Raw genomic sequence first — 144,179 nt, forward strand, 5'->3', positions numbered from 1 at the left:
CGCAAAGCTCGATGCGCTCTATTGAGTAGGAGGAAGTCTTTCGGAACCTCCGGAATCATGGTTTGCAGAAGGCCCTCCAGAAAAGTCGGGAGGCTCTCCATAGCGACGCTCTCCGGAATGTTACGGATCCGAACATTGTTCCGGCGATTCCGGTTGTCCAAATCTTCTAAGTGATCCTCTTGCTGGGCTATTTCCGCCCGGATCTCAGCTAACTCCTGTTCGACCACCACCTGGTACTGGCAGACTTCATCGACTTTACGTTCCAGGGAATCCGTGCGAGTGCCGAGATCAGCTAGTTCAGTTCTGAATTCAGTCAGGATCGATCTCATTTCCGTTTGGATAGTCTTAGTGACGATTGCCACTACATCTTGGGTCGTAAGACCTGATTTTGATGAAGGATCGTCATCGGCATCCGACTGGGGATCCACAGAGGGGGAGCCCCGTGGCGTAACTCCTGCTTTCTCCCATGCTCGGAGAATACTAGGCTTAGCTTGAGCAGGTGTTTTGCGGTTCTTTTGTGACATGGCGCAATGATAAAAGCTGAAAGATGTCCAGTATTATTGTCGGCTCAATTAAGCTGTTGACGCAGTCACGGGACAGGTTGGGATCAGCTTCCCGAGATTTTATGAGTATTATGAGGCGTGAGAACCTGATCACGCCCTGGTCGCGGAATGATTTAGTATAAAGCAGAGATCATATGATCCTCATGTTGTAGCGGGTGAAATAAGTAGTAATCAAGTGTGCGGCATCATCAGGATTGCCAAGCGAGGTAGGTAGATCCCATTAGTATCCATCCCGGCAGCCAGGTGGGAGAAAAAGGGGAGGGGCACGCTCGTCTGGTCACGGTCCAGCCAGTGACCAGTCGCAACGCGGCAGGACCCGATTAAGGGACTTATGCGCTACTGAGCGCAGATCTTGAGGTCTGCAGAGCCCCCCAACACTGTATCCCCCGGTGGTAGGTGCCGCAGGCAGGTGTTACTGCAGCCGGGGAAGGTCGCAGGCAGCGTGTGCGGTCAGAAAGGGTCACAGGGGAGATAGCGCACTGGCACCCTAGCAGGGTAGGAGGTAGGCAGGAGGCACCGCAGGAGGATGAGGATGAGGGCTCTAGAGCGGGGTCCCAGTGTGGGACAGCTGCAGCTACTTACAGTTTTCTGTGCCCCAAGATGGCCGCCTGTAGGAGCCTAGGCTGGGGCCAGCACAGAGAACAGATGCGGCTGCAGGGGGCAGAGAGAGAGCCCACCCGCTCCAGGCCGTGCCCGATGGTCCAAGGCAGGAGGGAGAAGACTTGTGAAAAAGTCCCGGCAGCCAGCGAGACAACGGCAGCCTCCGGTCCAGTCCCGGCTTCAGAGCCCGTCCCCGGGGAGACCTCCAACCCGAGGTCCCGGCTTTAGGTCCGGACGGAGGCCTCAGATACTAAGAGGGAGCCGCTGCTGTCCGGGTAAGTAGGGAGCCGCTCCGTCTCCCCGCGCCGCCCAGCGAGCTGTGCACAGCCGTGCACGGAGTCTGAGGCGGAGGTGCTGCGGTGATGGTCTCCCGGGCACTCGGGGGAAGCCTGCAGGGAGGGAATCCGTCGGCCGCCCGGAGCCGCCGCTAGGCCCGCGATCCTCACGAAGCCACTGGTCCACTGAGGAGACAGCCCCGGGCGCCTCTTCCCAGCGCGTCTCAGGGGCCGGCGTCTTGGGAGTCCACAAGATGAAGGGACACCGCGGCGTCCGGTCCGGGGGAGAGAGTGCCACTACTGTCCCCTGCTTTATACTGGGGGGAAGGCCACAACCCGCAGAGACCCTTAAAAGGGTCCCCCGGCTCCGTAGCCACAGTCCCCCAGTCAGTGACAGTGAGGGGTAATCCCTAGGGCTAATGGGGGTGGTGGAGAGTCCCAATGGCACAGTAAACGGGCACTAAATATAGCTTTTTAGCAGGAGCTCTTAGCCAAGACGTCCATCCTCTTGCTGACCAAGCCACGCCCCCCCGTGAGGAAATGTTTTCAGTAATGCTGTGAGGTAAAAATGTCCAGTGGTGTAATGTTTTTGGTAATGCTGTGAGGTAGAAATGGTGGGGAAATGTTTTCGGTAATGCAGTGCGGTAAACATGGCCGGTGGTGTAATGTTTTTGGTAATGTTGTGAGGTAGAAATGGTAAGGAAATGTTTTCGGTAATGCTGTGAGGTAAAAATGTCCGGTGGTGTAATGTTTTTGGTAATGTTGTGAAGTAGAAATGGTGAGGAAATGTTTTCGGTAATGCTGTGAGGTAAAAATGTCCGGTGGTGTAATGTTTTTGGTAATGTTGTGAAGTAGAAATGGTGAGGAAATGTTTTCGGTAATGCTGTGAGGTAAAAATGTCCGGTGGTGTAATGTTTTTGGTAACGTTGTGAGGTAGAAATGGTGGGGAAATGTTTTCGGTAATGCAGTGAGGTAAAAGTAGCCATTGGTGTAATGTTTTTAGTAATGTTGTGAGGTAGAAATGGTGAGGAAATGTTTTCGGTAATGCTGTGAGATAAAAATGTCCGGTGGTGTAATGTTTTTGGTAATGCTGTGAGGTAAAAATGGTGTGGAAATTTTTTCGGTAATGCAGTGAGGTAGAAATGGTCGGTGGTGTAATGCTTTTGGTAATGTTCAGAGGTAAAAGTGGTCGGTGGTGTCATGTTTTTGGTAAGGCTGTGGGGTAGAAATGGTCGGTAATGTAATATTTTTTGGAAATGTTCAACGGTAAAAATGGTCTGTGGTGTAATGTTTTAGGTAATGCTGCGACGTAGAAATAGTGGAGAATGTTTTCGGTAATGATGTAAGGTAAAAATGGTTGGGGGTGTGGGATGCGTTCAATTTGCCAGCTGTCAGGATCCCGGTGGTCAGGATACCGACGCCAGAATCCCGACAGCTGACAATGCCGCCAGCCAGAATACCGGCAAAACAGGAATATTCCCACTTGTGGGTGTCCACGACACCGAGCCCGCAGCGTGGCGAGCACAGCAAGCACGCAAGGGGACTCTTTGTGCTCGCATTCTGACGGGCAGGGTGCCGCTGTCGGGATATGGACAGCCAGGGGCGGATTGGAAACAAAAAGCGGCCCTGGAAAAATTTATACTAGTGGCCCCACATGGGCAGCAACAGCGGTGTTAAGGTGTGTACACACGGTGAGATCCTTGCTATGTTCGATTTTTACTTGCGATTTCCCTTAAACTCCCCAGAGCCCAGATAGGACAGATTTTGACTAACTTTTCTTGAGATATGGACTATGTGTGCTTACGATTTTGGCTTATGTGAGATTTTGGCTTATGTGAGATGTCATTGACATGTGAGATGAACTAGATAGTACACCGATCTAGCAAGGATTGACTTGCCTGCACAGTCTATCTTTTCTTGCGATGCCGACCTGGCGGGGCCGCGCATCGGGATCGCAAGGTGACTTTCACCTTGCGATTTGCACTAACTTTTCTTGCGATTTTGACTATATAGTCAAAATCTCAAGAAAAAATCTCACCGTGTGTACACACCCTAAGGTCTAGCCATGGGCCATGGCAGCAGCACACTCCCCCCAAGACTTTCCAGATAGTGGGCATGTCCAGCATCAAGGGGGAAGTTAAAATAAAATAAAATTAAATATTATAAGCACATTATATGATACACCTTCAGAATTTAGGAAACTATATAATTCTTTAGAAAGATATCTTTTCTTGCTTATTACACCAACCTTATTCCAATCACTATTCACTCAATCTTATATGTCAGCCAAGCAGGCAGAGCATACACTAGATCATCTGCAATCACAGGCTAAGTGGTAAAGTAATTTTCATATATGCAAATTATTTTGCATCTTATTCATTATGTCTATAAAAATGACCACATGTCCTTAAACAAAATAGGCCCCACGGGTGTGTCGGCCCACCGGGAATCTTCCCTGTAAACCCTATGGCCAATCCGCCTCTGTGGACAGCCGGCATCCCGCCCACCAGTAAATCATAGATTTCGATGGTGTAATGTTTTTGTGTGAAGTGAATGATGGGAAAATATTTATGATAATACTGGGAGGTAAAAATGTCAGGGAAATGTTTTTGGTAATGATGTGAGCTAAAACTGGAGGGGAACTGTAATCGGACGTTAATAGTGGTATTATTCTGGAAATTCTGGCCATCAAATCATCATATGTAATAGCTGCTGATTTGGAGACTGTGAAGCCATGATGTCTGCAATGTGCTGCAGGTTATGTACTATTCCAGTGTGTCTGCAGTGAGTTTTATTTATTTTTTTCTTACGTTTTCTTTAAACTGTGCCTCCCCAGTCAAGTTTAAACAGCTGTCTGCCAGCCTTAAAAATAAATACATAAAAATCAATTAACATGTTAAAAAATAGAAATTAAAACTAAATGTCTGTATAAAATTTTAAATGGAAAAAAGGATCCAATGTTTTAGTTAATTAAACAAAGCATTATTTTCCTCTCCTGGACCCAGGCTTCACTCTCCTGAGATGATGACAACAGCAGCAGATGATAGATGATTGCAAGGGTATATATGCACCACTGTAATATTTCTTAAATATTCTTCCTGATTTTTTATGGCTTTTGAGACACAATCCAGCCATACATGCTATCCTGGAATGTCTGGGAGAGTCCTGAACCTCAGGTGGCTCTCCTGTAAGCACAGAAAAGTCTCCCAGAGGCCGCACACTGTAATATGGGTGACTTGATGCAGCAATTTACGTTGAATTACATCATCATGGCAACCCTCACGCTTCACAAAGCTGATAATAGCTGTAGTGTACAGCGCTGGCCAGGGACACAATGACGCAAACGCATGGTCATGCTACCCCTGCACTGCCCGCTTGGGCATGCCATGCCCCTGCATTACCAACCTGGCTGCCCCTTCCTAGAGGCTAGTATGAAACAAGCACGTCCCCTTCACGCAAATGTTGGAGGTAAGATGATGGCAGGGAAAAGTTTTTGGTAATGTTGTGAGGTAAAAAATGGCAGGAAATGTTTTTAATAATGCTATAATGTAAGAATGGCGGGTACATGTTTTTGGTAGTGCCAGGAGATAGAAATGCCAGGGATATATTTTTAGAATGCTGTGAGGTACAAAACGGGCAATATTTGTAATCATGTTGTGACATAGAATAGTGAGAATGTAAACTCTCGCGAGCAGGGCCCTCTTTCCCATGCTTACCGACTTTTCAGCTGCTTTCTCTGGGAGAGAGCAGCCAGGTCGGATCAGCAGGGGGTGGGGACGGGTAGTGATGAGGAGAGGGGGCGAAGCAAAGGCGGGACGGGAATGTGGCAGAGGCGGGATGGGGGCGTGGCAGAGGTGGGGTGTGGCTGAGGTATCGTGTCACTTAAGCCACGCCCCCACCGCATAATGCCGCTATTACAGGCATTATACTGTAGGGGGCGTGGCTATGATGACGCGATTCAACAAGAATCGCGTCATCGGCTGCCCGGACCGCCCACTTTACTCACTAAGTGGGCGGCCGGGCAGGGGTGAGCGCAGGAATCGGGAGACTTGCCTGTTTTTCCGGGGGGTCGGGAGGGTCACCCGATTTTCGGGAGCCTCCCGGCCATTCCAGGAGAGTAGGCAAGTATGCTCTTTCCTCATGTGCTATTCTTTCTCTTACTTAAACTATCTTCTATTTCATACTCCCTTCAACGGCGCCAAATCCCTCGGTTTTCTGCCACCCTGATACTTATGTCAGTGTCATCTGCTGATGCAGAATAGTTTATACACCCTGTCCTATATTGTCTTGAACTGTAAAGGCGCATACACACGGTGAAATATTGTCTATGCCTGATTTTGACTGTACGATTTCCCTTGAACTCCTCCAGCGCCCAGAAGCACCGATATTGGGGGTCATTCCGAGTTGTTCGCTCTTTGCCGATTTTCGCTATACTGCGATTAGTCGCTTACTGCGCATGCGCAAGGTTCGCAGAGCGCATGCGCTTAGTTATTTAACTCAAAAGTTAGGTATTTTACTCACGGCATAACAAAGCTTTTTCATCGCTGTGCTGATCGTAGTGTGATTGACAGGAAGTGGGTGTTTCTGGGCGGAAACTGCCCGTTTTATGGGAGTGTGCGGAAAAACGCAGGCGTTTGAGTTGCAAAACGCAGGAGTGGCTGGAGAAACGGGGGAGTGGTTGGGCAAACGCTGGGTGTGTTTGTGACGTCAAACCAGGAACGAAAAGGACTGAGCTGGTCGCAATGGCTGAGTAAGTCTGGAGCTACTCAGAAACTGCTAAGAAATTTCTATTCGCAATTCTGCTAATCTTTCGTTCGCAATTCTGCTAAGCTAAAATACACTCCCAGAGGGCGGCGGCTTAGCGTGTGCAATGCTGCTAAAAGCAGCTAGCGAGCGAACAACTCGGAATGACCCCCATTGTCTATACACACAGTGCGATTTTGACTATGGCATATTTTGTACTAGATAGTCAAGATTGACTTGCCTGCACAGTCTATTTTTTTCTTGTGATACCGATCCCACAGGAGCGCGCATCGGTATCACAAGCTGTGTACACACAGTGCGATTTGCACTAACTTTCCTTATGATTTTGACTATATAGTCAAAATTGTAAGGTTACATTGCACCATATGTATGCGCCTTAAGTCGCAGTTTTCTTGTTTTTTCTTACTTGTTTATGTACTCTGTAATTGGGCGCTGTGGATCCCTTGTGGCGCCATATAAATAAATGATAATAATAATAATAATGTTTTTGGTAATCCTGCAAGATAAAAAAATGTCAGGGAATATTTTTTGGTAATGTTGTGAGGTAAAAAATGGTGGGGATTTTTATTTTACTTTTAATTTGTAATGCTGGCAGGTGACAATGGCCCTCATTCCGAGTTGTTCGCTCGGTAATTTTCTTCGCATCGCAGCGATTTTCCGCTAATTGCGCATGCGCAATGTTCGCACTGCGACTGCGCCAAGTAAATTTGCTAAGAAGTTTGGTATTTTACTCACGGCATTACGAGGTTTTTTCTTCGTTCTGGTGATCGTTGTGTGATTGACAGGAAGTGGGTGTTTCTGGGCGGAAACTGGCCGTTTTATGGGAGTGTGTGAAAAAACGCTACCGTTTCTGGGAAAAACGCGGGAGTGTCTGGAGAAACGGGGGAGTGTCTGGGCGAACGCTGGGTGTGTTTGTGACGTCAAACCAGGAACGACAAGCACTAAACTGATCGCATGGAAGAGTAAGTCTCGAGCTACTCAGAAACTGCACAGATAAATCTTTTCGCAATATTGCGAATCTTTCGTTTGCAATTTTGCTAAGCTAAGATTCACTCCCAGTAGGCGGCGGCTTAGCGTGTGCAATGCTGCTAAAAGCAGCTTGTGAGCGAACAACTCGGAATGAGGGCCAATGTCAGTAAAATACATTTAGTAGACTGCTGTGAGGTAAAAAATGGCAGGAGAACTTTTTACTCATGCTGTAAGTAATATAAGAATACTGTGAATAGCAACACTGACGTGATTTTTTTTCCAATTAATGCTGGTAAGTAAAAAACAGTGTCACATCTTTGGTGATATATGAGGCAAATACATCTAGAAAATGTTTTTGATAATGGGAGGTAACAAAATAGTGGGAATATTTTTTATGCTTGGAGGTAAAAATGGATGGCAACATTTTTTAGAAATCTCTGACGTACAAAACGTTGTGAAAATGTTTTTTTAGTATTGCTGTAACGTAAGAGTGGCGATGAACCTTAGACTGTAAGCTCTCAGAAACAGGGGCCTCTTCCTTCATGTGCTTTTTCCTTCCCTCTCTTACAACATCCTCTTCTTCACACTGCCAACAATAGCACCAAACCTCTGGGTTTGACCGTTCCGCTGCTTATTTGGGTATTATGACCGCTGCTGAAGCAAAGTTTATAAACCTCTCCATGTTCTGCAATGTGTTGTAATGTAAATCACTTTTGTTCTTGTTTTGTTCATACTGTTGTAATCTGTGGTTAAAAAGTAAACACACATGCTCTATGTTAAACATATATGTATATGTAAAGTAAATGTAGCAATATATATGTACACTGTGCTTTATTTGTAATTGCATTGGTGACAGTGGAATATAGTGCCAGTTAGGACATGTACTTAACAGACAACTGTAGAGAGAGGCGGAGTGATACAGAGGAAAGTGATTTGTCCTGTCAGAAAATATAAGAGCGGCAGGTGACTGAGACAGAGAAGTCTGAGGTACCCATGAGCAACTAGACCGCTCAGAGGACAAATCCTACTGAAGAACCCATTCTATTGGACTGGAAATACATCTTTAATGCAGTCAGCATTTAATGTATATGCATATATCTAGGGACTATACTCATAATACTGACTGCTATGTGCACTGGGAGAACAAAATTATTGTAACGTGTTATATGATTGTATATCTAGTTGTGCCAAGTGTTGAGCACCTAGGGCCATGGGATTCTAGATGTGGGTATGATTAAAAGCCCCATATCGGCAATGCTCTTGGTGCCCCGTGCTGGCAGTAAGGGGTTGGGGGAGAGACAACTGTGTGCATTGTTTGTAATTGAAGTAGTTTGCACCTGTTTACTATCACTATACAATGTTCTTTATACCGTGGCGGAAGAGGACGTGCTGACTACTGAATAAACTCTCCTCTTTGATGAGCAGCCTTGTGGCTATATATAAATAAAGGATAGTAGGATACTATTGTTATTTGTATTATTAGCAACTTTTTTTTTGTTTGTAATGTTCTGAGCTAAAAATGCATTTATTTCTTTTGGGGGGGGGGGCAATTTTATAAGTAGTGCTGGTGTAATGTTAATGTTGTGAAGTGAAAAATAAAGTAAAATGTTTCTGATAATGCTGGGAAGTAAAAATGACATGGAACTGTAATAGGAGGATAGAAACATAGAATGTGACGGCAGATAAGAACCACTTGGCCCATCTAGTCTGCCCCTTTTTTTATCCTTTAGCCAATCTCAACCCTTTTTGAACCTTAATTCTTTAAGGATAATAGTGGTGTAATAATTCTGTCCATTTTGTCCTTCAAATCATTGTATGTAATAGATGGCGATTTGGAGGCTGCGAACCCAGGCTGTCTGCGATGTGCATTGAGTTTTAAAACCGCACATCGACAACTGCTTTGCCAAGAGGCGGAACTACCATTGGTGCAGCAGGTGCATTGCTCCGGGGCCCCTGAGGACTTAAGGGCCTCATACACTACAACTATATGTCTGAGGCTGAAGTCGGATGCAATTTCCCTTGAACTCCCCTGGGACCTTCCCGGGAGTGATTCCATACGATAAGGGAATTTTGTGCTGTTTTTGCATAAGATATATTGTATGCGATTGATGAAGCCGCTATAAATCGCATGTGATATATCGTACGGCATACAATTGTACCATGAGATATATCTGATGGGCTGGATAGAGGGCTAGGGGGACTGGGAGTGTCCTGAGAATGCCAGTTCTAACTTCCCTGTGATACATCGCATGCGATATATCACATGCACAAAAAAACGTCCTTTCTCTATCGTCCTAGTGGATGCTGGGGTTCCTGAAAGGACCATGGGGAATAGCGGCTCCGCAGGAGACAGGGCACAAAAAGTAAAGCTTTAGGATCAGGTGGTGTGCACTGGCTCCTCCCCCTATGACCCTCCTCCAAGCCTCAGTTAGATTTTTGTGCCCGGCCGAGAAGGGTGCAATCTAGGTGGCTCTCCTAAAGAGCTGCTTAGAAAAGTTTAGCTTAGGTTTTTTATTTTACAGTGAGTCCTGCTGGCAACAGGATCACTGCAACGAGGGACTTAGGGGAGAAGAAGTGAACTCACCTGCGTGCAGGATGGATTGGCTTCTTGGCTACTGGACATTAGCTCCAGAGGGACGATCACAGGTACAGCCTGGATGGTCACCGGAGCCTCGCCGCCGGCCCCCTTGCAGATGCTGAAACGAGAAGAGGTCCAGAATCGGCGGCAGAAGACTCCTCAGTCTTCTTAAGGTAGCGCACAGCACTGCAGCTGTGCGCCATTTTCCTCTCAGCACACTTCACACGGCAGTCACTGAGGGTGCAGGGCGCTGGGAGGGGGGCGCCCTGGGAGGCAAATGAAAACCTTTTTTGGCTAAAAATACCTCACATATAGCCTCCGGGGGCTATATGGAGATATTTAACCCCTGCCAGAATCCGTTAAGAGCGGGAGACGAGGCCGCCGAAAAAGGGGCGGGGCCTATCTCCTCAGCACACAGCGCCATTTTCCCTCACAGAAAGGCTGGAGGGAAGGCTCCCAGGCTCTCCCCTGCACTGCACTACAGAAACAGGGTTAAAACAGAGAGGGGGGGCACTAATTTGGCGTTAGAAATATATAAAAAAGATGCTATAAGGGAAAACACTTATATAAGGTTGTCCCTATATAATTATAGCGTTTTTGGTGTGTGCTGGCAAACTCTCCCTCTGTCTCTCCAAAGGGCTAGTGGGTCCTGTCCTCTATCAGAGCATTCCCTGTGTGTGTGCTGTGTGTCGGTACGTGTGTGTCGACATGTATGAGGACGATGTTGGTGAGGAGGCGGAGCAATTGCCTGTAATGGTGATGTCACTCTCTAGGGAGTCGACACCGGAATGGATGGCTTATTTAGGGAATTACGTGATAATGTCAACACGCGCCAAGGTCGGTTGACGACATGAGACGGCCGACAAACAATTAGTTCCGGTCCAGACGTCTCAAAAACACCGTCAAGGGTTTTAAAACGCCCGTTTACTTTAGTCGGTCGACACAGACACAGACAGGGACACTGAATCCAGTGTCGACGGTGAATAAACAAACGTATTCCTTATTAGGGCCACACGTTAAGGGCAATGAAGGAGGTGTTACATATTTCTGATACTACAAGTACCACAAAAAAGGGTATTATGTGGGATGTGAAAAAACTACCGTAGTTTTTCCTGAATCAGATAAATTAAATGAAGTGTGTGATGATGCGTGGGTTCCCCCCGATAGAAAATATGGGCGGTATACCCTTTCCCGCCAGAAGTTAGGGCGCGTTGGGAAACACCCCTTAGGGTGGATAAGGCGCTCACACGCTTATCAAGGCTGGAAAAATATCATAAAAAGTATATACACACATACTGGTGTTATACTGCGACCAGCGATCGCCTCAGCCTGGATGTGCAGAGCTGGGGTGGCTTGGTCGGATTCCCTGACTAAAAATATTGATACCCTTGACAGGGACAGTATTTTATTGACTATAGAGCATTTAAAGGATGTATTTCTATATATGCGAGATGCACAGAGGGATATTTGCACTCTGGCATCAAGAGTAAGTGCGATGTCCATATCTGCCAGAAGATGTTTATGGACACGACAGTGGTCAGGTGATGCAGATTCCAAACGGCACAAAGGTGTATTGCCGTATAAAGGAAGAGGAGTTATTTGGGGTCGGTCCATCGGACCTGGTGGCCACGGCAACTGCTGGAAAATCCACCGTTTTTACCCTAAGTCACATCTCTGCAGAAAAAGACACCGTCTTTTCAGCTTCAGTCCTTTCGTCCCTATAAGAGTCATATCTGCCCAGGGATAGAGGAAAGGGAAGAAGACTGCAGCAGGCAGCCCATTCCCAGGAACAGAAGCGTTCCACCGCTTCTGACAAGCTCTCAGCATGACGCTGAGACCGTACAGGACCCCTGGATCCTACAAGTAGTATCCCAGGGGTACAGTTTGGAATGTCGAGACGTTCCCCTGCGCAGGCTCCTGAAGGCTGCTTTACCAAGGTCTCCCTCCGACAAGGAGGCAGTATGGGAAAAAAAATAAAAAATAAATTCACGAGCTGTATTCCCAGCAGGTGATAATTAAATTACCCCTCCTACAACAAGAAAAGGGGTATTATTCCACACTATATTGTGGTACTGAAGCCAGAAGGCTAGGTGAGACCTATTCTAAATCTAAAAAAATTTGAACACTTACAAAGGTTCAAATCAAGATGGAGTCACTCAGAGCAGTGATAACGAACCGGGAAGAAGGGGACTATCTGGTGTCCCGAGACATCAGGGATGCTTACCTCCATGTCCCAAATTTGCCCTTATCACTAAGGGTACCTCAGGTTCGTGGTACAGAACTGTCACTATCAGTTTCAGACGCTGCCGTTTGGATTGTCTACGGCACCCCGGGTCTTTACCAAGGTAATGGCCGAAATGATGGTTCTTCTTCGAAGAAAAGGCGTCTTAATTATCCCTTACTTGGACGATCTCCTGATAAGGGCAAAGTCCAGGGAACAGTTGGAGGTCGGAGTAGCACTATCTCGGATACTGTTACAACAGCAGGGGTGGATTCTAAAGATTCCAAAATCGCAGCTGATCCCGACAACAAGTCTCCTGTGCTTAGGGATGATTCTGGACACAGTCCAGAAAAAGGTGTTTCTCCCGGAAGAGAAAGCCAGGGAGTTATCCGAGCTAGTCAGGAACCTCCTAAAATCAGTGCATCATTGCACAAGGGCCATGGTAAAAAAAAAAAAAAAAATGGTGACTTCCTTCGAAGCAATTCCAGTCGGCAGATTTCATGCAAGAACTTTTCAGTGGGATCTGCTGGACAAATGGTCCGGATCGCATCTTCAGATGCATCAGCGGATAACCCTATATCCAAGGACAAGGGTGTCCCTCCTGTGGTGGTTACAGAGTGCTCATCTTCTAGAGGGCCGCAGATTCGGCATTCAGTTTTGGATGGTGGTGACCACGGAGGCCAGCCCGAGAGGCTGGGGAGCAGTCACACAAGAAAAAAAATTTCCAGGGAGTGTGATCAAGTCTGGAGATTTTTCTCCACATAAATATAGCTAAGGGTAAATTTATAATGCTCTAAGCTTAGCAAGACCTCTGCTTCAAGGTCAGCCGGTATTGATCCAGTGGGATAAAACATCACGGCAGTCGCCCACGTAAATAGACAGGGCGGCACAAGAAGCAGGAGGGCAGTGGCACTGCAAGGACTTTTCGCTGGGCGGAAAATCATGTGATAGCACTGTCAGCAGTGTTTCATTCCGGGAATGGAAACTGGGAAGCAGACTTCCTCAGTAGGCACGACCTCCACCCGGCAGAGTGGGAACTTCATGGGGAAGTTTTCCACATAATTGTAAACCGTTGGGAATTACCAAAGGTGGACATGATGGCGTCCCGTCTGAACAAAAAACGGGACAGGTATTGCGCCAGGTTAAGAGACCCTCAGGCAATAGCTGTGGACGTTCTGGTAACACCGTGGGTGTACCAGTCGGTGTATGTGTTCCATCCTCTGCTTTTCATACCTAAGGTACTGAGAATTATAAGACGTAGAGGAGTAAGAACTATACTCATGGCTCCGGATTGGCCAAGAAGGACTTGGTACCCGGAACTTCAAGAGATGCTCACAGAGGACTTATGGCTTCTGCCGCTAAGAAGGGACTTGTTTCAGCAAGTACCATGTCTGTTCCAAGACTTACCGCAGCTGCGTTTGACGGCATGGCGGTGGAACGCCGGATCCTAAGGGAAAAGGCATTCAGGAAGAGGTCATTCCTACCCTGGTCAAAGCCAGAAAGGAGGTGACCGCACAACATTATCACCACATGTGGCGAAAATATGTTGCGTGGTGTGAGGCCAGGAAGGCCCCACGAAGAAATTTCAACTCGGTCGATTCCTGCATTTCTTGCAAACAGGAGTGTCTATGGGCCTCAAATTGGGGTCCATTAAGGTTCAAATTTCGGCCCTGTCGATTTTTCTTCCAGAAAGAATTGGCTTCAGTTCCTGAAGTCCAGAAGTTTGTCAAGGGAGTATTGCATATACAACCCCCTTTTGTGCCTCCAGTGGCACTGTGGGATCTCAACGTAGTTCTGGGATTCCTCAAATCACATTGGTTTAAAACCAGTCAAATCTGTGGATTTGAAGCATCTCACATGAAAAGTGAACATGCTCTTGGACCTGGCCTGGACCAGGCGAGTATCAAATTGGTGGTTTTTTTCTCAAAAAAGCCCATATCTGTTTGTCCATTCGGACAGGGCAGAGCTGCGGACTCGTCCTCAGTTCTCTCCCTAAGGTGGTGTCAGTGTTTCACCTGAACCAGCTTATTGTGGTGTCTTGCGCCTACTAGGGACTTGGAGGACTCCAAGTTGCTAGATGTGGTCAGGGCCCTGAAAATATAGGTTCCAGGACGGCTGGAGTCAGGAAAACTGACTTGCTGTTATCCTGTATGCACCCAACAAACTGGGTGCTCTTGCTTTTAAGCAGACTTTTGCTAGTTGGATGTGTAATACAATTCAGCTTGCACATTCTGTGGCAGGCCTGCCACAGCCAAAATATGTAAATGCCCATTCCACAAGGAAGGTGGGCTCATCTTGGGCGGCTGCCCGAGGGGTCTCGGCTTTACAACTTTGCCGAGCGGCTATTTAGTCAGGGGCAAACACGTTTGTAAAATCCTACAAATTTGATACCCTGGCTAAGGAGGACCTGGAGTTCTCTCATTCGGTGCTGCAGAGTCATCCGCACTCTCCCGCCCGTTTGGGAGCTTTGGTATAATCCCCATGGTCCTTTCAGGAACCCCAGCATCCACTAGGACGATAGAGAAAATAAGAATTTACTTACCGATAATTCTATTTCTCGGAGTCCGTAGTGGATGCTGGGCGCCCATCCCAAGTGCGGATTATCTGCATTACTTGTACATAGTTACAAAAATCGGGTTATTATTGTTGTGAGCCATCTTTTCAGAGGCTCCGCTGTTATCATACTGTTAACTGGGTTCAGATCACAGGTTGTACAGTGTGATTGGTGTGGCTGGTATGAGTCTTACCCGGGATTCATAAATCCTTCCTTATTGTGTACGCTCGTCCGGGCACAGTATCTAACTGAGGCTTGGAGGAGGGTCATAGGGGGAGGAGCCAGTGCACACCACCTGATCCTAAAGCGTTACTTTTTGTGCCCTGTCTCCTGCTGAGCCGCTATTCCCCATGGTCCTTTCAGGAACCCCAGCATCCACTACGGACTCCGAGAAATAGAATTATCGGTAAGTAAATTCTTATTTTTTTTTTCATCCGATTCCATCCAATTGCGATATATCATTAGTGCAGCACCAACGACCTAGGGGCTCCAATCCGATGCTCACGGGGCCGCGCATTGGATCAGATTGGATGTAAAACACATATAATTTGACACTTTTCATAAGATATATGAGCTCGAAAGGTCGAAATCGCATGAAATCATGCAAAATCCCCCCCCCCCCTCCCCCCCGCAGACCATTTTGAGCAATATCTGATGAATGGCCCAGCTCAGAGAGCAGAGTGGGCCCCACTGTCTGAGGGACTGGCCCCTTACCTTAGGGAGGTAGGGCTGACCTTGTGTGTGCCTGACTGAGTACTGCCACCTATCAGCGAAGATTATCACAGTCACAACCTGCCTCTAATTAACAGATAGTTGTACATTTTTTTTTCTGACTCACTGCTACCTGTGAATTAAAGGCAGCCACAACTTGTGTGGCACTGTCAGAGCCTGCCTGACCAAGTGTCAAACTGAGGAAAGCACAAAGGGCTTGTACCCTTGTCACCCGCTGTTCTCTCCGTCACCCTCTGCCTCCACCTGCATTACGCCATTACCCTGGCTCTGCCTCTATGTCAACCTCTGCCTCCCACTGCCTTTCGCTGTAAACCTCTGCCTATCCCTGTCACCTACCGCCGTGTGGCATATAGTGAACTTAGTTTGGGGTGGAGGAGGGGGGCCCAAAATATATTTTTGCACCTGGAACCCCCCCCCACTCACAAGTTCCGACACTGGCTTTGCCTATTCTGGAGTATTAGCAGAGTGTTTAAAAATATATATGTTTTTAAAACACTCTGCTAATACTCCAGAATAGGCAAAGCCAGTGGCATTTGCATTAAGTCGCAGATGCGCAGCTGCCAGAAGACGCTGCCTCAGCCGCACCTAATGTAACTTTGTATAGCGAGAAATCTTTTCACTCCAATGGATATATAAATGGATTAATGGAGGAATAAAATTAGCCAGTGTAATTTAATGTGGATTTTTGGGGGGCAGACCCAAACCAGAAATCCCCCAATAAATTGCTTATTTTGGGGTGCCGTGAACCCGTTAACAGATAATTGACCCCCGAAAACAGTTCATTTACCGGGTGAGAAAAAGGTTCTCTAATTGAACAGCCCCGGCATTAAAGTCCAAAACTCAAAACCCTTTTTCACACCTGTTAAATTTATGGGTATAATTGAAATCCCCCCTAAGTTATTTTTAGCATAAAAAACTGTAACAAGTTATTAAAGTATCTTTCATCTATACACAATAGATCACGTAGAACACCTGACCCATCGTGACGTCATCTATTCACCATTTCTAATTTTCGCAGCTCAGGGAGAGCGACTGTAAAATGTCAGCATGGAAGTTAATCTACATTGAAAACAAACAATTATGTTCCGTCTCCATTTATCTTAGGGGATCAATGCCTGTATTAATCACTTATAGGTCAGCCATATCTGAGGGTCCCAGTGCAATACACAACATTTAAGTAAAACATTAAAAAAACAAAACAAAAAAACAAGTATTGTAATTGTATGAATTATTCAATTTGCCAATAATATTTTGAGATTTATTTTGAAGTTTCTTGTTATCCCGACACCAATGGAGCTTACAATCTAATGGATAATGGCAGGAGGCGAATATTAACTGCTGAAGGACAGACATGCAGATCTAGGTCTGGTGGCTGTGCTCATTAAGTGTAGTTCTATGTCTCTTGGCTAATTAGGTTGAAGGTTAATATCCTACGTCAGAGCAGGTTCCCTGTGTCTGATCGCCTGCTGTGTATAAAGGACATTGTGTCAGCGTTATATGTACATTACCTGCTGAGGTGCAGAACAGGGCGGGGTCACACCTCACAATGGGGGTCATTCCGACCTGATTGTACGCCAGCTATTTTTTGCAGCGCTGCGATCAGGTCAAAACGCTGCAAAACTGCGCATGTGTATGCACCGCAATGCGCAGACGCGTCGTATGGGTACAAGGGGATCGTTGCTGGGCGATGGATTTAACAAAGAATCCATTCGCACAGCCGATTGCAAGGAGATTGACAGGAAGAGGGCGTTTGTGGGTGTCAACTGACCGTTTTCAGGGAGTGGTAGGAAAAATGCAGGCGTGTCCAAGCGTTTGCAGGGCGGGTGTCTGACGTCACATCCGGGCCCGAACAGGCTGCAGTGATCGCAGCGGCTGAGTAAGTTCTGGGCAACTCAGAAACTGCACAGAACTTTTTTGTACCGCTCGGCTGCACATGCGACCGCATACTTGCCAAGTGAAAATACACTCCCCTATAGGCGGCGACTATCTGATCGCTGTGCTGCAAAAAATAGCAAGCGATCAACTCGGAATGACCCCCAATAAGCATCTGTCATCTCCTGTAAATAAATCCAAAAATAAAATAGCATTTAAAGTAAAAGCTGAATTATTTATTTATTTATTTACAGATACTTATACAGCGCCAGCATATACCGATGCGCTTTACAATTGGGAATAAAACAGTAATGAGAAGAGACAGAAAGGTAAATACACGAACACTTTTAAATAATAAAAAGACCTCCCTGATGATTTCTTATTGACTATTAGTGTTTCTGTCACCATAGACAGCGCTGTAGGGTCCCACCATGGTGGATGGTAGGTTGCAGGGTCCCCGACCCACCTGCCACATAACGTCCCAAGTCTGTATATTTCTCCTTGTGCCAATAATAACTATTTCGCTGCAGTTCATGATCACACTGCAGAGGGCGCTTGTGAGGCAGAAGGAGCCCATCCCTAAAAAATATATATATATATTTCTCTATCGTCCTAGTGGATGCTGGGGTTCCTGAAAGGACCATGGGGAATAGCGGCTCCGCAGGAGACAGGGCACAAAAAGTAAAGCTTTACGATCAGGTGGTGTGTACTGGCTCCTCCCCTATGACCCTCCTCCAAGCCTCAGTTAGATTTTTGTGCCCGGCCGAGAAGGGTGCAATCTAGGTGGCTCTCCTAAAGAGCTGCTTAGAAAAGTTTAGCTTAGGTTTTTTATTTTACAGTGAGTCCTGCTGGCAACAGGATCACTGCAACGAGGGACTTAGGGGAGAAGAAGTGAACTCACCTGCGTGCAGGATGGATTGGCTTCTTGGCTACTGGACATCAGCTCCAGAGGGACGATCACAGGTACAGCCTGGATGGTCACCGGAGCCTTGCCGCCGGCCCCCTTGCAGATGCTGAAGTAAGAAGAGGTCCAGAATCGGCGGCAGAAGACTCCTCAGTCTTCTAAAGGTAGCGCACAGCACTGCAGCTGTGCGCCATTTTCCTCTCAGCACACTTCACACGGCAGTCACTGAGGGTGCAGGGCGCTGGGAGGGGGGCGCCCTGGGAGGCAAATGAAAACCTATTTTGGCTAAAAATACCTCACATATAGCCTCCGGAGGCTATATGGAGATATTTAACCCCTGCCAGAATCCGTTAAGAGCGGGAGACGAGGCCGCCGAAAAAGGGGCAGGGCCTATCTCCTCAGCACACAGCGCCATTTTCCCTCACAGAAAGGCTGGAGGGAAGGCTCCCAGGCTCTCCCCTGCACTGCACTACAGAAACAGGGTTAAAACAGAGAGGGGGGTCACTAATTTGGCGTTAGAAATATATAAAAAAGATGCTATAAGGGAAAACACTTATATAAGGTTGTCCCTATATAATTATAGCGTTTTTGGTGTGTGCTGGCAAACTCTCCCTCTGTCTCTCCAAAGGGCTAGTGGGTCCTGTCCTCTATCAGAGCATTCCCTGTGTGTGTGCTGTGTGTCGGTACGTGTGTGTCGACATGTATGAGGACGATGTTGGTGAGGAGGCGGAGCAATTGCCTGTAATGGTGATGTCACTCTCTAGGGAGTCGACACCGGAATGGATGGCTTATTTAGGGAATTACGTGATAATGTCAACACGCTGCAAGGTCGGTTGACGACATGAGACGGCCGACAAACAATTAGTACCCGTCCAGACGTCTCAAAAACACCGTCAGGGGTTTTAAAACGCCCGTTTACTTTAGTCGGTCGACACAGACACAGACAGGGACACTGAATCCAGTGTCGACGGTGAATAAACAAACGTATTCCTTATTAGGGCCACACGTTAAAGGCAATGAAGGAGGTGTTACATATTTCTGATACTACAAGTACCACAAAAGAGGGTATTATGTGGGATGTGAAAAAACTACCGTAGTTTTTCCTGAATCAAATAAATTAAATAAAGTGTGTGATGATGCGTGGGTTCCCCCCGATAGAAAATTATGGGCGGTATACCCTTTCCCGCCAGAAGTTAGGGCGCGTTGGGAAACACCCCTTAGGGTGGATAAGGCGCTCACACGCTTATCAAAACAAGTGGCGGTACCGTCTATAGATAGGGCCGTCCTCAAGGACCAGCTGACAGGAGGCTGGAAAATATCATAAAAAGTATATACACACATACTGGTGTTATACTGCGACCAGCGATCGCCTCAGCCTGGATGTGCAGAGCTGGGGTGGCTTGGTCGGATTCCCTGACTAAAAATATTGATACCCTTGACAGGGACAGTATTTTATTGACTATAGAGCATTTAAAGGATGCATTTCTATATATGCGAGATGCACAGAGGGATATTTGCACTCTGGCATCAAGAGTAAATGCGATGTCCATATCTGCCAGAAGATGTTATGGACACGACAGTGGTCAGGTGATGCAGATTCCAAACGGCACAAAGGTGTATTGCCGTATAAAGGAAGAGGAGTTATTTGGGGTCGGTCCATCGGACCTGGTGGCCACGGCAACTGCTGGAAAATCCACCGTTTTTACCCTAAGTCACATCTCTGCAGAAAAAGACACCGTCTTTTCAGCCTCAGTCCTTTCGTCCCTATAAGATCATATCTGCCCAGGGATAGAGGAAAGGGAAGAAGACTGCAGCAGGCAGCCCATTCCCAGGAACAGAAGCGTTCCACCGCTTCTGACAAGTTCTCAGCATGGCGCTGAGACTGTACAGGACCCCTGGATCCTACAAGTAGTATCCCAGGGGCACAGATTGGAATGTCGAGACGTTTCCCCTTCGCAGGCTCCTGAAGTCTGCTTTACCAAGGTCTCCCTCCGACAAGGAGGCAGTATGGGAAAAAATTCACAAGCTGTATTCCCAGCAGGTGATAATTAAATTACCCCTCCTACTACAAGAAAAGGGGTATTATTCCACACTATATTGTGGTACTGAAGCCAGAAGGCTAGGTGAGACTTATTCTAAAAAAAAAATAAAAAAATTTTTGAACACTTACAAAGGTTCAAATCAAGATGGAGTCACTCAGAGCAGTGATAACGAACCAGGAAGAAGGGGACTATATAGTGTCCCGGGACATCAGGGATGCTTACCTCTATGTCCCAAATTTGCCCTTCTCACTAAGGGTACCTCAGGTTCGTGGTGCAGAACTGTCACTATCAGTTTCAGACGCTGCCGTTTGGATTGTCCACGGCACCCCGGGTCTTTACCAAGGTAATGGCCGAAATGATGATTCTTCTTCGAAGAAAAGGCGTCTTAATTATCCCTTACTTGGACGATCTCCTGATAAGGGCATAGTCCAGGGAACAGTTGGAGGTCGGAGTAGCACTATCTCGGATACTGCTACAACAGCACGGGTGGATTCTAAATATTCCAAAATCGCAGCTGATCCCGACGACACGTCTGCTGTGCCTAGGGATGATTCTGGACACAGTCCAGAAAAAGGTGTTTCTCCCGGAAGAGAAAGCCAGGGAGTTATCCGAGCTAGTCAGGAACCTCCTAAAAACAGTGCATCATTGCACAAGGGTCCTGGTAAAAATGGTGGCTTCCTACGAAGCAATTCCATTCGGCAGATTTCACGCAAGAACTTTTCAGTGGGATCTGCTGGACAAATGGTCCGGATCGCATCTTCAGATGCATCAGCGGATAACCCTATATCCAAGGACAAGGGTGTCTCTCCTGTGGTGGTTATAGAGTGCTCATCTTCTAGAGGGCCGCAGATTCGGCATTCAGGATTGGATGCTGGTGACCACGGAGCCCAGCCCGAGAGGCTGGGGAGCAGTCACACAAGGAAAAAATTTCCAGGGAGTGTGATCAAGTCTGGAGACTTTTCTCCACATAAATATACTGGAGCTAAGGGTAAATTTATAATGCTCTAAGCTTAGCAAGACCTCTGCTTCAAGGTCAGCCGGTATTGATCCAGTGGGAAAAACATCACGGCAGTCGCCCACGTAAACAGACAGGGCGACACTAGAAGCAGGAGGGCAATGGCAAAAACTGCAAGGACTTTTCGCTGGGCGGAAAATCATGTGATAGCACTGTCAGCAGTGTTTCATCCCGGGAATGGAAACTGGGAAGCAGACTTCCTCAGCAGGCACGACGTCCACCCGGGAGAGTGGAAACTTCATCGGGAAGTTTTTTCCACATGATTGTAAACCGTTGGGAAATACCAAAGGTGGACATGATGGCGTCCCGTCTGAACAAAAAACGGGACAGGTATTGCGCCAGGTCAAGAGACCCTCAGGCAATAGCTGTGGACGTTCTGGTAACACCGTGGGTGTACCAGTCGGTGTATGTGTTCCCTCCTCTGCTTCTCATACCTAAGGTGCTGAGAATTATAAGACGTAGAGGAGTAAGAACTATACTCATGGCTCCGGATTGGCCAAGAAGGACTTGGTACCCGGAACTTCAAGAGATGCTTACAGAGGTCTTATGGCCTCTGCCGCTAAGAAGGGACTTGCTTCAGCAAGTACCATGTCTGTTCCAAGACTTACCGCAGCTGCGTTTGTCGGCATGGCGGTGGAACGCCGGATCCTAAGGGAAAAAGGCATTCCGGAAGAGGTCATTCCTACCCTGGTCAAAGCCAGAAAGGAGGTGACCGCACAACATTATCACCACATGTGGCGAAAATATGTTGCGTGGTGTGAGGCCAGGAAGGCCCCACAAAGAAATTTCAACTCGGTCGTTTCCTGCATTTCCTGCAAACAGGAGTGTCTATGGGCCTCAAATTGGGGTCCATTAAGGTTCAAATTTCGGCCCTGTCGATTTTCTTCCAGAAAGAATTGGCTTCAGTTCCTGAAGTCCAGAAGTTTGTCAAGGGAGTATTGCATATACAACCCCCTTTTGTGCCTCCAGTGGCACTGTGGGATCTCAACGTAGTTCTGGGATTCCTCAAATCACATTGGTTTAAAACCAGTCAAATCTGTGGATTTGAAGCATCTCACATGAAAAGTGACCATGCTCTTGGCCCTGGCCTGGACCAGGCGAGTGTCAAATTGGTGGTTTTTTCTCAAAAAAGCCCATATCTGTTTGTCCATTCGGACAGGGCAGAGCTGCGGACTCGTCCCCAGTTCTCTCCCTAAGGTGGTGTCAGTGTTTCACCTGAACCAGCTTATTGTGGTGCCTTGCACCTACTAGGGACTTGGAGGACTCCAAGTTGCTAGATGTTGTCAGGGCCCTGAAAATATGTTCCAGGACGGCTGGAGTCAGGAAAACTGACTTGCTGTTATCCTGTATGCACCCAACAAACTGGGTGCTCTTGCTTCTAAGCAGACTATTGCTAGTTGGATGTGTAATACAATTCAGCTTGCACATTCTGGCCAAAATATGTAAATGCCCATTCCACAAGGAAGGTGGGCTCATCTTGGGCGGCTGCCCGAGGGGTCTCGGCTTTACAACTTTGCCGAGCGGTTATTTAGTCAGGGGCAAACACGTTTGTAAAATCCTACAAATTTGATACCCTGGCTAAGGAGGACCTGGAGTTCTCTCATTCGGTGCTGCAGAGTCATCCGCACTCTCCCGCCCGTTTGGGAGCTTTGGTATTATCCCCATGGTCCTTTCAGGAACCCCAGCATCCACTAGGACGATAGAGAAAATAAGAATTTACTTACCGATAATTCTATTTCTCGGAGTCCGTAGTGGATGCTGGGCGCCCATCCCAAGTGCGGATTGTCTGCAATACTTGTACATAGTTACAAAAATCGGGTTATTATTGTTGTGAGCCATCTTTTCAGAGGCTCCGCTGTTATCATACTGTTAACTGGGTTCAGATCACAGGTTGTACAGTGTGATTGGTGTGGCTGGTATGAGTCTTACCCGGGATTCAAAATCCTTCCTTATTGTGTACGCTCGTCCGGGCACAGTACCTAACTGAGGCTTGGAGGAGGGTCATAGGGGAGGAGCCAGTACACACCACCTGATCGTAAAGCTTTACTTTTTGTGCCCTGTCTCCTGCGGAGCCGCTATTCCCCATGGTCCTTTCAGGAACCCCAGCATCCACTACGGACTCCGAGAAATAGAATTATCGGTAAGTAAATTCTTATTATATATATATATATATATATGTACCTGACATGTAGCTGCAGCAGCTGTAGCAGCATACAGTTACCTGAGCAGGTGTGGGTGGGCACCACGCATGTCTGTGGTATCTCCCCTCTCTGGGACATTGGTGGGGGGGGACAAAAATAGATAATGGTGGCAAAAAAAACGGTCCTGCCTCCTGTCTTTATTATGGTATGTAACTTCATAAAGCATGTTGAACTGGCTGCATCCAGACATTGGCGCTGGAAGAGGTCACTTTGCTGCATTAAAGACTCTCGTCAGTTTAACATGGATTCAGCTCAGCTGTGCTGTCCTGTGCATTGGATATATGACTCGTCGTGCAGGACAGGACACCTGGGGACATTTTAACATGAACGGATTGCGTGACGGACGCATATGTGAGTGTCTGTTTATCTATCTATCTATCTATCTATCTATCTATCTATCTATCTATCTATCTATCTATCTATCTATCTATCTATCTATAGTGTGTGTGTATCCGGCTAATTCTGAACCACAGGGAATGCTTTTTATGTTGCTTGAGGGATATCTGGAATGTCAGCAATGCGGACAGACCATTCCACGCTTCACCGGCTCTTGTGAGGCAGCTCGGCCCACACTGCTTAGTGGTGACGCTGCTCCCTGTTCTGGTGCAGATGTTGACCTGGGGCCCTTTGTGCTGGAGGTGTGTAAACAACTGGGGTGGGACAATGCTTATATGTCACATCACACCCTTCCACCAGTCTGATTATTTACCTCTCTACACAGTGATGCCTATCCAGGCGTGCAGGTTTATTGGTAGACCAGCAGCGGAGATAGGTATAGTGGCACTGGGAACAGCTGACGCTTGTAACACAGCGGTAACAGGTACTCACTGCGAGGAGCTAGGTGCTGTACATCTGTACAGGGCTTGACACAGTACTGGCACATGGGCACAGGGCTACGCATGTGCAGTAGTGCTCCTGGTGGCCATCTTGGCAACCATGGCTGTCCAGCTGGCGGGTGCAATACAATAGAGGGAGACAGTGCTGGCGCGCAGTCCTCTGCAACACCTGGAACATGGCAATGATTATACAATGTCACTCCTAGCGCAGAGTACAATGAAGTTAGGCCGCTAGGTAAAGAAATACATACTTCTTTCTTCCTTTTAATACATTTGCCACCCACCAGGACAATACAGACAGGGCAATTTCTAATATACTGCCCGTGGGCCTCAACTCCTCCTCTAATGTCAGGATGCAGACTGTGCACTATATAGGGGTATACTCAATAAGAGTCGGATCCATTCCAACATGCATTTGTCGGAATGGATCCGACAAGCCCTATTCAATGAGTGGCCAAATCCGACTGTCGGATTTGGCTGTTCCCTGTGCCCCATCCGAGCTGCAGCTGTCAGCAGCTCACCATGTGTGAGATCACAGGGAGCTGCTTGAGGTAGCCGCAACAGGAGCCGCTGGAGTGAGCCACAGCGGGAGCCGTGGATGTAGCCGCAACTGGAGCCGCAGCGGGATCCGCAGCGGGAGCCGTGGATGGAGCCGCAACTGAAGCCGCTGGAGTGAGCCGCAACGGGAGCCGCAGCTGGAGCCGCTGGAGTGAGCCGCATCGGGAGCCGTGGATGGAGCCGCAGCTGGAGCCGTGAAGGGAGCCGCAGCGGGAGCCGTGGATGGAGCAGCAGCGGGAGCAGCTGGAGGGAGCTGCAGCTGGAGCAGTGAAGAGAGCTGCAGCGGGAGCCGAGCAGGGAGCAGCTGGAGGGAGACGTGTAGCCCAGTGCCAGTCAGGGAGCGCTGCCGGGAGAGAGGAGCCTGGTTGGGGGGGCGCCAGTCATAGGTACCTGCCCGCCGGTAACCACTCTCTCTCCCTCTTTCGCCCCGCTCCACCATCTTATCTCCTCAATCCGATTATTTTAAGTTGGATTAAGATTGTCGGAAACGGGGCCAAAACCTGTCAGATTTGGCCGCGTTTCCGACAAAAGCACGTGGGTCCACGGCTATTCCGCCGATCCACGTGTTTTCTGACAAGTCGGGAATTCCCGACTTGTCGGAAAAAAACAGCCCTTATTGAATAGGTCGGAATCCCTTCCGACCTAAATCAGTCGGAAGCTGCCGTCTTTCCGTTAAGTCGGCAGCTTCCGACTCTTATTGAATACACCCAATAGTGTTACTCTATTAGAATGTCAGTTACCCGGTACAGCAGGAACAAGGATGAACATGGTTGCTTGGCTTGTTTCTATAGAAACTACACCAAGATCCGCCCTCCTGCCCATCAAATTTAGCGGTTGTATTAGCATGTATGGGCCCAGGCACTATAGTATCCATGTTGTCTGCAGGTTATGTCCTCTTTATTGGTTGGCCAAGGTTCTTAGGCATGGGCCCCTACCGCTGCATCCCTCCCCTGGTTGGCCCCTCACGCCTCAGTCTGACACTGGTGGTGTAATCAATTTGGCAAAATGATGGTAAAATGTTGATGACAATGCTGGGAAGTGAAAATGTCAGGGACTTTATTTTTATTATTTTCATAATGCTGTGAGCTAAAAATAGTGGGAAGTGTGATGAGAGGCGTTTTTTTAAAACCACAATTGTCTTTCTTTTTCTTTTCTTTAAAGTGTGTCTCCTCCCAGCCAGCAGTTCCATAGCAACTCCCCCCCCCCCAAATAGCCCCTCCCCCAACCCCTTCCCGGCCTTGGGCTAACTAACAATAGCCGTTTCTTAAAAGATAAATTAATAAAAGTCAATGAACATGTTACAACATAGAAATAAAACTGATTATTTTAATATACATTTAAATGGGAAAATGTTTTCTTTCATTAAACAAGACATTTTTCCCTCTGCCGCACCCAGGCTACTGAGATGGTATTAGCAATAAGATGATTGCAGGGGTACCCATGCACCACCGTGGAGATATTGCCATGGGCAGCTAGTGACAGCAGTCACTGGCCATAGTGATTAGTGATTAAGGGGGACATTTACTAAGCAGTGACAAGAGCGGAGAAGTGAACCAGTGGAGAAGTTGCCCATGGCAACCAATCAGCACTGAAGTAACATCTATAATTTGCATACTATACAATTATACAGAGCTGCTGGTTGGTTGATGGGGCCACTTCTCCACTGGCTCACTTCTCCGCTCTTATCACTGCTTAGTAAATGTCCCCCTTAGAGCTTTTCTCCATGATATATAGGCCCCTAAATCTCTTCCACTTTATCTAATGCTGGCTGAGAGTTTGTTTGCTGCTACACAGCAATTATTACACATTCGTTATCTGCAGACGTATCTTTAAGTACACATTGGCCCAGCAGTATTTCACAATGAGCAAATAAACTCTCATCTTTTATGGGTTTGAGACACAATCTAGTCATACTCATACTTCTCTGCTATCCCAAATCTCCGCTGACTCTCCTTCATGCCTCCCAACTTTGAACGTTCCTGAAGAGGGACATAAGAGCAAAATTAGGGATGCGGACTCATGGCTAAGGGGCATGACCTCGCGGGAAGTGCATCGATCGAGAGCCCCGTCCCCATTTTCATCACTGAGAGGACATGCTACATGCAAGCACATGAGAGAGGGTTTCCCAACACCCCCCTCCCCATGGGACACTGTGACCCCTCGGGTGGGACAGTGGGACAGACCCTGAAAAACTGGACTTCCTGCCAAAAGTGGGACAGTTAGGAGGAATGGTCCTGGATTCCTGGAGAAGCAGGCAAGTCTCCCAAAGACCGCACCCGCACACTGTACAGGAAACTTTGGGTGTCGGGCTCTGACAACATCAAGCCCCACGGGGCTAAAATGATGTGAGTTGTTTCTTTTTATCCCCTCCGCGCGGACACGCGAATGTGAGTGTTTATCTCTCCATCCTGCTCGCTTCACTAGGGTGCAGGTAGGGTGCGGGAGATCTGCCTGCTCCACCAGGGGTGTGGGGGGTTAACCCAAAACTCGGAAGCCTCCCACAACTTCTAGGAGAGTAGGCAAGTATGTTGTGGTCTGGGTGGCTTAATGAAGCAATTTGCGTTGAATCACAACATCATACCCTCCAACATTTTACACATAAAAATCGGTACAAATTAGAAAATGGGGCGTGGCCACAGGAAAGGGGGTGTGGCCACGTCACTTTTCCTATACTTTCAATGGAAGTTTGGAGAGCCAAAAATCGGTACAGACCATAAAAAAAAGGTACTGTCCCTGTTAAAAAGGTACAGTTGGAGGATATGCAACACAATGCCCCATCACACACATACACAGACACACACACTTCACAATGCTGTTAAAAGCATACTTGCCCACCCTCCCGGAATGGCCGGGAGGCTCCAGAAAATCGAGTGGCGCTCCCGCCCCCCCCCCCCCCCCCAGAAGAGTGGGCAAGTCTCCCAGCCGAGCGCCCACCACCCGCAACCCCCCCCGTGTCCCCTAGCAAACCCCCAGCAGCGCAGTCCAAAGTGGGCGATCTGGGGGTCAGATTACGCGATTCGTCGAGTGATCCTGGCCCCGACCCCTGCCTTGCAATGCCAATATTATCGGCATTGCTAGACAGGGGGCAGGGCCACAATGACAGGATTGTGTGGCCACACCCCCAATCCCGTACCTAGACGTCATCCTGCATAATCACCACGCCCCTGCTGCTCCGACCTGGCTTCCTCCTCCCGGAGGGGGCAGCCGGATTGTCGGTAAGTATGGTTAAAAGCCCCCTGCATCACTGACCTGGCTGCCCCTTTCCGGGGGTAGTGTGAATCAAGCTTTTCTTCTTCACATTATTGTTGGGAGGGTGAAGGTAAAATGGTAGTGAAATGTTTTTGGTAACGTTGTGAGGCAAAAAAATGTCAGGGAAATATTTTTAGAAGGCTGTGAGTTACAAAATGGTGGGAAATAATTTTATTCATGCTGTGATGTACAGATGTTGCCACGCTCATTGTGGCTACATCTGAGCACGATTGCGCCTTGTGTACGTCTGGGGCGTGCATTTGTCTCAGATGTGTATGCGCCCCATTCGCATGAATGGGAGCGGTAAATGACGCAGTGCAGCTAGGCGTGGGTGTTTACCGCAGATGTAGCCACGATGAGCGTGACTACATCTGTAAGTATAAGTATGGCATGTAAATGGGGTTGTTTTGGTAATGCTGGGAGGTAAATATTACAGGGGCATTTTTTTTTGTAACAGTGAGAGGTTAAAAATAAATGGCGATGACATTTTTTGTTTGTTTTAATATTATGAGGTAATAATTGCCGGAAAATACAGCAGGGAAATGTTTTTGTTCATATTATGAGGTAAATATTGCAGTGAAATTTTTTTGATAATGTTGTGAGGTAAAAAAAATGGCAGGGCAATGTTTTTAGAAATCTGTGAGTTACAAAATGATGGGAAAATCTTCTTTAATCATGCTGTAATGTAAGTATGGCAGGTAAATGTTTTTGGTAATGCTGGGAGGCAAAAATTACAGGGGCATTTTTTTGTAACAGTGAGAGGTAAAATGGTGATGCCATTTTTATTTCCCCCCCCTAATATTATGAGGTAAAAAAAATGCAGGTAAATACAGCAGGGAAATGTTTTTATTAATATTATGAGGTAAATATTGCAGGGAAATGTTTTTGGTAATGTTGGGCCTGATACAGAGTTGTACGCTATAGCTTTCACATCTGTGATCGAACAATTTGTGTGCGTTAATATGCGAATGCCTGCCTACAGACTCCACGTCTGAAGTGTGCAAAGGACTGTGCACTTTCCCTATCTGCGTTGTGTGCACGTCCACTGGGGCTTCTAAACACACCACCATCGATGCAACATCGATTGCACATTGACTCCTTGAGTAATGGTGCGTAGACACTGGCCGATATATCTGCCGTTCTACTGAACGGCTGATATAACGCAGGTCCGTCGGCCAGTGTGTAGAGCGATATGTCTGTGTACGCCGTAGTATCTAACGCTATTTCTCTGACGTCCTAGTGGATGCTGGGTACTCCGTAAGGACCATGGGTATAGACGGTCTCCGCAGGAGACTGGGCACTCTTAAAAGAAAGATTAGGTACTATATCTGGTGTGCACTGGCTCCTCCCTCTATGCCCCTCCTCCAGACCTCAGTTAGTATCTGTGCCCGGCCAGAGCTGGATGCACCCTAGGGGCTCTCCTGAGCTTCCTAGAAAAGAAAGTATTTGTTAGGTTTTTTATTTTCAGTGAGATCTGCTGGCAACAGACTCACTGCTACGTGGGACTGAGGGGAGAGAAGCGAACCTACCTGCTTGCAGCTAGCTTGGGCTTCTAAGGCTACTGGACACCATTAGCTCCAGAGGGATTGAACACAGGCCCAGTCCTCGGTCGTCCGGTCCCGGAGCCGCGCCGCCGTCCCCCTTGCAGAGCCAGAAGAACGAAGAGAAGTTGAAAATCGGCGGCTGAAGACTCCGGTCTTCATTAAGGTAGCGCACAGCACTGCAGCTGTGCGCCATTGCTCCCTTAGCACACCACACCACACACTCCGGTCACTGATGGGTGCAGGGCGCTGGGGGGAAGCGCCCTGGGCAGCAATTAGATTACCTTACTTGGCGGAAAGCACATAATACAGTCTGATAAACTGTATATGTGCATTAACCCCCGCCATTAAAGTACATAAAAGGACAGAAGCCCGCCGCTGAGGGGGCCGGGCCTTCTTCCTCAGCACACTGGCGCCATTTTCTCTTCACAGCTCAGCTGGAAGGAAGCTCCCCAGGCTCTCCCCTGCAGTATCCTGGTACACAAAGGGTAAAAAAGAGAGGGGGGGCACATAAATTTAGGCGCAAAACTGTGTATATAAGCTGCTATAGGGGAAAAATCACTCAGTATAGTGTACATCCCTGTATTATATAGCGCTGTGGTGTGTGCTGGCATACTCTCTCTCTGTCTCTCCAAAGGGCCTGGTGGGGGAACTGTCTTCAAATAGAGCATCCCCTGTGTGTGTGGTGTGTCGGTACGCGTGTGTCGACATGTCTGAGGTAAAAGGCTCCTCTAAGGAGGTGATAGAGCGGATATGTGTGTGGGAGGGTGTCTCCGTCGACAACGCCGACACCTGTTTGGATATGTGTAAGTGCTGAGGTAAAATTATTGCACAAAAGGTTAGGGAACAGAAAGGAAATCTACCCTGGTCTGTCCCTATGTCACAGAGTCCTTCAGAGTCTCTCTATGTTCACTATCCAAAATAACAAAGTATCGACACAGAGTTAACTCCACTGTCGACTACGATAATGCAAAGTTACAGCCAAGAGGGCTAAAAGATATTCAATATATGATTATTGGAATAAAAGATGATTTGCATATCACTGATGACTCATCTGTCCCTGACACGAGAGTACACATGTTAAGGGGAAGAATGCAGAGGTAAATTTCCCTCCTCTCATGAGGAAAAAGAGCGGGAATCTCCAGACAAGAGACGGCAGCTTCCCACAAGAGAATTCTCAGGCTGTATCCTTTCCCCACTAGGGCCAGGATGTGTTGAGAATCTTCCCCTTGGGTGTCCTGTTTGCACTAGCTATTCTCAGGGATCCTGCAGATAGTGTGCACATTCTAGTATACTACCCAGACCGGCGATTGTGTCGGCATGGGTTTATAGCGCTGTGGCAGCGTGGACAGGTACCTTATCAGCAGAGATTGAGACCCTAGTATGCATATAAATATTTTAAGATGCTGTCTTAAGTGATAGATATATAATTATAAAGCATGCCCAAAGGGACATGAGTATACTGGGTCCTAGAGACAAAAGCTATGTTGATTTCTGCTTGACGTGTCCTGTAGAATATACATTGGACAGATGATGCCGACTTAAGAGGCATATGGAAGGCTGAGGATTGTGTGGAGAAAGGTTCTCGGGCCTGGTCTCCACAGCTATAGCTGGTAATTCTGATATTTTGCCTTATATTCCTGCACAGCCTAGGAAAGCACGACATTATTAAATGCAGCTTTTCGAATAAAGAAACAAGAAAGTCTGAGGTGCGTCCTTTCTTGTCAGAGCCGGGGGCAGAGGAAAGAAGCTGTACAACACAGCTAGTCCCCAGGAACAGAAGTCCTCCCCGGCCTCTACAAAAATCCACCGAATGTCGCTGGGGCTCCACAGGCGGAGCTAGGCCCGGTGGGGACACGCCTTCGTAAGTTCAGCCACAAGTGGGTTCACTCCCTGTTAGATCCCTGGGCAATAGAAATTGTATCGCAGGGATACAGGCTGGACTGTGAGAAGATGCCCCCTCACCGAGGACCCGGCGGGCTTTCCCCCAAGAGAGGGAGCCAGTGTTAACTGCAATTCGTAAATTGTATCTTCAACAGGTGGTGGTCAAGAGTCCCCTCCTTCAACAAGAGGGTGTTATTATTCGACCATGTTATAATCCCGAAACCAGACGGTTCGGTTAGACCCTTATTGTATTAAAATCCCTGAACATATACCTGAAAAGGTTCAGGTTCAAGATGGAATCGCTAAGAGCGGTCAGTGCAAGCCTGAAATTAATCGGGACATAAGGGATGCATACCTTCGTGTCCCCATTTATCCACCTCATCAGGCGTACCTCAGAATTGCGGTACGGGATTGTCATTACCAATTTCACCAAGGTAATGGCTGATATGATGGTGCTCCTGCGGAAGCAAGGTGTCACTATTATCACATACTTGGATGATCTCCTCATAAAAGCGAGATCAAGAGAGCAGTTGCTGGACAGCGTATCACCTTCTCTGGAAGTGAAACGGCAACACGACTGGATTCTATATATTCCGAAGTCGCAGTTGGTTCCTACAGCTCATCTGCCTCGCCTAGGCATGATCCTAGACACAGACCAGAAGAGGGTTTATCTTCCGATAGAGAGAGCTCAGGAGCTCATGACACTGGTCAAGAATCCATTGAAAACCAAAACAGGTGTCAGTGCATCACTGCACTCGAGTCCTGGGAAGGATGATGGCATCATACGAGGCCATCCCCTTCGGCTGGTTCCATGCAAGGATAATGGAACTTACTGGACAAGTGGTCCGGATCACATCTTCAGATGCATCGGTTAATCACCCTATCCCCCAGGGCCAGGGTGTCTCTCCTGTGGTGGCTGCGGAGTGCTCACCTTCTCGAGGGCCGCAGATTCGGCATTCAGGACTGGGTCCTGGTGACCATGGATGCAAGCCTCCGAGGGTGGGGGGCAGTTACACAGGGAAGAAAATTCCAAGGTTTGTGGTCAAGCCAACAGACTTGCCTTCACATCAATATCCTGGAACTAAGGGCCATATACAACGCCCTAAGTCAAGCGGAGTTCCTGCTTCGCAACCAACCGGTTCTGATCCAGTCAGACCGCAGGGGCTCATGTAAACCGCCAGGGTGGCACAAGGAGCAGGGAGGCGAGGGTAGAAGCCACCAGAATTCTTCGCTGGGCGGAGAATCAAGTAAGTTCAGCAGTGTTCATTCCGGGAGTGGACACGACCTCCACCCGGGAAGGTGGTGACTTCATCAGGAAGTCTTCACGCAGTTTTGCAAATTGATGGAAACTGCCTCAGGTGGACTACATGGCGTCCCACCTCAATAAAAAGATAAAAAAGGTTTTACGCTGGGTCAAGTGACTCTCAGGCGATAGCTGTGGTCGCACTAGTAACACCGTGGGTGTTCCAGTCGGTCTATATATTCCCTCCTCTTCCTCTCAGACCCAAGGGCTGAGAATTGTAATAAACGGAGGAGTGTGAACAATATTCTTTGCTCCGGATTGGCCAAGAAGGACTCGGTACCCGGAACTGCAAGAAATGCTCTCAGAGGACCCATGGCCTCTGCCTCTCAGTCAGGACATGTTGCAACAGGGACCCTGTGTGATCCAAGACTTACCGCGGCTGCGTTGGACGGCATGGCGGTTGAACGCCGGATCCTAGCGGAAAAGGGCATTCCGGATGCAGTTATTCCTACGCTGATAAAGGCTAGGAAAGACGTGACAGCAAGACTTTTTTCACTGTATATGGCGAAAATAGGTTGCTTGGTGTGTGGCCGGGAAGGCCCTACAGAGGAATTCCAGGGGGGTCGATTCCTGCACTTCCTACAGTCAGGAGTGACTATGGGCCTAAAATTAGGATCCATAAAGGCCAAGATTTTGGCCCTATCCCTTTTTCTCTCAAAAAGAACTGGCTTCACTGCCTGAAGTTCGGACGTTGTTACAGGGGTGCTGCATATTCAGCCCCTTTTGTGCCTCCAGTGGCACCTTGGGATCTTAACGTGTGTTGGATTCCTAAAATCCCACTGGTTTGAGCCACTTAAGACCGTGGAGCTAAAATATCTGACGTGGAAAGTGGTCATGCTTTTGGCCTTAGCTTGGACTAGGCGTGTGTCAGAATTGGCGGCTTTGTCATGTAAAAGCCCATATCTGATCTTCCATATGGAAAGGGCAGAATGGAGGACTCGTCCCCAATTTCTCCCTAAGGTGGTATCATCGTTTCATTTGAACCAACCTATTGTGGTGCCTGCGGCTACTAGGGACTTGGAGGATTCCAAGTTGCTGGACGTAGTCCGGGCCCTGAAACTTTATGTTTCCAGGACGGCTAGAGTCAGAAAAACTGACTCGCTATTTATCCTGCATGCACCCAACAAGCTGGGTGCTCCTGCTTCAAAGCAGACTATTGCTCGCTGGATCTGTAGCACGATTCAGCTTGCACATTCTGCGGCTGGACTGCCGCATCCTAAATTAGTAAAAGCCCATTCCACGAGGAAGGTGGGCTCTTCTTGGGCGGCTGCCCGAGGGGTCTCGGCTTTACAACTTTGCTGAGCTGCTACCTGGTCGGGTTCAAACACTTTTGCAAAATTCTACAAGTTTGATACCCTGGCTGAGGAGGACCTAGAGTTCTCTCATTCGGTGCTGCAGAGTCATCCGCACTCTCCCGCCCGTTTGGGAGCTTTGGTATAATCCCCATGGTCCTTACGGAGTCCCCAGCATCCACTAGGACGTTAGAGAAAATAAGATTTTACTCACCGGTAATTCTATTTCTCGTAGTCCGTAGTGGATGCTGGGCGCCCATCCCAAGTGCGGACTTTCTGCAATACATGTATATAGTTATTGCTTAACTATAGGGTTATTGTATGAGCCATCTGTTGAGAGAGGCTCAGTTATTGTTCATACTGTTAACTGGGTATAGTATCACGAGTTATACGGTGTGATTGGTGTGGCTGGTATGAGTCTTACCCTGGATTCCAAATCCTCTCCTAGTAATGTCAGCTCTTCCGGGCACAGTTTCCCTAACTGAGGTCTGGAGGAGGGGCATAGAGGGAGGAGCCAGTGCACACCAGATATAGTACCTAATCTTTCTTTGAAGAGTGCCCAGTCTCCTGCGGAGCCCGTCTATACCCCATGGTCCTTACGGAGTACCCAGCATCCACTACGGACTACGAGAAATAGATTTACCGGTGAGTAAAATCTTATTATTGGCACATCGTGCTGTGTGCGCGGGCGGTACACTTGCTGCAGTAGCCGCGGTGATTGACAGCACAACTGGGCGGGCGCATGTAAATGCCCGCCCAGTTGGTGACATCAGTCCCGACGTATCGGGCAGTGTGTATGCACAGGAGTGTCATCAGCATAGAGGAGGTATTGGAAGTTAAAAGAACTAATGAGTTCACCTAAAGATGGCGTATTAGAGAGAAAAGGAGAGGACCAAGAACAGAACCTTGTGGGACACCAACAGTTAGTGGAAGTGTGGGGGGGGGGGGGGGGTAGCATCATGAGAGGAGACAGAGAAGGAACGATATGGCTGATATACTGTTCCAATTCACGTCGTAACGATATATCGGGCAGTATACCATCTAAGACTTTTTGCTCTTGTTTTGTTTATACTGTTTCTGTTTACATACCCTGTAGGGTGCTGTGGACTCCATAGGGCGCCATACATATAAAGGATATTGGGCTTAATTCAGCTTTTGACGCTAATCTCTAAAAATGACTATAAAGCTATTTCTGCACATCAGCGCATGCGCGTACACGTACACACGTACGCACATGCACAAAGTCTTAAACTGCATTCTCTTCTGAACGCAGTTTAAGACCTGAAGGGGGCGGGAACGGGGCCGCATTTTGTGGGCGTCGATGCTCCATTTAGGGGCGCGGTTCGACGTGACACGCAGCCGCTGCAACCCTAAATATGGCGACCCTCCGATTTTCTTTTGTTTACCTTGTTTCATAAATGACAACTCACACTACGGACTCACAGTGCTTATATTTATGAACGCAGTGGGGCACAGCCTGGCCCTGAACACAAACAAGTGTTTTTTTTTTTTTTTATATATATATATATATATATATATATATATATTCATTAGTGTTTTTTTTTACACACCACTGCGAATCACTGCACTTATCTAATTATAGTAATGGTGGCATGCACCAGTGTGTACCAATAAAGTAAAATAATGCTGCACTGCGGGCAGTGTAAAATAAGCACAAGTGTATACTGTGCGCCTAGAGTTAATGCTGCCCCTGTATTAAGGGGAGTACTGACGGGGGAGATATGTGCCGAGCGATCTTAACACAGACCGCTCAGCACACATCTCTCCCCCCGCTCAGCACAGCGTGATGTGCTGAGCGAGGGGGGTGCTCACTTTACACAGCGGTGAAGTGAGCGACTCGCTAGATTGAGCCTGGATGCAGGCTCAATTTAGCACCGGTGATGGCGATGCGCGGGGCCGCGCATCACTGTCGCTGGGGGGCATACACACGACAGATCCCTGTTTAAAATCTAAGCAATCTAGTCAGACTGCTTAGATTTTAAACACGGATCTCTCCGTGTGTACCCCCTATAGCAGGGGTGGGGAACCTCCGGCCCGCGGGCCGTATACGGCCCGCGAAGCCGTTTGGTCCGGCCCACCAGGTTGTGTCAGTGAGACACGCTGCCGCTCAGTCGGGCGGCAGCGTGTCTCAGCTGTCAGAACAGGGAGGAGAGCGCGGCTGTAGAATGGGACCAGCGGCGTGTAGTACTTCAAACCAGCCGCCGGTCCGTGAGCCAATCAGAGCTCGCGGACCGGCAGCCAATCAGGAGCCGCGGCTGCCGGTCCGCGAGCTCTGATTGGCTCTCGAACCGGCGTCTGATTTGAAGTACTACACGCCGCCGCTTTCACCCGACAGCCTCGCTCTCCTCCGTCGCGTCCACGGTAAGCAGCACGGAGGGGAGAGGGGAGGGCATTTGTATACCTGGCACTGTGGGGGCTGTATACCTGGCACTGTGGTGGGTATTTGTATACCTGGCACTGTGGGGGCTGTATACCTGGCACTGTGGGGGGTATTTGTATACCTGGCACTGTGGGGGGCATTTGTATACCTGGCACTGTGGGGGAATCTGTATACCTGGCACTGTGGGGGAATCTGTATACCTGGCACTGTGGGGGGTATTTGTATACCTGGCACTGTGGGGGGCATTTGTATACCTGGCACTGTGGGGGAATCTGTATACCTGGCACTGTGGGGGCTGTATACCTGGCACTGTGGGGGGTATTTGTATACCTGGCACTGTGGGGGGCATTTGTATACCTGGCACTGTGAGGGGCATTTGTATACCTGGCACTGTGGGGGGTATTTGTATACCTGGCACTGTGAGGGGCATTTGTATACCTGGCACTGTGGGGGCATCTGTATACCTGGCACTGTGGGGGCATCTGTATACCTGGCACTGTGGGGGGTATTTGTATACCTGGCACTGTGGGGGGCATTTGTATACCTGGCACTGTGAGGGGCATTTGTATACCTGGCACTGTGGGGGGTATTTGTATACCTGGCACTGTGAGGGGCATTTGTATACCTGGCACTGTGGGGGCATCTGTATACCTGGCACTGTGGGGGCATCTGTATACCTGGCACTGTGAGGGGCATCTGTATACCTGGCACTGTGAGGGGCATTTGTATACCTGGCACTGTGGGGGCAATTGTGGATCTGGCACCGCACTATTGGGGGCATATGTGTATCACGTCCCATTTTAACTGGCCACACCCATTTTTTTGGCGCGTGCGCGCCTCCGGCGCGCACACACAGTAACTCTAAAGGGGCAGACCTACTGGGGGGCAGGGTCATTTTTTAAGTTGAAAATTTTTGTATGGCCCCCGAAGGATTTTATAAATATCCAAATGGCCCTCCGTAGAAAAAAGGTTCCCCACCCCTGCCCTATAGGAAAACGTCTGGTTTGCACTGCAGGCAGTGACAACAACAAAAACCAACCAAAACACCAGTGTTTACTGTGTACTAAGAGTTAATGCTGCCCTTGTATTAGGATGACGCCTAAGCTGCACTGCGGGCAGTGACAAAAAAAAACAACAACACCAGTGTGCACTGTGCACAAAGGGTTCATGCTGCAGTTAAGTTACAGCACCAGTGTGACACACTTTGCCAAAATGCAAGTAATATATAAATGTTTCTTCCTGCACTATAACAAACAAAAAATAATGTTTTCCATCTAGTTGGGCCAGTATATTAGTTAATGAGAAATATGTGGGTGGCTGTCACACAGTGACTCCTCACTTTAATCTTTTAAAGCTTCCTTCCCTCTGACTGTCCTGTGTGAATGGTGCACGAATCACCGCGGGGGTGGGGTGGGGGGGACTTATATCAAATCAAAACCATGCGAGATCTGACGCCGAAAATATATCAGAAACCAGAAGTTCATGTGGGCTCAGTTCTCAGAGAACCGAGACTGCTCATCTCTAATAGCAACCAATCTGATTTTAGCTATCATTTCTCATACGTCCTAGAGGATACTGGGGTCCACTTCAGTACCATGGGGTATAGACGGTTCCGCAGGAGCCATGGGCACTCTAAGACTTTTCAAGGGGTGTGAACTGGCTCCTCCCTCTATGCCCCTCCTCCATAAAATGTGCCCAGGCAGACTGGATGCACTCCAGAGGAGCTCTACTGAGTTTCTCTGAAAGACTTATGTTAGGTTTTTATTTTCAGTGAGAACTAAAGGCATTTTGGGGCATTCAACAAATATCCCCGAATTGGAGAACTAGGGATTTAGATATAAGATTATCAAGAAGTGAGATGCGATGGATTCATACACTTAAAACCTTGACCCCCAATGGTCTTAATGGGGACTTTGAATTGAAACATTTTCTAAACTAAATAATGTCCTTATATATACCATCTACTTTATTTGTACTGGATTTTACTGGATTTGTATTGTCATTTTATTTTTGTTTATATCTCTCTATGTAAAAGAAACTGTGGTGGCACTTGACCTGGAAACAAAAACCTGATAAAGTTATTATGGTCGTGAAGGTGCTGAACCGCACGTGGAACACATGACGGCGGACGGCACTTCCTGTTTCCGGACAGATGCAACTTCCGCTCTAGACGCTACCTCCGGCAAACGTCATTGCCGCTGAATATCTTCCCGCGCAAATCGCGGGAGGAAGTCGCTGACAGAGGGGGAGGTTACCCATTAAAGATTCCTTTAAATAGAGAACCAGTCAGTTAGGACAGCGTGCTTCTGAGGAAGGACCAATGAAGGTCCGAAATATGTTAAGCTGCTGAACAACAAAGCGGGACCAGAACCATTAGGAGACATCTTTTCTGATACAGCATATGGATTGATCCGGACTTTATCCTCTGCTATTAACATCAGTCAGGACAGATTGTTATTTCTGTTGGTCTGCTGGATACCCATTGTTGGTAGATATGCGACTTTTATTGTTTTATCTTGTGAGTGCATTTTATTAAATATTGTTATTCCTTTTAAAAAAGGTTTTGCACTATTATTTGTTCTGTTTTATTTGGAGGATATTTGGTATATCCAACTATCTTCAATCAAGTACAAACTGAATTTTGGTTAAGAAGAAATGAGCCCTTGGGGACTACTCACCAATTGGTGAGAGATACGCCTTTATATCATCTGTGGAATGTGAGTGTGAACCCCCCACTCAAATCAGTCATTTGAGCATTCACTAGGTTTTAGGAGTCACATATACTGTTTTTATGATCAATAATATGTTTCCCTCAGATTGACCGTTTGTATTTGTCTAGATTAATGCGGCTAGTCTTCTATTAGTTTGCCCTCCCCGTCCCTTCCATTCCTGTTAATTCCGAGCTAATGCAGTTCAAGTAGGTTGGTTTAGTATCCCCCCCCCCACACACACACACGCACACACACACACACACACACACACACACACACACACACACACACACACACACACTCACACATCTACACCTACGCCTTCTCCCCTATTTTCTAATTTCATGTTTTGTTTTTTAACCTGTTCAGCCTAACCAGTTTAACTCGCCTATTTTATACAATCTCACAGTTACATGTGTTTTCATTGTGGTATTCCTAACACAGTATGCATTACCGTTTAATACTATGAGACCGATCAGTTTCTCCTAGTTAACCTACTGTACGTATCACTATATCCGCTCTGACGTTGCAACCCTTTTGTCATAAAATGCAATAATGTAACATGGTTCGGTTGCCTATGTAATATTTCTTACATTTACATTCACTTTAATCCACCAAACGCACTCTGTCTTTCCATTATTTGGTGCATTGCAGCGGAATATAGCCTGCTTGAAGGGGCCTATATGGCTCTTTTAAGCTCCATCGCCTTTGTTCCATGGTTCTTGTATGCTGCCATATCGACCCCTTTCCTGTTTGATTCATAAATGTTGGCAATTGGCTGGCTGTATTTAACACAAAGTTTAGGTTAAGTTCCCTTTTGTTTTTCAGGGAAGTAGACTGCAGACCAGCAGCTGCTTCCCAGTTTGTTTGGTTTGGAAAATGTAGAAATAGTAGTGGTGAAGCTGAGCATCAGACAATGCCAATATACTGGGTAGCTGATATATTTCTCAAGTAGATTTCGTTTTTCCTTGTTCTGCTTTTTTGTTACCATCTATCTGATCAGCTTGTAACAACATGGTCTCTGAGACTACTGTACTTATATCACAATGTTACAAATGTTATACTGTACCTATTGTATGCAATATCTGTAATTGATGCTTGTGCTTCAATAAAAAGATGTTAAAAAAAAAAAAAAATGGAATAGATTTCTCCCACTTCAGGAGTTGGACGGCAGATCCATGTCGACTTCTTTTTTTAGGAGGGGGCATTCAAGTACAAACTGAATTTTGGTTAAGAAGAATTTAACCCTTGGGGACTACTCACCAATTGGTGAGAGATACGCCTTTATATCATCTGTGGAATGTGAGTGTGAACCCCCCACTCAAATCTCTGAATTAAATGTGTTAAACATCATTGCACTATTTGTTGTTCTCTCCTTCTCTTTGAGTCTTGGTGTGGAAATTAACGGAGAGCACTCTATATATGTGAGAAGGAGTGGAGAAGCTACCATCATTCAAGCAAATTATCTTGTTTGAGGGAAGTCTTTTGTCAATTTTGTGTGACACTGACACCTATACATGTAATCCCGCACAGCGCCTATTGGAGTACATTTTTTCTGTATTTTGCATCTTGTTTTAGGAAATTTGTGTGTTTTTCCTGTGTGCACTCCTTGGCTGTTAGTGTGGGCCTAAGTGCGCCTATTCACCTATCACTCTTTATTGATAAGTTCACTGATAAGATTACACAGAATCATTTACTGCAGGCTGTAGTACTATACAGTGACCCAGCAGCACCATGCATCCAAACACAAGAACACTCAGCAATTCATAATACCCACGTATGTTCAGTAGCATAGCTGGGCGCCAATGCATCCTGGGAGGACAAGTGATAAAGCAGTGATAAGGGGTCTGGGACTCCAGGTCGACACAAATTAGGTCGACACAGCTTAGGCCGCCGCCAATTGGTCGACACCTTGTGTCGACACTATAAGTAGTCGACACAGACAAACGGTCAACATGAAAAAAGGTCGACGTGAGTTTTTTTGACTGTTTTCGGTGTTGTTTACTTCATAAAAAGTGATGGGGAACCCCAACTAGTGCACCGTGTCCCGCTCGCATGGCTCGCTTTGCTCCGCTACAGCTGCGCTCAGCACAGGTTACCGTTCCCAATTGTAGTCCACGTGCATCGTAAAGTATGAAAAAGTGAAAAAAAGGAAAAAACTCATGTTGACCTTTTGTCCACATCTACATATATCTGGTGTCGGCCTAATTGGTGTGGACTTGGAGTCCGTATACCGTGATAAGTGCAAGGTGATAACGCACCAGCCAGTCAGCTCCTGTCAATTTACATATTGGAGCTGATTGGCCGGTGCGTTATCACTGCTTTATCCCTTCTCCAGGCTTAGTACATCTTCCCCTATGTACCTTCTGCACAAATGCCTGACCATCATTTTCTAAGCTGTCCTACTGCAATTATTATCCTCCTACAGACTGCATTGGACATGGCTGCCGGTCACCCGCACGGCATAGTGTAACAGGGCGTAATATTTCCTATCAACATTTGCAGGCGCTTCTACCACGGTGTCAATGTCAGCGCACAAATTAGGAAGTGAAAATAGGAAAGAGGAAGCACAAAATGCGTGTGACCTGAGGAGATGTGACCACCAAATAGCACTACGTTCCCCACACATAGACCAATGTATACGCCCATTTACTACATAAAATCATCACATACACAATAAAATATTTACAACAGATTGAAAGCATAGACCTATACTTAGGGGGACATTTACTAAGCAGTGATAAGAGCGGAGAGGTGAGCCAGGGGAGACAGCACTGAAGTAACATCTATCATTTGCATACTATAAAATGATACAGAGCTGCTGACTGGTTGAAGGGGCCACTTCTTCACTGGCTCACTTATCCGCTCTTATCACTGCTTAGTAAATGTCCCCCTTAGTGCCTAGAATACTAAACAGGAGATTTTGGGGTCCATTCAATGGGCCGCGGGCCAATCAGAGCCTGGGGGGTGGGGCTTGGCTGGAGCTTCAGGGGGCGGAGCAATGCTCCATTTCCCGGCATCTTTGAAAACCAATAAATAAATCAGTGTTCCTGTATCATCGGTGCCGGGAAACCATCTGGTCCTCCCCTATCAATGGTAAAAGTATTCTACATCGTGCATAGACCATCAATGTTTTTTTGGGGGTTGTTTTTTAAATGGTCGATGACCATCCCTAAATCAGACCCAATACGGGGAGTACTTACGTCTGACTGGGGTGGTTACTGAATCGGCCCTATGTTTGCAAATCACAGTTTCTTGAAAACGTCTGTTACTCCATCATCCTGGTAAAGGTTTCTGGACGCGACGTGGGCTGGGAGAGAGAGTGACCACCAGACGCTCTGAGCTCACAGCTGCTGGGAAAGATCTCCCGGATACAGGTGGCGGACAGTCCTTTGTATTGCACCATTGTACCCTTGTATGCAGAGGCTGTGCTTCCCATGTTCAGATGCATACAGTACAGTTTCCTAGGACAACAAACACTGGTTATCTGTACGCCTGGTGTGTGTGTATTCGGGGACAATGCCTGTGTTTGGTTAGCTATCACTAGTGGGGACACTCTATCTTACACTGCTATGTGTATAGCGCTATGCGGGACTTGGGATAAAATAAGCTTTTCATATAGAATTCTATTTATTCAGAGACCAAACACAACCCACCGAAATCCAGGCCGAGGCCTCCACAGCAGACTGATTTTAGTTTGTTAATCACTAGATCAGTGGCTCCCAAACTCGGTCCTCAGGTCCCCCAACAGTTCATGTTTTCAAGGTCTCTTGACAGAATCGCAAGTGTGATAACCAGCTCCAACGGTGGATCTTTTTAAATGTGTCAGTGAGTAATGAGTACACCTGTGCTCCTGCTGGGTGACCTGGGAAATGTGTCAGTGAGTAATGAGTACACCTGTGCTCCTGCTGGGTGACCTGGGAAATGTGTCAGTGAGTAATGAGTACACCTGTGCTCCTGCTGGGTGACCTGGGAAATGTGTCAGTGAGTAATGAGTACACCTGTGCTCCTGCTAGGTGACCTGGGAAATATGTCAGCGAGTAATGAGTACACCTGTGCTCCTGCTAGGTGACCTGGGAAATGTGTCAGTGAGTAATGAGTACACCTGTGCTCCTGCTGGGTGACCTGGGAAATGTGTCAGTGAGTAATGAGTACACCTGTGCACCTGCTGGGTGACCTGGGAAATTTGTCAGTGAGTAATGAGTACACCTGTGCTCCTGTTGGGTGACCTGGGAAATGTGTCAGTGAGTAATGAGTACACCTGTGCTCCTGCTAGGTGACCTGGGAAATGTGTCAGTGAGTAATGAGTACATCTGTGCTCCTGTTGGGTGACCTGGGAAATGTGTCAGTGAGTAATGAGTACACCTGTGCTCCTGCTGGGTGACCTGGGAAATGTGTCAATGAGTAATGAGTACACCTGTGCTCCTGTTGGGTGACCTGGGAATGTGTCAGTGAGTAATGAGTACACTTGTGCACCTGCTAGGTGACCTGGGAAATGTGTCAGTGAGTAATGAGTACACCTGTGCTCCTGTTGGGTGACCTGGGAAATGTGTCAGTGAGTAATGAGTACACCTGTGCTCCTGCTAGGTGACCTGGTAAATGTGTCAGTGAGTATTGAGTACACCTGTGCTCCTGTTGGGTGACCTGGGAAATGTGTCAGTGAGTAATGAGTACACCTGTGCTCCTGCTGGGTGACCTGGGAAATGTGTCAGTGAGTAATGAGTACACCTGTGCCGCTGCTGGATGACCTGGGAAATGTGTCAGTGAGTAATGAGTACACCTGTGCTCCTGCTGGGTGACCTGGGAAATATGTCAGTGAGTAATGAGTACACCTGTGCTCCTGCTAGGTGACCTGGGAAATGTGTCAGTGAGTAATGAGTACACCTGTGCTCCTGTTGGGTGACCTGGGAAATGTGTCAGTGAGTAATGAGTACACCTGTGCTCCTGCTGGGTGACCTGGGAAATATGTCAGTGAGTAATGAGTACACCTGTGCTCCTGCTAGGTGACCTGGGAAATGTGTCAGTGAGTAATGAGTACACCTGTGCTCCTGTTGGGTGACCTGGGAAATGTGTCAGTGAGTAATGAGCACACCTGTGCACCTGCTGGGTGACCTGGGAAATGTGTCAGTGAGTAATGAGTACACCTGTGCTCCTGCTGGGTGACCTGGTAAATGTGTCAGTGCGTAATGAGTACACCTGTGCACCTGCTGGGTGACCTGGGAAATGTGTCAGTGAGTAATGAGTACACCTGTGCTCCTGCTAGGTGATCTGAGAAATGTGTCAGTGAGTAATGAGTACACCTGTGCTCCTGCTGGGTGACCTGGGAAATGTGTCAGTGAGTAATGAGTACACCTGTGCTCCTGCTGGATGACCTGGGAGATGTGTCAGTGAGTAATGAGTACACCTGTGCTCCTGGTGGGTGACCTGGGAAGTGTGTCAATGAGTAATGAAAACACCTGTGCTCCTGCTGGGTGACCTGGGAAATGTGTCAGTGAGTAATGAATACACCTGTGCTCCTGGTGGGTGACCTGGGAAGTGTGTCAATGAGTAATGAATACACCTGTGCTCCTGCTGGGTGACCTGGGAAGTGTATCAATGAGTAATGAATACACCTGTGCTCCTGCTGGGTGACCTGGGAAATGTGGACGAGTTTGGGAACCACCGCACTAGATGGTTGGTAATAAGAAAGTAAGGAAGGGTGAATTGGGACTAGCGATAGAGCTGAGAACTGACATCACAGCTACAGCCACCATTCTGAAACACGGAGAGAGGTATCAATAACATCATAGCACCTCGTAACCCTTCATGCAACGCACAGTCTGTGGGGGAAATAAAAAGAAGAAATAACAATGGGTCTGTTTATAAGTGACAGTAAATATTTGTGTGGCAGCATGAAGTAATAATATTACCACAGACTTTCCTTATCCATAAATAACACAATGGTTTCATCACTGGTCTTGCAGATGGCTGAGAGAAACGAGCCTAACATCACCAAGATGGTCTCTCTCAAGGCACCATAAAGCAGCATCCTTATCAGGGCCGGTGCGAGGGTCCTAGGTACCCAAGGCAAAACGTAACATGACCACCCCTAATTCACCAATACACTCTTCCAATGCATCTACATACAACCACGTTACATGTTTACCCATCAATGCTGCACCCCCAGTAGCAAGTCTGCGATGGTCACATGTTGGGAGTGCTGGTCACATAATAGGTTGCAACAATCTCAAAAAGGAAATCCAGCACCTCCAATCTGAAGCCTTCGCTGGAGGCCCGTATCATCAACTGCTACAGATATGGTGACGTTATGCAGTCTGCGTCTTTTACACACCCCATGTCCTTGACTTTGATACTTTTTTCTTCATGCCTCTGGTGTTTTAACAATTTTTCACTCAGGTTTTGATAAAGGATTTGTTATGCTTCAAATTGGAGGTGCTGGTTTTCATCTTTGAGATTATATATATACATATATATATATATATATATATCATATATATATATCATATATACAGTATACTGTATATGTATATATATTTAGAAAATCGTGTTGATATGCATTAAATAGATGGTTTTAATCTAATTCAATCATAAAAAATTGAAATTTCTGAGCAGTTTCTGTAAAAAAAATGAAACATAGCCGGTTAAGTGGTTAATACATTCACTCCCAGCACCCATTAACCCTGCTCTCACAGCACTTATCAACCTCCCCCCTACTCAGCGCCTATTAATCTATTTACTATCAGCACCCATTAACCCCACTCTTACAGCACCAATTAACCCCGTAACATAACACTTATTATTAATCTATTCACTCTCAGGACCCATTAACCTCCCCACACCCAGCACCCATCAATCCATTCACCTGCAGCACTCATTGCCCCGCCCCCCAACCACCACCCATTCATCCATGCACCCAATAACCCTCTACCCAGCACCAATTAACCCAATCACACACCAAGAAGCCATAATAAGGTCCCCTTGCCTACCTGGCTACTTTCCTACTTGTTCTTCTTCCTGTACACAGGGATAGACATTGATGTTCATAGGTTTCAGTGGCATAACTTCATTCCAGTTGCACTGAGGCAAGATAGATTTGTGTGAACACCCCAGTCTCCAACCCCCCCCCCCCCCCTCTCTCCCCAACAGGATTGAATTTTAGCCGTTCACAGGTTTTTACACAGGGCAGGAATCACTGCATGAAGATTGTGCGTACCTTCCATTGTCAGGTGTCTCCGTGTCACTTCTTGCCAGTTGTGAGCAGGACACCATCTTCATCTCCGTCAGAAGAAGAGGAGGAGGAGGAGCAGGGTAAGGGGTGAAGTGGGCAGGAGTGGAAGAATAAAGAGGGAGGTGGAAGAAAGTGGAGGATAAGAGGAACAGGGGTTTTTATAGGTTCTTTACATTTTTTTGTATGAAAGTCTCATTATAATGGCCTATCTGTGCTAAATCGTGGTTATGGAGTCTGGATTCTTTATTGTTTATTTTCTATGTGTTTGCATATTCTGATGGATATCAGAAATCCCCACTGTTCCCCGCTTTACTTCCTCAAGTTTGTCTCGTTGTCTCCCTCTGGTCTCTTGGCACTGGCGTTAGGGCTGTGTCGTTTACGATATATATTTTTGCTGACATTCCATATAACGTGGTTAAAATCGTATCATGTCTAGCCAAACTTGTGGTCCACTAAAGGTGGGAGGGTGTAATTCTCTCGCTAAACGTAATAAACGTAATAAATTGGTAATATATCTACGTAGTTAGCAAGTACTTATCATCAGTGGTACATTTCTCTGTTATTAATCTCTAGGTTCATACTTTGTAATATATATGCCCCTAAGGCATACTTGCCTACCTTACCGGAATGGCCAGGAGGCTCCAAAAAATCAGGAGGCCCTCCCAGCCTAAGAGACAAGTCTCCCGCTTTTCTTGCTAGCCCCCCGCACCCCACCTTGGCCACCCACAGCAGGGAACAAGTGGGTGGTCCGAGGGAATCTGATGACGTGATTTGTGCTGAATCGCTTAATCGTAACTCCACCCCCCGCTATACAGTGCTTGTTTATTCAGCATAGTATAGCGGGGGCGGAGCCACGATGATGTGATCATGATGCCACACCCCCGGACTGCTTCGGGACAGCCCACCTAGGAGTGCTCATACCTAGCTTGCTACATCTTTTATTTTCTGTCAGTTATGATCCGATTATATCTTCAATGACTACCTTACTTCATAATTAGATGTCTCTCCTTCTATCCATGTCTGGACGGATGGCTGTGGTCAAAAGTACAGCCATACTTACCTACTTCTGACTCCTCCTCTCTGGGAGAAGCCAGGAAGAGAGGCACTGCAGGGAACTTTGGGGCGGTTCCTGGCTCTGACATCACCAAGTCCCACCCCCACCTCATGAAACCAGTGCAATTTGCAGGTCCTCAGGCGGGGCTAAAATGACGCAAATTGCGTTATTTGAGGCCCCCCCCCCCCATGGACTCGGGAATGCTGGAGATTATCTCTCCATTCTGCCCGCTTTACTAGGGTACGGGCAGGATATGGGAGATCTGCCTGCTCTCCCGGGAGTGCGGGGGGCTACCCCAATAGTCAAGGGGCTCCCACAACTTCCAGGAGGCTAGGCAAGTATGAGTATAGTCCTTCTGAAATTGTCCTACCTTTTACAGATGCTTCCTATAGGTCTACGATAGAGTGATTTCAAAAAGTTTTCCTCATTGTTTTCTAAATTTATATGGGCTGGTAAGAGGCATCGGATAGCTTACTCCAAAGTACAACTTTCTAGAAAGGATGGTGGATTTGGGGTTCCTGATTTAGGGTCTTGGGTCTTTCCACCCAGGACGCCTTCTGTAGACACATCTCCGATTGGTTTGCCCAATCATCGGTATTTATTATTGGACTTTAGAGGAGGTTCTATGGTTTCCATATGCCCCCCAAGTGCTTTTTTACATACGCCTAAATGTACGGCCGCAACGATAGTGCACGAATACCTGACTTCCACACGCAGAGGTACGGGACGCCGTCCTCTGCAACTATATGAATCTAATTACTAAAGACAGATTTTTAAAGCCCACACAGTCCGGTCAGGACTAGAGACATTTCCACTGGAAAATCTATATTTGACTTTTAAAGCAACACAGCCAGATTTAATCATTACATTTATATATTTTTTTCCAGCCCATTGGCCTTTGTGTCAGAACACACACGCCAAGAACCTAAAGGATTTAATCACCAATTTGAGTGATTAAAGGACTGAGTTAAACAGGTGCTCCCCGTGGAGCACACATTGTGATTACCACCTTTTTCATGTTCAACAATATTTATCTGCACTGTTTCATTATATTGAGTGTCATATTTGATACATATGAAAGTAAAACACACCTTTATATAAGTATCCATTTGCATCATTTCACGAGTACTCAAACTGTAGGGGATGAGCGCAGTCAGGTGAAAACCAGATATCCATTCTGTAGACACATCTCCGATTGGTTTGCCCAATCATCGGTATTTATTATTGGACTTTAGAGGAGGTTCTATGGTTTCCATATGCCCCCCAAGTGCTTTTTTACATACGCCTAAATGTTCATTGCCTCCTAGTGCTTCTACTAATATCCTTTTTTAAGATGTAACAAGAAGCTTAAACGCAACTTTCTCAGTTCTCCTTACACAACGTTTTGGGGTGACCCTTGCTTTACGTCGGGATTAGATAATACTAATTTTACCTATTTGAAAGTAGTGGGGATTTCTGCCATATGTGATATCTTGGACCCAGGGGGAGTAATGCTTAATTTCAAATCCATGCAGGAAATACTTCCTATACCAAATGGGCATTTCGATATGTCTTTACAGGGTTGCGATTGACGTGCCGGCGGTCAGAATACAGACCGCGGCACCCTGATAGTTACAATCCTGATAGGGGAAGGTTTTCTAACCCCCCCCCCCCCCCATTTACCCCCTAAACCTAACCCCCCCCCCCCCTTCCTGCAGTTTACATTCGGCTAAATGACAGGAAACTCATCTGAAATGTCTTAATAGAGCTCCTGTTTCTCCTGCTGAGAGGCGTCATATGGTAGCGGAGGAGACGGGGTCCTGTCCTACGTGCAGAATTACGGATGCTTCTTTTCTACACTGCTTAAAAAACAATATAAAAAACTTATATTGTGCAAATGGATCTCGGAGTCATCCCCCAGTGTCTGCGTTAGAAAACGCTCTCCTTTATGTATTATATATATTGACCGACACTCTACATTGACTGATATTTAAAAAAGGAGTCGGCAGATTTGATAAAAAAAAAAAATGGGGTACTTCTATTTCTCTTCTAGATGACAGCGCTCAGTCACAGATCTACAAGGCGGGTGAAACTACCGATTGGTTTCACTTACGTCGTCTGGAGACAGAGGGATAACATTATTTGTGTACTTGGTTCAGATATATGATATGTTGGCTAATATGACAACACCTGAATACGTCACGCTCGCCTTGTGTGTCTTGTGTACCTCCTGGATACTATATTCCTCATCTGTTATCCTATATCCCCCTCTTGTCCCTTGTTTTCTTTCTTTCATTTACTATTTGTGATACGTTTCATTCGATACATGTAACCACCGTCTTTTCTGTTCTACTATATTGGAAACCTCAATAAATAATTTATACAAAAAAATAAAAAAATGAGAAGGCGGACTTAGGAGCTGATGATGTGGGGTCCTGTGTGCAAGTGCCTCTTTCCAATCGTCCACCCTCCGCTCGGACTCATGAACACAACGCCAGCACGCAACCCTGAAGACAAAGGAGTAGGCTGGAACCCCTCACTTGCAGATTCACTTGCCCTAAGCAAGGGTACCGCTTGTCCCAGAGATAACATGGTACTATGGAATGTCATCAGGATCCCAGTGGTCAGGAGTCTGACAGAGGAGTCCCAATGCTTGCGGATCCCGACGGTGAGAACTAGGTTCAGGGTTAGTTTGAGGGTTAGAGTTAGGCTGCAGGAGGGGACGCTTAGGGCTAGGCTGCTGAAGTGGACAGTTAGGGTTAGGGTGCCATAGAGAACGATTAGGGTACGGCTGAGGGAAAAGTGGGGGTTGGAGTTATAAGTATGGGGAATGTGATGTGGGTTACTACAAAAATGTCAATTTAAGGGTTTGGAGCAGTTTTTCACAAAAACTGCTCCAAAGCCTTTAATACATTCAGGTGATACCAAAATAATGTGAAAAGGGTGTGGAATCAGAAAACACCCTTTTTCACATTATTTTAATAAAAATAATGGTAATAAATAGGCCCCTTAGAGCTTCGAATAGAAATCACATCACCCAGCAATTTTAAAACGGATCTCAAATCCACTTGTAGTAAATGAGCTATTTAGACTAGTAACACTTTAGTCTGTTTTGTGGGGATGTTGGTTCATCTATTATGGACGATTTTAAATGGAATCCAAATCGTTGCAATGTCACTATGACATCAGATCCAGGACACCACCATTTGGGAGCGGCGAGGGTGGCGTTGGACAAAATGGTGGGTTATAAGGTCCGTTTTGCAGTGTTTGTGGCCCCTGCAGTGGAGTAACCTTAGGGTAACACGGATGGCCAATGCCTGCCCACTTGCGATCCGATGCTGCCTCTTCAGACACAGCAGCAGATCATAGAAGTTGCCAGTGGGCGTTTTTCTACTTAAGACACCTCCTGCGACATTTGCATAATATCTCTGCGTACAAAGACGGAGCAACTGTGTGATTACCGTCCACCTATGAACCAGCCCCTTATACCGTTATCACCTGCCTGCTGCCAAAAACAGCACTGGCCCTTCTGGGTTTGGCCACCCCGCTGCTTATTTGGGTCTTATGGCTGCTGCAGTAATGACTATGGCCCTCATTCCGAGTCGTTCGCTCGGTATTTTTCATCGCATCGCAGTGAAATTCCGCTTAGTGCGCATGCGCAATATTCGCACTGCGACTGCGCCAAGTATCTTTGCTATGAAGAAAGTATTTTTACTCACGGCTTTTTCATCGCTCCGGCGATCGTAATGTGATTGACAGGAAATGGGTGTTACTGGGCGGAAACACGGCGTTTTATGGGCGTGTGGCTGAAAACGCTACCGTTTCCGGAAAAAACGCAGGAGTGGCCGGAGAAACGGGGGAGTGGTTGGGCGAACGCTGGGTGTGTTTGTGACGTCAAACCAGGAACGACAAGCACTGAACTGATCGCACAGGCAGAGTAAGTGTGGAGCTACTCTAAAACTGCTAAGTAGTTTGTGATCGCAATATTGCGAATACATCGGTCGCAATTTTAAGATGCTAAGATACACTCCCAGTAGGCGGCGGCTTAGCGTGTGTAACTCTGCTAAATTCGCCTTGCGACCGATCAACTCGGAATGAGGGCCTATATACTGTACCTTACGTACACTGCTTCATGTTGTCGCTGGCAAAGGGCTTATTAGGCGTTAATAAATAGACATATTTGTGCACTTGTAGGTGGGTGTAAGCAGGCCCAAATTTTACCCCAGATTCTTATCCTCTTGGAAAGTATTCAGGAACCATAGGGCGGTGCTATCAGAGTTTCCCAGGACGATTGCATTGTTACTAGGGATTACGTAACATATACTGGCAGAGTAATGTGAGATTTATAATCCGTTCCAAAAACAAAACAGGAGAAGAGAGACTGGGACTATGGAAGGCCACGGCGGGGTGACTGGTTGCCACGTCTTGTGGGCTAATTTTTTCCATATTCAGGCAGCCAAGCCTCACACTGACTCTGCACTGACTGGGAGGGGGCTGAGGCTAAGCCCTGCTAACTGGCCTGCCGGACACACCTCCTACTCACTGATCCAGGGACTCTTGTGTTGTGGCTCACACACAGCTGGCTGCTGGAGTACAGGGAGCCCTGGATAAGGAGATAGGCCACCAGTCCTGGCCGGGGACAGAGGTCGCAGGGTGAGTATATGCAGGTGTATGTGCATGTTACTGATTGCCCTGTCAGGCACAGACGTGTGTAATCTGAGTGATCCTGAGAAACCTGTCCGGCAGGACGCGGTACAGGCTTTCTGCCCTGTGGAACATCCTACATTGATGCGACATCCCCACCTGTCCTGGGGTATCTCTCTCTTGCCCTTACTTGCTTCATAGGGGGGAAAGTATATTGTGTATTATATATATATATATATATATATATATATAGTGCCAGCATATTACACTGTGTTTTACAATTGGGAACAATACAATAGTATAGCACCGCTGGGTATCAACAGACAGACATACACCTATGTGTGTGTGTGTGTGTGGGGGGGCACTATTGTAATCAGTTTTGCGTTGCGGTGCATGGACTGCAACCCAGCTGGAAGCGCTGGGTTTTCATACATCGAGTTGGGGCCCTTTTAGGTGAGTGCTGCAAAAAAAAGTAGCGCCAAGTCTTCAAAGACTAACATGAAGTATTATTGCAATTTTTTGGTATTTATTTTTTTAATCAATAGATACAGCAGTCCTGTACTGTACTGTACTGAGGGGCTGGGGGCTTTTTGTGAGGCTGAATGGAATGAGGGGAGAAGATATAACACAGGAAGTGAGGCATAAATTGCCTTTAAATGAGACATCCTACAGCTAACAAGCTACAGATGGTTTTCTAGGTGTTAAGTCCTCTCTTTATACTGATAGGTTTGTAGGATTTTATAGTGGACCTTAAAAAAATCTTTATATACAGTATATATATATATATATATATATATATATATATATCGAGAGAGAGATGTGAAATGTGCTGTCTCGCCTTTCCTTAGCAGTCAGTGCGAAAAATCTTTGCCGGTTGCTCAGTGCCCACATATTTTGGGGAACTACAACCCAAACAACGATTTGTCATGTTAGCAGCAATGTACAGCACAGACCTGCTGAGTAGTATCTGGGCAGCTTCCAGCCTCTAAAAGCTGAGAGGATACAATCAGTGTAAGCCGGAGTATAACACCTATTAATCTCCGTCACCTACTGTATATAACTATCTCTTATCTGGATGTCCTACGTTTTGTCTCTAGTTGCTCTGTAGGACCCATAGAACACAACTATCCGCATGTTTGCATTAATAACGCCATCTGGGGGTTTATCTTCAACAAAACTCTGCCCCCTAGAGGGGAAGTTATCATGAAAAATGTATTATTGGTTGAGGGCTCATCAGTGAGATGCTGTACAGTATGTAATATGAGCTCTCCCTCCAGGTATCACAAATATCCCGTGCATGAAATAAATGCCTGGTAATAAGAGGTGTGTCAAGCTCTCTGTTCATACCTAGAAAGAGACAAATATGCAGGTTGTGTTGCCTTTCAGTGGAGAATTTGTGGGTTCTGATGCAATCGGTGGGTTAGGGTTGCTTTGCTTATTTCTCTCCTGTAATATGTGTACGTTACTTACATTTCATAGCACTGTTAAGTAAACATAGGCCAGTTTTCCACATTCCGGAGGAGATCTGGACCCAGGACCCTGGAGAGTGCAGCTGTGCCGTCTGCAAACAATATATTACTTTCTATTAGAGGGGGCGTCTTATGTCATAACACTTGTGGAGGGGGGATTGTGCATGGAGTCAGTAGCTGAGATGATATTGGCCCGATATGTCGTTTCCAGACAACTAGGCGATATCGCTAGCCTCGCCATGCTAGGTAATGAAGGAAGGAGCGAGGAGTGTGCATGGAGTCAGTAGCTGAGATGATATTGGCCCGATATGTCGTTTCCAGACAACTAGGCGATATCGCTAGCCTCGCCATGCTAGGTAATGAAGGATGGAGCGAGGAGTGTGCATGGAGTCAGTAGCAGAGACGATATTGGCCCGATATGTCGTTTCCAGACAACTAGGCGATATCGCTAGCCTCGCCATGCTAGGTAATGAAGGATGGAGCGAGGAGTGTGCATGGAGTCAGTAGCCGAGATGATATTGGCCCGATATGTCGTTTCCAGACAACTAGGCGATATCGCTAGCCTCGCCATGCTAGGTAATGAAGGATGGAGCGAGGAGTGTGCATGGAGTCAGTAGCTGAGATGATATTGGCCCGATATGTCGTTTCCAGACAACTAGGCGATATCGCTAGCCTCGCCATGCTAGGTAATGAAGGATGGAGCGAGGAGTGTGCATGGAGTCAGTAGCTGAGATGATATTGGCCCGATATGTCGTTTCCAGACAACTAGGCGATATCGCTAGCCTCGCCATGCTAGGTAATGAAGGACGGAGCGAGGAGTGTGCATGGAGTCAGTAGCAGAGACGATATTGGCCCGATATGTCGTTTCCAGACAACTAGGCGATATCGCTAGCCTCGCCATGCTAGGTAATGAAGGATGGAGCGAGGAGTGTGCATGGAGTCAGTAGCAGAGACGATATTGGCCCGATATGTCGTTTCCAGACAACTAGGCGATATCGCTAGCCTCGCCATGCTAGGTAATGAAGGATGGAGCGAGGAGTGTGCATGGAGTCAGTAGCTGAGATGATATTGGCCCGATATGTCGTTTCCAGACAACTAGGCGATATCGCTAGCCTCGCCATGCTAGGTAATGAAGGATGGAGCGAGGAGTGTGCATGGAGTCAGTAGCAGAGACGATATTGGCCCGATATGTCGTTTCCAGACAACTAGGCGATATCGCTAGCCTCGCCATGCTAGGTAATGAAGGATGGAGCGAGGAGTGTGCATGGAGTCAGTAGCTGAGATGATATTGGCCCGATATGTCGTTTCCAGACAACTAGGCGATATCGCTAGCCTCGCCATGCTAGGTAATGAAGGATGGAGCGAAGAGTGTGCATGGAGTCAGTAGCAGAGACGATATTGGCCCGATATGTCGTTTCCAGACAACTAGGCGATATCGCTAGCCTCGCCATGCTAGGTAATGAAGGATGGAGCGAGGAGTGTGCATGGAGTCAGTAGCTGAGATGATATTGGCCCGATATGTCGTTTCCAGACAACTAGGCGATATCGCTAGCCTCGCCATGCTAGGTAATGAAGGATGGAGCGAGGAGTGTGCATGGAGTCAATAGCAGAGACGATATTGGCCCGATATGTCGTTTCCAGACAACTAGGCATATCGCTAGCCTCGCCATGCTAGGTAATGAAGGATGGAGCGAGCGAGGGAACGTTCTCTCCTTCATAACATCGGGCTGATGTGTACCCAGGATCCGATGGGCCAACATATCGGCTGGGTATACATCTCCCAGTGTGTGCCCAGTTTAAGCTCCTGTAGGATAGGGGTCTGACCTGCTGTATTATTAAATACTCTGAAACGAGTGGACAGCATGCTGGGACTTGTAGTTCCAGGGTGACACGTGTTTCCTAAGTGTGATTTGCAGTTTCTTGGCCTTGGGTGTTTCGGATAGCATTCCTCCCTGTCTATATGTATGCGGGTTGTTGTGTTGGGGCCAACAACAAATGTGATGTGATTGTCATTTGTGCGGAAGAACTGGCCCTTCAGGTTTTGTCTGTGCTCGCACATTCTCGCAGTGTGGCACTTGTACTGTCCCGCAGCGAGACAGGGATTATAGCTATAGGTGCAGGATTGGGGGGGGGGGGTCTTATGTCACACAGCCTGGAGGTCGGGTGTGAGCATAATGGTGTCACAGGACAAGCAGAAAACCTGATTATCACCATGCAAAGCATTAGCGTAGGCTTAGGCTTGGCGGACGCCACCAACTAGATTTAACAGCATTATCTGCCCCTAAAAAACCAACATCGATCCTAATCCGACTTTTATTGTTATTGGGTCGGGTCAGTTCCAGACACACACAAACTGATATATGAAGCTACGGGCCTGGCCCATTATTCAGTGTATAGGAAACAGGGAGCACCAAATTGTCCATTTCAAGGCAGGATCAGAGGGGTCTGCTGTAGTTCCAAATAGGGGCACATATGCACTCTGCTGGGGAAGCATGCTGGAATTTACTAGGCCTGGTGTCTCCCAGTTTCCAGTAAATTAAATAGCATGTTTATAGTCAGGGGTGCAAACGCTCATGCCAGCAGGTGCTGTACCTGTGATAGTGCCCGCTACACTCCAGCCAGTGTCAGTGATTGCAGGAAGGTGCAGTGTGACCCGAGTCTGTGAGTAAGGGCAGGAATGGGAGACAGTGATTGCAGGAAGGTGCAGTGTGACCCGAGTCTGTGAGTAAGGGCAGGAATGGGAGACAGTGATTGCAGGAAGGTGCAGTGCGACCCGAGTCTGTGAGTAAGGGCAGGAATGGCAGACAGTGATTGCAGGAAGGTGCAGTGTGACCCGAGTCTGTGGGTAAGGGCAGGAATGGGAGACAGTGATTGCAGGAAGGTGCAGTGTGACCCGAGTCTGTGGGTAAGGGCAGGAATGGGAGACAGTGATTGCAGGAAGGTGCAGTGTGACCCCAGTCTGTGGGTAAGGGCAGGAATGGAAGACAGTGATTACAGGAAGGTGCAGTGTGACCCGAGTCTGTGGGTAAGGGCAGGAATGGGAGACAGTGATTGCAGGAAGGTGCAGTGTGACCCGAGTCTGTGAGTAAGGGCAGGAATGGGAGACAGTGATTGCAGGAAGGTGCAGTGTGACCCGAGTCTGTGAGTAAGGGCAGCAATGGGAGACAGTGACTGCAGGAAGGTGCAGTGTGACCCGAGTCTGTATGTAACGACAGGAATGGGAGACAGTGATTGCAGGAAGGTACAGTGTGACCCGAGTCTGTGAGTAAGGGCAGGAATGGGAGACAGTGATTGCAGGAAGGTGCAGTGTGACCTGAGTCTGTGAGTAAGGGCAGGAATGGGAGACAGTGATTGCAGGACGGTGCAGTGTGACCCAAGTCTGTCGGTAAGGGCAGGAATGGAAGACAGTGATTGCAGGAAGGTGCAGTGTGACCCGAGTCTGTGAGTAAGGGCAGGAATGGGAGACAGTGATTGCAGGAAGGTGCAGTGTGACCCGAGTCTGTGAGTAAGGGCAGGAATGGAAGACAGTGATTGCAGGAAGGTGCAGTGTGACCCAAGTCTGTGTGTCAGGGCAGGAATGGAAGACAGTGATTACAGGAAGGTGCAGTGTGACCTGAGACTGTGAGTAAGGGCAGGAATGGAAGACAGTGATTACAGGAAGGTGCAGTGTGACCCGAGTCTGTGAGTAAGGGCAGGAACAGGAGACAGTGATTGCAGGAAGGTGCAGTGTGACCCGAGTCTGTGTGTAATGGCAGGAATTGGAGACAGTGATTGCAGGAAGGTGCAGTGTGACCCGAGTCTGTGGGTAAGGGCAGGAATGGAAGACAGTGATTGCAGGAAGGTGCAGTGTGACCCGAGTCTGTGAGTAAGGGCAGGAATGGAAGACAGTGATTGCAGGAAGGTGCAGTGTGACCCGAGTCTGTGAGTAAGGGCAGGAATGGGAGACAGTTATTGCAGGAAGGCGCAGTGTGACCTGAGTCTGTGAGTAAGGGCAGGAATGGGAGACAGTGATTGCAGGAAGGTGCAGTGTGACCCGAGTCTGTGAGTAAGGGCAGGAACAGGAAACAGTGATTGAAGGAAGGTGCAGTGTGACCCGAGTCTGTGAGTAAGGGCAGGAATGGGAGACAGCGATTGCAGGAAGGTGCAGTGTGACCCGAGTCTGTGTGTCAGGGCAGGAATGGGAGACAGTGATTGCAGGAAGGTGCAGTGTGACCAGAGTCTGTGAGTAAGGGCAGGAATGGGAGACAGTGATTGCAGGAAGGTGCAGTGTGACCCGAGTCTGTGAGTAAGGGCAGGAACAGGAGACAGTGATTGAAGGAAGGTGTAGTGTGACCCGAGTCTGTGAATAAGGGCAGGAATGGGAGACAGTGATTGCAGGAAGGTGCAGTGTGACCCGAGTCTGTGAGTAAGGGCAGGAATGGGAGACAGTGATTGCAGGAAGGTGCAGTGTGACCCGAGGCTGTGAGTAAGGGCAGGAATGGGAGACAGTGATTGCAGGAAGGTGCAGTGTGACCCGAGTCTGTGTGTAAGGGCAGGAATTGGAGACAGTGATTGCAGGAAGGTGCAGTGTAACCCGAGTCTGTGGGTAAGGGCAGGAATGGGAGACAGTGATTGCAGGAAGGTGCAGTGTGACCCGAGTCTGTGAGTAAGGGCAGGAATGGGAGACAGTGATTGCAGGAAGGTGCAGTGTGACCCGAGTCTGTGAGTAAGGGCAGGAATGGGAGACAGTGATTGCAGGAAGGTGCAGTGTGACCCGAGGCTGTGAGTAAGGGCAGGAATGGGAAACAAGGATTGCAGGAAGGTGCAGTGTGACCCGAGTCTGTGAGTAAGGGCAGGAATGGGAGACAGTGATTGCAGGAAGGTGCAGTGTGACCCGAGTCTGTGAGTAAGGGCAGGAATGGGAGACAGTGATTGCAGGAAGGTGCAGTGTGACCCGAGTCTGTGAGTAAGGGCAGGAATGGGAGACAGTGATTGCAGGAAGGTGCAGTGTGACCCGAGGCTGTGAGTAAGGGCAGGAATGGAAGACAGTGATTGCAGGAAGGTGCAGTGTGACCCGAGTCTGTGAGTAAGGGCAGGAATGGGAGACAGTTATTGCAGGAAGGTGCAGTGTGACCCGAGTCTGTGGGTAAGGGCAGGAATGGGAGACAGTGATTGCAGGAAGGTGCAGTGTGACCCGAGTCTGTGGGTAAGGGCAGGAATGGGAGACAGTGATTGCAGGAAGGTGCAGTGTGACCCCAGTCTGTGGGTAAGGGCAGGAATGGAAGACAGTGATTACAGGAAGGTGCAGTGTGACCCGAGTCTGTGGGTAAGGGCAGGAATGGGAGACAGTGATTGCAGGAAGGTGCAGTGTGACCCGAGTCTGTGAGTAAGGGCAGGAATGGGAGACAGTGATTGCAGGAAGGTGCAGTGTGACCCGAGTCTGTGAGTAAGGGCAGCAATGGGAGACAGTGACTGCAGGAAGGTGCAGTGTGACCCGAGTCTGTATGTAACGACAGGAATGGGAGACAGTGATTGCAGGAAGGTACAGTGTGACCCGAGTCTGTGAGTAAGGGCAGGAATGGGAGACAGTGATTGCAGGAAGGTGCAGTGTGACCTGAGTCTGTGAGTAAGGGCAGGAATGGGAGACAGTGATTGCAGGACGGTGCAGTGTGACCCAAGTCTGTCGGTAAGGGCAGGAATGGAAGACAGTGATTGCAGGAAGGTGCAGTGTGACCCGAGTCTGTGAGTAAGGGCAGGAATGGGAGACAGTGATTGCAGGAAGGTGCAGTGTGACCCGAGTCTGTGAGTAAGGGCAGGAATGGGAGACAGTGATTGCAGGAAGGTGCAGTGTGACCCGAGTCTGTGAGTAAGGGCAGGAATGGGAGACAGTGATTGCAGGAAGGTGCAGTGTGACCCGAGGCTGTGAGTAAGGGCAGGAATGGGAGACAGTGATTGCAGGAAGGTGCAGTGTGACCCGAGGCTGTGAGTAAGGGCAGGAATGGGAGACAGTGATTGCAGGAAGGTGCAGTGTGACCCGAGTCTGTGAGTAAGGGCAGGAATGGGAGACAGTGATTGCAGGAAGGTGCAGTGTGACCCGAGGCTGTGAGTAAGGGCAGGAATGGGAGACAGTGATTGCAGGAAGGTGCAGTGTGACCCGAGGCTGTGAGTAAGGGCAGGAATGGGAGACAGTGATTGCAGGAAGGTGCAGTGTGACCCGAGGCTGTGAGTAAGGGCAGGAATTGGAGACAGTGATTGCAGGAAGGTGCAGTGTGACCCGAGGCTGTGAGTAAGGGCAGGAATTGGAGACAGTGATTGCAGGAAGGTGCAGTGTGACCTGAGTCTGTGTGTAAGGGCAGGAATTGGAGACAGTGATTGCAGGAAGGTGCAGTGTGACCCGAGGCTGTGAGTATTCATGCACTGAGTAGTCTTCCAGCTGAGGTTAGAGGCTACACGAGTATAATTTCTGTTTCAATCAGTTTGCAGCTCTTATTGTTTTAATATTGTGCCCAGAAGTCTCACTGAGTATCTGACACTGTCTCTCTTAGGTGCTGTGCTCTGGATCAGGATGATGTGCCCACCTTCTACAGCCCACAGCCCACAGGACAATCCGCCCATCACCTAGGGATAATTCCATGCTGCCTTAGAGACACACGACAATGAATCTTAAGTAAGTCTTCCCACCTTACTGTCATATTTCTTTCATTTCTCTGATCTGCCAGATCACATGGGAGGTTACAGTCATCTCTCTGATCAGCTGACATGTGGGGATTACTGTATATAAGTTTCTTTGTAGTCTGTATATAGCTTCCCTTATATTATGCTGGTGGTAATTGTACAAAACAATGGGGCTAATTCAGACCTGATAGCTAGACTGCAGTTTCATACAGCCTGCGATCAGGTCTGAACTGCGCATGCGTATGCACCGCAATGTGCAGGCGCGTTGGTCCGCAGCAACAGGGATCGGCGGGCAGCGAGGGGATGTGCGAAAAAAGTGATCGCACGGGTGATCGCAATGAGACTGACAGGAAGAGGCCGTTTGCGGGTTTTTAAGGAGTGTCCAGAGAAACGCAGGAGGGACCAGGCGTTTGAAGGGAGGGTGTCTGATGTCAGCTCCGGCCCGATCATCGCACTGGAAGAGTAAGTCCTGGGCTGTGCAGAGACTGCAGCTCTCCTGCACATGCGATCGCACCCCTGCACAGCAATTTCTCCTCCCCCTGTAGGCGGCGACTACCTGATCGCAGGGATGCAAAAAACGCACCCTAGCAATCAGGTCTGAATTAGGCCCATTAATAATTTAAAAAAATCCATTTTTTTTACGTGAAAGCGAAACTGATCTTTTATTCTGATACTGGAATATCTAAGTCTCATGACTTTTAACCAGAATTAATACAGAGTACTTACATTGTCTCCCCTTAATTAAAAGTTAGTTTGGCGTATTCTTAAATCCTTAAAAAAAAACAAAAAAAAAAAAAAAACAACTAGAATTTAAAGTCCAGGTAAGATAGTGTTCCTTTAGCAAAAAAAATATTTTCAGGAGATGACAGTGCTTCCCTGGGAGCCGTCTACTGGTAACTGATTTACTGGTTTGTCTGCGCTAGTAAATACTGTCTAGACTTCTGTTAATAATGTCTGGTCAATACTTGTATCTGACAGTCCTGGGATTGTGTCTTGCAGATGCTTACCGGGTAGGTGCTAAACAAACACGTCCATCTATGGTGTCTGTTAAGAGGATTACTGTAGAGTTCAGGAATAACCGTATTTGGGTCAAAGTTGTATCCTATCTCCTGCTGTTACCCCACTTTCCATTATATTACTATCTCTGTTGGCATCACAACCTGCATCTTCTCCACAAGAATCTCCAGATATAACAATGCACTCACCGTCTGTCCCTCGAGGCGGGATGCGGTCAAGATCCCGCCGGACGGAATCCCGGTGGTCAAAATACCGGGAGGCAAGGGAAGTTGTAGGGGAACCACAATCCCAGTAAATCATGTCAGCAAGTCCATGGCTGGCCAGGTCTGCTGGAGTTTGTTGTTCCACAGCGGTCAGCGAGCCGTTGGCTTATCCATGACTTGTGTGAAGGGAGATTAGATATTTATGTGCAGCAGCTGTAAACTGCCCCAAAAGTTAAAAGCCCCTTAAGCCCCTTTAAAGACCACCTGTCACCTAAACACAGTGGAGGCTGGCTTATTTTGGAGGCTGGACTCGACTGTACAGTGGTCAAAATGTTGGTTGTGCTTGGCTTCAGGGGTGTCGAGAGGACCAAAATAATTCATAGGCTGCATGGTCCCATCTGACCATTGGTAATTACCATAAGTGGCTTCTACTATGTTATAGTGTCCTTAAGTAGCTATCGGGAAAATATATCTGCTTGGCTTAGATAAACGTTGTGAGTCCATGGGCAATAATTCTTTCTTGTTTCTTTTGCTGTCTCTAGAAAACGAAGATGTGGAGACTCTAGCTATGTTTCAGAACAGCATGAGATTGATGGCGTTTCTCCTCTTGCTTGCTGCCCTCGGAAGCTGGCATTGTGTGATCTCATGCAACATCAGCCCAGATGGGAATTTTGCCTACTGCAAAGGCAACAACCTCAATGACGTACCCCAGAACCTTTCATACAACCTGGAGTACCTGGATCTGTCGTACAATACCATCTCAGAGATAACCACCAACAGCTTTTCCCAGTATCCCTACTTACAAACGCTGAACCTGAGCTTCAATAATATTTCCAGCGTAGAAGACGCATCATTTCAGAACAATCTTGGCATGAGGAACCTGAGTTTGTTTAACAACTCTCTTGTGGAGATACCATCTGCTTTGACACAGCTGGAGAACTTGAACGTCCTTGACTTGTCCAATAACTTGTACCCCTATGCGACTCTAGGGGATATGTTTTACAAGTTGGGGAATTTACAAGACTTGTCCATTGGGGGCCCATTAGTTTCTAAAGTCCTGAAATATGATTTTGTCCCCATACAGAATATTAGTTTACAAAAGTTTGCATTGAAAACCAAGTCCAGTTTAGGCTATTACGAACCAGGGGCTTTCTCTTTGCTGAACACCCAGGTCCTGTGGCTTGACATAGCTATTGATAATAATGCAACGCTGCTGAGGGACATGTTAGCGGACTTGTCCGGTAAAACTTTCAATAGCCTCCGTTTCCGGAATTTATTTGAGTTTTCCTATTATGAAGGTGCCGTGGACATATTCTCTTCCATTCCGTATATTAACTTAGAAGAGCTGGTCTTCTACAGAGGGAAATTCAATGAATACCTTCTGCGTTTGGTCTTGCAAAACGTCCAACTGTCCAACTTGCAGAACCTCTCGCTGCTCTCTGTGGATTTCGCACGTTCGCTGAATGGCGATAAGACTAATGTAACCATTAATAACTTGGTTTTGAACCAGCTGCTAATAAAAGATGTCACCAACCCGGATATCCTGAGATTTGATTGGACATTCATATGGTTTAGCAAAGTCACCAATTTGTACATCATCAACGTGAACTTCAACTTTGTTCCTTGTGACGCCTGGGGACAAATGACAAATGTCGTCACTTTGAACATATCTGCCAATCGGCTTCTGGCTTCGTACTTGTTCAACTTATTGTGCAAGTACAGCGTGCTGCCAGTGATCGAGACATTTAATGTTAGCAATAACCAGGTCCACAGCCTGAGGACCATCTCACTGTTGACAGCTACATGGCCAAAGCTCACCAACCTGGACCTCTCAAATAATTATATTGGGACTCTCAACGAGTCTTGTGTGTGGACGCCCAGCATCAAAGTTCTCTCTTTAAGTTACAACTTACTCTCGGAGGACATATTTAAGTGTCTACCTTTGACATTGGAATATCTGGACATGTCTAATTCCCTGTTGGATCGATTAAATATGAGTTACTTTAAACATGCTGCCAACTTGACCTCTCTAATTCTCAGTAACAATAAAATAAAATTCATTGCGAAGAGCTGGAACAGTGCCAACCTCCAGGTTTTGGCACTAGAAGGCAACTCTTTTGGAACAATCGATCAAGGTTCTTTCCAACATTTGCCCCAGCTGAAAGAACTGACTGCTGGGAATAACCCTTACCACTGTACATGTGACCTTAGCGCCTTCATCAAAGGGACAATAACATCGGGGTCCTTGATAGTCCCGGACTGGCCAGACAATTATTTCTGCTATCACCCTCTGAGCCTTCTAGACACCAGACTGGACTTATACAGCCCGGGAAAGCTGGAGTGTAACGTCAGTCTGGTGGTGGCCATATCAGTATCGGTAACAGCATTTGTAGTCATTGTCTGCATGCTACTGTGCTGGAGGTTTAATGTCCCCTGGTACTTGAGAGCAACGTGCCAGATAATTAGATCCAAATACCGAGCCCGGAAATTCCAGGAAGCCAAAAACTATGCCTATCATGCCTTTATCTCTTACAGCTACTCGGACGCAGATTGGGTGAGATGTGTGCTGCTCCCTAGACTAGAGAGCTGTAACCCTCCCTACCGAATCTGCATTCACGAAAGAGACTTCCTCCCTGGAAAGTGGATTATCGACAACATCATAGATAACATAGAGAACAGCTGTAAGATTATCTTCATCCTGTCCCGTAACTTTATCAACAGCGAGTGGTGTAACTACGAGCTGTACTTTGCCCACCAGAGGGCCATTGGCCATGCCTTCGAAGATGTCATCCTGGTTGTCAAGGAGAACGTCAGCATGAAAGACCTACCCAGGAAGTTCTGCAGGCTGCGGAAGATGCTTAGGACTAAAACCTACCTGGAGTGGCCTATGGAGGAAAGCCGCCAGCCATTCTTCTGGGTCCAACTCACGAGCATCCTGGGGAGAGGCGGACAAGGTGCCCCAGGCCAAGAGAACTTTTCATTGGTGAAGGAAACTGCGAATGTAGATAGCAACTCAGAAAACAACAGTGTCAACACACTACCGGCTGATCAAAACCTGGACATTGTGTCTCCATCATTCTTTGTGTGACTTCTTTTCCGAAACTCGTTTCCTTATGGTAAATGTTTCTCCACAGAGTTTATCCTGTCTTGTGCAATTACTGTGATGGAGCTCCCTGCACACGTCCAACCAAACCAATATTTTCCACTGGAATAGGTAGGACAACACGTTGCTTCTGTGGAACTACAAATGCCAGCATACAGAAGGCCTGATTTAGCGGCTATATGTCAATCTGTGAGGTAAATGCCGCTACAAACTCCTTCCCTTATGTACATCTGTAGTCAGGGACGGACTAGTGCGTGATTTGTGCACACGAGAAGGAGGCGTGGTCACAGCTCATGGGGGTGTGCCGCGAGTCCCAGAGGCCTGGCCTTGCGGCACCTCTCTCTGCATATCCGGACTGGGCCACCGGACCTTCTGACAGTTGCCAGAAGTGCCGTATGAGCAGTCCGGCCCTGTCTATATTACAGATTGGTGCATCTTTATGTGCCACCATCGGTCGCACCATAGGAACTTGCAGTAGCCCTATGAGGTGCAGTTCCTTTCTGACCACAGCCTCCTGTGTCAGTGACTCTAAGTCTGGAAATGCAGCTGCTGGCATTGCCACGCCCAAGACCCTCCCATAACACACTCACTGACCGTCCCATGTTTGCATCCATTACTAGCCCCCTCCCTGTCACCGCCCAGGAACAGCCATCACTGGACTGCCACATTTCTGATACCGTCTGAATCGACTGCAACAGAAATGTTGAAGTATGCGCAGCTGCAAGTAATCGATAAGTTATGTGTCCATTGACACTGTGTATGGTCAGTATCAGGCACTGAGACTTGTAGTCCGACAGAAGTCGGAGAGCCTTGGGGCACGTCGACCCTTTTCTTAGACTGGTTGCCAAGGAAATGGTGCCAAACATATAGAATAAATGTATATTTAGTTTTATACAGACTGAAGTGTATGCATTAAAAAAATGCATAAAAAGTAACAACCAATGATCAATTATAACAAATGCAGAATAAGTAAGTGTAAAGTCTGGGCTGCTGTCCTGGAAACAGAAGTGAAGTACGCTGTAATACGCCAGTATCGCCCAGTAGTGAAGTACGCTGTAATACACCAGTATCGCCCAGTAGTGAAGTACATTGTAATACACCAGTATCGCCCAGTAGTGAAGTACGCTGTAATACGCCAGTATCGCCCAGTAGTGAAGTATGCTGTAATACACCAGTATCGCCCAGTAGTGAAGTACGCTGTGATACGCCAGTATCGCCCAGTAGTGAAGTACGCTGTAATACGCCAGTATCGCCCAGTAGTGAAGTATGCTGTAATACACCAGTATCGCCCAGTAGTGAAGTACGCTGTGATACGCCAGTATCGCCCAGTAGTGAAGTACGCTGTAATACACCAGTATCGCCCAGTAGTGAAGTACGCTGTGATACACCAGTATCGCCCAGTAGTGAAGTACGCTGTAATACACCAGTATCGCCCAGTAGTGAAGTACGCTGTGATACGCCAGTATCGCCCAGTAGTGAAGTATGCTGTAATACACCAGTATCGCCCAGTAGTGAAGTACGCTGTAATACGCCAGTATCGCCCAGTAGTGAAGTACGCTGTAATACACCAGTATCGCCCAGTAGTGAAGTACGCTGTAATACGCCAGTATCGCCCAGTAGTGAAGTACATTGTAATACACCAGTATCGCCCAGTAGTGAAGTACGCTGTAATACGCCAGTATCGCCCAGTAGTGAAGTACATTGTAATACACCAGTATCGCCCAGTAGTGAAGTACGCTGTAATACGCCAGTATCGCCCAGTAGTGAAGTACATTGTAATACACCAGTATCGCCCAGTAGTGAAGTACGCTGTAATACGCCAGTATCGCCCAGTAGTGAAGTACGCTGTAATACACCAGTATCGCCCAGTAGTGAAGTACGCTGTAATACACCAGTATCGCCCAGTAGTGAAGTACGCTGTAATACGCCAGTATCGCCCAGTAGTGAAGTACATTGTAATACACCAGTATCGCCCAGTAGTGAAGTACGCTGTAATACGCCAGTATCGCCCAGTAGTGAAGTACATTGTAATACACCAGTATCGCCCAGTAGTGAAGTACGCTGCAATACGCCAGTATCGCCCAGTAGTGAAGTACATTGTAATACACCAGTATCGCCCAGTAGTGAAGTACGCTGTAATACGCCAGTATCGCCCAGTAGTGAAGTACATTGTAATACACCAGTATCGCCCAGTAGTGAAGTACGCTGTAATACGCCAGTATCGCCCAGTAGTGAAGTACGCTGTAATACACCAGTATCGCCCAGTAGTGAAGTACGCTGTAATACGCCAGTATCGCCCAGTAGTGAAGTACGCTGTAATACACCAGTATCGCCCAGTAGTGAAGTACGCTGTAATACGCCAGTATCGCCCAGTAGTGAAGTACGCTGTAATACACCAGTATCGCCCAGTAGTGAAGTACGCTGTAATACGCCAGTATCGCCCAGTAGTGAAGTACGCTGTAATACGCCAGTATCGCCCAGTAGTGAAGTACGCTGTAATACGTCAGTATCGCCCAGAAGTGAAGTACGCTGTAATACACCAGTATCGCCCAGTAGTGAAGTACGCTGTAATACACCAGTATCGCCCAGTAGTGAAGTACGCTGTGATACGCCAGTATCGCCCAGTAGTGAAGTATGCTGTAATACGCCAGTATCGCCCAGTAGTGAAGTATGCTGTAATACACCAGTATCGCCCAGTAGTGAAGTATGCTGTAATACGCCAGTATCGCCCAGTAGTGAAGTACGCTGTAATACGCCAGTATCGCCCAGTAGTGAAGTACGCTGTAATACGCCAGTATCGCCCAGTAGTGAAGTATGCTGTAATACGCCAGTATCGCCCAGTAGTGAAGTACGCTGTAATACGCCAGTATCGCCCAGTAGTGAAGTACATTGTAATACACCAGTATCGCCCAGTAGTGAAGTACGCTGTAATACGCCAGTATCGCCCAGTAGTGAAGTACATTGTAATACGCCAGTATCGCCCAGTAGTGAAGTACGCTGTAATACGCCAGTATCGCCCAGTAGTGAAGTACGCTGTAATACGCCAGTATCGCCCAGTAGTGAAGTACGCTGTAATACACCAATATCGCCCAGTAGTGAAGTACATTGTAATACGCCAGTATCGCCCAGTAGTGAAGTACGCTGTAATACGCCAGTATCGCCCAGTAGTGAAGTATGCTGTAATACGCCAGTATCGCCCAGAAGTGAAGTACGCTGTAATACACCAGTATCGCCCAGTAGTGAAGTACGCTGTAATACGCCAGTATCGCCCAGTAGTGAAGTACGCTGTAATACGCCAGTATCGCCCAGTAGTGAAGTACGCTGTAATACACCAGTATCGCCCAGTAGTGAAGTACATTGTAATACGCCAGTATCGCCCAGTAGTGAAGTATGCTGTAATACACCAGTATCGCCCAGTAGTGAAGTATGCTGTAATACGCCAGTATCGCCCAGTAGTGAAGTACATTGTAATACACCAGTATCGCCCAGTAGTGAAGTACGCTGTAATACGCCAGTATCGCCCAGTAGTGAAGTACATTGTAATACGCCAGTATCGCCCAGTAGTGAAGTACGCTGTAATACGCCAGTATCGCCCAGTAGTGAAGTACGCTGTAATACGCCAGTATCGCCCAGTAGTGAAGTACGCTGTAATACACCAGTATCGCCCAGTAGTGAAGTACATTGTAATACGCCAGTATCGCCCAGTAGTGAAGTACGCTGTAATACGCCAGTATCGCCCAGTAGTGAAGTATGCTGTAATACGCCAGTATCGCCCAGAAGTGAAGTACGCTGTAATACACCAGTATCGCCCAGTAGTGAAGTACGCTGTAATACGCCAGTATCGCCCAGTAGTGAAGTACGCTGTAACACGCCAGTATCGCCCAGTAGTGAAGTACGCTGTAATACGCCAGTATCGCCCAGTAGTGAAGTACGCTGTAATACGCCAGTATCGCCCAGTAGTGAAGTACGCTGTAATACGCCAGTATCGCCCAGTAGTGAAGTACGCTGTAATACGCCAGCATCGCCCAGTAGTGAAGTGTGCTGTAATACGCCAGTATCGCCCAGTAGTGAAGTATGCTGTAATACGCCAGTATCGCCCAGTAGTGAAGTATGCTGTAATACGCCAATATCGCCCAGTAGTGAAGTACGCTGTAATACACCAGTATCGCCCAGTAGTGAAGTACGCTATAATACACCAGTATCGTCCAGTAGTGAAGTACGCTGTAATACACCAGTATCGCCCAGTAGTGAAGTACGCTGTAATACACCAGTATCGCCCAGTAGTGAAGTACATTGTAATACGCCAGTATCGCCCAGTAGTGAAGTACGCTGTAATACGCCAGTATCGCCCAGTAGTGAAGTACATTTTAATACGCCAGTATCGCCCAGTAGTGAAGTACGCTGTAATACACCAGTATCGCCCAGTAGTGAAGTACGCTGTAATACACCAGTATCGCCCAGTAGTGAAGTACATTGTAATACGCCAGTATCGCTCAGTAGTGAAGTACGCTGTAATACACCAGTATCGCCCAGTAGTGAAGTATGCTGTAATACGCCAGTATCGCCCAGTAGTGAAGTACGCTGTAATACACCAGTATCGCCCAGTAGTGAAGTACGCTGTAATACGCCAGTATCGCCCAGTAGTGAAGTACGCTGTAATACGCCAGTATCGCCCAGTAATGAAGTACGCTGTAATACGCCAGTATCGCCCAGTAGTGAAGTACGCTGTAATACGCCAGTATCGCCCAGAAGTGAAGTACGCTGTAACACGCCAGTATCACCCAGTAGTGAAGTACGCTGTAATACGCCAGTATCGCCCAGTAGTGAAGTACGCTGTAATACGCCAGTATCGCCCAGTAGTGAAGTACGCTGTGATACGCCAGTATCGCCCAGTAGTGAAGTATGCAGTAATACGCCAGTATCGCCCAGTAGTGAAGTACGCTGTAATACACCAGTATCGCCCAGTAGTGAAGTACGCTGTAATACACCAGTATTGCCCAGTAGTGAAGTACGCTGTAATACGCCAGTATCACCCAGTAGTGAAGTATGCTGTAATACACCAGTATCGCCCAGTAGTGAAGTACATTGTAATACGCCAGTATCGCCCAGTAGTGAAGTACGCTGTAATACGCCAGTATCGCCCAGTAGTGAAGTACGCTGTAATACACCAGTATCGCCCAGTAGTGAAGTACGCTGTAATACACCAGTATCGCCCAGTAGTGAAGTACGCTGTAATACACCAGTATCGCCCATCAGTGAAGTACGCTGTAATACGCCAGTATCGTCCAGTAGTGAAGTACGCTGTAATACACCAGTATCGCCCAGTAGTGAAGTACGCTGTAATACACCAGTATCGCCCAGTAGTGAAGTACGCTGTAATACGCCAGTATCGCCCAGTAGTGAAGTACGCTGTAATACGCCAGTATCGCCCAGTAGTGAAGTACGCTGTAATACGCCAGTATCGCCCAGTAGTGAAGTACATTGTAATACGCCAGTATCGCCCAGTAGTGAAGTACGCTGTAATACACCAGTATCGCCCAGTAGTGAAGTATGCTGTAATACACCAGTATCGCCCAGTAGTGAAGTACATTGTAATACACCAGTATCGCCCAGTAGTGAAGTACGCTGTAATACACCAGTATCGCCCAGTAGTGAAGTACACTGTAATACACCAGTATCGCCCAGTAGTGAAGTACGCTGTAATACGCCAGTATCGCCCAGTAGTGAAGTACACTGTAATACACCAGTATCGCCCAGTAGTGAAGTACATTGTAATACACCAGTATCGCCCAGTAGTGAAGTACGCTGTAATACACCAGTATCGCCCAGTAGTGAAGTACGCTGTAATACGCCAGTATCGCCCAGTAGTGAAGTACGCTGTAATACGCCAGTATCGCCCAGTAGTGAAGTACGCTGTAATACGCCAATATCGCCCAGTAGTGAAGTACGCTGTAATACACCAGTATCGCCCAGTAGTGAAGTACATTGTAATACGCCAGTATCGCCCAGTAGTGAAGTACGCTGTAATACGCCAGTATCGCCCAGTAGTGAAGTAAGCTGTAATACACCAGTATCGCCCAGTAGTGAAGTACGCTGTAATACACCAGTATCACCCAGTAGTGAAGTACGCTGTAATACACCAGTATCACCCAGTAGTGAGTACGCTGTAATACACCAGTATCGCCCAGTAGTGAAGTACGCTGTAATACACCAGTATCGCCCAGTAGTGAAGTACGCTGTAATACGCCAGTATCGCCCAGTAGTGAAGTACATTGTAATACACCAGTATCGTCCAGTAGTGAAGTACGCTGTAATACGCCAGTATCGCCCAGTAGTGAAGTACGCTGTAATACACCAGTATCGCCCAGTAGTGAAGTACATTGTAATACACCAGTATCGCCCAGTAGTGAAGTACGCTGTAATACGCCAGTATCGCCCAGTAGTGAAGTACATTGTAATACGCCAGTATCGCCCAGTAGTGAAGTACGCTGTAATACACCAGTATCGGCCAGTAGTGAAGTACATTGTAATACACCAGTATCGCCCAGTAGTGAAGTACGCTGTAATACACCAGTATCGCCCAGTAGTGAAGTACATTGTAATACGCCAGTATCGCCCAGTAGTGAAGTACGCTGTAATACGCCAGTATCGCCCAGTAGTGAAGTACGCTGTAATACACCAGTATCGCCCAGTAGTGAAGTACGCTGTAATACACCAGTATCGCCCAGTAGTGAAGTACGCTGTAATACGCCAGTATCGCCCAGTAGTGAAGTACGCTGTAATACACCAGTATCGCCCAGTAGTGAAGTACGCTGTAATACGCCAGTATCGCCCAGTAGTGAAGTACGCTGTAATACACCAGTATCGCCCAGTAGTGAAGTACACTGTAATACACCAGTATCGCCCAGTAGTGAAGTACATTGTAATACGCCAGTATCGCCCAGTAGTGAAGTACGCTGTAATACGCCAGTATCGCCCAGTAGTGAAGTATGCTGTAATACACCAGTATCGCCCAGTAGTGAAGTACATTGTAATACACCAGTATCGCCCAGTAGTGAAGTACGCTGTAATACACCAGTATCGCCCAGTAGTGAAGTACATTGTAATACGCCAGTATCGCCCAGTAGTGAAGTACGCTGTAATACACCAGTATCGCCCAGTAGTGAAGTACGCTGTAATACGCCAGTATCGCCCAGTAGTGAAGTACGCTGTAATACACCAGTATCGCCCAGTAGTGAAGTACGCTGTAATACACCAGTATCGCCCAGTAGTGAAGTACGCTGTAATACGCCAGTATCGCCCAGTAGTGAAGTACGCTGTAATACACCAGTATCGCCCAGTAGTGAAGTATGCTGTAATACACCAGTATTGCCCAGTAGTGAAGTACATTGTAATACACCAGTATCGCCCAGTAGTGAAGTACGCTGTAATACACCAGTATCGCCCAGTAGTGAAGTACACTGTAATACACCAGTATCGCCCAGTAGTGAAGTACGCTGTAATACGCCAGTATCGCCCAGTAGTGAAGTACGCTGTAATACACCAGTATCGCCCAGTAGTGAAGTACGCTGTAATACACCAGTATCGCCCAGTAGTGAAGTACGCTGTAATACACCAGTATCACCCAGTAGTGAAGTACGCTGTAATACACCAGTATCGCCCAGTAGTGAAGTACGCTGTAATACACCAGTATCACCCAGTAGTGAAGTACGCTGCAATACACCAGTATCGCCCAGTAGTGAAGTACGCTGTAATACACCAGTATCGCCCAGTAGTGAAGTACGCTGTAATACGCCAGTATCGCCCAGTAGTGAAGTACATTGTAATACACCGGTATCGTCCAGTAGTGAAGTACGCTGTAATACGCCAGTATCGCCCAGTAGTGAAGTACGCTGTAATACACCAGTATCGCCCAGTAGTGAAGTACATTGTAATACACCAGTATCGCCCAGTAGTGAAGTACGCTGTAATACACCAGTATCGCCCAGTAGTGAAGTACATTGTAATACGCCAGTATCGCCCAGTAGTGAAGTACGCTGTAATACGCCAGTATCGCCCAGTAGTGAAGTACATTGTAATACGCCAGTATCGCCCAGTAGTGAAGTATGCTGTAATACACCAGTATCGCCCAGTAGTGAAGTACGCTGTAATACACCAGTATCGCCCAGTAGTGAAGTACATTGTAATACGCCAGTATCGCCCAGTAGTGAAGTACGCTGTAATACGCCAGTATCGCCCAGTAGTGAAGTACGCTGTAATACACCAGTATCGCCCAGTAGTGAAGTACGCTGTAATACACCAGTATCGCCCAGTAGTGAAGTACGCTGTAATACGCCAGTATCGCCCAGTAGTGAAGTACGCTGTAATACACCAGTATCGCCCAGTAGTGAAGTACGCTGTAATACGCCAGTATCGCCCAGTAGTGAAGTACGCTGTAATACACCAGTATCGCCCAGTAGTGAAGTACGCTGTAATACACCAGTATCGCCCAGTAGTGAAGTACGCTGTAATACACCAGTATCGCCCAGTAGTGAAGTACGCTGTAACACGCCAGTATCGCCCAGTAGTGAAGTACGCTGTAACACGCCAGTATCGCCCAGTAGTGAAGTACGCTGTAATACGCCAGTATCGCCCAGTAGTGAAGTACTTTGTAATACACCAGTATCGCCCAGTAGTGAAGTACGCTGTAATACACCAGTATCGCCCAGTAGTGAAGTACATTGTAATACGCCAGTATCGCCCAGTAGTGAAGTATGCTGTAATACGCCAGTATCGCCCAGTAGTGAAGTACGCTGTAATACACCAGTATCGCCCAGTAGTGAAGTACGCTGTAATACGCCAGTATCGCCCAGTAGTGAAGTACGCTGTAATACACCAGTATCGCCCAGTAGTGAAGTACGCTGTAATACACCAGTATCGCCCAGTAGTGAAGTACGCTGTAATACACCAGTATCACCCAGTAGTGAAGTACGCTGTAATACACCAGTATCGCCCAGTAGTGAAGTACGCTGTAATACACCAGTATCACCCAGTAGTGAAGTACGCTGCAATACACCAGTATCGCCCAGTAGTGAAGTACGCTGTAATACACCAGTATCGCCCAGTAGTGAAGTACGCTGTAATACGCCAGTATCGCCCAGTAGTGAAGTACATTGTAATACACCGGTATCGTCCAGTAGTGAAGTACGCTGTAATACGCCAGTATCGCCCAGTAGTGAAGTACGCTGTAATACACCAGTATCGCCCAGTAGTGAAGTACATTGTAATACACCAGTATCGCCCAGTAGTGAAGTACGCTGTAATACACCAGTATCGCCCAGTAGTGAAGTACATTGTAATACGCCAGTATCGCCCAGTAGTGAAGTACGCTGTAATACGCCAGTATCGCCCAGTAGTGAAGTACATTGTAATACGCCAGTATCGCCCAGTAGTGAAGTATGCTGTAATACACCAGTATCGCCCAGTAGTGAAGTACGCTGTAATACACCAGTATCGCCCAGTAGTGAAGTACATTGTAATACGCCAGTATCGCCCAGTAGTGAAGTACGCTGTAATACGCCAGTATCGCCCAGTAGTGAAGTACGCTGTAATACACCAGTATCGCCCAGTAGTGAAGTACGCTGTAATACACCAGTATCGCCCAGTAGTGAAGTACGCTGTAATACGCCAGTATCGCCCAGTAGTGAAGTACGCTGTAATACACCAGTATCGCCCAGTAGTGAAGTACGCTGTAATACGCCAGTATCGCCCAGTAGTGAAGTACGCTGTAATACACCAGTATCGCCCAGTAGTGAAGTACGCTGTAATACACCAGTATCGCCCAGTAGTGAAGTACGCTGTAATACACCAGTATCGCCCAGTAGTGAAGTACGCTGTAACACGCCAGTATCGCCCAGTAGTGAAGTACGCTGTAACACGCCAGTATCGCCCAGTAGTGAAGTACGCTGTAATACGCCAGTATCGCCCAGTAGTGAAGTACATTGTAATACACCAGTATCGCCCAGTAGTGAAGTACGCTGTAATACACCAGTATCGCCCAGTAGTGAAGTACATTGTAATACGCCAGTATCGCCCAGTAGTGAAGTATGCTGTAATACGCCAGTATCGCCCAGTAGTGAAGTACGCTGTAATACACCAGTATCGCCCAGTAGTGAAGTACGCTGTAATACGCCAGTATCGCCCAGTAGTGAAGTACGCTGTAATACACCAGTATCGCCCAGTAGTGAAGTACGCTGTAATACGCCAGTATCGCCCAGTAGTGAAGTACACTGTAATACACCAGTATCGCCCAGTAGTGAAGTACGCTGTAATACACCAGTATCGCCCAGTAGTGAAGTACATTGTAATACGCCAGTATCGCCCAGTAGTGAAGTATGCTGTAATACGCCAGTATCGCCCAGTAGTGAAGTACGCTGTAATACACCAGTATCGCCCAGTAGTGAAGTACGCTGTAATACGCCAGTATCGCCCAGTAGTGAAGTACGCTGTAATACGCCAGTATCGCCCAGTAGTGAAGTACGCTGTAATACGCCAGTATCGCCCAGTAGTGAAGTACGCTGTAATACGCCAGTATCGCCCAGTAGTGAAGTACACTGTAATACACCAGTATCGCCCAGTAGTGAAGTACATTGTAATACGCCAGTATCGCCCAGTAGTGAAGTACGCTGTAATACACCAGTATCGCCCAGTAGTGAAGTACGCTGTAATACACCAGTATCGCCCAGTAGTGAAGTACATTGTAATACGCCAGTATCGCCCAGTAGTGAAGTATGCTGTAATACGCCAGTATCGCCCAGTAGTGAAGTACGCTGTAATACACCAGTATCGCCCAGTAGTGAAGTACGCTGTAATACGCCAGTATCGTCCAAGTAGTGAAGTACGCTGTAATACGCCAGTATCGCCCAGTAGTGAAGTACGCTGTAATACGCCAGTATCGCCCAGTAGTGAAGTATGCTGTAATACACCAGTATCGCCCAGTAGTGAAGTACGCTGTAATACACCAGTATCGCCCATTAGTGAAGTACGCTGTAATACGCCAGTATCGCCCAGTAGTGAAGTATGCTGTAATACACCAGTATCGCCCAGTAGTGAAGTACGCTGTAATACGCCAGTATCGCCCAGTAGTGAAGTACGCTGTGATACGCCAGTATCGCCCAGTAGTGAAGTATGCAGTAATACGCCAGTATCGCCCAGTAGTGAAGTACGCTGTAATACACCAGTATCGCCCAGTAGTGAAGTACGCTGTAATACACCAGTATTGCCCAGTAGTGAAGTACGCTGTAATACGCCAGTATCGCCCAGTAGTGAAGTATGCTGTAATACACCAGTATCGCCCAGTAGTGAAGTACATTGTAATACGCCAGTATCGCCCAGTAGTGAAGTACGCTGTAATACGCCAGTATCGCCCAGTAGTGAAGTACGCTGTAATACACCAGTATCGCCCAGTAGTGAAGTACGCTGTAATACACCAGTATCGCCCAGTAGTGAAGTACGCTGTAATACGCCAGTATCGCCCAGTAGTGAAGTACGCTGTAATACGCCAGTATTGCACAGTAGTGAAGTACGCTGTAATACGCCAGTATCGCCCAGTAGTGAAGTACGCTGTAATACGCCAGTATCGCCCAGTAGTGAAGTACGCTGTAATACGCCAGTATCGCCCAGTAGTGAAGTACGCTGTAATACGCCAGTATCGCCCAGTAGTGAAGTACGCTGTAATACGCCAGTATCGCCCAGTAGTGAAGTACGCTGTAATACACCAGTATCGCCCAGTAGTGAAGTACGCTGTAATACGCCAGTATCGCCCAGTAGTGAAGTACGCTGTAATACGCCAGTATCGCCCAGTAGTGAAGTACGCTGTGATACGTCACCATGTGTGTATGATACAAATATCTGAGGCCTTGTACGAAATAGAAGTGAATAAGCGCTTCTCTAATAAATATGTTTCCACCCTCACAGGAATCCGTGGTGGACGGATTCAGGCCGACACATTCCCAGATTCTTACAGCCTTTCCACCTCCAAGTAATAAATATCACAGAGCGCAATACTGTAAATGGATTTATTACATAACAGGGTTATCTGAGCAATGCTGGAAACTGGTAGATGTTGAACCCGATCGCTTGCGGTCAGGGCAGGCAGATCCAAATCTCGCAGCAGTCAGACCCACATCCAGAGGACTCGTATATATATAGATCTATCCGTCTGTTCATAGCCTAGATAGATTACATCATATTTTATTTTGTTTGCACCGTTTAGAAAGTGAAAGCCATCATCTAATTGGCTGCTATGACTTACGGAACCATTCTTCATCAACTACGTTTTTCTGTGTTTGCTCGCTCCTAATGCGTCATGATGAACCCACTAGTGGGTGGGGTGTTAATTGAAGAGGAACGATTTAATATGGATCTTGATCATTGCACGTGACTATCAGACTACATGACATACCCACTGATGCCAGCCACCCTCCCAGTCACCGCCCAGGAATGCTTGGAACTCCACGCAGTTCCGTTCGGCATCCGACTGCGTTAACCATCAGGACGCAAGCGCAGAGGAAAAACATTGGTGCTGGCGCCTGATGTCTCTCCTGCGTCCGGGTCTCAATCAGGCCCATTATGTCATGAAAAAGTTTTTAAAAGTTCTCAAAAGTCCCTTACCCATACAGCATTGTGCACTTACACCAGCCATGGTGAGCCCCTATGTATAGATTTATTGTACTTGAAGCTGGTATTCTGTACTAAACACGCACTTTGATAAAATTCCTACAAACCCCCACCGCCCCTCCCTTGGTAATAGGATGATTTGCAATTAATTGCCACCAATACTTGCTGCCTTCTGAGCTGAATATTAGCATCTCTTAAAATAATGACTATGGTGGTCATTCCGAGTTTCGCTCGCTAGCAGTTTTTAGCAGCCGTGCAAACGCTAAGCCGCCGCCCACTGGGAGTGTATTTTAGCTTAGCAGAAGTGCGAACGAAAGGTTCGCAGAGCGGCGGCATCATTTTTTTGTGTAGTTTTAGAGTAGCTCAATACCTACTCAGCGCTTGCGATCACTTCAGACTGTTCAGTTCCTGTTTTGACGTCACGAACACACCATGCGTTCGGCCAGCCACACCTGCGTTTTCCTGGCACGCCTGCATTTTTTTGAACACTCCCTGAAAACGGGCAGTTGACACCCAGAAACGCCCCTTTCCTGTCAATCACTCCTGAGACCTTGTGTGAAACTACATTGTTCATTGTAATAGTACGTCGCGTGTGCGCATTGCGCCGCATCCGCATGCCCAGAAGGGCCTTTTTCTGCCTCATCGCTGCACAGCGAACGAATGCAGCTAGCGAAAAACTCGGAATGACCCCCATACCAGGTAGCTTAGCCTGTATACTGAGATTTAGTGGTAAATGGGATAGGGACGAGTTCTCAGAAGTGCGGGACTTTAGGCGAGAAAGCCTGTATTATTAAAGCGACAATCATTTGTAAGAGAAAACCAGTTTGGTTTTCCCTTGTAAACGATTGGTGCTTTAAAAATACGGGCAGTCTCGCCCGAAGTCCCGTACCTCGGGCAACCCAGACCCTATTACATTTACCCGTTAGGATTTGGGCTAGGTCTCCCTCCTGTCTGCCAACGTCAAATCTGTTTGTGCATTTTACATTTAAACAAAAGTGCACAAATAATTTTTCTCTGCAACAGATGTAGGTGGGGTAACGTCCTGTACAGGACACATCGAAGCGCAGATGTCGGCATTATTTGTCGGATGTGAATGTCTTCCCATGTCTAACATGAGATATCTCCAGATGAGATGTGTCTGATGCGCTAGGCTCTTGCAGAGGCACAGTCGTTCTAAATCATCAAAGCAAAGCATGTTGGACTGAAAGGTGTTTCAATTGTTGTTTGCAAATGACTCTCTCTAGACAGTGGACATATTAGCATATATTGTTCTGCTATTATATACAGATCATTTCCTTACTGTAAATGTTTGTACTTATATTTATTGTTTATTAATTAAAAAAAAAGTTATATGAAAAATGAGCAACAATGTGTTTTTACTTTTTAGTGTGTTTTCATTGAATCTGTGTTTTTATGCTGTGGCAGGTGTGATGAAAGGCACTGAGGGGGTTATTCAGAGTTGTTAGCAAACCAAAAAAGTTACCAATTGGGCAAAACCATGTGCACTGCAGGTGGGGCAGATGTAACATGTGCAGAGAGAGTTAGGTTTGGGTGGGTTATATTGTTTCTGTGCAGGGTAAATACTGGCTGTTTTATTTCTACACTGCAATTTAGATTTTAGTTTGAACACCCCCCACCCAAATCTAACTCTCTCTGCACATGTTACTTCTGCCTCCCCCCCCCCCCCCCCCCCCCATGGTTTTGCCCAGTTGTTAACCTTTTCGGTTTGCTATGAACTCTGAATAGCCCCCTGAATCCAATACGTGCTCACCCAGCAATTTAATGCAACATAAGGTGAAGTCCATAAAATCGGTTTTGTTGCAAGATAATTGTGCATGAGGCTGACAAGTTACATGGCTCCTGACTGCCGGCTGTATATAACCACAGCCTAACCCTAAAATCATGAAAAATCCTGGGGTATATGCGGTCGATGTATTAAGCCTGGAGAAGTGATAAAGCAGTGATAAGTGCAAGGTGATAACGTACCAGCCAATCAGCTCCAAGATGTAAATTGACAGTTAGGAGCTGATTGGCTGGTGCGTTATCACCCTCCACTTATCACTATCACTTATCAGGGTTCATAGGGGAACTTTTTGGTTTTGGAGGCTGTGGTCCTTTAAAACCTGGCTTTCCCGCTCGCCTCCTGCACGGTTATGGCTCCAGAGTGGATTGCAGGGGCAGGATAGGAACCAGTGGATGTTCAGTGTACAGTACGGGGGTTACTGAGCGGCGCTGACGCAGCCAGCGTGTTGTATTTTCCTCCTGCTTATCAACACTCTATTGTTCTTCCATAGAACTCTTCTTAGGCCACCGGGAAGAAAATCTTTATCTTTCCATGCAAACACTCCTAAGGCAAATAGATTTATCATTGCTTACTAACTAGCGTGCAGGTAGAATATTGTATTTTTAGGCGCACACGTGAGCATAAACCTTTCTTGTGGTATTGGCAGCTCAGAGCTGTGATTTGCTGAAGCCGTTTACAGAGATCTTCCTTCCAGACGTGTGTTTTTGCCCCGTCGCTGACACTCCTTTGGGGCTCAGCTAGGCATAAAGAGGCCCAGCAGCAAAAATGTTAAGGGGTTCCCATACCCTCTTCACCACCCACCCAAGAGCGCTCTGTGACAGATGTTTGCCAGCCTCAATAGCTCTGCGCTCTTGTGTCGTTTCCCTGGGCGACTCTTGTTACCCTAATCTGTTTTTATGTTTTTGGTTTTTGTTAACGAACACATGGGAGAGAAGGGGTCTTGTCTCGGACCTCATGGGGTCTAAATCCAACTTTGGCCTTTGGGGCCGGAATCTCACTGGGCCCTGTGTACTCCCAGGCGATCAGTGACTGCTCCTGGTGTAGGGGCATATTTATCACAGTCCGCATCTCAGCTGCCGATGGTATGTAATAAATTTGCCCCAAATTCGCATTGCGATAATTGAATACATTGCAGGGAAGTATCAAACATTGCATGCAGGAACAGAGCTTGCGATAAAACTCTGTCCCTGCGAATCCCCTCACCGCACTTCTCAGGGTACTCCACCCCCTCGCAACCCACCGGTTCCGTCACTGTAGGGAGAGAGACACTGGTCCCGGACTCTATGGACGAGCTGCAGCAGCGGTGGTCAGGAAGACCCGTCCAGCGGTGAGGCAAGAGCCGCTATTTCCGGAGGGCGGAGCTGAAGCTGGGCGGCGCTCTGTGATCCACAATGCTGCAGAGCGGACAGTCAGACGGAAACGGTCTCCGGCTGTAGGATCCGCCTTGGGGCAAAACAGAGGTAGCAATCATCTGGACGGGGGGAGTTACAGGTTCTGCCAGTGACAGAGTATTCCTGCCTGGATCGTAGGCGGTAATAATAATAATAATTTATTTATATAACGCTTTTCTTCAGCAGGACTCAACGTCGCTTTACAAGCATCAAAAACACAACACAGACGTTTAGTATTACCACAAGAAGAAAACAAACGAAACAATGAATGTAAGAGGCACCACGAGCTCACTGCAGGGTCGATGCAGCCATTTTGATGAAGAAACTCCACAGGTTACTTAACATGTGAGGCAGCCATTTTGGGCGCGCTACATAGGTTACCCTGGGTGGACTAGGCAACGCTTAGAAGAGATCACACAAAATAGGGAAGTTGCAGTGTACTAAGAAGAGGAGACCTTCCATAACCAGCAGTTCCAAGTATCTTTCATCCCACCCACGGGCGTACCAGGCGTGGCAGCCATCTTGTGCACACTACAAAGGTTACAACGTGTGAGATAAGACATACAAGGAGCTTACACATAGACGTATGACACATTGGCTACAGATAATTTGACCTGTAAACTCATTGGAATCATAATGGCCACCACTCTCCGGATCTCCCCGAGGCCTGATGGGGAGGAGCGCTAGAGACCCCGCAGCAGTCACAAAAGATACACCGTAAGCAGATAGCATAAAGGGGAAAATGTGGTGCGGGGGAAAATGAGCAAAGGTATTGGCCTGCGGAGTGCCAGTCGCTCTGGGCATATCTGCCCCCCGCAGTGTAGTATTTGTAAGACGCCCCGGCTGGTACAGAGCCACCTGTCATTCCCCGGAGCAGAATATAATATATCTGGTTTACTTTGCTCACATTCCGCACTGATGACGTCTTGCAAGACCAGCTCAAGCCATAAGTGACATTTACATTTTCAAATCATCGCTGGTGGCTATACCTGTCCTAGATTTACACACGCGCATGTTTCCATGACACAGGCATTGTCTGCCTCCATTTTGTGCATGGGGCGGACACACCGTAACAAAGCAAAACAGATCCTTAGCAACAACAGCATATAATTAGCTTTCTGTCCTTTTTTATGAGACCATTGACTCTGTTGCTTAAACGCTTCTTTGCCTTTTAGTTCTAGTCAGTTATAGTCCCGTAACTAATAACATCTAAATGCTGAAATTGTGACTTTTCCGCCTGAAGCGTACAGTCAGCCCGCAGCTAGGGATGTGCTGCTATATCTGCTGATAGAGGGAAGAGTCTCGGCACAGTGACACCCTCTGGACATAGGCTGGTACTGCACCCAGTCAAATACATTTCAGCTTTAAATAATAGAATGTGGGTAAATAATAGTACTCTGGCAGGTGTTTGTATCACTTAGTCTGTAAATAAGCATGGCAAAGTACTTATTATATATCTAATTATTTTAATTACTTTGGCAATAGGCCAGGGACTTGATTGTGTGTGCAGCGTGAGTTATAATCTATCCATCAACTTGGAATATCCCACAATGTAATGTCTTGTTGAGATTTCAGTCTGTATTAATGCATGTAGGAGAGATGTATCAAGACTTGGAGAGAGGTAAACTGTAGGGGTTAGCTGGCTACTGTTAAGGGTACTTACCGAACAGATGTCAAGATCCTGCACGTTGTTATTAAATAATAATAATAATAATTATTATTATTATTATTATTATTATACTAATGAATTGGACTTGGGCCAAGAATGGACACATAAGGACTTATGAAGATGGCGTATAAAGTAGTATTTATCTAAATCTCAGGGATTACGTACTGGGAGCTAGCGTGAGTATGTAGAGTTGAGAGAGCTCCTGTTTGCAGAGCATGTCCTGCCATGTCGGCAAGCACCGGCATCAGACACATTTACGACAAAGTTGGATGGGGGTTGTGTCGACGCAAATGCAGGCTATGCAGGGCTGGGCGGTTTGCTGGTGTATGTGAGCGTAGGCTGGGGGCTGTGCGCACGATATGGATGACCAGTAGCACACACTGTGTGCAGGTAGGGAGCGGGTGCACTGCACAGTATAACAGCATACAGGCGAATACTTGACATGTTTATTTCTGCAGGTTGGGACTGTCTGCGGACGATTGGCGCTCAGCTCTGCAGCCAGGCACACTGAGAGCAGTTGTGTGGTCATGGAAATAATTGGTTCTAGTTTAAACACTGAAAAGTAAACAGGCAAAGCAGGCAGAAAAAAAAACATGAGCTGTGTTTTACATCACGTCTGCTAATGATATTTGATCCAAGCCAGCATATTGGGGTGAGGGATAGACACTGAGATTGTTGTGGCAGCGTGCATGGAGCAATTCCATACATGCATGGAGCAATAGGGCCCATACACACTTGACGATGCACACGTCGTTAACGACCATCGTTAACGACTTCCCTTGAACTTCCCTTGAACAGCTGAGCAAACGACATGAGCATACACACTACCAACGACCAAAGACCATTCATCGTTGAAGCATCCAAGCTGAACAGTTTATTAAAATAATGAGCTGGGAACAGGGCTGGTGAACAGTGGCTTGGTCGTTGGTCGTTGGTCGTTGACACCATACACATTCAACGACGTCTCTGGTCGGTAACGACCATAGTGGAAATTTAGCATACATGCTCCACAGATAAGCGAGGGTCGTTAACGTCCCGCGGGGCCGCGCATCGGTGGTCGTCGGATGCATACACACTTGACGATATAATGAGCGACGTCGTTGATGAGGGCTGAAATGAACGACGTCGCTCATTTTATCGTCAAGTGTGTATGGGCCTTTAAGGCTTGTCTTCTGGGAAATAGGAGATTGTATCCCCTACAACCTATGTATTCCAGGCTTAGCTCCTTTTTGCAGTAGTTGACTTTAGTTGACCACATGGATTTTAAAATGACATTTCAGTAGTTCTGGGTTGAGTAAATTGTCTGGCTGATCATCTGCATTGCCTCATTTCTTCCTGTGCTTTTCACCAGCGCTTATATATCAGAGCAGTTTATCTATGTTTTGGATTGCAAAAATTAAATTATTTTAGCAGTTTTTATCCATTTTCAAGAAATCCAAACCCCAAGATTCAGGTTTGGATTGGAACACGATCCAGTCATTACTATTGGAACACGATCCAATCATTACCATACGATGGCGGGAAACATCGGAATGCCACCATCAAATGTTACAAAAACTCTGGCATCACAAGAAATACATGAATGGCTGTAAACCACCCCTACAATACACTATCAGCCCCAATGTCTCCCTAATATAGAAAACGGCATCAAATCACATTGTAATGCTTCCCTGCTGCTACGGTGATGGGCCTATAGTTACGTGGAGGCCTGGAGCTCTAGTTAATCTGACCCTGAATGATACAGAGGAAAGTACATACCCAGGTTTTGCAGAAGATTTCTGGAAGCGACCTCACAGCTAGGGATACTGCCAGTAGGCTCCGACACGGCCCGTCGGGGATACGTGGGTGACTGTGATTTACCCTGAGTCAGGTATAAAAATAAGTAAATATGGAACCACATATTACCATAGAGCCTGCGAGGCGAGGGGGAGACATCCTGTTAAATTGTGGTTAAATTGCACCAATTATTTAAAAATAAAAAGAATAAAAATTAGTTTTGTGCGTGCGGGCAACTACGGATGACCTGCGTTTATCTCTGTGATATGTGCAGCCTATATGTTACTTGGGATTTTATTTTGTTTTGTTGTGTTTAAAAAGAATAAAATACAAAATCTGAAGTGTAAAATATTAAAAAAGTAAAAAATTGTTGGATTATTACAATTGTACCCCAAAATCTGAGCTTTGTGCCAGGATTGTACCTTGTGTTTCACAAGCATTGCCGTTATATTTAAATACAAAAGTGACCTTAAAGGGAGAGTAAGTGAAATGTCTTTTTGCACTACTAGAATGTCTGCGCAGTCTGTCTCCTGCTCGCAGCGCACTCGTTGCATGCTAGTGTGCGAAGGGAATTATTTTCTATTTTCAGTTTGTTTATACAGATTGTGAGTAAGGTGGCGCTCTGGCATCGCACAAACACACACAAAGCAGCCACGGATCAGGGGGCGGTCTGGATTGTGGTTCGTGAGGAAGGGGGGGGGGGAGGGAAGGTACTATGCGAGGAATTTGCTAAGTGCTTTTAATAGACAGGCCCTCCCTCCCCCTTCAAATAATTATTTTGATACCAGAAAAAATGTCACAATACATTGGAATTCTCTTAGTAAACTCTCGATTCTGAGGTCTCTCTTAGAAAACAATTACACAAGGCAGGTAGTGGAGGGGAAAGTGCTGCCAAATCTAAGATTAATATTGATTCTGTTCTGGCTGGAGGGACTGATTACAGAGGGGACTGAGAAGTACTACCTCCAGATTACATTCCACTAGTCTACAGAAGGGACCTGGTTTGTTTACTAGCCGCCACGCTGAGCTCAGAATTATATACTAGCCACAACACTCAGGCTCAGAATTATATACTAGTTACCAGACTGAGCTCATAATTATATACTAGCCACCACACTGAGCTCAGAATTATATACTAGCCACCAGACTGAGCTCAGAATTATATACTAGCCACCAGACTGAGCTCAAAGTTATATACTAGTCACCAGACTGAGCTCAGAATTATATACTAGCCACCAGACTGAGCTCAGAATTATATACTAGCCACCAGACTGAGCTCAGAGTTATATACTAGCCACCAGACTGAGCTCAGAGTTATATACTAGTCACCACACTGAGCTCAGAATTATATACTAGCCACCAGACTGAGCTCAGAATTATATACTAGCCACCAGACTGAGCTCAGAATTATATACTAGCCACCACACTGAGCTCAGTTATACACTAGCCACCAGACTGAGCTCAGAATTATATACTAGCCACCACACTGAGCTCAGTTATACACTAGCCACCAGACTGAGCTCAAAGTTATATACTAGTCACCAGACTGAGCTCAGAATTATATACTAGCCACCAGACTGAGCTCAGAATTATATACTAGCCACCAGACTGAGCTCAGAGTTATATACTACTCACCAGACTGAGCTCAGAATTATACACTAGCCACCAGACTGAGCTCAGTGTTATACACTAATCACCACGCTGAGCTCAGAATTATATACTAGCCACCAGACTGATCTCAGAGTTATACACTAGCCACCAGACTAAGCTCAGATTTTTTTACTAGCCACCAGACTAAGCTCAGAATTATACACTAGTCACCAGACTGAGCTCAGAATTATATACTAGTCACCAGACTGAGCTCAGAATTATATACTAGCAACCAGACTGAGCTCAGAATTATATACTAGTCACCAGACTGAGCTCAGAATTATATACTAGCCACCAGACTGAGCTCAGAATTATATACTAGCCACCAGACTGAGCTCAGAGTTATATACTAGCCACCAGACTGAGCTCAGAGTTATATACTTCTCACCAGACTGAGCTCAGAATTATACACTAGCCACCAGACTGAGCTCAGTGTTATACACTAATCACCACGCTGAGCTCAGAATTATATACTAGCCACCAGACTGATCTCAGAGTTATACACTAGCCACCAGACTAAGCTCAGATTTTTTTTACTAGCCACCAGACTAAACTCAGAATTATACACTAGTCACCAGACTGAGCTCAGAATTATATACTAGTCACCAGACTGAGCTCAGAATTATATACTAGCCACCAGACTGAGCTCAGAATTATACACTAGCCACCAGACTGAGCTCAGAGTTATATACTATAGCCACCAGACTGAGCTCAGAGTTATATACACTAGCCACCAGACTAAGCTCAGTTATATACTAGCCACCAGGCTGAGCTTGTGCACAGCCTGTGTTAGCATATATGCACATAAATAATCCTCATTTTAGCACCTACTCTACGTTGCATATGGAAATTCGCCCCATGATGTCCATTAAAACAAGCGCATCGGTGCATGCTGTAAATGTCAGTGCTGTGCTGGAAAATGTTCCTCACTGTTCTAGTAATGACTGCAGCACAGTATCAGCACCCCCCAGTGGCAGTACTGATCCCCATTCATTATACTTCCAGTACAATAACAGCGCCCCCCAGTGGCAGTACTGCTTCCCATTCATTATACTTCCAGTACAATAACAGCGCCCCCCAGTGGCAGTACTGATCCCCATTCATTATACTTCCAGTACAGTAACAGCGCCCCCAGTGGCAGTACTGATCCCCATACATTATACTTACAGCACAGTATCAGCGCCCCCAGTGGCAGTACTGATCCCCATACATTATACTTACAGCACAGTATCAGCGCCCCCCAGTGGCAGTACTGATCCCCATACATTATACTTACAGCACAGTATCAGCGCCCCCCCAGTGGCAGTACTGATCCCCATACATTATACTTACAGCACAGTATCAGCGCCCCCCCAGTGGCAGTACTGATCCCCATACATTATACTTACAGTACAGTATCAGGGCCCCGCAGTGGCAGTACTGATCCCCATACATTATACTTACATTACAGTATCAGGGCCCCCCAGTGGCAGTACTGATCCCCATACATTATACTTACAGTACAGTATCAGCGCCCCCCAGTGGCAGTACTGATCCCCATACATTATACTTACAGCACAGTATCAGCGCCCCCCAGTGGCAGTACTGATCCCCATTCATTATACTTACAGTACAGTAACAGCGCCCCCCAGTGGCAGTACTGATCCCCATTCATTATACTTACAGCACAGTAACAGCGCCCCCCAGTGGCAGTACTGATCCCCATACATTATACTTACAGCACAGTATCAGCGCCCCCCAGTGGCAGTACTAATCCCCATTCATTATACTTACAGTACAGTAACAGCGCCCCCCAGTGGCAGTACTGATCCCCATACATTATACTTACAGTACAGTATCAGCGCCCCCCAGTGCGAGTACTGATCCCCATTCATTATACTTACAGCACAGTATCAGCGCCCCCCAGTGGCAGTACTGATCCCCATACATTATACTTACAGCACAGTATCAGCGCCCCCCAGTGCGAGTACTGATCCCCATACATTATACTTACAGCACAGTATCAGCGCCCCCCAGTGGCAGTACTGATCCCCATTCATTATACTTACAGCACAGTATCAGCGCCCCCCAGTGGCAGTACTGATCCCCATTCATTATACTTACAGTACAGTATCAGCGCCCCCCAGTGGCAGTACTGATCCCCATTCATTATACTTACAGCACAGTATCAGCGCCCCCCAGTGGCAGTACTGATCCCCATTCATTATACTTACAGCACAGTATCAGGGCCCCCCAGTGGCAGTACTGATCCCCATACATTATACTTACAGCACAGTATCAGCGCCCCCAAGTGGCAGTACTGATCCCCATACATTATACTTACAGCACAGTATCAGCGCCCCCCCAGTGGCAGTACTGATCCCCATTCATTATACTTACAGCACAGTATCAGCGCCCCCCAGTGGCAGTACTGATCCCCATACATTATACTTACAGTACAGTAACAGCGCCCCCCCAGTGGCAGTACTGATCCCCATTCATTATACTTACAGCACAGTATCAGCGCCCCCCAGTGGCAGTACTGATCCCCATTCATTATACTTACAGCACAGTATCAGCGCCCCCCAGTGGCAGTACTGATCCCCATTCATTATACTTACAGTACAGTAACAGCGCCCCCCAGTGGCAGTACTGATCCCCATTCATTATACTTACAGTACAGTAACAGCGCCCCCCAGTGGCAGTACTGATCCCCATTCATTATACTTACAGTACAGTATCAGCGCCCCCCAGTGGCAGTACTGATCCCCATTCATTATACTTACAGTACAGTATCAGCGCCCCCCAGTGGCAGTACTGATCCCCATTCATTATACTTACAGTACAGTAACAGCGCCCCCCAGTGGCAGTACTGATCCTCATTCATTATACTTACAGCACAGTATCAGCGCCCTCCAGTGGCAGTACTGATCCCCATTCATTATACTTACAGCACAGTATCAGTGCCCCACAGTGGCAGTACTGATCCCCATTCATTATACTTACAGCACAGTATCAGCGCCCCCCAGTGGCAGTACTGATCCCCATTCATTATACTTCCAGTACAATAACAGCGCCCCCCAGTGGCAGTACTGCTTCCCATTCATTATACTTCCAGTACAATAACAGCGCCCCCCAGTGGCAGTACTGATCCCCATTCATTATACTTCCAGTACAGTAACAGCGCCCCCAGTGGCAGTACTGATCCCCATACATTATACTTACAGCACAGTATCAGCGCCCCCCAGTGGCAGTACTGATCCCCATACATTATACTTACAGCACAGTATCAGCGCCCCCCAGTGGCAGTACTGATCCCCATACATTATACTTACAGCACAGTATCAGCGCCCCCCAGTGGCAGTACTGATCCCCATTCATTATACTTACAGTACAGTATCAGCGCCCCCCAGTGGCAGTACTGATCCCCATTCATTATACTTACAGTACAGTATCAGGGCCCCCCAGTGGCAGTACTGATCCCCATACATTATACTTACAGTACAGTATCAGCGCCCCCCAGTGCGAGTACTGATCCCCATTCATTATACTTACAGTACAGTATCAGCGCCCCCCAGTGCGAGTACTGATCCCCATTCATTATACTTACAGTACAGTAACAGCGCCCCCCAGTGGCAGTACTGATCCCCATTCATTATACTTACAGTACAGTATCAGCGCCCCCCAGTGCGAGTACTGATCCCCATTCATTATACTTACAGTACAGTAACAGCGCCCCCAAGTGGCAGTACTGATCCCCATTCATTATACTTACAGCACAGTATCAGGGCCCCCCAGTGGCAGTACTGATCCCCATTCATTATACTTACAGTACACTAACAGCGCCCCCAAGTGGCAGTACTGATCCCCATTCATTATACTTACAGCACAGTATCAGGGCCCCCCAGTGGCAGTACTGATCCCCATTCATTATACTTACAGTACAGTATCAGGGCCCCCCAGTGGCAGTACTGATCCCCATTCATTATACTTACAGTACACTAACAGCGCCCCCAAGTGGCAGTACTGATCCCCATTCATTATACTTACAGCACAGTATCAGGGCCCCCCAGTGGCAGTACTGATCCCCATTCATTATACTTACAGTACACTAACAGCGCCCCCAAGTGGCAGTACTGATCCCCATTCATTATACTTACAGCACAGTATCAGGGCCCCCCAGTGGCAGTACTGATCCCCATTCATTATACTTACAGTACAGTAACAGCGCCCCCCAGTGGCAGTACTGATCCCCATTCGTTATACTTACAGTACAGTAACAGCGCCCCCAGTGGCAGTACTGATCCCCATTCATTATACTTACAGTACAGTATCAGCGCCCCCCAGTGGCAGTACTGATCCCCATTCATTATACTTACAGTACAGTATCAGCGCCCCCCAGTGGCAGTACTGATCCCCATTCATTATACTTACAGTACAGTATCAGCGCCCCCCAGTGGCAGTACTGATCCCCATTCATTATACTTACAGTACAGTATCAGCGCCCCCCCAGTGGCAGTACTGATCCCCATTCTTTATACTTACAGTACAGTAACAGCGCCCCCCAGTGGCAGTACTGATCCCCATTCATTATACTTACAGTACAGTAACAGCGCCCCCCAGTGGCAGTACTGATCCCCATTCATTATACTTACAGTACAGTATCAGCGCCCCCCAGTGGCAGTACTGATCCCCATTCATTATACTTACAGTACAGTATCAGCGCCCCCCAGTGCGAGTACTGATCCCCATTCATTATACTTACAGTACAGTATCAGGGCCCCCCAGTGGCAGTACTGATCCCCATACATTATACTTACAGTACAGTATCAGCGCCCCCCAGTGCGAGTACTGATCCCCATTCATTATACTTACAGTACAGTAACAGCGCCCCCCAGTGGCAGTACTGATCCCCATTCATTATACTTACAGTACAGTATCAGCGCCCCCCAGTGCGAGTACTGATCCCCATTCATTATACTTACAGCACAGTATCAGCGCCCCCCAGTGGCAGTACTGATCCCCATTCATTATACTTACAGTACAGTAACAGCGCCCCCCAGTGGCAGTACTGATCCTCATTCATTATACTTACAGTACAGTATCAGCGCCCTCCAGTGGCAGTACTGATCCACATTCATTATACTTACAGCACAGTATCAGCGCCCCCCAGTGGCAGTATTGATCCCCATTCATTATACTTACAGTACAGTAACAGCGCCCCCCAGTGGCAGTACTGATCCTCATTCATTATACTTACAGTACAGTAACAGCGCCCCCCAGTGGCAGTACTGATCCTCATTCATTATACTTACAGTACAGTAACAGAGCCCCACAGTGGCAGTACTGATCCCCATTCATTATACTTACAGCACAGTATCAGCGCCCCCCAGTGGCAGTATTGATCCCCATTCATTATACTTACAGTACAATAACAGCGCCCCCCAGTGGCAGTACTGATCCCCATTCATTATACTTCCAGTACAGTAACAGCGCCCCCAGTGGCAGTACTGATCCCCATACATTATACTTACAGCACAGTATCAGCGCCCCCCAGTGGCAGTACTGATCCCCATACATTATACTTACAGCACAGTATCAGCGCCCCCCAGTGGCAGTACTGATCCCCATACATTATACTTACAGCACAGTATCAGCGCCCCCCCAGTGGCAGTACTGATCCCAATACATTATACTTACAGCACAGTATCAGCGCCCCCCAGTGGCAGTACTGATCCCCATTCATTATACTTACAGCACAGTATCAGCGCCCCCCCAGTGGCAGTACTGATCCCCATTCATTATACTTACAGTACAGTATCAGCGCCCCCCCAGTGGCAGTACTGATCCCCATTCATTATACTTACAGTACAGTATCAGCGCCCCCCAGTGCGAGTACTGATCCCCATTCATTATACTTACATTACAGTATCAGGGCCCCCCAGTGGCAGTACTAATCCCCATTCATTATACTTACAGTACAGTATCAGCGCCCCCCAGTGCGAGTACTGATCCCCATTCATTATACTTACAGTACAGTATCAGGGCCCCCCAGTGGCAGTACTGATCCCCATACATTATACTTACAGTACAGTATCAGCGCCCCCCAGTGCGAGTACTGATCCCCATTCATTATACTTACAGTACAGTAACAGCGCCCCCCAGTGGCAGTACTGATCCCCATTCATTATACTTACAGTACAGTATCAGCGCCCCCCAGTGCGAGTACTGATCCCCATTCATTATACTTACAGTACAGTAACAGCGCCCCCCAGTGGCAGTACTGATCCCCATTCATTATACTTACAGTACAGTATCAGCGCCCCCCAGTGCGAGTACTGATCCCCATTCATTATACTTACAGTACAGTAACAGCGCCCCCCAGTGGCAGTACTGATCCCCATTCATTATACTTACAGCACAGTATCAGGGCCCCCCAGTGGCAGTACTGATCCCCATTCATTATACTTACAGTACAGTAACAGCGCCCCCAAGTGGCAGTACTGATCCCCATTCATTATACTTACAGCACAGTATCAGGGCCCCCCAGTGGCAGTACTGATCCCCATTCATTATACTTACAGTACAGTAACAGCGCCCCCAAGTGGCAGTACTGATCCCCATTCATTATACTTACAGCACAGTATCAGCGCCCCCCAGTGGCAGTACTGATCCCCATTCTTTATACTTACATTACAGTAACAGCGCCCCCCAGTGGCAGTACTGATCCCCATTCATTATACTTACAGTACAGTAACAGCGCCCCCCAGTGGCAGTACTGATCCCCATTCATTATACTTACAGTACAGTAACAGCGCCCCCCAGTGGCAGTACTGATCCCCATTCATTATACTTACAGTACAGTATCAGCGCCCCCCAGTGGCAGTACTGATCCCCATTCATTATACTTACAGTACAGTAACAGCGCCCCCAAGTGGCAGTACTGATCCCCATTCATTATACTTACATTACAGTATCAGCGCCCCCCAGTGGCAGTACTGATCCCCATACATTATACTTACAGTACAGTAACAGCGCCCCCAAGTGGCAGTACTGATCCCCATTCATTATACTTACATTACAGTATCAGCGCCCCCCAGTGGCAGTACTGATCCCCATTCATTATACTTACAGTACAGTAACAGCGCCCCCCAGTGGCAGTACTGATCCCCATACATTATACTTACAGTACAGTAACAGCGCCCCCCAGTGGCAGTACTGATCCCCATTCATTATACTTACAGTACAGTAACAGCGCCCCCAAGTGGCAGTACTGATCCCCATTCATTATACTTACAGCACAGTATCAGCGCCCCCCCAGTGGCAGTACTGATCCCCATTCATTATACTTACAGTACAGTATCAGCGCCCCCCAGTGCGAGTACTGATCCCCATTCATTATACTTACAGTACAGTATCAGCGCCCCCCAGTGCGAGTACTGATCCCCATTCATTATACTTACAGTACAGTAACAGCGCCCCCCAGTGGCAGTACTGATCCCCATTCATTATACTTACAGTACAGTATCAGCGCCCCCCAGTGCGAGTACTGATCCCCATTCATTATACTTACAGTACAGTAACAGCGCCCCCAAGTGGCAGTACTGATCCCCATTCATTATACTTACAGTACAGTATCAGGGCCCCCCAGTGGCAGTACTGATCCCCATTCATTATACTTACAGTACAGTAACAGCGCCCCCCAGTGGCAGTACTGATCCCCATTCATTATACTTACAGTACAGTATCAGCGCCCCCCAGTGGCAGTACTGATCCCCATTCATTATACTTACAGTACAGTAACAGCGCCCCCAAGTGGCAGTACTGATCCCCATTCATTATACTTACAGCACAGTATCAGCGCCCCCCCAGTGGCAGTACTGATCCCCATTCATTATACTTACAGTACAGTATCAGCGCCCCCCAGTGCGAGTACTGATCCCCATTCATTATACTTACAGTACAGTATCAGCGCCCCCCAGTGCGAGTACTGATCCCCATTCATTATACTTACAGTACAGTAACAGCGCCCCCCAGTGGCAGTACTGATCCCCATTCATTATACTTACAGTACAGTATCAGCGCCCCCCAGTGCGAGTACTGATCCCCATTCATTATACTTACAGTACAGTAACAGCGCCCCCAAGTGGCAGTACTGATCCCCATTCATTATACTTACAGTACAGTATCAGGGCCCCCCAGTGGCAGTACTGATCCCCATTCATTATACTTACAGTACAGTAACAGCGCCCCCCAGTGGCAGTACTGATCCCCATTCATTATACTTACAGCACAGTATCAGCGCCCCCCAGTGGCAGTACTGATCCCCATTCATTATACTTACAGCACAGTATCAGCGCCCCCCCCAGTGGCAGTACTGATCCACATTCATTATACTTACAGTACAGTATCAGCGCCCCCCAGTGCGAGTACTGATCCCCATTCATTATACTTACAGTACAGTATCAGCGTCCCCCAGTGCGAGTACTGATCCCCATTCATTATACTTACAGTACAGTATCAGGGCCCCCCAGTGGCAGTACTGATCCCCATACATTATACTTACAGTACAGTATCAGCGCCCCCCAGTGCGAGTACTGATCCCCATTCATTATACTTACAGTACAGTAACAGCGCCCCCCAGTGGCAGTACTGATCCCCATTCATTATACTTACAGTACAGTATCAGCGCCCCCCAGTGCGAGTACTGATCCCCATTCATTATACTTACAGTACAGTAACAGCGCCCCCAAGTGGCAGTACTGATCCCCATTCATTATACTTACAGCACAGTATCAGGGCCCCCCAGTGGCAGTACTGATCCCCATTCATTATACTTACAGTACAGTAACAGCGCCCCCAAGTGGCAGTACTGATCCCCATTCATTATACTTACAGCACAGTATCAGGGCCCCCCAGTGGCAGTACTGATCCCCATTCATTATACTTACAGTACAGTAACAGCGCCCCCAAGTGGCAGTACTGATCCCCATTCTTTATACTTACAGTACAGTAACAGCGCCCCCCAGTGGCAGTACTGATCCCCATTCATTATACTTACAGTACAGTAACAGCGCCCCCCAGTGGCAGTACTGATCCCCATTCATTATACTTACAGTACAGTAACAGCGCCCCCCAGTGGCAGTACTGATCCCCATTCATTATACTTACAGTACAGTATCAGCGCCCCCCAGTGGCAGTACTGATCCCCATTCATTATACTTACAGTACAGTAACAGCGCCCCCAAGTGGCAGTACTGATCCCCATTCATTATACTTACAGCACAGTATCAGCGCCCCCCCAGTGGCAGTACTGATCCCCATTCATTATACTTACAGCACAGTATCAGCGCCCCCCCAGTGCGAGTACTGATCCCCATTCATTATACTTACAGTACAGTATCAGGGCCCCCCAGTGGCAGTACTGATCCCCATACATTATACTTACAGTACAGTATCAGCGCCCCCCAGTGCGAGTACTGATCCCCACTCATTATACTTACAGTACAGTAACAGCGCCCCCCAGTGGCAGTACTGATCCCCATTCATTATACTTACAGCACAGTATCAGGGCCCCCCAGTGGCAGTACTGATCCCCATTCATTATACTTACAGTACAGTAACAGCGCCCCCAAGTGGCAGTACTGATCCCCATTCATTATACTTACAGTACAGTATCAGCGCCCCCCAGTGCGAGTACTGATCCCCATTCATTATACTTACAGTACAGTAACAGCGCCCCCCAGTGGCAGTACTGATCCCCATTCATTATACTTACAGTACAGTATCAGCGCCCCCCAGTGCGAGTACTGATCCCCATTCATTATACTTACAGTACAGTATCAGCGCCCCCCAGTGCGAGTACTGATCCCCATTCATTATACTTACAGTACAGTAACAGCGCCCCCAAGTGGCAGTACTGATCCCCATTCATTATACTTACAGTACAGTATCAGCGCCCCCCAGTGCGAGTACTGATCCCCATTCATTATACTTACAGTACAGTAACAGCGCCCCCAAGTGGCAGTACTGATCCCCATTCATTATACTTACAGCACAGTATCAGCGCCCCCCAGTGGCAGTACTGATCCCCATTCATTATACTTACAGTACAGTAACAGCGCCCCCAAGTGGCAGTACTGATCCCCATTCATTATACTTACAGTACAGTATCAGGGCCCCCCAGTGGCAGTACTGATCCCCATTCATTATACTTACAGTACAGTATCAGCGCCCCCCAGTGGCAGTACTGATCCCCATTCATTATACTTACAGTACAGTATCAGCGCCCCCCAGTGGCAGTACTGATCCCCATTCTTTATACTTACAGTACAGTAACAGCGCCCCCCAGTGGCAGTACTGATCCCCATTCATTATACTTACAGTACAGTAACAGCGCCCCCAAGTGGCAGTACTGATCCCCATTCTTTATACTTACAGTACAGTAACAGCGCCCCCCAGTGGCAGTACTGATCCCCATTCTTTATACTTACAGTACAGTAACAGCGCCCCCCAGTGGCAGTACTGATCCCCATTCATTATACTTACAGTACAGTAACAGCGCCCCCAAGTGGCAGTACTGATCCCCATTCCTTATACTTACAGTACAGTAACAGCGCCCCCCAGTGGCAGTACTGATCCCCATTCATTATACTTACAGTACAGTAACAGCGCCCCCAAGTGGCAGTACTGATCCCCATTCATTATACTTACAGCACAGTATCAGGGCCCCCCAGTGGCAGTACTGATCCCCATTCATTATACTTACAGTACAGTAACAGCGCCCCCAAGTGGCAGTACTGATCCCCATTCTTTATACTTACAGTACAGTAACAGCGCCCCCCAGTGGCAGTACTGATCCCCATTCATTATACTTACAGCACAGTATCAGCGCCCCCCCAGTGGCAGTACTGATCCCCATTCATTATACTTACAGCACAGTATCAGCGCCCCCCCAGTGCGAGTACTGATCCCCATTCATTATACTTACAGTACAGTATCAGGGCCCCCCAGTGGCAGTACTGATCCCCATACATTATACTTACAGTACAGTATCAGCGCCCCCCAGTGCGAGTACTGATCCCCACTCATTATACTTACAGTACAGTAACAGCGCCCCCCAGTGGCAGTACTGATCCCCATTCATTATACTTACAGCACAGTATCAGGGCCCCCCAGTGGCAGTACTGATCCCCATTCATTATACTTACAGTACAGTAACAGCGCCCCCAAGTGGCAGTACTGATCCCCATTCATTATACTTACAGTACAGTATCAGCGCCCCCCAGTGCGAGTACTGATCCCCATTCATTATACTTACAGTACAGTAACAGCGCCCCCCAGTGGCAGTACTGATCCCCATTCATTATACTTACAGTACAGTATCAGCGCCCCCCAGTGCGAGTACTGATCCCCATTCATTATACTTACAGTACAGTATCAGCGCCCCCCAGTGCGAGTACTGATCCCCATTCATTATACTTACAGTACAGTAACAGCGCCCCCCAGTGGCAGTACTGATCCCCATTCATTATACTTACAGTACAGTATCAGCGCCCCCCAGTGCGAGTACTGATCCCCATTCATTATACTTACAGTACAGTAACAGCGCCCCCAAGTGGCAGTACTGATCCCCATTCATTATACTTACAGCACAGTATCAGCGCCCCCCAGTGGCAGTACTGATCCCCATTCATTATACTTACAGTACAGTAACAGCGCCCCCAAGTGGCAGTACTGATCCCCATTCATTATACTTACAGTACAGTATCAGGGCCCCCCAGTGGCAGTACTGATCCCCATTCATTATACTTACAGTACAGTATCAGCGCCCCCCAGTGGCAGTACTGATCCCCATTCATTATACTTACAGTACAGTATCAGCGCCCCCCAGTGGCAGTACTGATCCCCATTCTTTATACTTACAGTACAGTAACAGCGCCCCCCAGTGCGAGTACTGATCCCCATTCTTTATACTTACAGCACAGTATCAGCGCCCCCCAGTGGCAGTACTGATCCCCATTCATTATACTTACAGTACAGTATCAGCGCCCCCCAGTGGCAGTACTGATCCCCATTCTTTATACTTACAGTACAGTAACAGCGCCCCCCAGTGGCAGTACTGATCCCCATTCATTATACTTACAGTACAGTAACAGCGCCCCCCAGTGGCAGTACTGATCCCCATTCATTATACTTACAGTACAGTATCAGCGCCCCCCAGTGGCAGTACTGATCCCCATTCATTATACTTACAGTACAGTAACAGCGCCCCCCAGTGGCAGTACTGATCCCCATTCATTATACTTACAGTACAGTAACAGCGCCCCCAAGTGGCAGTACTGATCCCCATTCATTATACTTACAGTACAGTAACAGCGCCCCCCAGTGGCAGTACTGATCCCCATTCTTTATACTTACAGCACAGTATCAGGGCCCCCCAGTGGCAGTACTGATCCCCATTCTTTATACTTACAGTACAGTATCAGCGCCCCCCAGTGGCAGTACTGATCCCCATTCTTTATACTTACAGTACAGTAACAGCGCCCCCCAGTGGCAGTACTGATCCCCATTCATTATACTTACAGTACAGTAACAGCGCCCCCAAGTGGCAGTACTGATCCCCATTCATTATACTTACAGCACAGTAACAGCGCCCCCAAGTGGCAGTACTTATCCCCATTCTTTATACTTACAGTACAGTATCAGCGCCCCCCAGTGGCAGTACTGATCCCCATTCTTTATACTTACAGTACAGTAACAGCGCCCCCCAGTGGCAGTACTGATCCCAATACATTATACTTACAGTACAGTAACAGCGCCCCCCAGTGGCAGTACTGATCCCCATACATTATACTTACAGCACAGTATCAGCGCCCCCCCAGTGGCAGTACTGATCCCCATTCATTATACTTACAGTACAGTAACAGCGCCCCCCAGTGGCAGTACTGATCCCCATTCATTATACTTACAGTACAGTATCAGCGCCCCCCAGTGGCAGTACTGATCCCCATTCATTATACTTACAGTACAGTAACAGCGCCCCCAAGTGGCAGTACTGATCCCCATTCATTATACTTACAGCACAGTATCAGCGCCCCCCCAGTGGCAGTACTGATCCCCATTCATTATACTTACAGTACAGTATCAGCGCCCCCCAGTGCGAGTACTGATCCCCATTCATTATACTTACAGCACAATATCAGGGCCCCCCAGTGGCAGTACTGATCCCCATTCATTATACTTACAGTACAGTAACAGCGCCCCCCAGTGGCAGTACTGATCCCAATACATTATACTTACAGTACAGTAACAGCGCCCCCAAGTGGCAGTACTGATCCCCATTCATTATACTTACAGTACAGTATCAGCGCCCCCCAGTGGCAGTACTGATCCCCATTCATTATACTTACAGTACAGTATCAGCGCCCCCCAGTGGCAGTACTGATCCCCATTCATTATACTTACAGTACAGTATCAGGGCCCCCCAGTGGCAGTACTGATCCCCATTCATTATACTTACAGTACAGTATCAGCGCCCCCCAGTGGCAGTACTGATCCCCATTCATTATACTTACAGTACAGTAACAGCGCCCCCCAGTGGCAGTACTGATCCCCATTCATTATACTTACAGTACAGTAACAGCGCCCCCAAGTGGCAGTACTGATCCCCATTCATTATACTTACAGTACAGTATCAGCGCCCCCCAGTGGCAGTACTGATCCCCATTCATTATACTTACAGTACAGTAACAGCGCCCCCAAGTGGCAGTACTGATCCCCATTCATTATACTTACAGCACAGTATCAGCGCCCCCCAGTGGCAGTACTGATCCCCATTCTTTATACTTACAGTACAGTAACAGCGCCCCCCAGTGGCAGTACTGATCCCCATTCATTATACTTACAGTACAGTAACAGCGCCCCCAAGTGGCAGTACTGATCCCCATTCATTATACTTACAGCACAGTATCAGGGCCCCCCAGTGGCAGTACTTATCCCCATTCTTTATACTTACAGTACAGTATCAGCGCCCCCCAGTGGCAGTACTGATCCCCATTCTTTATACTTACAGTACAGTAACAGCGCCCCCCAGTGGCAGTACTGATCCCCATACATTATACTTACAGCACAGTATCAGCGCCCCCCCAGTGGCAGTACTGATCCCCATTCATTATACTTACAGTACAGTAACAGCGCCCCCCAGTGGCAGTACTGATCCCCATTCATTATACTTACAGTACAGTATCAGCGCCCCCCAGTGGCAGTACTGATCCCCATTCATTATACTTACAGTACAGTAACAGCGCCCCCAAGTGGCAGTACTGATCCCCATTCATTATACTTACAGCACAGTATCAGCGCCCCCCCAGTGGCAGTACTGATCCCCATTCATTATACTTACAGTACAGTATCAGCGCCCCCCAGTGCGAGTACTGATCCCCATTCATTATACTTACAGTACAGTATCAGGGCCCCCAAGTGGCAGTACTGATCCCCATTCATTATACTTACAGCACAATATCAGGGCCCCCCAGTGGCAGTACTGATCCCCATTCATTATACTTACAGCACAGTATCAGCGCCCCCCAGTGGCAGTACTGATCCCCATTCATTATACTTACAGTACAGTAACAGCGCCCCCAAGTGGCAGTACTGATCCCCATTCATTATACTTACAGTACAGTATCAGCGCCCCCCAGTGGCAGTACTGATCCCCATTCATTATACTTACAGTACAGTATCAGCGCCCCCCAGTGGCAGTACTGATCCCCATTCATTATACTTACAGTACAGTATCAGCGCCCCCCAGTGCGAGTACTGATCCCCATTCATTATACTTACAGTACAGTATCAGCGCCCCCCAGTGCGAGTACTGATCCCCATTCATTATACTTACAGTACAGTATCAGGGCCCCCCAGTGGCAGTACTGATCCCCATTCATTATACTTACAGTACAGTATCAGCGCCCCCCAGTGGCAGTACTGATCCCCATACATTATACTTACAGTACAGTATCAGGGCCCCCCAGTGGCAGTACTGATCCCCATTCATTATACTTACAGTACAGTATCAGCGCCCCCCAGTGGCAGTACTGATCCCCATTCATTATACTTACAGTACAGTATCAGCGCCCTCCAGTGGCAGTACTGATCCCCATTCATTATACTTACAGCACAGTATCAGTGCCCCACAGTGGCAGTACTGATCCCCATTCATTATACTTACATTACAGTATCAGCGCCCCCCAGTGGCAGTACTGATCCCCATTCATTATACTTACATTACAGTATCAGCGCCCCCCAGTGGCAGTACTGATCCCCATTCATTATACTTACAGTACAGTATCAGCGCCCCCCAGTGCGAGTACTGATCCCCATACATTATACTTACAGTACAGTAACAGCGCCCCCCAGTGGCAGTACTGATCCCCATTCATTATACTTACAGTACAGTATCAGCGCCCCCCAGTGCGAGTACTGATCCCCATTCATTATACTTACAGTACAGTAACAGCGCCCCCCAGTGGCAGTACTGATCCCCATTCATTATACTTACAGTACAGTATCAGCGCCCCCCAGTGCGAGTACTGATCCCCATTCATTATACTTACAGTACAGTAACAGCGCCCCCCAGTGGCAGTACTGATCCCCATTCATTATACTTACAGCACAGTATCAGGGGCCCCCAGTGGCAGTACTGATCCCCATTCATTATACTTACAGTACAGTATCAGGGGCCCCCAGTGGCAGTACTGATCCCCATTCATTATACTTACAGACATTGCTTATTAATTATGAGGAGAATTATTTCTTGTTTATTAACGTGTGCACATATAGTGCCTGCATACTCCGTAGAGCTGTACAATTGGGACCTATCGCAGTAAATAAAACAGGACTGGGTTATAGACAGTGATGTTAGGAACGCTTCTCTTAAGAGTACAACCTATAGGACAATAGGAGTTTGATACTTGAGGTTCCGCACGTTGCATAGTGGCCCAGCCTGATTGCCGTGGGCTGTACGCAGGGGTGGTATAGGAGGGCCTGTGTGCAGGCTCAGTGCTGCCCCCTTCCTCTCTGGCAGCGCAGCAGTCTCTAGCGTTGTGCTAGGTTCTGCTGCGCATGCCCAGGTACCCGGGAAGAAGGCATCTGCCCTATACACCCGGGGACTTCTCTCCTGCATATACACAAATCTCCTGGAAAATGGCCACTGCAACATTTTTCCTGGTGATTTCCGTTGCTGCAGCGCTGAAGTGGGACTGCAGAGACGGGAGTATAATTATATTGGTGCAAGGTGTGCAGTGTGGGCCCTCCTAGACCCAGGGGCCCGGGTGCACCACACATCCTGCACCCATTATAGAGGTCTGTATGATGCAGTCACGTAGCAGTGATCGTCCGGGAGGCAGGGGCAAGAAGAGGGGGCATTTTATTCCCCAGCATATCACTGACTGACGTTCCCTCTCATATATGTGTGTCTTGTCAGTCACTTTTGCCCCTTTCCCCTTTGTCTTAGGGATGGCCATTGGTGGGTTAACGATCAATTCTCACCATTGATAGTTCCATCTGTTAATAACATTGATGGCATTAAACCACTGGCAAGGAACCATATGGTTGTGCCCATCCATGGCCATCCCTGCAGAGGCAGCAATCACTGAAGTGGGGGCTAAGCTTCTGTGTCTCCGGTTCCAAGAGGGTGAAAAAAAACTTGATGTCTCAAAGCCATCAATGGCGGAGAACCATCAGATCCCTGCCATTGACTGCAAAACAATCGATAGTTGTTAACCATCGATTACCATCACTACTTTGTGTTACTGTGTGTATCCCCCTCTTTCTCTTTCTCTCTCTCTCTCTCTGTCTCTCTCGGGTATTCCTTGTTGCCCCAGCTATGTCCATGTGCGGGATTTTTTTTTTTTTATAGTTTTTTTAAACTTTTATAGATTAATTATATTGTATTGAAATATGGGTATAGAAAAAACTCTGTAAATTTCCTCCTATAATGACTACATGGTTGAGTCTTTTTGTGGACTGGTGTAGACTGAGGTTAGACGCTGCAACAGAGAGGCATGAGGTTAGACGCTGCAACAAAGAGGCAGCTCCTACCTCCCCCCCTACTATGTAGTGTCTATGTGTGGGAAGTTTTATATTTTTAAATAATTGATTAAAATTTAATTTCAACTCTTTTTTTTTTTTTTATAGATTTTATATATATATATATATATATATATATATATATATATACTCCTATAATGACTACATGGTTGAGTCTTTTTGTGGACTGGTGTAGACTGAGGTTAGTAGACGCTGCAGCAAAGAGGCAGCTCCGTCCTCCCCTACTATCGTACACCTTGTGCTTGGCTCCAACATTTTTATTTTCCAAAAGAAAAATCATTTTGAAAGGTGGTAAAATCTACCATAGTAACATAGTAACATAGTATCTGAGGTTGAAAAAAGACAATTGTCCATCGAGTTCAACCTATTTGTGGTCTCCTATGCATGATGATTTGACTACAATTTCTGACTGATGCTGCTGTCAGCCGTTGCATTTTATCCCTATTTATAGTAACTATAATGCATGACTATGCACCATACCCCTGGATATCCTTATCCATTAGGAATTTATCTAACCCATTCTTAAAGGTGTTGACAGATTCCGCCATTACAACACCCTCGGGCAGGGAATTCCAAACACGTATTGTCCTTACCGTGAAAAAGCCTTTACGCCGTATTGTGCGGAATCTCCTCTCCTCTAACCTGAGCGAGTGTCCACGAGTCCTCTGTGTTGATCTAACCAAAAACAGGTCCCGCACAAGCTCTGTGTATTGTCCCCTCATATATTTGTAGATGTTGATCATATCCCCTCTTAGTCTCCGCTTTTCCAATGTAAACATGCCTAGTCTTTCAAGCCTTTCCTTGTATTCCATCGTCTCCATGCCCTTAATTAGTTTGGTCGCCCTCCTCTGAACCTTTTCTAGCTCCAGGATATCCTTTTTGTAGTACGGTGCCCAGAATTGTACACAGTATTCAAGGTGTGGCCTCACTAGTGATTTATATAACGGGAGTATAATACTCTCGTCCCTAGCATCAATACCCCCGTTTCTCTATCGTCCTAGTGGATGCTGGGGTTCCTGAAAGGACCATGGGGAATAGCGGCTCCGCAGGAGACAGGGCACAAAAAGTAAAGCTTTTCCAGATCAGGTGGTGTGCACTGGCTCCTCCCCCTATGACCCTCCTCCAGACTCCAGTTAGATTTTTGTGCCCGGCCGAGAAGGGTGCAATCTAGGTGGCTCTCCTAAAGAGCTGCTTAGAAAAAGTTTAGCTTAGGTTTTTTATTTTACAGTGAGTCCTGCTGGCAACAGGATCACTGCAACGAGGGACTGAGGGGAGAAGAAGTGAACTCACCTGCGTGCAGGATGGATTGGCTTCTTGGCTACTGGACATCAGCTCCAGATGGACGATCACAGGTACAGCCTGGATGGTCACCGGAGCCGCGCCGCCGGCCCCCTTACAGATGCTGAAGTCAGAAGAGGTCCAGAATCGGCGGCTGAAGACTCCTGCAGTCTTCTAAAGGTAGCGCACAGCACTGCAGCTGTGCGCCATTTTCCTCTCAGCACACTTCACACGCAGTCACTGAGGGTGCAGGGCGCTGGGGGGGGGTGCCCTGGGAGGCAAATGTAACCTATATAAAGGCTAAAAATACCTCACATATAGCCCCTAGAGGCTATATGGAGATATTTAACCCCTGCCTGGATTCACTAAATAGCGGGAGACGAGCCCGCCGGAAAAGGGGCGGGGCCTATCTCCTCAGCACACGGCGCCATTTCCTCTCACAGCTCCGCTGGTCAGGACGGCTCCCAGGTCTCTCCCCTGCACTGCACTACAGAAACAGGGTAAAACAGAGAGGGGGGGCAAATTTATGGCGATATTTTGATATATATAAAGCAGCTATAAGGGAGCACTTATTATAAGGCTATCCCTGTTATATATAGCGCTTTTGGTGTGTGCTGGCAAACTCTCCCTCTGTCTCCCCAAAGGGCTAGTGGGTCCTGTCTTCGTTAGGAGCATTCCCTGTGTGTCTGCTGTGTGTCGGTACGTGTGTGTCGACATGTATGAGGACGATATTGGTGTGGAGGCGGAGCAATTGCCAAATATGAGGATGTCACCCCCTAGGGAGTCGACACCAGAATGGATGCCTTTATTTATGGAACTACGGGATAGTGTCAACACGCTAAAGCAGTCGTTTGACGACATGAGACGGCCGGACAATCAATTAGTGCCTGTCCAGGCGACTCAAACACCGTCAGGGGCTGTGAAACGCCCTTTGCCTCAGTCGGTCGACACAGACCCAGACACAGGCACTGACTCCAGTGGTGACGGTGACGAATCAACCGTATTTTCCAGTAGGGCCACACGTTATATGATTTTGGCAATGAAGGAGGCGTTACATTTAGCTGATACTACAGGTACCACTAAACAGGGTATTATGTGGGGTGTGAAAAAACTACCTATAGTTTTTCCTGAATCAGAAGAATTAAATGACGTGTGTAATGAAGCGTGGGTTGCCCCTGATAAAAAGCTGATAATTTCAAAGAAATTATTGGCATTATACCCTTTCCCGCCAGAGGTTAGGGAGCGCTGGGAAACACCTCCTAGGGTGGACAAGGCGCTAACACGCTTATCTAAACAAGTGGCGTTACCCTCTCCTGAGACGGCCGCACTTAAAGATCCATCAGATAGGAGGATGGAAAATATCCAAAAAAGTATATACACACATGCAGGTGTTATACTACGACCAGCTATAGCGACTGCCTGGATGTGCAGTGCTGGGGTAGTTTGGTCAGAGTCCCTGATTGAAAATATTGATACCCTGGACAGGGACAATATTTTACTGTCGTTAGAACAAATAAAGGATGCATTTCTTTATATGCGTGATGCACAGAGGGATATCTGCACACTGGCATCACGGGTAAGTGCTATGTCCATTTCGGCCAGAAGCAACCGCAGCCCTTTCGTTCCTTTAAAAATAAGAGAGCAAAGGGCTATTCATATCTGCCACGAGGCAGAGGTCGAGGGAAGAGACAGCAACAGGCAGCTCCTTCCCAGGAACAGAAGCCTTCCCCGGCTTCTACAAAAGCCTCAGCATGACGCTGGGGCTTCTCAAGCGGACTCGGGGACGGTGGGTGGTCGTCTCAAAAATGACAGCGCGCAGTGGGCTCACTCGCAGGTAGATCCCTGGATCCTGCAGATAATATCTCAGGGGTACAGGTTGGAATTAGAGACAGATCCACCTCGCCGTTTCCTGAAGTCTGCTTTACCAACGTCCCCCTCCGAAAGGGAGACGGTTTTGGAAGCCATTCACAAGCTGTACTCTCAGCAGGTGATAGTCAAGGTACCTCTTCTACAACAAGAGGGGGACTTTATGGTATCCTTGGACATCAAGGATGCGTATCTCCACGTTCCAATTTACCCCTCACACCAGGGGTACCTCAGGTTCGTTGTACAAAACTGTCACTATCAGTTTCAGACGCTGCCGTTCGGATTGTCCACGGCACCTCGGGTCTTTACAAAGGTAATGGCCGAGATGATGATTCTTCTTCGAAGAAAAGGCGTATTAATTATCCCATACTTGGACGATCTCCTAATAAGGGCAAGGTCCAGAGAACAGCTAGAGATGGGATTAGCACTGTCGCAAGAAGTGCTAAAACAGCACGGGTGGATTCTGAATATTCCAAAATCCCAGTTAATGCCGACAACTCGTCTGCTGTTCCTAGGGATGATTCTGGACACGGTTCAGAAAAAGGTTTTTCTCCCGGAGGAAAAAGCCAAGGAGTTATCCGAGCTTGTCAGGAACCTCCTAAAACCAGGAAAGGTGTCTGTACATCAATGCACAAGAGTCCTGGGAAAAATGGTGGCTTCTTACGAAGCAATTCCATTCGGCAGATTCCACGCAAGAATTTTCCAAAGGGATCTGTTGGACAAATGGTCAGGGTCGCATCTTCAGATGCACCTGCGGATAACCCTGTCTCCAAGGACAAGGGTGTCTCTTCTGTGGTGGTTGCAGAGTGCTCATCTATTGGAGGGCCGCAGATTCGGCATACAGGATTGGATCCTGGTGACCACGGACGCCAGCCTGAGAGGCTGGGGAGCAGTCACACAAGGAAGAAACTTCCAGGGAGTATGGACGAGCCTGGAAACGTCTCTTCACATAAACATTCTGGAACTAAGAGCAATATACAATGCTCTAAGCCAGGCAGAACCTCTGCTTCAGGGAAAACCGGTGTTGATCCAGTCGGACAACATCACGGCAGTCGCCCATGTGAACAGACAGGGCGGCACAAGAAGCAGGAGTGCAATGGCAGAAGCTGCAAGGATTCTTCGCTGGGCAGAGAATCATGTGATAGCACTGTCAGCAGTGTTCATCCCGGGAGTGGACAACTGGGAAGCAGACTTCCTCAGCAGACACGATCTTCACCCGGGAGAGTGGGGACTTCATCCAGAAGTCTTCCACTTGCTGGTAACCCGTTGGGAAAGACCAATGGTGGACATGATGGCGTCTCGCCTCAACAAAAAACTGGACAGGTATTGCGCCAGGTCAAGAGATCCGCAGGCAATAGCTGTGGACGCGCTGGTAACGCCTTGGGTGTACCAGTCGGTGTATGTGTTTCCTCCTCTGCCTCTCATACCAAAAGTATTGAGAATTATACGGCAAAGAGGCGTAAGGACGATACTAGTGGTTCCGGATTGGCCAAGAAGGACTTGGTACCCGGAACTTCAAGAGATGATCACGGAAGATCCGTGGCCTCTACCTCTAAGGAGGGACTTGCTTCAGCAGGGTCCCTGTCTGTTTCAAGACTTACCGCGGCTGCGTTTGACGGCATGGCGGTTGAACGCCGGATCCTAAAGGAAAAAGGCATGCCGGAAGAAGTCATTCCTACTTTGATTAAAGCAAGGAAGGAAGTAACCGTGCAACATTATCACCGAATTTGGCGAAAATATGTTGCGTGGTGCGAAGATCGGAGTGCTCCGACGGAGGAATTTCAACTGGGTCGATTCCTACATTTCCTGCAATCAGGATTGTCTATGGGTCTCAAATTGGGATCTATTAAGGTTCAAATTTCGGCCCTGTCGATTTTCTTTCAAAAAGAATTGGCTTCAGTCCCTGAAGTCCAGACCTTTGTTAAGGGAGTGCTACATATACAGCCTCCTGTGGTGCCTCCAGTGGCACCGTGGGATCTCAATGTGGTTTTGGACTTTCTAAAATCTCATTGGTTTGAACCACTAAAGAAGGTGGATTTGAAATATCTCACATGGAAAGTGACCATGCTTCTAGCCCTGGCTTCGGCCAGGAGAGTGTCAGAACTGGCAGCTTTATCTTACAAAAGCCCATATCTGATTTTCCATTCGGACAGGGCAGAACTGCGGACTCGTCCGCATATTCTCCCTAAGGTGGTGTCAGCATTTCATCTGAACCAGCCTATTGTAGTGCCTGCGGCTACAAGTGACTTGGAGGACTCCAAGTTACTGGACGTTGTCAGAGCATTAAAAATATATATTGCAAGGACAGCTGGAGTCAGAAAATCTGACTCGTTGTTTATATTGTATGCACCCAACAAGATGGGTGCTCCTGCGTCTAAGCAGACGATTGCTCGTTGGATCTGTAGCACAATCCAACTTGCACATTCTGTGGCAGGCCTGCCACAGCCTAAATCTGTAAAGGCCCACTCCACAAGGAAGGTGGGCTCATCTTGGGCGGCTGCCCGAGGGGTCTCGGCATTACAACTTTGCCGAGCAGCTACGTGGTCAGGGGAGAACACGTTTGTAAAATTTTACAAATTTGATACTCTGGCTAAGGAGGACCTGGAGTTCTCTCATTCGGTGCTGCAGAGTCATCCGCACTCTCCCGCCCGTTTGGGAGCTTTGGTATAATCCCCATGGTCCTTTCAGGAACCCCAGCATCCACTAGGACGATAGAGAAAATAAGATTTTACTTACCGATAAATCTATTTCTCGGAGTCCGTAGTGGATGCTGGGCGCCCATCCCAAGTGCGGATTATCTGCAATAATTGTACATAGTTATTGTTAACTAATTCGGGTTATTGTTGAAGGAAGCCATCTTTCAGAGGCTCCGCTGTTATCATACTGTTAACTGGGTTTAGATCACAAGTTGTACGGTGTGATTGGTGTGGCTGGTATGAGTCTTACCCGGGATTCAAAATCCTCCCTTATTGTGTACGCTCGTCCGGGCACAGTACCTAACTGGAGTCTGGAGGAGGGTCATAGGGGGAGGAGCCAGTGCACACCACCTGATCTGGAAAAGCTTTACTTTTTGTGCCCTGTCTCCTGCGGAGCCGCTATTCCCCATGGTCCTTTCAGGAACCCCAGCATCCACTACGGACTCCGAGAAATAGATTTATCGGTAAGTAAAATCTTATTTTTATGCATGCTAATATCTTATTAGCCTTCTTTGCTGCAGTCCTACTTTGTGTACTACTGCTTAGTTTGCTATCTATGAGGACACCTAAGTCTTTTTCCAGTACAGAAACCCCTCATTTTACCCCATTTAGTAGGTAGGTGTAATTTATGTTCTTGTTACCACAGTGCATTACCTTACACTTGTCTGTGTTGAAGCCCATCATTGAGTTTCATCATCCGGGCAATTGCCCTTAGATATGAAATTGAATCTACTGTGGATCCAGCCATGCAATGCACAGACACTGGTGGTTATTCCGAGTTGATCGCTAGCTGCATTTGTTCACAGCGCAGCGATGAGGCTAAAAAACGGCAGTTCTGCACATGCGTATGCGGCGCAATGCGCACGCGCGACATACGGGCACAACGAACGATGTAGTTTTGCACAGTTTCTAGCGAAGCATTTAAGTCGCACTGGTGGCCGCAGAATGATTGACAGGAAGAGGGCGTTTCTGGGTGGCAACTGTCCATTTTCAGATAGTTTTCGGAAAAATGCAGGCGTGCCAGGAAAAACGCAGGCGTGGCTGGCCGAACGCAGGGCGCGTTTGTGACGTCAAATCCGGAACTGAATAGTCTGAAGTGATCGCAAGTGCTGAGTAGGTTTTGAGCTACTCTGAAACTACACAAAAAAACTTTGTAACCGCTCTGCCATCCTTTCGTTCACACTTCTGCTAAGGTAAAATACACTCCCAGTGGGAGGCGGCATAGCGTTTGCACGGCTGCTAAAAACTGCTAGCGAGCGAACAACTCGGAATGACCACCACTATATACACAATTGCAGATCCATCTCTAATGGCCTGCGACCTAGTCTGAAAGATGGGGGATGGTTGGGTTTGGTACCGTCAATGACAGCCGTATATACAGATTCATTGGATGTGCAAACTCATGGCTTCCTATCTGATGTTGGTCTGGCCCGGTGGTCTCTCTAGGCCCACACTTGCTACAGTTTGAGGGCCCTGATCCAAACTCACACACGGCGTTCGGCAGATGTTTTCTAAACATTGCAACATATTCCTGTTCTATGTGGTGAACGAAGAGCCTAGCTATTTTTGTGCTTTGATTTGCTCTGGAGAACTAACAACCGTTGCACAAATGACCGTCCTCGTACAATGTGTTTCCTGCCCAAGTGGACCCACCAACATAAGCAGCCAACACATTGCTTCCTGAGATTGCAAAATGACGATTGCTCATCGCTCCATCAGACGTCTGTGACGGGTCTCCTGGGTCAAACCCCTCGCACTGGGAGGGTCGGGATCTTGGCTGATTATGCAGAAGCGCTCGCTGGACTGTTAATCACGGAAACTGAAAGACTTTAATATTGCACCATTGAGCATCACGCATCGCTACGATGTCAGGTAACGATCAAGGAGCCGTGGTAAACTCTTCCACGCCGAACTTGGCCATTACTTCCACTATCTACGACGAAGAGCCCATATACTTATGCCAGAAATCAGAGAGCCTGAAATTTGGGGCCACCGTTGTGCCCTTCTTCTACTATACGGTCTTCGCTATAAGTTTGCTGGGCAACGGCTTGATCTTATACCTGCTGTTGAGGTTTGAGAACATAAAGACGGTGACCAACTTGTTCATCTTCAACCTGGTGGTGTCGGACCTGCTGTTCACAGTATCCCTCCCGTTCTGGGGCTACTACCACAGTGATCAGTGGATCTTTGGAGATGGGCTGTGCAAGGTGGTCTCATCCGTCTTCTACACCGGATTCTACAGCTCCATCTTGTTTCTGACCATAATGACGGTGGACAGGTACATGGCCGTGGTGCACGCCATTTACGCCGCCAGGACCAGGAAGCTGCTCTACGTCTATGCCGCCAGCTCCACCATCTGGATCGTCAGCCTCTTCTCCACGGTTCCTAAATTCTTCCTGTATGGGACCAGGGATGACGCCTTCGCGGGAATCCTGTGCGAGGAGACGGGCTACGGCTTGGACAAGATCAAACATTGGAAAGAAGTTGGATACTACCAGCAGCTGATCATGTTCTTCCTGATCCCGCTGGCGGTGATTCTCTACTGCTACGCCATGATCGTGGTTAAGCTGCAGCACACCAAAATGCACAACAAGGACAAGGCCATGAAGCTGATATTCGTCATCGTGTTCGCCTTTTTCCTGTGCTGGACCCCGTATAATATAGTCATTTTCATGAAGGCCAAGCAACTGGCTCGGGACACGCTGGACGAAGACTGCGACAGTTCGATCGAGTACGCCTTCTACATCTGCCGCAACATCGCCTACTTCCATTGCTGCATCAACCCCTTTTTCTATACGTTTGTTGGGACCAAATTCCGCACACATTTATCGTCTTTTGTTGGGAAGTGGATCATGTGCGGATCGCGGTACAGACATTCCAGCTGGAGCAGCCGGACCAGCGAATACTCCCCACAAACGACTTATGAATGAGTTCTGCTGATGCTTCCCAGTGGCCAATAATTACTTATGGAAGATGGGGTGGGTGAGATGCATCAAGCCTTGGAGAGAGATAAAGTGGAGAAGTTGCACAAAGCAAAGCAATCAGCGTCTGTCATTTATCTAGCACCGTCGATGAAATGAAAAACAATAATTCGATGCTTTGGGCAAATATTTATCGCTCTCCAAGGCTTGATACACCTACCCCAGGGAGATGGAAAGAGAAGGGAGAGAGGAGGAGAGATATTAGGTATCATGCTTACTATAACTAGCAATGAATCACATTTACATGATGACGGTCCTACAGTACTGTAACATATACGTTTTAGCATTTTATTTTATTGTAATGATTGACAGCTGTCAGCTGTATGATGAGAGTGATGATTGACAGCTGTCAGGTGTGTTAGTTGCATATATGGAACAAAACTATTTTATGGGTAAATGACACATTTTTTTCCCCGTCTGCATTTCATTTGTAATCTTCATTTAGCAGAATATTCTATTTTATAGTGAGTGATGATGATAATATTTCGGTGTCAGTTACATGTTTGAGTGACGGCACTTATATGGCAGCGATGTAACATGAGACATTGGCGGCATCACACGTGATATATGACTACGGTGCTAATCATGTTTATTGTGACACCGGCGAGTGCTGAGATAAACGCTGCGTATACACTCTGATTTGTGCACGTAGTATTATGTGCTGTATGTGTATTATTTCATTTACTGTATGTTTGCTTAAAAAAAAAAATAGATTTCTAGATGAAGAGAAAAGCGCAGCCTGCATTGTATCACTGAGTGTTATTTAATAAGACAGGCGCAGATGTGCGCAGCAATGTGACGGGTAACCGCAGTCACCGATGTGCTTTTATCTGTAGACGGTGACAGCAGCTGCCTGCGCCTATGTGACTACACAGCACGCCACTAATGTACATTACCAGACATGCAAATATCCCCTCCGTACTGCACTGTGACACCTCTGTAGCCTGTTTATGTCCAGGTGCATCACCATTGTACATGTCTTTATTATTGTTTTTTTTTCACAAACCAATTGCGTGCAGGATAAATACCGGCTGCTTCTGCATGCAGCCCACACATGCTGGTCAGCCGTATTCTTACACTGCAACGTAGATTAGAGTGTGGGCAACCCCCCCCCCCCCCCCCCTCCCCTACATCAACTTCTCTCTGCACCTGTTACATCTGCCCCCTGCAGTGCAGCATGGTATCACCGAGGTGCTCAGTTACTGGCTAGGAGCTAGGACACGCTTCTCCCCCATCTACCTCTCTGCACCTGTTACATCTGCCCCCTGCAGTGCAGCATGGTATCACCGAGGTGCTCAGTTACTGGCTAGGAGCTAGGACACGCTTCTCCCCCATCTACCTCTCTGCACCTGTTACATCTGCCCCCTGCAGTGCAGCATGGTATCACGGAGGTGCTCAGTTACTGGCTAGGAGCTAGGACACGCTTCTCCCCCATCTACCTCTCTGCACCTGTTACATCTGCCCCCTGCAGTGCAGCATGGTATCACCGAGGTGCTCAGTTACTGGCTAGGAGCTAGGAAACGCTTCTCCCCCATCTACCTCTCTGCACCTGTTACATCTGCCCCCTCTGCAGTGCAGCATGGTGTTACCCAGGTGCTAAGTTACTGGCTCTGAGCTAGGACACGCCCCCTCCCACATCTACCTCTCTGCACCTGTTACATCTGCCCCCCCGCAGTGCAGCTACCCAGGTGCTCAGTTACTGGCTCTGAGCTAGGGTACACCCCTCCCACATCTCCCCCTCTCTGCACCTGTTACATCTGCCCCCTGCAGTGCAGCACAGTGTTACCCAGGTGCTCAGTTATTGGCTCTGAGCTAGGACACACCCCTCCCACATCTCCCTCTCTGCACCTGTTACATCTGTCCCCTGCAGTGCAGCACGGTGTTACCCAGGTGCTCAGTTACTGGCTCTGAGCTAGGACTCGCCCCTCCCACATCTCCCTCTCTGCACCTGTTACATCTGTCCCCTGCAGTCCAGCAAGGTGTTACCCAGGTGCTCAGTTACTGGCTCTGAGCTGGGACTCGCCCCTCTCACATCTACCTCTCTCTGCACCTGTTACATCTGTCCCCTGCAGTGCAGCACAGTGTTACCCAGGTGCTCAGTTACTGGCTCTGAGCTCGCCTAGGACACGCTCCTCCCACATCTACCTCTCTCTGCACCTGTTACATCTGTCCCCTGCAGTGCAGCACGGTGTTACCCAGGTGCTCAGTTACTGGCTCTGAGCTCGCCTAGGACACGCTCCTCCCACATCTACCTCTCTCTGCACCTGTTACATCTGTCCCCTGCAGTGCAGCACGGTGTTACCCAGGTACTCAGTTACTGGCTATGAGCTAGGACACGCCCCTCCTACATCTCCCTCTCTGCACCTGTTACATCTGCCCCCTGCAGTGCAGCACAGTGTTACCCAGGTGCTCAGTTACTGGCTCTGAGCTCGCCTAGGACACGCTCCTCCCACATCTACCTCTCTCTGCACCTGTTACATCTGTCCCCTGCAGTGCAGCACGGTGTTACCCAGGTACTCAGTTACTGGCTATGAGCTAGGACACGCCCCTCCTACATCTCCCTCTCTGCACCTGTTACATCTGCCCCCTGCAGTGCAGCAAGGTGTTACCCAGGTGCTCAGTTACTGGCTCTGAGTTAGGACACGCCCCTCCCACATCTACCTCTCCCTGCACCTGTTACATCTGCCCCCTGCAGTGCAGCATGGTGTTACCCAGGTGCTCAGTTACTGGCTCTGAGCTAGGACACGCCCCCTCCTACATCTACCTATCTCTGCACCTGTTACATCTGCCCCCTGCAGTGCAGCAAGGTGTTACCCAGGTGCTCAGTTACTGGCTCTGAGCTAGGACACGCCCCTCCCACATCTACCTCTCTCTGCACCTGTTACATCTGCCCCCTGCAGTGCAGCATATGTTACCCAGGTGCTCAGTTACTGGATTCTCTGCTCCTACCATAATTACCCCCAGATACATACAGGCAATTGCATTGGTATTAAAAAGTTGTAGGTGATTTAAAAAATTTGTCTTTTTTCACAATGAGACTGTGACCCTCGGACACCACTTATATAAATATTGATCTGAGCTAAACAGCTCCTTGTTTGTGTGATTCTTTGTGGGCAAATCAGCGCTCTAACTCATTTTTCTTTAACCTTTAAATAGTAGGTTATAAGTCTGTGGGAAAATGTAGCAAACCAGCTTCTAGCTATCATTTACTGAGTATGTACTAGAAAATAATAGCTAGAACTTGATTGGTTGCTATGGACAACTTCTCATCATATCCTTTTTAGAAGCTTTCAGTCATTTCAGCTGTCCTACATTATCTTCATTTTCAAAATCTCCCTGGGAGGAAAACAAATATGGCGTCCAGTCACAGATGGTCTGCTGATTACATTATGGGTCATGTGACTGGTTGCTATGGTAGCCATATGACACTGAGGAGTAGGGGTAATAACCAAGCGTATAGCCTAAACACATATCGACCTTTTTCTATGTCGACCTAGTACATGTCAACATAGTGAGGCTATTCAGAAGCATGGTGATGGTCCGCCTATGGGCGTGTTATGGGAGGGTCAGACCCGAGACAAACCCCTTTCACATCATGGTGCTGAGCCGGGTCATTCAAAGGCCGGCGCACACAGGTGCGGTGGAACTGGTCTGCCAGGGCTTGGAGATGACATCATCACCAAGCGCCGGGAATGCGGCTCTCTCTAGGCTGTGATTGAGACCCGGGTCACACGTTCACACTGCCCCTTAAACCCAGGGTTTTTAATTCCTGGGGACCCTTTTACACCGCGCTGTGGCCAAGGCTAAGTCGGCAGTAACCCAGGTGGAAGTTGCGGTGTGAATGGGGTATACCTATAATATCACATGCATCAGTCCCTGTTTATTTAAAATGTGGCGATAATGCAGATTTTCTATCGCCACTTGTCACATTTTTGGCGGTAATGTCTGGCAGCGGCTGATAGTGATGTACAGGGCGCTTCTACAGGCAAACTGGGTCACATTTGACGGATCCGGTGTGGTTTTGCCAAATTTGCAACTAAATGTACAGTTATATCAGTTCAAAGGCAAAACCAGCCTCACATTTAGCTGCAAAGTCGCCCAAATCGCGCCAGTTCCATAATCTCGGCAGCTGTTACATAACCCCCAAAATGTGTAAAAACTGCTTTTATAATGCAAAGAATGCAAATGAATGTTTAAAAAACCCAAAACATTCTATTCTATGTGTCCCTAACCATTTCCATTCTTAATTATCAGAATTACAATTATTGGGCCTAATTCTGAGTTGATCGCAGCAGCAAATTTGTCAGCAGTTGGGCAAAACCATGTACACTGCAGGTGGGGCAGATGTAACATGTGCAGAGAGAGTTAGATTTGGGTGGGGTGTGTTCAAACTGAAATCTAAATTGCAGTGTAAAAATAAAGCAGCCAGTATTTACCCTGCACAGAAACAAAATAACCCACCCAAATCTAACTCTCTCTGCACATGTTACATCTGCCCCACCTGCAATGCACATGGTTTTGCCCAACTGCTAACAAACTTGCTGCTGCGATCAACTCAGAATTACCTCATTATCATTTACAAATCGCTGACTATGAAGTTATAATCCAGGAGGCCACCAGGGGGCAGCAGATCCATATTTCTAGCTAATGGCCCTCATTCCGAGTTGTTCGCTCGCTAGCTGCTTTTAGCAGCATTGCACACGCTAAGCCGCCGCCTACTGGGAGTGAATCTTAGCTTTGCAGAATTGCGAACGAAAGATTAGCAGAATTGCGAATAGAAATTTCTTTGCAGTTTCTGAGTAGCTCCAGACTTACTCTGCCACTGCGATCAGTTCAGTCAGTTTCGTTCCTGGTTTGACGTCACAAACACACCCAGCGTTCGCCCAGACACTCCCCCGTTTCTCCAGCCACTCCCGCGTTTTTCCCTGAAACGCCTGCGTTTTTCCGCACACACCCATAAAACGGCCAGTTTCCGCCCAGAAACACCCACTTCCTGTCAATCACACTACGATCAGCAGAACAATGAAAAAGCTTTGTTAGGACGTGAGTAAAATACCAAACTTTTGTGCAAATTTACTTGGCGCAAGCGCACTGCGAACATTGCGCATGCGCAGTTTGCGACTAATCGCTCCGATGCGAAGAAAAATAACGAGCGAACAACTCGGAATGAGGGCCAATATATCCTGAATACCGGTAAAGGGGTAAATGTTACAGCCTGCGTGATTTTGTAAAATGCAAACCAGGTTGGTTTTGCTTTATAAATGATTGCCCCTTTATAACTGACTGGCCGGGAACGTGCAAGCGCAGGCTGCGACATTTCCCCCAAGTTCTCCTTCCTCTCAGACTTTTGCCCAGAGCAATACTGGTATGAGAAGTGGGGTCCGCTGTGTCACTGTGACGCCATTCACCCTATTGTTGGTGCACTTGTAACGCCGACCTCCCACTGACCGCAGATGCGCATTTAAGCACCCCGCCAGTTGGACCCAGGCTAGCAATGCCCAATACCAGGGTCATTAGGAATTATTGCCAGACCACTGATAAACCCACGGATTGGATATAATTGTTAGCCATTGAGTAGACAGTAGTATGTGGTATATAGTTTTCAATGTGAATAGCTGTCTTTATTTGCTGCGTGCTTCAGCAAGCAGCCCAGAGAAACACGGATGGGAAGCTTTAGGGAAATGCTTTCCTTTAGCTGGTAGTTGGATGGCTCGGCCGCCCAGTAGAGGTGGTATAAATCAGTTCAGTTCATAGACGAGACTCGAGGTTCGCTCATACGGCAGAATAAAAAATCAGTCAGCTGGAGGGAGGAAAGATGGGATAATATCACCCTCTAACTGGGTGACTAGATTGCAAGCTCTGTGGCTGAGAGACCTGATGAAGACTCCATGGGTTATAGGCAAGACTGGTTTGGGCCACGTTCCCCACACACACAATGGCTTAGAGCACTGCGGGCCACTCAGTCGTCCCTAGGTAGGAGGTAATGAACTAACTTGGGCCCAACCAGTAACCAAACTACTCCCACTGGTGCTGCTTTGGCCAAGCCAGCCCCTTGCCAACCGTGAATGTCAAACCAACGCCAGTGTAGCGTCCCAAGTCGTAGGAGGGTAACAGCTTGCACCTGAAGCTACTCCCAACTTCCTGACCAATGTGTAGCTGCTGCAGCGCCTCTTTGCTTGCTAGTTACTACTCAGGCTGACCTTCCTTTCTGCGTGCTGTGAGGCAGGTCAAGGGGTGAGCATCCATATGTCATATTTCCATACCTACATACTGTACGGAGGGTGTAAATGTTGCATTCCAGCCACAGTAAGGTATACAGCGGAGTCGGTGAGGTCAGGCAGCACTTAGGAAATACGTGGTGGGTGTGTACAGCTCGGTGTTATCAGGGAATAGTTATCAGTGCTTACCTGGGGACTCTCCTAGCTCGGTGGCAGAGGTCCTCTCAATGACAGGTGATGTTCCAGCAACCTATGACAAATTAGTGGCAAGCATAGAGGCAGATGTATCAGTAAAGCTCATCAACGTCTGTGTCGACTTGTTTTGCGGTTCGCACATCTGCGTCTTTATACAAATGCTGCAACAAAGTCCTCCCCTGCTGTACATCCATGCATCCGAATTACAATGTATTACTTATTCCCGGGCAGTACCAAGGTGATGGCGAATCAGACGCTTGGAGTTGGTCCCTCTTATGGGCGTGTCATGGAGTGTCGCGGCCTTGTTGCTGACAAGACAGATGCAATTTTAGCCAGCGGGTCAATTGCAAATACTAGGGAAAGTATCACAAGCGAGCCACAATGCTAGCTGGACCAGTGAGCTTACAGTCTGGTGCTCGGTATGCAGCACAGTGAGGGTCCTGGTGTGAATCCCATCTGGTGTCTTTTTATCTTAGTGCCATGACAGTTACAGCTGGTGGTTCCAGACACTGACAAACGTCTCTGCTGGTGAGGGGCCTGTGCGTACTCCGGGGCCTAGCGGCATGGCTCCCTCACATAGCTATGGCGGGGTCACTGGTTTGTTTCCCCGTGCCTGTGTTATAGTACCTGTAACTTTCCTCCAGGCTGCCTGATACCACTGGTAATTGTCCTCGTATGCTGGGTAATGTGGGGGCTCAGCTTACTGATTGCCAGGTTCAAAGATGGTGGAGATGTTGGTTGGAATCCCATGGTGACCTTGTTTTGCTCTATATTGGCCATTGCACTGAGGTAATTGATGACAGTGAGGAAAAGCTTCTCTTCTCTATAAAGCCTGCAATAGCTCAGTCTGTGTGGTGATAGTGACCCTGGTGTGAATCCCACGGTGAGCTTGTATTGTGCTAAATGCAAAACCAAATAATGGGGGTCATTCCGAGTTGTTCGCTCGCAAGCTGCTTTTAGCAGCATTGCACACGCTAAGCCGCCGCCTACTGGGAGTGAATCTTAGCTTCTTAAAATTGCGAACGAAATATTCGCATTATTGCGAAAATACATCTCTGTGCAGTTTCTGAGTAGCTCCAGACTTACTCGGCATCTGCGATCAGTTCAGTGCTTGTCGTTCCTGGTTTGACGTCACAAACACACCCAGCGTTCGCCCAGACACTCCTCCGTTTCTCCAGCCACTCCCGCGTTTTTCCCAGAAACGGTAGCGTTTTTTCACACACACCCATAAAACGGCCTGTTTCCGCCCAGAAACACCCACTTCCTGTCAATCACATTGCGATCACCAGAACGAAGAAAAAACCGTGAGTAAAATTCCTAACTGCATAGCAAATTTACTTGGCGCAGTCGCAGTGCGGACATTGCGCATGCGCACTAAGTGGAAAATCGCTGCGATGCAAAAAAATTTACCAAGCGAACAACTCGGAATGACCCCCAATAAGAGTTATGTTTTCATTATTTTATTAGGTACTTTCAAAAATCCTGCGTAGCTCCTTTGCCCTGTAGCTGCCCTCCCTACTGGCAATGACGGGAATGTCCTAGCTCGGATCTCTATCCTGGGGACGCTCCTTGCATGTTCTGATTGTGTGTTATGCACCATCAGGGCTGCTGGGAGGCATCCTCCACATGAGGCACCTAGCTACGAGGACTCACCATTGCTGTCAGGGTGGGAGGGAGGCATGCAGGGTGAGTGCGGTGCGGGGGTGGGCATGCAGTGTGTAGGGGCATGCTGGGCGCCTGCTTACAAGAAGCGGCGAGAGTATCGTCATCCAGCCGGGATCATTATCCAAGGTGCTAAAGGGAAGCCGTCATGGGATTTCACCATCATTGCCAGTGTATGGAGCAGCTACTAGCCCACTGAGCCACACAGGATATGGTAAGCCAGGCATCTCTGTCTCACGGTCATCAACTAGCCCAGTGCATGCTTACCGACATTCTGGCTGCTCTCTGCGGGAGAGAGCAGCCAGGTCGGCTCAACAGGCGGGCCGGGGAGCACTATGACGTAAGGAGGGGGTGAGCCGGAGGCGGGACGGGGGCGGAGCAAGGGCGGGACAGGGTGGGGTTACGGTGACTCCTCCTTTAAGCCATGCCCCCACTCTGTAATGCCGCAATCACCGGCATTACACTGCAGGGGGCGTGGCTATGATGACGAATCGCGTCATCGACTGCCCGGACCGCCCACTTTACACACAAAGTGGGCGGACGGGCAGGGGGGACCCCTCAAATCGGGAGACTTGCCTGCTCTTCCAGGGGGCCGGGAGGGTCACACAATTTTCGGGAGCCTCCCGGCCATTCCGGGAGAGTAGGCAAGTATGGCCTAGTGCAGAATCCACACAGCTAAGTGGAAACATACAGGGGATAGAACCAGGCCCCACTTACGCTGCCAGTAATACTACAGGGCATTAGTGCACCGAGCCATCCGGCTCTGCTCTGGAACTCAGCACTTACTAATGACATTAATCAGCCAGGCGCACCATGCGAGGCACTGAACGGAGGCCAGATGGGGATCTTGCCCATGATCAACACAGTGAAGGGAATACATACTATATCCTGGCGGTCATGATGCCGGAGATCACATGACCAACTGCGGCAACCCGACATAGATATCGGAGCGGGTAAGGATTTTGCATACGGTGCACTCATTACCCAGCCGCTACATTTTCCCGGAGACCTGGGCATGCACTCTAGTCACCTAGGGACCCTAGTGCCCAGAGCTACAGCGCCACCGGCTAGAGGAGGGCCCAGACGGAGCCTTCACACGGACCTGCTCCTCTCTAGGTACCAAGGAGAGCACTCGCCGGCTGTCCAGCTGATCCAGCTCATGCATTAACCAAGCAGGGATCACCAAGAAGCCTGGGGGTTAATTTTCTAAGGTGGGAGTTCTATTTAAGAAGAGATGTTGCCAATAGGAACCAATCAGATTCCAGGTATTATCTTCTAGAAGGTGCTAGATAAATGAGAAGTACAATCTGATTGGTTGCTATGGGCAAGATCCCATCTTAAATAGAACTCCCATCTTAGTAAATTTACCCCCTGGTGTAACATACCAAGATCCTGCATACAAGTCTACTGAGCCAGCTTCTGCTTTTACCCAACTCAGTTATTTTTTTCCCAGTGTCATCAGTTTAATGCAATAGTAATAGTAATAAACAATGAGTGTGTTTGGGGAAGCACTGGCAGTGAATGGGGAACATGGATACATGGGTGCACTCAGCCAGTCTGACTCCTAAGCGGCATGGAGACAGGGTAATAAAAGTGTCTGCAGGGGAATTGCACCAGCGGAGGAGAGCTGAGCCACTAGCCCACTAAGGCACCTGATCCCTAGGAGCAAGCAGTCAGACTGTCCTCAGCATCCGCAGCAAGCCCGGTATAAGATCCAGAGATATAAAGTTACTGCCACCTGGGGATTAGACCGGGGCCTGCAGCAGCAGCAGCAGCTGTGTATATGCTGAATGGCAGCACCTGCACACTGAGCCACCTTATTCCCTAGCATAGCAAGGCTCATTCTCCCCCAGTCACCTGCATAGCCACCTCCAGTCATCTGTATAGCCACCTCCCAGTCACCTGCATAGCCACCTCCCAGTCACCTGCATAGCCACCTCCCAGTCACCTGCATAGCCACCTCCCAGTCATCTGCATAGCCACCTCCCAGTCATCTGCATAGCCACCTCCCTGTCACCTGCATAGCCACCTCCCAGTCACCTGCATAGCCACCTCCCAGTCACCTGCATAGCCACCTCCCAGTCACCTGCATAGCCACCTCCCAGTCACCCTGCATAGCCACCTCCCAGTCATCTGCATAGCCACCTCCCAGTCACCTGCATAGCCACCTCCCAGTCACCCTGCATAGCCACCTCCCAGTCACCTGCATAGCCACCTCCCAGTCATCTGCATAGCCACCTCCCTGTCACCTGCATAGCCACCTCCCTGTCACCTGCATGGCCACCTCCCAGTCACCTGCATAGCCACCTCCCAGTCATCTGCATAGCCACCTCCCAGTCACCTGCATAGCCACCTCCCAGTCATCTGAATAGCCACCTCCCTGTCACCTGCATAGCCACCTCCCTGTCACCTGCATAGCCACCTCCCAGTCATCTGCATAGCCACCTCCCAGTCATCTGCTCCACAGGCATCACTACAGCTCCACGGGCGTCACTACAACTCCACAGGCATCACTACAACTCCACAGGAATCACTACAGCTCCACAGGACTCACTACAGCTCCACAGGACTCACTACAGCTCCACAGATATCACTACAGCTCCATAGGAATCACTACAGCTCTACAGATATCACTAGAGCTCTATAGGAATCACTACAGCTCCGCAGGCATCACTACAGCTCCATAGGCCTCACTACAGCTCCATAGGAATCACTACAGCTCCGCAGATATCGCTACAGCTCCATAGGAATCACAACAGCTCCATAGGAATCACTACAGCTCCATATATATCACTACAGCTCCATAGGCCTCACTACAACTCCATAGGCATTACTACAGCTCCATAGGCCTCACTACAGCTCCATAGGAATCACTACAGCTCCGCAGATATCGCTACAGCTCCATAGGAATCACAACAGCTCCATAGGCATCACTACAGCTCCATAGGCATCACTACAGCTCCATAGGAATCACTATAGCTCCATAGGAATCACTACAGCTCCATAGGAATCACTACAGTTCCATAGGCATCACTACAGCTCCATATATATCACTACAGCTCCATAGGCATCACTACAGCTCCATAGGAATCACTACAGCTCCATAGGCATCACTACAGCTCCATAGGCATCACTACAGCTCCATAGGCATCACTACAGCTCCATAGATATCACTACAGCTCCATAGATATCACTACAGCCCATAGGCCTCACTACAGCTCCATAGGAATCGCTACAGCTCCATAGGAATCACTACAGCTCCATAGGCATCACTACAGCTCCATAGGAATCGCTACAGCTCCATAGGCATCACTACAGCTCCATAGGCATCACTACAGCTCCATAGGCATCACTACAGCTCCGTAGATATCACTACAGCCCATAGGCCTCACTACAGCTCCATAGGAATCGCTACAGCTCCGTAGGCATCACTACAGCTCCGTAGGCATCACTACAGCTCCATAGGCATCACTACAGCTCCATAGGCATCACTACAGCTCCATAGATATCACTACAGCTCCATAGGCCTCACTACAGCTCCATAGGAATCGCTACAGCTCCATAGGAATCACTACAGCTCCACAGGCATCACTACAGCTCCACAGGCATCACTACAGCTCCATAGGAATCATTACAGCTCCATAGGCATCACTACAGCTCCATAGATATCACTACAGCTCCATAGGAATCGCTACAGCTCCATAGGAATCACTACAGCTCCATAGGCCTCACTACAGCTCCATAGGAATCGCTACAGCTCCATAGGAATCACTACAGCTCCACAGGCATCACTACAGCTCCACAGGCATCGCTACAGCTCCATAGGCATCGCTACAGCTCCACAGGAATCACTACAGCTCCATAGGAATCACTACAGCTCCATAGGCATCGCTACAGCTCCATAGGAATCACTACAGCTCCATAGGCCTCACTACAGCTCCATAAGAATCACTACAGCTCCATAGGAATCACTCCAGCTCCATAGGAATCACTACAGCTGAATAGGAATCGTTACAGCTCCATAGGAATCACTACAGCTCCACAGGCCAGTACTCTCTGCACATTTCTTATTTACTAACATTAAGAAGAGTACAAAGATACATAGCGTAATCCTGGTCAGGTATATACAGTACCAGAGTGTAACTATTATGTGTATTACACAGAGCGGCTCCCTGGGACTGTTGGGCTATTGGCTGCAGTAAATATATTTCTCTAACGTCCTAGTGGATGCTGGGAACTCCGTAAGGACCATGGGGAATAGCGGGCTCCGAAGGAGGCTGGGCACTCTAGAAAGATCTTAGACTACCTGGTGTGCACTGGCTCCTCCCACTATGACCCTCCTCCAAGCCTCAGTTAGATTTCGTGCCCGGCCGAGGTTGGATGCACACTAGGGGCTCTCCTGAGCTCTTAGAAAGTTATAGTCTTAGAATTTGTTATTTTCAGTGAGACCTGCTGGCAACAGGCTCACTGCAGCGAGGGACTAAGGGGAGAAGAAGCGAACTCGCCTGCTTGCAGCCGGATTGGGCTTCTTAGGCTACTGGACACCATTAGCTCCAGAGGGATCGACCGCAGGCCCAGCCTTGATGTTCGGTCCCGGAGCCGCGCCGCCGTCCCCCTTACAGAGCCAGAAGCAAGAAGATGGTCCGGAAAATCGGCGGCATGAAGACTCTGTCTTCACCAAGGTAGCGCACAGCACTGCAGCTGTGCGCCATTGCTCCTCTCACACACTTCACACTCCGGTCACTGAGGGTGCAGGGCGCTGGGGGGGGCGCCCTGAGGCAGCAATAAAAACACCTTGGCTGGCTAAAATACCTCAATATATGGCCCCAGGGGCTATATATGAGGTAAATACCCCTGCCAGAATTCCATAAAAAACGGGAGAATAGGCCGCGAAAAAGGGGCGGAGCCTATCTCCTCAGCACACTGGCGCCATTTTTCCCTCACAGCTCGGCTGGAGGGAAGCTCCCTGGCTCTTCCCTGCAATTCTACAGTACAGTAAGAGGGAAAAGAGAGGGGGGGCATTAAATTGGCACTGTATACAGTATATTATATAAAAGCTATTAGGGACATAACTCAGTCCCTGTATATATATAGCGCTCTGGTGTGTGCTGGCATACTCTTACTCTGTCCCCCCAAAGGGCTTTTGTGGGTCCTGTCCTCGTTTAGAGCATTCCCTGTGTGTCTGCGGTGTGTCGGTACGGCTGTGTCGACATGTTGAATGAGGAGGCTTATATGGTGACAGAACAGAGGCCGATATATGTGATGTCGCCCCCTGTGGGGCCGACACCAGAGTGGATGGATAGGTGAAAGGTATTAACCGACAGTGTCAACTCCTTACATAAAAGGGTGGATGACGTAACAGCTGTGGGACAGCCGGCTTCGCAGCCCGCGCCTGCCCAGGCGTCTCAAAGGCCATCAGGGGCTCAAAAACGCCCGCTCTCTCAGATGGCAGACACAGATGTCGACACGGAGTCTGACTCCAGTGTCGACAAGGTGGAGACATATACACAATCCACTAGGAACATCCGTGACGTGATCCCGGCAATAAAAAATGTGTTATACATTTCTGACTTTAACCCAAGCACCTCTAAAAATGGGTTTTAGGTTTGGGGAGAAAAAACAGGCAGTGTTTTGTTCCCCCATCAGATGAATAAATGAAGTGTGTGAAAGCGTGGGTTCCCCCGTTAAGAAACTGGTAATTTATAAAAAGTTACTGATGGCGTACCCTTTCCCGCCAGGTGGATAAGTTACGCTGGGAGATATCCCCTAGGGTGGATAAGGCGCTCACACGTTTGTCAAAAAAGGTGGCACTGCCGTCTTAGGATACAGCCACTTTAATAGGTACCTGTTGATAAAAAACAGGAGGCTATCCTGAAGTCTGTATTTACACACTCAGGTACTAGACTGAGACCTGCAGATAGTGCTGCTGCAGCGTGGTCTGTGACCCTGTCAAACAGGGATACTAGTTGGCAAACATAAAAACATATTAAAGACGTCGTCTTATATATGGGGGATGCACAGAGGGATATTTTGCCGGCTGGCATCCAAAATAAATGTAATGTCCATTCTGTCAGGAGGGTATTAGAGACCTGTCACTGGACAGGTGATGCTGACTTAAAAAGCGCATAGAGAGCCTTATAAGGGTGAGGAATTATTTGGGGATGGTCTCTGGGACCTCGTATCCACAGCAACTGCTGGGAAGAAATAATTTTACCTCAGGTTTCCTCACAGACAAAGGTACAGTCCTTTCGGCTTCAGAAAAGCAAGCGGGTCAAATGGCGCTTCCTTTCTGTACAGAGACAAGGGTAGAGGGAAAAAAAAGCTGCACCAGTCAGCCTGTTCCCAGAATCAAGATTCTTCCCCCGCCTCCTGTGAGGCCACACCATGACGCGGGTGCTCCACAGGTGTAGCCAGGTACGGTGGGGGGCCGTCTCAAAAATGTCAGCAATTAGTGGGCTCGCTCACAGGTGGATCCCTGTTTCTTTCAAGTAGTATTTCAGGGGTACAAGCTGGAATTCGAGATGTCTCCCCCCAGCCGTTTCCTAAAATATGCCTTGCTGACAACTCCCTCAGGCAGGGAGGCTGTGCTAGAGGCAATTAATAAGCGGTATTCCCAGCAGGTAATACTCAAGGTGCCCCTACTTCAACAAGGACGGGGTTACTATTCTACACGGGTTGGGGTACCGAAACCGCATGGTTCGGTGTGACCCATTTTATATTTAAAATCCTTGAACACAAAAATTCAAGTTCAAGATGGAATCGCTCAGGGCGGTTATTCCAAGCCTGGACGAGGGGGATTACATGGTATCCTGGGACATCAAGGATGCTTACCTGCATGTCCCCATTTACCATCCTCGCCAGGAGTACCTCAGATTTGTGGTACAGGATTACCATTACCAAGTCCAGACACTGCCGTTTGGACTGTACATGGCACCGAGGGTGTTTTATCAAGGTAATGGCCGAAATGTTGATACTCCTTCAAAAAAAGGGAGTTGTAATTATCCCGTACTTGGACAATCTTGTTATAAGGGCGAGGTCCAAGGAGCAGTTGGTAGTCGGGGTAGCACTATTTTGGAAAGTGCTACAACAGCATGGTTGGATTCTAAACAGTCCAAAGTCACAGCTGGTTCCTATGACACGTCTACTGTTCCTGGGGATGGTTCTGGACATAAACCAGAAATAGTGTTTCTCCCGGAGGAGAAAGCCAAGGAGTTGTCATCTCTAGTCAGAGACCTCCTGAAGCCAAAATAGGTAGCGGTGCATAATTGCACGCGAGTCCTGGGAAAAATGGTAGCTTCCTACGAAGCAATCCCATTAGGCAGGTTCCATACAAGAACTTTTCAGAGGGACCTGTTGGACAAGTGGTCCGGATCGCATCTTCCGATGCATAGGCTGATAACCCTGTCTCCAAGGACCAGGGTATCTCTACTGTGGTGGCTGCAGAGTGCCCATCTTCAAGAGGGCCGCAGGTTCGGCATACAGGACTAGGTCCTAGTGACCATGGATTCCAGCCTTTGAGGCTGGGAGGCAGTCACACAGGGAAGAAATTTCCAGGGACTTTGGTCAAGTCAGGTTATTTCCCTACACATAAATATTCTGGACCTGAGGGCCATTTACAATGCCCTGAGGCCGGCAAGGCCTCTGCTTCAAAACCAGCCGGTACTGATCCAATCAGACAACATCACGGCAGTCGCCCATGTAAACCAACAGGGCGGCACAAGAAGCAGGATGGCGATGGCAGAAGCCACAAGGATTCTCCGATAGGCGGAAAATCATGTGTTAGCACTGTCAGCAGTGTTCATTCCCGGAGTGGACAACTGGGAAGCAGATCTTCTCAACAGACACGACCTCCACCCGGGAGAATGGGGACTTCCTCCAGAAGTCTTCCAATAGGATTGTACACCATTGGGAAAGGCCACAGGTGGACATGATGGCGTCCCGCCTCAACAAAAAGCTATAAAAGATATTGCACCGGGTCAAAGGACCCTCAGGCGATAGCTATGGACGCTCTGGTAACACCGTGGGTGTACCAGTCGGTTTATGTGTTCTCCCCTCTGCCTCTCATACCAAAGGTACTGAGAATAATAAGAAGGCGAGGAGTAAGAACGATACTCGTGGATGGCCAAGAAGAGCTTGGTACCCAGAACTTCAAGAATTTATATCAGAGGACCCATGGCCTCTGCCACTCAGACAGGACCTGCGGCAGCAGGGGCCCTGTCTGTTCCAAGACTTACCGTGGCTGCGTTTGTCGGCATGGCGGTTGAACGCCGGATCCTGAAGGAAAAGGGCATTCCGGAGGAAGTCATTCCTACGCTTACTAAAGCCAGGAAAGAGGTTACAGCAACTCATTATCACCGCATATGGCGAAAATATGTTGCATGGTGTGAGGCCGAAAGGGCCCCAACAGAGGAATTTCAACTAGGTCGATTTCTGCATTTCCTGCAAGCAGGAGTGACTATGGGCCTTAAATTGGGTTCCATTAAGGTACAGATCTCGGCTCTGTCGATTTTCTTTCAAAAAGAACTAGCTTCAGTACCTGAAGTTCAGACATTTATAAAAGGAGTGCTGCAGAGTCAGCCCCCGTTTGTGCCTCCTGTGGCACCTTGGGATCTCAACGTGGTGTTGAGTTTCTTAAAATCACATTGGTTTGAACCACTAAAAACCGTGGATCTGAAATATCTCACGTGGAAGGTGGTTATGTTATTGGCCTTGGCTTCTGCCAGGCGAGTATCAAAGTTGGCGGCTTTGTCTTGTAAAAGCCCTTATTTGATTTTCCATATGGATAGGGCAGAATTGAGGACTCGTCCCCAGTTTCTCCCAAAGGTGGTGTCAGCGTTTCACCTGAACCAGCCTATTGTGGTGCCTAGGCTACTAGGGACTTGGAGGACTCCAAGTTGCTAGACGTTGTCAGGGCACTGAAAATATATGTTTCCAGAACGGCTAGAGTCAGAAAATCTGACTCGCTGTTTATCCTATATGCACCTAACAAGCTGGGTGCTCCTGCTTCTAAGCAGACTATTGCTCGTTGGATTTGTAGTACAATTCAGCTTGCACATACTGTGGCAGGCCTGCCACAGCCAAAATCTGTCAATGCCCATTCCACAAGGAAGGTGGGCTCATCTTGGGCGGCTGCCCGAGAGGTCTCGGCTTTACAACTTTGCCGAGCAGCTACTTGGTCAGGGGCAAACACGTTTGCAAAATTCTACAAATTTGATACCCTGGCTGAGGAGGACCTGGAGTTCTCTCATTCAGTGCTGCAGAGTCATCCGCACTCTCCCGCCAGTTTGGGAGCTTTGGTATAATCCCCATGGTCCTTACGGAGTTCCCAGCATCCACTAGGACGTTAGAGAAAATAAGAATTTACTCACCGGTAATTCTATTTCTCGTAGTCCGTAGTGGATGCTGGGCGCCCATCCCAAGTGCGGTTTATCTGCAATACTTGTACATAGTTATTGTTAACTAAATCGGGTTATTGTTGAGCCATCTGTTGAGAGGCTCTATTGTTTCATACTGTTAACTGTGTTTCATATCACGAGTTGTACGGTGTGATTGGTGTGGCTGGTATGAGTCTTACCCGGGATTCAAAATCCTTCCTTATTGTGTACGCTCGTCCGGGCACAGTACCTAACTGAGGCTTGGAGGAGGGTCATAGTGGGAGGAGCCAGTGCACACCAGGTAGTCTAAGATCTTTCTAGAGTGCCCAGCCTCCTTCGGAGCCCGCTATTCCCCATGGTCCTTACGGAGTTCCCAGCATCCACTACGGACTACGAGAAATAGAATTACCGGTGAGTAAATTCTTATTTTCAGTTATTATTGTATTAATTACAGTTCCAGTCAGAGCTCATTATACACCACATATTACACCTACAATGCAGAATGACGTTCCCACTGATATTTACCTCCTCCCAGAGCTCTCAGGCCAGGATGGCCATATGTGCTTAACCTGCCATAACCTGACTACAGTGTCCTCTTCTGCGCGGCTGATCCACCGAATCCCGCTTCTCTGTATAGGTAAGGTCCTCTCACCGCTGGCAGGAAGGCGGCCGCCCCACATATATGCCTATAATGGCTGCACACAATAAAGCCGACAGACTCGCTGCTGTGCCCCTGCCCTACACTGTCCGCAGCTGGCACCATCTTCCTGGCAAGATGGCATCTGCACAAGAGGTAGTGAGAACCGGCGCCAGAAATAGGTAATGGCGAGCCGCAGCACTTCACTACTGACCTCTCTAGTGATCTGCAGAACATTGCTCTGTCCCATCTACCCCCTGACAGGTACATAGTGATATATCCTGCAGATTATTACACTACTGGCCTCACTAGTGATCTGCAGAACATTGCTCTGTCCCATCTGCCCCCTGACAGGTACATAGTGATATATCCTGCAGATTATTACACTACTGACCTCTCTAGTGATCTGCAGAACATGGCTCTGTCCCATCAGCCCCCTGACAGGTACATAGCGATATATTCTGCAGATCATTAAATTATTGACCTCTCTAGTGAGCTGCAGAACATTGCTCTGCCCCGTCTACCCCCTGACAGGTACATAGTGATATACTCTGCAGATTATTACATTACTGACCTCTCTAGTGAGCTGCAGAACATTGCTCTCTCCCATCTCCCCCCTGACAGGTACATAGTGATATATTCTGCAGATTATCACATTACTGTCCTCTCTAGTGGCCTGCAGAACATTGCTCTGTCCCATCTACCCCCTGACAGGTACATAGCGATATATCCTGCAGATTATTACATTACTGACCCCTCTAGTGATCTGCAGAACATTGCTCTGTCCCATCTACCCCCTGACAGGTACATACATACAGAGGCAGAACTCTGGGAGGCAACGGAGTCATCTGCCGCCGGGCTCCTGCTCCAAAGGGGGGCTCTTCTCCCCCCATTCTGTGACACCATTGAAATAAGTTAATCGATGGCTGCCGCTATCTTTTCACTATATGAAGTTACTTCTCTGAAAATTACACATAACTTCATATAGTTACAATTCTCATGCTTACTGTACTGGAGCAAATAGAGCTCCATCAGTAAAGTGTCTGCTGTCAGTGGGTTCTAATCCTGGGTATGACTGCTAAGAAATGGGTGGTCTTCAGTATGCCGACTGACGGGATCCCAGCGCACAGAATATCGGCGCCGGGATTTCGACAGCCGGCATACTGACACTTATTCTCCCTCGTGGGGGTCCATGACCCCCCTGGAGGGAGAATAAAATAGCATGGCATGCGTAGCGCGCCACCGTGCCCTTAGCGTGGCGAGCACAGCAAGCCCGCCAGGGGCTCATTTGCGCTCGCCACACTGTCGGTAAGCCGGCAGTCGGGCTCCCGGCGCCGGTATGCTGGTCGCCGGGAGCCCGACCGCCGGCATATCGTAGTGAACCCCTAAGAAATGTGTGATTTAAAATAAAAGACAATGAAATGTATATATACAGTATATAAAAAAATCAGAACACTCCATACATACACACTTACACACACACATATATGCACACATACATACATATAGTTATCTAAATATAAGGGGGGGGGGCAACTGGTATGAACTTGCCTCCGGGCAACTGTGACGAACTTACGCCACTGCATACATAGTGATATATTCTGCAGATTATTGCATTCCTGACCTCTGCTCTGTCTAATCAAACTCCAGGGATTAGTCAGTGATATTATTGATTTATAACTGCTTCAAGTTATTTCCCAAGTACCAGTACTAACAGAATTTGGTTCCCTGCTTCTTTTTCTCTATTTCTCTCCCTCTTCCCTCTCTCTCTCCCCCTCCTCCTCTCTCTCTCTTTCCCCCCCCCCTCTATTTCTCTACCTCCCTCACTCCCCCCCCCTCTCTCTGTCTCTCTCCCCCCCCTCTATTTATCTACCTCCCTCACTCCCTCCCCCCCTCTCTCTCTCTCTCTCTCCCCCCTCTCTGGTTTCGCCTCTTTTCTAGGGATACCCATCAATTTTTCCAGAATCATTGATGGTCTATGATCGACGGTAACGACTTTACCCTCAATGGGGGAGGACCAGATGGTTTCTTGCCACCAATGTTATAGAGCAACTGATTTTTTATTTTATTTCTATTTTTCAAGTGTTGGGACACAGAGCCTAGCTCCGCTCCCCGAAACACATGAAGCCCCACCCCTGGGCTCTGATTGGCCTGCAGCTCGTGGGTCACTAAAGCAGGTGTGACCATCGTTGGGTGAAACCATCAATGGTTCCTTTCCAGATTGTTTCACACCATTGAGATCATCCATCGATGGTAACCAATGATGGATAACCCACCGATTGCCATCTCTATTCTTGCCCTCCCTCTCTCTCCCCCTCTTTCTCCCTTCCTCTTCCTCCCTCTCGCTCTATTTCTCCTTCCCTCCCCCCTCTCTCCCTCTACCCCCTGTCTCTCTCTCTACCCCCTCTCTATTTCTCCTTTTCTTTCTCTCTCCCCCTCTCTCTATATACTGTATATTTCTCATTCCCTCTCTCTCACTCCCTCCCTCCCTCTCCTCACCACTCTCTCTCACTCTATATTTCCCCTTGCCCCTCTCTCTCTCTCCCTCCCTCTCTTCCCTTCTCCCTCCCTCTGTCTCCCTATCTCTCTCTCTTTCTGTCCCCCCCTCCCACCCTCTCTCTCCCCTTCTCCCTCCCTCTGTCTCCCTATCTCTCTCTGCCCCCCCCCTCTCTCTCTCTCTCTCTCCCTCCCTCTCTCCCCTTCTCCCTCCCTCTGTCTCCCTATCTCTCTCTCTCTTTCTGTCCCCCCTCCCCTCTCTCTCTCCCCTTCTCCCCCCTCTGTCTCCCTATCTCTCTCTGCCCCCCCCCCCCCCCCCCCCCCTCTCTCTCTCTCTCTGGTTACAGTACAGCAACAGATATCAGGTGCCTGTGTAGCTGTCTGGGATAACTGCAGCTCCGCCTTCTTGGTTGTCATCCAGGAAGCGAGGCCGGAGAGAGTGATCTGCTGGATCAGTCGGAGCGATGGCTGCTGAGCGGACGCCCAGCAGGAGGAAGCAGTGTATATTCAGGAGGACGCTCCAGAGATTCCCATTCGGGAGGTGCGAGAGGAAGTCCGGCAGTAGCAGCAGTTATGGTAAGTGGGACCTGTGAGTACACCTAGGGAACTACGTCCCAGTCCTGTGCTCCAGCTGACCGGCCTCCCAGCTGGGATGGCAGCAGCTTTTGTCACATAGGCTGGAGAGATATCAGGTAAAAAAAACTCACATAGAAACAGGGGACAGACAAGGAAACACCCTCCAGGTGTGGGCCTGACAGCGGCTGCACCCCCTGCACCTATGGTAGTTACGCCCGGTTAGGGAGGCATGCACACCTATCTTGTGTCTCGGTGTGTGGGAACGCCGGCCGTGGACTCAGTAACAACCTAGTTATCTGTCAGTCACACAGCTGCACTGACACCTGCATCCAGGTGAGACGATGACCTCATGGTGGGAGGGGACAGGTGCTCAAACTGACCCCGTAACCCGTCTACCTGCGCCAGGTGTGATACCGGACACCTGCCTCACAAGTCCTCCAGGTCAGGGTGCAACTTGCTGTTTTTCAGAGCCTGGAAATGTGAGGAAACTATGACCTGATAGAAATGGCTAAAGTTAAGATCAGCCATATGTAGCGGAGGCTGTCTCATTTTGGCAGTGAGTGGGGTTAGGGGGCGTAACGCTGGCTACATCTTATACATAGGACAACTGCCCGGTGGCAGATGATCCATCAATCAAATCATCGTCCTGTGGGCGCCCTCCCACGACTTTTACTAGCTACTGCCAATCCTTCCTCTTGTGTATCTTTCTCAGAGGATCAGGAAAGTTTGGTGTAAACCCCACGAGTGTGTAGAACGTCTGGAAAGACGGGGAAATTCCAGTAACCAGTGCAATAACACACCGGGCAAGGAGCAAATGGCCATATGCCTCCGGTATGTAACCTGCCGACATAGCGGCGATCTGTACATGAAAACGCCAACAAGAGAACGCGGTCATTGTTGTTGCTATTGGAGATGACATAACCCGCACTGCACACAGTATGCTCAGCGCTCTGCAATGTTTGCATTGCTGAAACAAGAATATTATGTAACAATATTACATTGTACTGAACATCAAGGGACATACTTATTTTGTCATTGCGCTATCTCTCTCTCTCTCTCTCTCTCTCTCTCTCTCTCTCTCTCTCTCTATATATATATATATATATATTTATAGAATGTATTACAAATGTCTTGCATAGACATACAGTGCATCCGTAAAGTATTCACAGCGCTTCACTTTTTCCACATTTTGTTATGTTACAGCTTTATTCCAAAATGGAATCAATTCATTTTTGTCCTCAAAATTCTACACACAATGGCGCCTAATTCAGACCTGATTGCTCGCTAGCTGGTTTTTGCAGTCCTGCGTTCACATAGTCGCTGCCCACCGGGGAGTGTATTTTAGCTGTGCAAGTGTGCGATCGCATGTGCAGACGAGCGGTACAAAAAGATCTTTTGCAGTTTCTGAATAGCCCAGGACTTACTCAGCCGCTGCGATCACTTCAGCCTGTCCGGGATCCCTCTCCCCACTGCGGTACCGTTCTCTTTCCAGAGCTTGGAACATTTCATCATTCAGCAGCCCCCCATAAAACCTTTTCGCACACATAAACGGATGAGCCGCAGCGCAGATGTGCGATGTCCGCTGCACTTCCCCTGCTTACATTCCGGGGATGCTCAATTGTTTGCGAGTATTGTCTGATGAATCGGCGTTAAGTAGGAATTTTAGAGCGGACAAACAATCATCCAATGACATTGTTTTTTCAAACGTCTTAAATAAAATAAAAAAAAATTGCCATGTTGACAGCGTACATTCTATCGTTTGCCGCATGGCGGAGTCACCGTTCAGTCCAGATATATATGTGTCTAATTCAGTATGAGACGCAACAGCGATGCGTTTGCATACTGAAGCCCCTGTGCAGGGTGCGCATAGCATGTCAATGGACAACGGAGGCATGCCTGGACCGTTTGTGGGGCGGGCCGCGGCGTGACGTCACATGCAGACGCTACGACACAAAACATGGCGGCCCAGCGACTGCCATCACAGCTAGGCTGCATAGGCAGGGTGCTACCCTAAACGTGCAAGTGCATCGCTGTTTAGCGAGGGGGGTGAGGAGCCGGCATGCGGGGCACTCTTGCTCTGTGCTGGGCAGCCCCCCGCATGCTAGAGAACGGAGTTGTAGTTTTGCGTTGCCGGCAGTCACATGACTGACAGTGGAATGCCGTCAGGGGATGGGGTCATTATTTTACCCCTCCCCTGTTCCCTCCCCTATCACCTATAGTGGTGGTATTGGCTAGGGCTAAATAACAGGGGTTGGCGGCTATGGCTAAGACTCGGGTTAACACCCCCCCCCCCCCCCTCTAGTGTATAACCCTAAACCTCCCCCCGGGCCCTAACACTAACTGCACCCCCGATACTTACCTTACCAAATGTCAGTGGTTGTGATGTCGGGATTCCAGCGTCGGTCACACGCCTGCCAGCATCGCAACCACCGGAATGCTGACCGAGACACACACACACACACACACACACACACACACACACACACGGATGTACTACCAGTAATGGACAAGATTACAGCCGCTCAGAAGATTCACAGTAACAGGACACCCGGGTCTGCCAGATTCGGGACTTGCATGTAATTGTGTACACCTTCTGACAAGCTGGGGCACGGCTTTACACCATGAAACCTCTTTTCCTGAGGCAAAATGTAGGATGTGCCAACTGCAGTCCCACGCCAGGCACACCCCAACTCCGCTGCACTATAGCGCCAGACACTGTACCGGGTGCCAGAGACCGAGGCTTACAGTCAGCAACATCCTCCAATGTGTCAAAGTCAGGTCCCCGCCAGGATGGATTGTAGTGGGTGGCATAGTGGTAAGCATTGCTGCCTCACAGCTCTCCCTCGTGTTTCCTCCCAGACCCCAAAAACTTACCAGGAGGCTGACTAGTTAGGGATTTAAGGGGTCTATTTACTAAGCCTTGGATGGAGATAAAGTGGCCGGAGATAAAGTACCAGCCAATCAGCTCCTAACTGTCATTTTTCATACCCAGTCTGTGACATGTCAGGAGCTGATTGGCTGGTACTTTATCTCCATCTAAGGCTTAGTAAATAGACCCCCGTAGACTGTAAGCTCCAGTGGGACAGAGAGGGATGTGGATGACGACTATTCTCTGTATACCCCTGCGTAATGGGTGGCGCTATAGAAATCAGCCATATATCAATAATATTTGGAGCTGCTGCCCGAGTCCTGTGTGTCCTAATGAACGTTATATAATGGTTTCTGTGGTTACTCAGGCAGCCAGCATAATAGGAATGTATTGAAAGGAAACTGAGTACTTTCCTACAGCAACAGTTTTCTTATGGCCAATGGGCTTTGCACTAAGCAACCTAGGCATGTACTTTTCTTATGGCCAATGGGCTTTGCACTAAGCAACCTAGGCATGTACTTTTCTTATGGCCAATGGGCTTTGCACTAAGCAGCCTAGGCATGTACTTTTCTTATGGCCAATGGGCTTTGCACTAAGCAACCTAGGCATGTACTTTTCTTATGGCCAATGGGCTTTGCACTAAGCAACCTAGGCATGTACTTTTCTTATGGCCAATGGGCTTTCCACTAAGCAACCTAGGCATGTACTTTTCTTATGGCCAATGGGCTTTGCACTAAGCAACCTAGGCATGTACTTTTCTTATGGCCAATGGGCTTTCCACTAAGCAACCTAGGCATGTACTTTTCTTATGGCCAATGGGCTTTCCACTAAGCAACCTAGGCATGTACTTTTCTTATGGCCAATGGGCTTTGCACTAAGCAACCTAGGCATATACTTTTCTTATGTGTATACAAGAAAGAATAGAGTAGTCCACAAGCGCTACTAAAATTGGGGAAGTCTCTAAATACTGCCCAACTGTTTTCTCTATCTAGATACAGAATTATTTTTCTCTCAGTGCTGGAAAGTTCTTTTCCTTCCACATCTAGGTCCGCACCTTTGGACTGACCTCCGTTCAGTGCGGGATGTACATCAAAAGGTTTCTTTATACTTTTTTCACTGCTTCTCACATCGCATCAAATGGACATCATCACGTCCCTTGTAGGGAACACTCACCTTTTCTAGGTTCCCTATGTTCCTTGAAAGGTTTCTTTAACCGTGGCACCGTCCTGATTCTCTCCAAGGTCCAGATGTCATTCACCACATCAATTGATTAAACAGGAGGCCAAAAAGGAACCAAATAGTCTTAAAATCCTATCCAAAAAAGAGGAATATTTTTATTCCGGCATATAAAAAGTTAACAATGGATAAAAACAATTAAAACTGAAGAAAACAATGAGGATCCCACTAATCCTGTGTTTGTTCTGCTCTATACCCTCAGGAACCAATTGCATAAAAATATTATCCTAAAACAATGGACCTGAATAACGGGTAAGGGCTAGAATACACACTTACAGGCAGGGATCAACACAAGTACCTTGGGTTTAATCAATTGATGTGGTGAATGACATCTGGACCTTGGAGAGAATCAGGACGGTGCCACGGTTAAAGAAACCTTTCAAGGAACATAGGGAACCTAGAAAAGGTGAGTGTTCCCTACAAGGGACGTGATGATGTCCATTTGATGCGATGTGAGAAGCAGTGAAAAAAGTATAAAGAAACCTTTTGATGTACATCCCGCACTGAACGGAGGTCAGTCCAAAGGTGCGGACCTAGATGTGGAAGGAAAAGAACTTTCCAGCACTGAGAGAAAAATAATTCTGTATCTAGATAGAGAAAACAGTTGGGCAGTATTTAGAGACTTCCCCAATTTTAGTAGCGCTTGTGGACTACTCTATTCTTTCTTGTATACACGTTTACCAAAGAGTGGTGCTCTTTGAGAGTATAGTACAAAGTCGCGACTAAGGCGCAAGTTATTCTTCTCTGTTTTTTGCGCTAATATACTTTTCTTATGGCCAATGGGCTTTGCACTAAGTAACCTAGGCATATACTTTTCTTATGGCCAATGGGCTTTGGACTAAGCAGCCTAGGCAGGTACTTTTCTTATGGCCAATGGGCTTTGCACTAAGCAACCTAGGCATAAACTTTTCTTATGGCCAATGGGCTTTGGACTAAGCAGCCTAGGCATATTCTTTTCTTATGGCCAATGGGTTTTGCACTAAGCAACCTAGGCATGTACTTTTCTTATGGCCAATCGGCTTTCCACTAAGCAACCTAGGCGTACACTTTTCTTATGGCCAATGGGCCTTGCACTAAGCAGCCTAGGCATGTACTTTTCTTATGGCCAATGGGCTTTGCACTAAGCAACCTAGGCATCTACTTTTCTTATGGCCAATGGGCCTTGCACTAAGCAGCCTAAGCATTTATGTTTCTTATGGGCCAATGGGCTTTGGACTAAGCAACCTAGGCTTCTACTTTTATTATGGCCAATGGGTTTTGCACTAAGCAGCCTAGGCATGCACTTTTCTTATGGCCAATGAGCTTTGCACTAAGCAGCCTAGGCACCTACTTTTCTTATGGCCAATGGGATTTGCACTAAGCAACCTAGGTATCCACTCTTCTTATGGCCAATGGGCTTTGCACTATGCAGCCTAGGCATATACTTTTCATATGGCAAATGGGCTTTGCACTAAGCAGCCTAGGCATATACTCTTCTTATGGCCAATGGGTTTTGCACTAAGCAACCTAGGCATGTACTTTTCTTATGGCCAATGGGTTTTGCACTAAGCAGCCTAGGCATGTGCATATGCTGGGTTCACTTTGCCATCTGTGCTTGCCAGTGTTTTTACAAACCGCAGCAGGAATCTGCATGCTCAGCTAACGCATTAGTCACTTTGTCCCAATAGTGTGAATCCCCGTTCTGTAACTATAATTACTACTATACTGGATAAAAAAAAATAAAAGTCAAAGATTAAAATAATAATAATAAAACAATTAACCAGTAAATATATGGAGGGTGACTGTACCTCCTGCTGGCACAATAACTGGTTAAACCCTCAGCTCTCATCATAATCTGATCTCCTGGTAGAAGCGGTTTGTCCGGTTCTCTCAGCTGTAAACACAGACACAAAACCCCGTCTCCAAACAGCCTGCAAAGTATCAAAGCACAAACTGGGCGGCACAGACCTGAACATGAACCCGCTATAGTTTCTTAATATGAACGTTTTTATTTCATTTTATATATAAGAAGGAAGTATCAGCGGCACTCAGGAAATAAAAAAAACCTATAAAGGCTGATTCCAACGTTTCAATGTTTTTATTTTACATCATCATTAGGGTACCAATGTTCGATGTAAAATAAAAACGTGCTGCCCACATCATGGTATATTGTGGTGGTGGTGGTGGATCCATGCTTTGGGTCATTAAAAGAACCTTCATTTCTATATGCATGGTGCAATAACAATTTGTATGGACCCTGCAGATGCACTGATGTGTCAGAGGGGTTTCTGTAGTACCCCAAATCCAGAGATCCATTATTTTGAGCTTTCAGTGATGACCTCTTAACCAGGCCCAAACCTCTCTTCTATTTCCTGCCAAAGTGCCCCATGCCTCTCTACTATTTCCTACTGTAGGGCCCCATGCCTCTCTCCTATTTCCTGTCCTTGTGCTACAAGCCTCTCTTCTATTTCCTGCTGTAGTGCCCCATGCCTCTCACCTATTTCCTGTCCTTGTGCTACAAGCCTCTCTTCTATTTCCTGCCCTTGTGCCCCATGCCTCTCTCCTATTTCCTGCCATATTGCCACAAGACTATTTCCTGCCATTGTGCTGCAAGCTTCTCTTATTTCCTACCATAGTGCCCCAAGCCTCTCTCCTATTTCCTGCCCTTGTGCTACAAGCCTCTCTTATTTCCTGCTGTAGTGCCCCATGCCTCTCTCCTATTTCCTGCCTTTGTGCTACAAGCCTCTCTTCTATTTCCTGCCCTTGTGCCCCAAGCCTCTATCGTATTTCCTGCTGTATTGCCTCTAGCCACTCTGTTTCCTGCCATAGTGCCCCAAGACTCTCTCCTATTTCCTGCCGTAGTGCCCCATGCCTCTCTGCTATTTCCTGCCATAGTACCCCATGCCTCTCTCCTATTTCCTGCCGTATTGCCACAAGACTATTTCCTACCATTGTGCTGCAAGCTTCTCTTATTTCCTACCATAGTGCCCCATGCCTCTCTCCTATTTTCTGCCTTTGTGCTACAAGCCTCTCTCCTATTTCCTGCCCTTGTGCCTCAAGCCTCTATCGTATTTCCGGCTGTAGTGCCTCAAGCCGCTCTCCTATTTCCTGCTGTAGTGCCCCATGCCTCTCTCCTATTTTCTGCCTTTGTGCTACAAGCCTCTCTACTATTTCCTGCCCTTGTGCTACAAGCCTCTCTCCTATTTCCTGCCCTTGTGCCCCAAGCCTCTGTCGTATTTCCTGCTGTAGTGCCTCAAGCCTCTCTCCTATTTCCTGCCGAAGTACATCGGCCTCATTAAACAACACAACATTCACATGAGCCCCCAGCCACCCCACATCGTCTGTTGATGGTCCACACTTCAACACTGGCACCCCAAACAGGGGCCACCCGCAACAGTCAAACACCAACATAGAAATCCCTCGCTCCGAGGCACAATGCCTCCTGTGCTCTTACCATACCGCCTGCTTTCTTGCCAAGAAAACCAACTGTAGGCCCTTCATATCCACATAGTCCACCAACCCACAACTGCTTCTCTGTCCACCCCAGCACTCTCCCCCTCCACTTATCTCACTGCACATGACTTTGACAAAGCTTCATCAATCCATCAAGAGATCTCCTCTGGCCAGATCCACCACTTTACACCCTACACCCCTTTCTGAAGACCAATTATTCACACTCCTCTGTTGCTCATCCCTTTCAGCCTGTTCTCTCAGTCTCGTCCTCTACAGCTCTTCCATGGCCCCTGCTGATCACCTAACTCATCTCTGCAACCTGTTGCTCTCTGCTGGCGCCCTCCCTTCCATCTCCAGTAGCACACTCATCCCACCTATCCACAAGAAGCCATCTGTAGACCCTGGCATCTCTCTCCAGCTGCCCAGCCATTTTTCCCCTCCATTTAGCTACAAACTAGTTTACCAGCTTGTACCCAATTCCCCTACACTCACTCACCTCTCGGACCTCTGCATTTGGGCTGCTGCCTTCTGCATTCCACCGAAACAGCCCTCACTGATGCAATATTATACTAATTTAAGGACTAATGGTTAGCTAGGACTACTCTACTCATCCTCCTTGTCCTATCTGTCGCGCTCCATAGAGGTGACTAACCTCTTATCCTTCTTACCACTGGCTCTCATGGCCTTCATAGCACTATTCTTTCCTGGTTCTCAGCCTACGTTTCTGAAGGCTCCACCAGTGGTCCTTATAGTGACACATCCTCCCCTCCATCCTATTTGTGGAGGTCCCATGAGCCTCAGCTCATAGCTCTCAGCTTCTCTCTTTATACCTAATCTCTTTCTGAACGTACTCACTCATTCAGCCTCCACTACAGCCTCTATGTAGACACCACACCATCTAGCCTCTTCTTTCCCAGTTCTCTATGTCCTCCCCATACTAGTGTTACCACCCTGCCTCTAGTCTTCATCATGTTAGACAACGGTTCCCCACGCATGCTGCCTTGTTGCCCTAAGCCTTACTCCACACATCCAGGACTTTGTGGTGTCTTGTCGACCCTTTCTCACTGAGGACTTTACCAAAATTCTCACACGTTCTCTTTCTATGCCTTCCTACATTCACACACAGGCTTCCCCTCTATAATCCGTCCTAAATGCCGCGGAGAGACGGATCACCCTCTCCTTACGCACTGTATACCCTGCACCACCCTGCAGGTCCCTACACTGGCGCTTGCAGAATTTAACTCCAGCCATTTTTGGAACGCATGGGTCCATGGACATGCATTTGGATGCAAGACAGGGAGTTTGATTGAATATATTTGTATATATAATCTACATAGAGAGGCTGGGAGAACTTGCAGGACAGGACACAGCCGCCTCAGCAGTACTGTACATTATTGCTCCATCGCAGCAAAACATTTTTATTGCCCCAGGAAGAGTTCACAGATACATAACACAGACTAAAGGATACCCCAAGCTCAGACATACATACAGAAGCCATGAAACAAGGTCCCTACACAAGGGGCGGACAGTCTAACTGACATTAATAATTTAATTTCAGCCCAGGTTAATGAAACCGAAAATGACTGGAGCAGACGACTGCACTCCTGGGAGTGTGGGTCACTTTATGTGAAAGGCACAGGTATGTTCCACATGGGTGGGAAGATGAAGATAAAGGGCTTCCATTCTTCTTAGGTGAACTCTGGACTATGAGGAGAAGTGGAGAGGTGTTGCTCACATAAACCAATCAGATTCTGTCATTTCATAGCGTGTACTAGAAAAATAATAGCTAAAAGCTGATTGGTCGCCAGTCTTCTGTAGAAGGTTTGACAACCTCTGACTTGTGCCAGTAATGTCAATCTCAATGTGATCTGCTTGGACACCGCCATACCCTGATTTCAGGCCAGTTCGGTCCCAGATTTACTCATAGCTGAAGGAAATAACTGTGTTTGTTATCGTGGTATATATAATTTCTGTATATCTACGACACTCCAGCAGGCAGTAGTGCGGGAATCTGAGGTAACTCTGAGAAATAAACTCTGTCCGTCTGTGTTGCAGACATCCACAATGGCGACAAGTCACCGTACACACCAACAAAATGGTCGCCCACGGATTCATCCACCTCACCGTTCAGCAGCCACCAACCAGTCCACAGAGAAGGCTTGGACTCCGGGGTGAGCGGAAGGACCCTGCTGCCGAGTGTGGAACCACCAAACTCCTTCGATGGGCGGTGTGAGGACAGCATGGCTTTGGAGGCTATGACCGGGATTAACCACGTATCTAACCTGGGGTTCTTTCCACCTCACCACCACATGAACTCTCTGCCGGTCTCGCTGGACACCATTGGGCAACAGGACGCAGACTCGGCCTATACCTCTGTGTCCATTCCAGAATATGGGACTCAGCTTCCGGTGAAGTCTCCACCATCTCCCAGCTCCTCCAGCATGGGTGAGTGTCCATCCACACTCCTAGCCCCACTCAGAGGGTTCTACACTGTGACACACACACAAGTCATGGAGTATAACGGGACAGGCAGGAACTCCAGGGTCCTATAGAAAATTATCTGTAGCATTGGATATGCCTTAATGGTCAAGAAATAATGTCAATTTAGGTCAGTATTCTGCCGATCACTAGAAAGGTCAGTAATGTAATAATCTGCAGCATATATCACTATGTACCTGTCAGGGGGTAAACGGGACAGAGCAATGTTCTGCAGATCACTAGAGAGGTCAGTAATGTAATAATCTGCAGGATATGTCACTATGTAGCTGTCAGGGGGTAGATGGGGCAGAGCAATGTTCTGCAGATCACTAGAGAGATTAGTAATGTAATAATCTGCAGGATATATCACTATGTACCTGTCAGGGGGTAGATGGGACAGAGCAATGTTCTGCAGATCACTAGAGAGATTAGTAATGTAATAATCTGCAGAATATATCACTATGTACCTGTCAGGGGGTAGATGGGAAAGAACAATGTTCTGCAGATCACTAGAGAGGTCATTAATGTAATAATCTGCAGGATATATCGCTATGTACCTGTCAGGGGGTAGATGGGACAGAGCAATGTTCTGCAGATCACTAGAGAGATTAGTAATGTAATAATCTGCAGAATATATCACTATGTACCTGTCAGGGGGTAGATGGGACAGAACAATGTTCTGCAGATCACTAGAGAGGTCATTAATGTAATAATCTGCAGGATATATCGCTATGTACCTGTCAGGGGGTAGATGGGACAGAGCAATGTTCTGCAGATCACTAGAGAGGTCAGTAATGTAATAATCTGCAGAATATATCACTATGTAGCTGTCAGGGGGTAGATGGAACGGAGCAGTTCTGCAGATCACTAGAGAGGCCAGTAATGTAATAATCTGCAGAATATATCACTGTGTACTTGTCAAGGGGCAGATGGGACAGAGCAATGTTCTGCAGATCACTAGAGAGGTCAGTAATGTAATAACCTGCAGAATATAGCACTATGTACCTGTCAGGGGGTAGATGGGACAGAGCAATGTTCTGCAGATCACTAGTGAGGCCAGTAGTGTAATAATCTGCAGAATATATCACTATGTACCTGTCAGGGGGTAGATGGGACAGAGCAATGTACTGCAGATCACTAGAGAGGTCAGTAATGTAATAATCTGCAGAATATATCACTATGTACCTATCAGGGGGGTAGATAGGACAGAGCAATACTCTGCAGGGGGCTAGGAACACTACAGTGGATGCTTTGTAGTAGAGGGAATCTGCAGTGTATTATATGCTTGTACAACATCTTGTGCCCTGTTGAGTAGTAACGTCAGTGACGTGTCTGGTGGGAAATTTCCCATACACACATTATTACATACTGCAGGCACAGCGGTGTCGGGGAACGTCTGACGCACACAAGGCAGTAGGCCTCCTTTGCACCAGCACAGAGAACACCTCCCTATAGTCCATGCAGAGCAGCTATATAAATCACACAGCGTCTGACAGCCCCTTATGTCTTCCCTCTTAGAGATGGATGTGGGTGTGGACCCGGAGACAGGCGAGCGAGCCATGGACTAGCGGCCAGATGTCATGCGAGGGAGAAGAGCCGCCTTGTCCTGTACAAAGTACACGCGTTTCCTACATAGGACACATTTATCCAAACCATGGTGGACTGGGATGGAGAGAACGTGGCCTGCGGAGGACCCGGACATTCACCGACAGCATGGAACGCCGATACGCCATT

General features: G+C 47.8%; 2 protein-coding genes and 1 long non-coding RNA gene across 3 annotated transcripts; all 3 read left to right on the plus strand.

Annotated features, from left to right (window-relative positions):
• The first annotated feature begins 8,121 nt into the window (after positions 1 to 8,121).
• Positions 8,122 to 40,377, plus strand: LOC134980931 (uncharacterized). The gene is made up of 3 exons (XR_010190489.1): positions 8,122 to 8,255; positions 17,383 to 17,457; positions 38,390 to 40,377. It is a non-coding gene; the product is annotated as an uncharacterized LOC134980931 (long non-coding RNA).
• Positions 40,378 to 51,711: 11,334 nt separating this feature from the next.
• Positions 51,712 to 65,906, plus strand: LOC134980171 (toll-like receptor 2). The gene is made up of 3 exons (XM_063946859.1): positions 51,712 to 51,979; positions 59,964 to 60,085; positions 61,856 to 65,906. Exon 3 carries the CDS (start codon positions 61,882 to 61,884, stop codon positions 64,399 to 64,401), a length of 2,520 nt encoding a protein of 839 aa, XP_063802929.1. The 5' UTR covers positions 51,712 to 51,979; positions 59,964 to 60,085; positions 61,856 to 61,881; the 3' UTR covers positions 64,402 to 65,906.
• A 44,232-nt stretch (positions 65,907 to 110,138) lies between these two features.
• LOC134980172 (C-C chemokine receptor type 4-like) lies at positions 110,139 to 112,014 on the plus strand. Its single transcript, XM_063946860.1, has one exon. The coding sequence runs from the start codon at positions 110,157 to 110,159 to the stop codon at positions 111,219 to 111,221; it is 1,065 nt and encodes a 354-aa protein (XP_063802930.1). The 5' UTR covers positions 110,139 to 110,156; the 3' UTR covers positions 111,222 to 112,014.
• Positions 112,015 to 144,179: the final 32,165 nt, after the last annotated feature.

This window comes from Pseudophryne corroboree, chromosome 12, assembly GCF_028390025.1.
Source record: "Pseudophryne corroboree isolate aPseCor3 chromosome 12, aPseCor3.hap2, whole genome shotgun sequence".
In the NCBI taxonomy this organism is placed as follows: Eukaryota; Metazoa; Chordata; class Amphibia; order Anura; family Myobatrachidae; genus Pseudophryne; species Pseudophryne corroboree.

Coding starts and splice junctions, on each gene's coding strand:
- LOC134980171 (XM_063946859.1), top strand. CDS start 61,882: ATGTTTCAGAACAGCATGAGATTGATGGCGTTTCTCCTCTTGCTTGCT.
- LOC134980172 (XM_063946860.1), top strand. CDS start 110,157: ATGTCAGGTAACGATCAAGGAGCCGTGGTAAACTCTTCCACGCCGAAC.